We start from the raw sequence: 144,179 nt of genomic DNA on the forward strand, positions 1-144,179 counted from the left end.
CTGACATCAGAGCTGCACAGCCTTCAATCAGAATGTAGGAAGATGTTAGTGGATTGGAAAAGGTTAATACAGCAGCCGTTCACTACTGAACGGCCGCTATTTACACTGAACGATGAGCTCTTCATCCATTGTTTATGTAGCTTAAACAATGGACAATGAGCTGATCGCTCATCGTTCAGTGTAAATAGTGGTCGTTCAGTACTGAACTGCCGCTGTATTAAGTGAATGGAGAGGAGTGGGGAAGAAGAGAGAAATCTCTTGCAGCCACCCGGCTGGCTGCTCTGTAAGTGACAGCACAGGAGCGAGGACATGCGGGGACGAGTGTAGGCCATCGTTTGCCAGACACTCGTCCCGTGTAAATGAACCCTTAGGTTTGATGTCCACAGGCGTATGCTTAAGGCTACATTCCCACGAATGTATATATCGGCTCAGTTTTCACGTTGAGCCGATATACGTCGTCCTCATGTGCAGGGGGGGGGGGGGGGGGAGGATGGAAGAACCAGGAGCAGGAATTGAGCTCCCGTCCCCTCTCCACCCCTCTGCACTATTTGCAATGGGGAGAGGCGGAACGGGGATGGGGGAAATTCTCGAAACTTAGCCTCGCCCCCGTCCCGCCTCCTTTCATTGCAAATAGTGCAGAGGGGCGGAGAGGAGGCAGAGAGGGGGCGGGAGCTCAGTTCCTGCTCCTGGCTCTTCCATCCCCCCCCTGCACATGAGGACGACGTATATCGGCTCGGCGTGAAAACCGAGCCGATATACGTTCGTGTGAATCCAGCCTAAAATCCACCCCCAGGAAGCACTGGCTGTGATTATATGTCAAGCCCCCCAACAAATCCAGCCAAAAGGCAATATTGCACAGAACACAGCTGCGATTTTCTCACGGCGATTTCGCTGTTGCCCGTGTGAAAGAGGCCTTAGGTTCATGAGCGAATACCTTGAAGGGCAGTATAACTAAGAGGGGCCACAGAGGTGGCAGTATAACTAAGAGGGGCCACAGAGGTGGCACTAATACTATGGAGAGATTACTGAGGTTGATGGGGATTAGCAGCAGGACTCTAAGTGCACAGAGACAAGTGGTAGCCGATGCTGCTGGTCTGGATGAGGGCTGCCATGAGCCAGTAATCTGTCCTGGTTCCGGTTTTTATTTTTCACCCTCCCAGTCAGGGCGGTAACGACTGATTACTAGCAGTGAGCAGCTGCAGCCGGGCAGCAGACCCACCAGTGCATGCACTTAAAGGGGGTTTCCATGGAAATACTGCTGATGACTTATTGGTTGTCTGGAGCCACGCAGGACCCCAGCCGATCCGCTGACAGCTCCAATATACACTGTTGTTGGAGTGCAAGCCCCTAGTGGCCGGCCGTGTGACTGCAGGCACGGCTCACTAATGAGCTGCGCTACTTGTTCTGATGAAAAACGGAAATGAAACAGAACAGAATTAGACGCAAATATTACGATTTAATGAAAACCGATTTAAATCACTTGGGAACAAAACGGATCAGAGGCGTAAACACATAACCGCGGCCACCACCAGTGTGGACGGGCCCTGCGCCAGAGGAACCGCAGGGATGCCAAACACTTTTGTATGAAAGGTCAAACATGCTACAGCAGCGCCGCCGCCGCTATCAGCTATGTAACGCCCGTCCGTCACGCTGCTTGCTTTGTTATACAAGTGTACTACACGTTATTGCGATTCTTCTCAGCGGACCAGTCCTATCTGCGTTGCCACCATCGACAACAGGGCGTGAACTTCCTCCCCGCACACGGAAGTCACGCCAGACAGCGAGAGGAAGTAAACAATGTCCGCCAATCGGTAAGCGCCCTATGCCACACGTGACCACACAATCCACGCCTCCCGTGAAGCGTAATTTTATCTCTGAAGCCGTTATCATCCAATCATTCAAACTTTCAATTGACCAATCAGCTGGCGAATGACGTCAGCCCCTAGAGACCAGGAGGGAACGGCGTAGCCAATCAGCGAGCGCGTAAGCTCCGTCACGTTCAGGTTTACCCAATGATAGACGGACTGACAAATTGCTTTCCTGCGACCAATCAGAGGAGAGCTTATGTTTTGGCTCGAGTTTTGAATGCGGTTAATGGCCGCCGGTGGAGCCGTGTGAATGAGCAGCACCTGCCGGCTGTAGTGCGGTCCTAGTGCTGACGGTAAGTACATTACCTACCGGGGGTTCTCTATACCGTATGCTGGCGGCATGCTGGTCACACAAAGCCAACGGGGTTGCAGGACGCGCCCTATGACACCTGGCTGCTACCTGCTCGGGACATCCGCTGACGTGTGGATGGGCTTGCTACATAGTCTTGCATCGCAAGCTCTCCCTGCCGGTATCTCTGCTTGCTGTCAGTGAATGGTGCTATTTTTCGGTATGTTCACAGACTGAAGCCCCTGCGCTGCCCAAGGAGTGCCCCCTCTGTACAAGTGATGCCGCACCTGATCCCAGCGGGTCGGATTACCGGATCCCACTTGATCCCTAGTAGCACAGCCCTAGTCATGTGACTCCCTTTGTGCGGGCAGAGGACTCCGGGGCTGCGGTCTCCGCAGTGTTCCGCTAGTGATGTGCCGGAATGTTCTCCGTTAGTACTTGGACAGTAAGTGGCTCTCAGGTTAACCCTTGCCGCTGAGGTCTGGATGGCGGTTGTATGTAAACCCATTAATGGTGTCCGTCTGCCGCGTTTACACTGGGCGATTCTCGTGTAAACAGGCGCAGGAGCGGATGACGCCCCCGCTATTAGTCCGCCCTCATGCAGCGTGTGTAGACCGGCTGAGAATCGCTGCCGTCCTACGTGAAGCGTTCAGACGTAACGATAAGCGAGCCGCTGACGATTTATATGGAGGTTGTAACTGAGCGACAAGTGGAAAGCGTACGCCGGCTCGCGTTTAGCCGAAATGACTGTCGCGCACTTCAGTTAGTGTGACTTTAGAGTGGGAATCGTTGCGTATAAATGGCGTTTACCGGCCAACGTTCCCGCCTCCCACCAGCTGGGCCGATGTCACACAAGCCGGCTATGGATACTTGTTGATGTTGAGCGGCGCTCGCGAGCTTCTTATGTCAGCGCTGACTTTACTATATAAGATGTACCTTATTTTTCGCTCTACAAGACAAGGGGGGGGGCATCTTATTAAGGGAACGCACCGAAATTCGGCCCGGGCTGGCAGCTATATGATGAGATCGCACTTCCATAGTGAGAGCAGTTCCTTCTCCTCTGCACGTCCGTACGTACCGCTGACTGGTGGTGAGCATCGTGGTGATGGCAGGGGGGTTGGCGGTGATGCTGCTGCCAGGACTACGGCAGAATAGGGGTACGTACGGCTCCTCTTGAATATTTCCAATAACTGGACCATGCCTTTAATTGGCTTCATATTGCATATGGGAAAATTAGATTGTGTGCTCTGCTGGGGAGAGACGGAGAAGGGAGCAGAACCCGTCACATGACTAGGGCCAGGTTCTGGCTAGTAGGGATCAAGTGGGTCCCAGTAATCAGACCCCACTGGGATCAAGTGGTGGCAATGCCACTGAATACATTAGCCCTGTAGAAGCAACATGGATTAACAATGCCGCTCACAGGGGAGTGCTTGGTGCAGTTGTCCCGCCCGTCAGAGGACTGCATGTAGCAGACTATTAAGCCAGAAGGACTGGTACTGTTGGTGTAGGCCTGGGTACAACTGTAATAAAGCATTAAACATCTACTCTCAGCCGGCTGCAGGGACTCCGTCAGCGTCACAGTAACGTTTTAGTTATAGATCATGTATTAAAAACGTCTTCCAAAATTCTGCTTATGTGCCTAAAGGGCTCATGCCCACGGACGGAGCAGGGTTATGCCCACGGGCGGAGCAGGGTTATGCCTGCAGTTTTACGCGGCGGGAATCCCGTGGGGATAAACAAAGTCCCGGCTGGCGATCCGTTTTTTTTTTTTTTTTTTTTCCATGGTCTTCATTAATACTGTATTAATAGAAACTTCCCACCGTGGAAAAACGCGGTAAGATAGAACATGCCGCAATTTTTTTTTCCCGCAGCAGAATCCCGCATGTGAGGACTGAGCTGTTGGGTTCAATAGAACCTAATGGCTGCGTTATTCAGTCGCAGGGAATGCGGCATAAATCCGTCCGTGGGCATTAGCCCGAACAAAGGAGCTCGTAGCGTGCAATAAAGGAACAACTTTGGGCACATTTATGAAGCTATTTGCACCAGTTTCTGGCATTAAAAAAATAAGCAAAAAAACCCACAAGTTTTTGTACCTACGTAAATATGCACAAAATTTGCAGCTTTTCTCCTTTCTGTGACCGCCGCTCTAATTTTTTTTTTTTGAAGTGTGTTGGATTTGTTGAGAGGGGAGCGTGGCCGCCCCAGACCAGCAGTATAATTTACAGCGAGTACTGCAGTGTACATTTCTGTGTGGGTGCATGGAGATGCTCGGGATATGCCTGCGTCTTGTCATGTATTCAGCATACTGTGCGCCCGGGGGCATTGTACTCAGCCTGGCGCTGGGAATGCCAACTTATTAAATGTCCCCATTGTTTGGAAAGGTGTGAGTGTAATTTTAGAGTATGTTTTCCTGCCAGAGTTTTGCTTTTGCTTCTGCTCCTGCGGACTATCTGTTGTGCCAAAAGGTTTCCTTACTGACAGAAAGCAGGTTGTGGAAATGTCGCAGAGTGCGCCCACACGTTGTTTTGGGGCTGGGGCCCGTGGGTCTTGGGGCTATGTGGCTTGCACAGGTGAATCAGATGGATTCATTATATTTCACCTGCCCAAGCTATGTGGCCAAATAGTGTATCACAAAGGCAGGTTTCTCCCATCTCAAACCAATCCTTAGCAAGAGGAACCGAGAATATGCTGAGGCTCCGCACTGCGAGTCTATGCGTGATTATGGTTTTAACATTTGTCGCCCTCCTCTTAAAGGGACTTTGTCAGCAGTTCAGTAAGTTTGACTGGAAGCTGAGCCCTGAGTCACAGAGGTGGGCCGTGCTGGCTTCTCCCTGCCCACTGTATGTAGACTGACAGCTCCACCTATGCACAAAAGGGGGTAGCTGTCAGCCTGGATGATGCAGGTGGGGTAGAAGCCGGCCCGTCTATGTACTCAGCGCCAAGTTAATGTAATAACCTTTCCCGTTTTACCTTCACCTCATCAATCCCCTGCCGCTCTAGTGGGTCTGGTCATGGTTTAAAAAGCCACCAGCTGATCAGTTGTCTAAGGGGTTGCAGAGGGGAGGTTTTGGTGTTTTGTTCAAGTCAGATAACCCCTTTTTAAGGAATACTAAATATGTAAAGTGAAGGGGAAGGAATTCAACAATTAAAGCCACGCACCAGTCAGCATCTTGAAATTGATCAGCACTTCAGTATGTACAGGGGATGATTATACCTGTTTGTCCTCCGCTCTTGCTCCTTTTTATTTGGAAAGAAGCAGTGATCTGTGACTATAGTTGAGCTACAGGACCTAATCTGAAGTAGTCTGGAACACACCTTATTTCATCATTGAGCACTATGTAGCATGGGAAGGAGAAGGCACAAGTCATTAAAAACCACTTCTCCCACGGGTCCTCAGCTGTGTCTGACAGCTGAGGACCCCACGTGCTGCTGCTTGATTGCAGGAGGCTTGGATGGGGGCTCCTGCTGCTTTTGTTCTAGCAATAGGTGGGGGTCTCTGCATCCAGACCTCCTCTAATCAAATCTTTTCACATGTCCAGCTACTGGAAAGTACATTTTAGGGCCCTTTTCTGCGGGCCAAATAACTACCAAGATTCCGGCAGTCGGTAAGAACATAAACTGTTATCGTTCAGTCTTAATGCATGCACGACCGAACAACAATTAATGTGTTCATCGCTCTGTTATTAGACATACAGAACGGCCGGTGTAAACACAACCCCTCCCTGTGTGCCCTGCCTCCGTTCAATAGGGATGATCGCTCCCATGTAAAGTACAGGAACAATCATTGCTGGAGTAACCTGTCGGGTGCGGATGTTCTACAGCTCGTCTCTTGTAAAACCACCTGAAGCGCCCTTCCTTGTTCTGTAAGATTGTTATCCATTGTACAAAGCTTGGAGGACCCTAAAACTCGCCTTCCAAGGAAGTCTACCACAACATCTTGCTAGTAAACCGTGCCACTGGTGCCCAGCTTTCTGTCCTGCGTTCCCTAGATTGCCTCCACCCGTGGACGTCTGCTCACGGAGACCCCCTGCTGGGTGGCTGGTGTCACTGAGCCTGCAGGTGTACGAAGATTCCCTAACTCTTGTTTGCAGATGATAGTTCACTACTGCACAGATACCCCTGCTGTGTAACACCCCCCCCCCCCCCCCCCTTGTGGGTTGTCAGCAGGGTTTTATGTTGTAACTGTTAGGGCTCATTCACACAACACCGGCGATGACCGACTGTGTGATGTGAATGGAGTCAATGAAAGTAAATAGACTTTCATTGATCCATTCACATCGACCCTCAATCCCCCTCCATACAACTCCCTAACCTCCAGGACGTAAATGTAGCATTAAGGGGTTAAAGTTAGTTTAGATTAGTAGTTCCCTGCTGTGTGGCTGGCCATAGGAATTCTGCATTATAGTTACATAGTTGATAAGGGTGAAATAAGACACAGACCACCCATCAAGTCCAACATATAATCCTGCAGTGTTAATCCAGGGGGAGGCAGAAACCCCCATCGCCATGCCAGTTGCCCCATCTTCGGGCCAAAATAGCTTCTGGACTCTGAATATGACAGTGAATCCTTGGATGAGTGCCCTATAACCCATCTATTCTCATAACTTGTAATATTGTGTTTTTTTAAGTAGTCCCTCTTGAACTTGCACACAGACCCTGGTTCTGGTGAACAGCTGAGAAGGAAGGGGGGGGGGTGTCTGGTGGTGGACCTCTGCTATTGATGACACATGGGTCATCAATAGCTACAAATGGGACAACCTCAATATGATCAGCAGGGGTCCGTCACTTGGGACCCCCGGCGATCAGTTGATCACCCCGCCTGCTCTAAGTGCAGTGATGCACTTGACTTGAGGGTAGGTCATCAATAGAATTTGTCTGAAAGCCTACTTTTAAATTGTGTATACACAGGCTTATCTGGAGTTACCCTGTTTAATGATGTCTTCCATTTCATAGGCTGCTGATACACCGCCATGGCTGACAACAGTGTCCTAGTACCTGCCAGCAGCAGGAGCCTGCTCGCCGACTCTTCTGTCCTGGAATCCAAGATCGCTGAGACTTCAAAGGAGAATCTCTTTACAGGTTCAGCAGATGCTGATGGTAAAGTACAGCAATAAATACAACTTTTTGTTGTGCTTTTTTTAATTATTTTTTTATAATTCTGTTCTATAGCTGGCAGGAACAAATAAATCTCAAGTCTAGCAGCCAGCCCCAAAAGGAGTTAGGGTGGCTTCACATCTGCGTCGGAAAATCCGGCTGCGAATATCAAAAGATAAAATGCTGCGTGCAGCGCTTTCACTTCCGTCCCAAAACCAGAAAGCAGGCGTATTACATTATAGTCAATGGTGTCCACCCGGCGCTGTTCGGTTCCATCCAGATAATGAGCCGTTTGGCCGTGGGGATTCCCCTTTCCTGCTTCCCCAAACAGCAGGAAAGCGGAATCCCCAGCGCAAGTGTAAAAGCACCCATTTACCACAATTCCCTGCTATTGGTCAGGGATCCAGTCCTGAGAGCTGAAGAGGAAAAAGCCATCTCTAGTCAAGCTCGACCGGTGGTGCTGGAGTGCCTACAGGTTGTATCCAACCTGGGGACAAACCCTTCTAGAGTGCCAGCAGTAGGAAATGGTTTATAGAGCTACATAAGGAAAGAAAACTCATGTTTCCATTAAGGCCTTCACTTTGTCTAGGTCAAGGCAACCTGTCACGTCCAATAAGCACTATAAAATAAGTTGTGGTGCTTACAGGACCGGGAACGAGATGACTGGGGATGTGTTTTTTATACTTCCCCAGCTCCTCGTTCCTGTGCTGTCGGATCTTCTTCACTCAGCAGGTGCCCACTGCCATAGAGAGCAGTGCATGACTGACTGACAGTCAGGCCGCTAACAGTGTGGGAATGGGGTGCCAGTTAAGTATAAAACGCACATCCCCCCCCCCCCTCCAATCTTTTCTCTCCCTATCCAATAAGCATCATAACTTATGATGCTTTATAATGCGTGACTGGTTCCCTTTAAAACTGTTATCTACATTCATTTTCAATGTGCCACCGGTTATGCTCTTCTTGAGTCTTTGGAGTCTACCTTGCCCAGACTGGATATTGGTGAGCTGCACATTACTTGTCTTATACTCACATATGGTTTCTTGATGCCTACAGAAGAAATGCCGCAAGTGGAGACCAGAGTGGTTCTCGTTCAGGATGCTGGGAGAAATGAGGCCTTGCTAAAAGCTCTTGAAGTACGTCTTTACCCTCATTATTTTATGTTCTTTGGAAAGTCCTGTATATTGTCTTGTAACCTCTGAACCTTCCTTTTCACAGACAGTTAAGATAATGGAAGTTCCAGTTATAAAGATAAGGGCAAATTGTCCTGAAAAATCCAGAGAATCCCTTATAAAAAGTCTTGTAAATATGGTATGGTTATGTATTCATACCAGCTGGTCTTGCATGCAGCACCTCACGACTGGCTCAAGTGCACCGCTAACCTTGTATCCTCGTCTGCACTTGCTTGATCACTGCAGGCTTTAACACGTTGGCCACGGTTAGCTCTTGGGCTTCTCCAGTAATTGGGTCAGTCTAATATCTTGATTCTTACACGTGGTGAAGGACTTTATTTTTTTTTTCTCCACCCTAAGAATGATTAGTACCAAGATTTATCTTTTACTCTTGATCTTTTATCTTAGACCAAACCTACTGGGCATCATTCATAAAAACTGGTCTTGTTGCCAAAAGCAGGGTCGTCGCTCCAGAGGTAGCAGTTGCACTTGAGGTCTAACAGGAGCCAAAAGGTGCAGATGCCCAATATTATGGCAATGGTTTCAACGAGGTCCTGTTGCAGATCCTAGACCCAATGCAAGATCTGCAAGTTGTGCCTCTGGCCAACGGCATCCAATCAGTGCTGCTATTCATGGGGAGCAGGTTAAAAAATTAAAGCTGAGTTCTGGTTTTTATGGCAACAAGTTCAGTTTGTCTGTTAAATGAGGCTCAATGGCAAATATGATAATTCTGGCACATTTTCCTATTGATCAGATTGAGTATATAACTCATGACAATCTTGTGTTATGCGGTTCTGCAATTCAATTACCAAAAAGGTGGGCACAGATAAGCATGCTGCATAAGCACCGGGCACATGCACACGCCACACTGCTATTGCAAGTATCAAGCATAAAATAATTCCATACTTCAGACACAATATGCTTTATTACATGCTACACAAACAATTATACATTTGCACATTGTTAAAAACAATACAAGACACACTCCTCGCTCCCACCCTTCCGTAAATAAAGGAGCTTCCAATAAGTTACAAAAATTATATAGCACTCCACTGCATGGCCACCATGTTGGAGGCTTCAAAATTTTCAACGCGCAAGACCATCCACAATCAAATATCCAATACAAAAGAAATCGCCAATTGTATAGCAGCATAGAGGTCAAGCAAGATATTCAGAAACCCAACTATGGCACGGAAACATGTATACAAGTATGAAGAGTCAGCATCGCAAAGATGATTGGGGTGGGGGTGATGTAACAAAGTAATTTGTAAAGCAAAGTATAGGTGTATATGTATGGTAGCCATGTGGTAGCACATGGAAGAGAAGTATAAATAAATGTGATTTATTATATAGCAGATGCATATTACGCAGCCCTTTACATCCCATTCTGTTCCCATTTGGCATCACAATCTATATTCACCTACTTGTATGTTTTTGGAGTACCCAGAGGAAACCCACACAAACATGGTGAGAATGTATAAACTCCATGCAGATGTCCTTGCTGGGATTTGAACTCAGGGCAACAGTACTAGCTGCTGAGCCACCATGAAATCTCTCTAACATGCCTACTGAGGCGTGCTTTTTTTTTTTTTGTTGATAAATTTGCCTAATTTTGTTGACTCCTTAATTCGCATCCTACAACGCTATAGACAAGTTTCATGTTTTGTGCACTGTTGACCAATAAAGCCTCTAACCAGTACTAATAGTAAGTTTGAATCAATAAGTCAGTTTGGGGTAGGGTGGGGGGGCCAGATTTCATGACTTGTTGGCATGCACTCATATATGGCAGCTATTTTAGCTGGACCTCCTGAGCATGTGAGAACAGTTTGACCACCCATGTGATTCTAGGCAAGATGGAAGGTAATTTTGCATTGCACTTAGATTGAATGATATTGAAAGCCTCTTGTAGGCTGCTCTAGGTTTGATGCCTACAGGACATTACTGAATACACAATGTGAAGAAAATGAAAGGTCACAACTTGTTTAACCCCTTAGTGACGGCGCTATCGTAAAACTACATCCTGCTGTTGCAGGACGTGTATGGAGGGAGGTAGCGGCGCTATCTCCCTCCATACAGCGCGGGCGTCAGCTGTTTATTACAGCTGACACCCGCGGGCAATAGCCGCGCTCGGCCGTTCGCGGCTATTAACCCTTTAAATGCCGCTGTCAATTCTGACAGCGGCATCTAAATCCCCCGAACGCTGTTCGGGGGTCCCGCACGGCACCCCCGCGGTGAGATCGGGGGGAGCCGTGCAGGTGTCATGGCAGCCAGGGGCCTAATGAATGGCCCCAGGGCTGCCTTAACAGACTGCCTATCAAGCCATCCACACAGGGTGGCTTGATAGACTGCCTGTCAAAAAGCAGTATGACGTAATGCTATAGCATTACGTCATACTGCAGGAGCGATCAAAGCATCACATGTTAAAGTCCCCCAGGGGGACTTCAAAGTAATGTAAAAAAACAAGTTTTTTTTAATTGTTAAAAAAAAAAGTTATAAAAGTTTAAATCACCCCCCTTTTGCCATATCTATTATTAAAAAATCTAAATCATAAAATAAAAATATGTATTTGGTATCGCCGCGTCTGTAAAAGTCCGATCTATCAAAGTAGTGCATTATTTTTTCTGCACGGTGAACGTCGTCCGAAAAAAAAAAAAAAAAAATAAAGCCAGAAATACACTTTTTTTTTTTTTTTTTTAGTTACCCTGTCTCCCAGAAAAAACGCAATAAAAAGCGATCAAAAAGTCGTATGTATTACAAAGTGATACTATTGGAAACTACAGGACATGCCGCAAAAAATGAGCCCTTGCTCAACTACGTCGATGGAAAAATAAAAAGGTTATCGCGCGCACAAAATGACCGCAGAAAATAATTGAAGAAAATTAAATATCTTAAAAAAAAAAAAAAAATGTACTACAGCAAAAAAAATACTATACAAGTTTGGTATCGTAGTAATCGTACTGACCCATAGAATAAAAATATCAGGTCGTTTTTGTTGCAGTTTGTGCGCCGTAGAAACAGGACGCACCGAAAGATGGTGGAATGTCGTTTTTTTCCATTTCTCTCCGCTTAGAATTTTTTACAAGTTTTTCAGTAAATTATATGGTACAATAAATAGTGCCATTGAAAAATACAACTCATCCCGCAAAAAACAAGCCCTCATACAGCAACGTTGAGGGATAAATAAAGGAGCTACGATTTTTTTTAAAAGGGAGTAGGAAAAAGCAAAAAAGCTCCATCACTAAGGAGTTAAAGGGGTTCTTTCACTAAAAAAAACAAACAAAAAACCCCTCTATACTTCCCTATTCCTCCCCAGGCAGCCTTCTTACCACATCTTCTCCTCATCGATCTTCTCGTGGCTCCTCCAGTCCCCTGGGTCACCTCACCTCCAGCCGGCTGGATCCTCGATTTCCTGTGACGAAGCATCCTTTAGCTGCAGTTCACTTCCTGCAGCTCAGTAAACTCTAGAAGTGACGTAGTGTTCACTGCCTAGCAGGGAATTCTGGATCCTCAACAGTCTGCTTTATCGTGAATGCACATTCACACCAAAGGATCAGGCATTTCCTTCTGGGTAGTGAACGCTACGTCACTCATAGTTTACTGCAGCTAATGGACGCTCCAAAACAGAAAAACGACCCAGCCGCATGGAGGTGATGTGATCCGGAGGATTGGAGGATCCAGGAGAAGATCGGGAAGGTTAACATGCGGTAAGAAGACTGACAAATGACAAAACCCCTTTGATTGTATTTGATCTGCACTAAGGGTGTTTTCACACATTGCAGAGAAAATCTGCTTATAGTATTCACAGCAGAATTCACTCTGCATTGCAATGATTGAATTCTGCAGTGAAAATGCACCATTTCCACAACAAATATATACAAATCTGTAGCATGACTCTTCCGTTGTGGATTTTTTTCCAGTGTAAATGAATAGGGTTTGTTAAAAGGACCCTGTCCCCTTCGGTCAGCACCATAAACTAGGTTCTAGTGCCATTCAGAGAGCCAGGGGATGTATTATGCTCTCTTGTTCCCGGATTCATGTGCTGTACCCTGATGAAGTCCATGTGCGGCATGAAAATCTAACACTTCAGACTTCTGTGAGCGCACTCTGATGTAAAACTCTAGAAAGAGTCAGATTTCCGTGCTGCCTGTGGCCTTTGGCAGGGAAGGCCGCAAGAATCGGCGAGTGGATGAGTCTAAAATTTTACATTCCCCCGCTCCCCTTAAACTTCCCGAACAGTACCATAACTTAGTTTACTAGAGTGATGCAGTATTCACTGTGCGCACATAAAAATGGGTTCGTTCACATTTGTGATGTTTACCTGCATGGTACTGCGTTGCTGCACTTTTTTTCCCTGTATAGCAGCACATGTCCTATCTTTTTGCAATATTGACCATTGTTCTTCAATGCGGCTGATGGCAGCAGCGCTGTTCCACATGGATTGCAAAGACTATATCGGACTGTGAATCTCGGCCTGATATCGCCCTTGTTAGTGCGAAGAAGCCCTGGCTCTTCCTAGCGGCGCTGTTGGCTGAAGCACAACAGCGCCACTGGACTTAACATAGGAACTTTAACCTGGCTTGGCAGCTCACTCAATGTATCAAACTGAAATGTTATGATTTTATGGCAGTGGTGAGAATGTAGCAAATCTAATGACACCAAAATCATCCACCACAAGTCGCACAAAGGGGTCTAAGAAGGGTGGTGCAAGAAAAAGCCTGTAGGCTTTTTTAGATTAGATGGTGCAGGTTCCCTTTAAAACTCCCTGCACTTTGTGCTATACATTGCTACAGAATTTCGGTGTGAAATCCGCAGCTGATATTTTGCTGCAAATCTGCAATGTATGAGCTTTCCATTAAAGAGACCCGGTCACCAGGAAACTGGTATCTTGGCTGCCATGTGGAGCAGCATCTGATTTTATCTTTACAAATACATGTGCGTCTTAAAAAAAGCAATAATGAAAAAATTATCTCACCTATAGAAGAGCTTTTACGGTACTTGTAGTTTGTCTGCCCAAAGGAAAAACAACCTTAGATCCGTTTAGCCATCCGGTCCTATGGCTTGTTCATTAGCAAAAAAAGGTGTGGGAATCCGGACACATGGATAAAATTTTTCCTTTGCTTTATTTCCATATCAGGCTTGCATAGTCGGGTACATGGTTTCACAGGTACATGGTTTTACAAGTACAAGGTGAACAAGGCTTTATGCCGATACGCGTTCTTGTACTTGTAAAACCATGTACCTGTGAAACCATGTACCTGACTATGCAAGCCTGATATGGAAATAAAGCAAAGGAAAAATTTTATCCATGTGTCCGGATTCCCACACCTTTTTTTGTTAAAAAAAGCAAGTAACATCTTGTCAAAATCCTACTTTATATCTAGTGCGCCTGATATGCTGATGCGCTGCCTCGAGTCAGGCGACCCTACCATTGCTCCTAGGTCAAGACCTCACACAGGACAGCCGACCATCTCTGCTTCTCACCACTACTCCCTTTGAGATTACATCAGCGCTCGTACCGCTGAAATGCACTTTCTGTGTGCCTCTGCTGCCTCGTCTTCCGGTACATGCACAATGCACCACTGAAGTTGAGGCATCTACAGGTTTAATAACGTGGTGGTAGCTCAGATATGTTTTCTGGTGACTGGTTCCCTTTAAACATCATGTGCTGACACGGAACCGGGAAGAATGAGCAGCAGAATTCTGTCTGTTACAATGAATGCACGGCGCTTGTCATACGTGAGAATAGGCCATGTTACAGTATCACAGTGGTCGCTATGCCTGTCACTGCAAGTGGTGGTATTCATCTTGTGTGTTTTTGTTTTGTCTGCTGATTTGCCACAGCTTTACTTGTCTCCATTGTTTGCTTTTTGTTTAATTTTTCCTTATTATGGGACATTGATCAAAACTTGTTTAAAGCTAATAATGGTGCACAGTAGCCAATCAGATTGTTTTCATTTATAAAAAGGAAGGGTGGGTTTTGAGGGGAAAAAAAGTGATCTTAAATCTGATTGGTTGGTTTGGGCCTCCTTTTGCACCAGCTCTCTGTTCTATATGCAATAATGGCAACAGTCTAACTCGCGTCTTTCATCGCCTAAACAGGAGATCAAGCATCCTTGTGTCACCACAGAGTCTGTGGAAGAATACGCTGAGGCAGATGCACCAGAATTTGAGAACGTATTTGTTATATCGGACTTCCAGCATCCGACCTTCCGATACCTGTATAAAGCTGAATGCAGAGTCCTGGGCCCACCAATCGTTTTGTTCTGTGCACAAAAAGGAGAGGTACAGTTTTTTTTTTTTTGTTTTTTGTTTTTTTTTAATTGAGCCATACTGGAAGAATCAGGTCCTTTATATTAATGCTAATGTATGTATTTCTGTCCTCCTGTTTTGCACAGTGCCTTGTCTTTTTCTGATTTGTCCTGTGAGTTGTAGAACTGATAGCGGTGTATATTGACCGCGGGGTACAGTTATTACTAAGAGCAGTAAGGCCACTTTGATGGGCTAGATACTTAAGGCTGATATGCTATAAACCACTTCTAACATGAGCCAGAGCTACTCGTTCCAATGTTTTAGTTGGATTTTTGTTTTCTCTCTCTTAGGCTTTGCCATTCACTTCCCGGCCTCTGTATTGTGCAAGCATGTTGAATCTAGTCCTCTGCTTTACTGGATTCAGGAAAAAGGAAGAACTGGTAAGATGACTTGTATAAAAGTGTGGTTATGATTATACTGGAGCTGCAAGTGCCAGAATAAAGTACATTTTATATGAAGTGGGGTAAATTGATAAAGTGGTTATAGATCCTATTTCCTGAAGGAACATAAGACTTATCAGTGGTGTGACATGAAATATATGCATTACGTTGTGAATAGTTTTCTGATATGTTTTTGTGTTTTTAGGTAAAGCTGGTGACGTTAGTGCACCATATGGGAGGAATCATCCGAAAAGACTTCAGCTCTAAAGTGACACATCTTGTTGCATGTTCTACTCATGGAGATAAATTCAGGGTACATATCTGTTACTTCTACATTCTTGTCTTCCAAGATATCTATTCTCCTAATTGGAGAGATCAGCAGTCCTCAGTGGTGGGTTGTGAAATAAGGTAGTGAGCTGGAAAGGGGTTTCCAGGGAAGAAATATTGATAATCCATCTTCAGGAGAGAAGTCTTCAATGGTTAATCACTGGGAATCCTGCGCAGTGGGTACCCAGCGATTGACAATCGAGGACCTGCCTCAAGGATGGGTCCTCAATAGTTTGACGTTGAAATATGCTGGTAACGTGCTGGGTGGTAGATTTACCAAAACAATGGCTTGGCCTACATAGGTCTGTTTTCTAAAAGGACGTGCACAAGATCATTTGAGCCTTATAGGATTGCCTTGGCAATTGTGGCATATAGGATCACACTGCATATTGCTGCAACATGAAAACTGCTAAAGACTCCTGGCCTTTAAACTGAAGTCAAAAACGCATGAGCTTTGCTTTCACACCTCATGTTTTGGTTTTCCCATAGGTTGCTGTCAGTCTGGGAACTCCCATTATGAAGGCGGACTGGATATTAAAGGCATGGGAAAAAAGGAATGAATTGTGAGTATTGGACACATAGTCTTGCCTGGGTACTTTAAACTGTGTGTGGATAGATGGACAAACTTGGGCAATAGGGTCTTGGTCAAACTTGGCGAGACTGCGTATGAACTTGCTGTTCTGTCTAAGTATCTAACCCTTCTGCGTTCTGAAATCTTCCAGAACATGCAGTACAGAACTGCACAGTAAGGACATACCTTTTAATGGCATATTTGTATACATTTTCTTTTTCCTGGACTTGAACTGGCTTATACTTTTTGTTCTGTTCCACTTTGTTTTATTTTTGAAGTTTGAATACCATTTAGTGTTCTGTAATTGGATTTCATATGTTGGGGTCAAGCATGGTTGCTTACGATCGTTGGTATATGAAACCTCGTGTTCTCTATTGCCATTAAAGAGTCTGGACAAGTAAAGAGACTGCCAGTTCATTATAGCAGAACACTAGTGTTGATTGTTGCACTCTACGAGGAAATATTTATGACGCGGACGGTGTGAAAGTACATGAAGTATACGCCTCTATGTATTTGGCGCATCCTCAGCAGCTCTGTATGTCAGAAACTTTGTACCATGTCTTTACTTAGTACCATGTACTGTCAATCCCATTCAGATGTTATATTCTGTAATACCCACTTAAGTTAAAAGGGTCTGACAGGTCTTTTTTCCTTTCTTATTGATGACCTGTTGGGATAAATCCTCAATGAAAACGCAAAGCCAGGAAAACCTCTCTTAACCTAAGGGCATCAATACAAGATATTAAAGGCAAACCTTTTTTATCTTCTGCCTCCAATCCCAACTATGGGTATTTGGTAGTAGTCAGATCCTCCAAAAATGTCTTATTGCTAAATGCTGCTTCAATAAATTAGATCCTTCATGTTTTAAGTTAATGCAGTCAGGAGGCTGGAGCAATAACCAGGAGGCTCAATTTCAAAAGCTCATAAACTTCCAAATTGTCTGATATATAGTGCTGTAATGACAGGAATGCGATGCAGGCTTGTACTGTGCAGAATACAGAATTGTCACCAATCCAGCAGAATATAGCCTCTCAATGAATAACTATGGGGAACTGCAAGTAATTTTGCCCTGGGTCAAAGCAGGTTCTCATTGGCTAATTGTTCTGAACAACCCCCCCCCCCCCCCCCCCCGCCCCTTTTTTTTTTTCTTTTCTTTTTTTTAAATTAACTCATTGTTAATCGTCACCATAGCGGGATTTTTCTTCTGTAACTGGGGCATCATGGATGCCTCAGCTACAATGAAAAACTGCCAAAAAGGCTGTTTCAAGAGCTTGCAGCAAAATCTTGGACTGACATTGAGTTGTGACCAGGCTCTAATAAGCAGTTTTGTGGCACATTTGCTGCCGTTTGGCTGTTGAGTTGCTTATGTGTGTCATGCAGCTATAAGCCTTTTTCAGGACAGTCCAGTCCTATCTGGTATCCGTGGTTCTTTCAGTGCCACGACATTTGAGCGTTAGGATTTTGTCCGGTCACTCTGCAAATTTTTAATTACATCCTTTTATTTCTTTAGAGATTTCTGTGCTACAGATGAGGAATTCAAAAGTGAGTTCAAGGTCTCGCCATTTCAGGACTGCATATTAAGTTTTCTTGGATTTTCTGACGAAGAGCGGGTCAGCATGGAAGAGATGACAATAATGCAAGGTACAGAGAATGTGAAATGAGTTATATGATGAGCAACCATTCAACCTAGTCTGCATTAACAGTAGACTTTAGAAAGCGTTAGAGGTAGAGATGAGCAAGCGTACTCGGAAAAGCACTACTCGCTCGAGTAATTTGCTTTATCCGAGTATCGCTGTGCTCGTCCCTGAAGATTCGGGTGCCGGCACGGAGCGGGGAGCTGCAGGGGAGAGCGGGGAGGAACGGAGGGGAGATCTTTCTCTCACTCTCTCCCGCCCGCTCTCCCCTGCTCCCCGCTGCGACTCACCTGTCAGCCGCAGCGGCACCCGAATCTTCAGGGACGAGCACAGCGATACTCGGATAAAGCAAATTACTCGAGCGAGTAGTGCTTTTCCGAGTACGCTCGCTCATCTCTAGTTAGAGGTTTTCAGCATTTAGAAATATATATGCTTATATAGGAGCCAAAAATATAACACATTAGCCCCAATCCAGTGTCTGCCTCTGATGTTGGGCCAACATGTTTCTAACAGTATGCAGGACAGCGCTCCGATGTTGGAGGCTGTTCTGCATATGTATGCTGCAGTATGCAGGACAGCGCTTCTGTGTACTGTAAATACAAAATTAAAACCATGACAGTTCTTCATGTTTTCAGTTAAGTAATTCCAAGGAATCCACAATGGGCTTTCCAACCCAAAATAAGACCTGGGCAGTGTGCGGGTGGCAGGGAAATTCGATTGGAAAGTGTTAAATGTGGTGTACTTTTTAGTATCAGAAACTACATTAATCTGATGTGAATATTTTCCTCTTTACTTTTAGGGGGGCAGTTTTTACCAGTTGGGGATGAAAACTGCACTCATCTAGTTGTTGAAGAAAATTCTGTCAAAGATTTGCCCTTTGAGCCTCCAAAAAACCTATATGTTGTGAAGCAAGAGGTGAGTGAGACATATAGTGGCCTGCTAGCCAAACACACAGGGCTGCAATCTGCTGGTTTGTTCACCTTTTTGTTCTTGTCTCTTCAGTGGTTTTGGGGAAGTATACAGATGGACGCCAGAGCTGGCGAAACTATGTATCTCTTTGAAAAGGTAATTTGCTTTCTGCTCTAAATTGTATTTATTTTTATACTGGCCCTAAAAAATGATCCCTGTTAGGGTGAATGCACATGGGTGGAAATTCTGTGACTGGATTTCCCGCAGAATTTCTGCCCGTGCACTCTGCCATGGGATTGCATGAGTTTATGCAATCCTACGCAAACGACTGCGATTTGACCGCGTGAAAACTTGCACGGTAAACAAATCGCAGCATGACCGAGGCTTGCACAGAAACGTCACCTCTGACACGCCAGCTCTGCCCTGCGCATGTGCCGGCTGGGCAGCCGCCGGCACATGGCAGTGCGGAGCTGACGCCGGAGGACGTTAGCAGTGACTGCATGATTGGGGGGAGGGGGAAGCCTTTATTTTCCTTTGTCCTTCTATAAAAACATACATTTAAAGTAGGTTTATGATTTAAACTCCAGTTGTATACTTGTATATACATAACATCACTTGTCTGCACTTCCAGAAGTTATTATAGGATGATAAAGACTCACATTTGACAAGTTTTAATCTATATGAACAAGTTCACATCTGCCTTTTTCATTTTCTGTCTAGCAGTTCTGTCATGGGAGCTGCTAAACAGAAAACTACTCATTTTTTGTGCCCATAGAGGTCAATTGAAACTGAAGACCTTCAGTTTCAATCTATTTACATGTTTTCCATTCCGTTTCTTAAAGTGGAGCAGAAGCGCAGACTGCTGCATTGATTTCCAGTTTTAAAGAATAGAAAAATAAGGAAAGGGTTTCCCCACCCCCCCCCCGTCAACAGGACGCACAAATGTTAAATACTTTTTAAGCTCCTCTTGGAACTTTTCAGAAGGGTTAGGGGAACCTCCCGTGGACATATGACAAATTTACTATAATATAAGCTAGATAATTTACTTACTTTTCTGGTGCATTTTACATCATCGCACATCCGATAACACTGGCAAATGCAATATTGGACTTCATGAACGCCCTCATTTTGTTTTTCCTTATCTTGTAGTAGTTTTTCTTTTTCTTTTTTTTTTTTTTCTTACTTGATGATTTGATCTGACACCTGCTGGTTTACTGTTACCAGAGAGCAGTGAATTGTGGGAGCTGGGGTGCCAGCAAAAACTGAAGCAAATATTTACCAAAAAAAAAAGTGTTAAACTGAAACTTTGTTTAAAGGGGAATTTCATAACTTTGCTGTTCCAAAAGTGTAGCGTACTTCACAAGATATCATTATGTATGTTTTCTTTGTAGCAAGATAGCCCAGCCCTCAAAAAGTCTGTGTCGATGCTTTCATTGAATACTCCAAGTAGTAACCGTAAGAAACGCAGATTGAAAGATACTTTGGCACAGATAACCAGAGAAACTGACATTTCGCCATTTCCACCTCGAAAACGTCCTTCAGCAGAACATTCCTTGTCTATGGGATCATTGCTTGACATCTCAAATACACCAGAGTCTGGAAAGTCTCTTTCAGGTAAATGTCTTGTTTCTAAATCTGAGCGCAATCCAATGAGCAGCAGCTAGAGTACTTTAAGTATAAAATATCTTAAAGGGGTTGTCCAAGTTAAGCAAAAACCCTGTAAACAGGTCCCCGTCCCCCCCCCCCCCCCCCCCCCATGCATGAAAATAATAAATCAGCAGTTACCTCTCCCTGCTTCCCTGTTTATCCTCTGCCGCCGGCTCCAGCCTCAGCTTTCTGTATCCAGATAGCTGTGATTTCCCATAAATCTGCTGCAGCAACAGCCAATGATATCCCTGTCACTGGCTGCTGCAGCTTGTTTGTAGACTGATTCCACCTGCAAAGTGACGTCACAGGGAGACTGGAGCTGGCGTCAGGACAAACGAGGGGGTGGGGTGGGGGGGAAGTGAGTAACTGCTGATTTATTTATTGTTTTAATGCATGAGGGACCTGTTGACAGTGGGTTTCCTTAACCCAGACAACCCGTTTAAGCTGTACTCTCAATGTGTACCAACTGACATACTGATTCACAATAAGGTTGAAATGACCAAATGGGTAAAATACTAAAGGCCATCAATTAAAGCATATACTCCAGTAAAGACAAGTCTCCTATAAGACCTTTGTTGATGGGCTCTTATTAGCAGAAGATATTCCTTCTTAAGGCTGAATTCCCACGAACATATATCTGCTCGGTTTTCACGCCGAGCCGATATACGTTGTCCTCATGTGTAGGGGGGGGGGGGATGGAAGAGCCAGGAGCAGGAACTGAGCTCCCGCCCCCTCTCTGCCCCTCTGCACTATTTGCAATGAAAGGAGGGGGGACAGGGGCAGGGCTAAGCTCAGCTCTTGCTCCTTGCTCTTCCATCCTCCTCCTCCCCCCTACCCCCCTCCTTGCACATGAGGCCGACTTGTATCGGCTCGGCGTGAAAACCGAGCCGATATACGTTCGTGGGAATGCAGCCTAAGACCGCAAACCTAATCCCTGGATTAACGACCTATCGCCAGTTATCTAGCATTCGTAATTCGTGATATGTAATGTATATCCTAAGAATGGCATCCATCATGCCCTTTCACTCCTTCAACGAACTAGCCATTACTGCACTTGGTGGTGGAGTTCTATGGTTTCACTGCTCTTACAGTAAAGAAGCCTTTTATGCTGATATAGAAACCTTGTCCCGAGTATCTCACCTTACATTTATTCCCATTAAATTTTATTTGGCACATCTTTGCCCAAGCTTCTGGCTACCCCAAATCCTTTTTGTAATATATTACTGGCACAGTCTTTGCAGACAGTTAGTACCTGTGTGCTCCATAAGCAAACATTTTAACTCTTAAACTATTAGCTCTTTTTGGAAGTCATCTTGTGGATACATTTTGCTTTATTTTACATATTACTGATCTGTAATTTCATATAAATGTGGTTGCTCATAAGAAAGCTTTTGGGGAGGATCTCCCCCTTCTGTCGTACATTCATAAAATAAAGTGGAGTGTTTACTTGTGATGGACTACAAAAGACTTGATGCTCTCTTTTGATGATTAAGAACCCAGGAGTGGTGTATGATGTCTTCTCAGTAGCACTTTTTATTGTGACATCACTGGTGGGACTACTTGAAGACCTGGGTTGTCTTGCTCTTTGAAACGACCAGTCTGGTGCACAGCTGACTGTTTGCTAAATTGTAACAAAGTGTAACTTTTATGTTTTTAAACTTGCTTATTTTTATTTTAACAGATACTCCCAAAATTTCTACCAAACCAAGCAAGATCTTAACACCTGTACCCCAAACGCAGTCAGCAAGATGGCAGGTTGCAATGGAGCTATATCAAACGGAGAGCAATTATGTTGACATTCTTACCACCATAGTACAGGTAAGGTCGCACTGACTACATGCAGTGTGAGCCATTTACATTGGGGCAGATTTACTATGGAAAATGGGCTGGTTTCCTGGCACAAACTGCACCACAAACCCTCTTGCATGTTTTGAACCACATTTATTATATATCTTAGCCCCTTTCAGCCACTCTGTGAAAAGGAGTTGACTCAAATGCAGTGTCATGTGCAAAATGTGTGCCAAATTGCATAAACTAATTCAACTAATTGCTGTTAAGTCATCAGATCTTGTATATCTGAACATGCATGTCACCATTATACACTAAATGGTGAAACTATTGGGTAACACTGACGTGGAAAAGGACCTGGGGATTTTAGTTGACTGTAAGCTTAACTGGAGCAACCAGTGTCAGGCAGCTGCTACTAAGGTATAGAGGATCATGGGTTGCATCAAAAGAGGTCTAGGGGCACATGATGAGAACATTGTTGTTCCTCTTTACAAGTCCCTGGTCAGACCACACATGGAATATTGTGGACAGTTTTGAGCACCGGTACTCAAGAAGCACATATCAGAGGTTGAGCGGGCAACTAATGTAAGAAATGGAATGGATGGACTACAATACCCAGAGAGGTTAATTGAGGTTATTTAGTTCAGTAAAAAGACTCCTGAGGGGCGACTTAATAACTATGTATAAATATATACGGGGACAATACAAGGATCTCTCCCATGATGTATTTATACCCAGGACTGACTGTAACAAGGGGGCGCCCTCTACATCTAGGGAAAAGAAGGTTTCTACACCATCACAGAAGGGGGGTTCTTTACTTTAAGAGCAGTGAGATTATGGAACTCTCTGCTTGAGGGTGTGGTGATTCCGATTGCCAGATTGGAGTGAGTTCTGAAGCAAATTTTTTTTTTTAGGCTGGGTTCATGTGGTGCTGATTTATCCACAGAATTTCTGCATTTGCGGAAACCCCGCTGACCAGCTTAATTTGATCTTGTTTATTGTCACGTATTATGTGGAGTTTTTCTGCATGGAAAAGACGTGCGTTTAAATCCGCAGCTTTTTAAAAACTATCTTCAGTGTTTCTTAGTGCAGATTTGTCTGCATACATTGAGGCCTATAGAGAAAAAACGCTGCAGAAACGTCCAAAGAATTGACATGCTGCACCTTCAAAAAACCGCGACGCAGCAACACTTCCACAATGCGCAAAAACTCAGTTTTGAGAGAACTACTTTTTGCTAAAATACATGGACTTTGGCTTGCACTGCAACCATAGCAGTTTTTCTGTCCTGTGGATATGCAGCGGCAAATCTGCGGCAATTTTGCCCATGTGAACCTAGCCTTAAATAAGGAAATTAAGCTTCTACCTAAGTTGTTGTAGGTTTGGTGGTTTTTTTTTTTTTTTAAGCCAACAGTAAAGCCCCATTTAGACCAGACGAATGTCGGGCAAACTATGGCTGACACTCGTCCCCGCACATACTCGCTCTTGTGTTGCTGCACAGGAGCTAGTATCGCTGGCTTACAGCGGAGCGGCAGGAGGAGGTTTATCTGCTCTCCCTCCCCCACCAGTGTCCATTGACTTAACATTCAGGACTGAATGGCTGCTATTTACACTGAACGATCAGCGTTCAGTTCATCATCCATCGTTTATGCTGCATATACTATGGACGATGAGCAGATCACTCAGTATAAATAGCACCCATTCAGTATTGAACGGCCGCTATGTTAAGTCAATGGAGAGGGGTGGGGGAGAGCAAGGAGTGAAATCTCCTGCAGCCTCCCCACCCCACTGCTGGCCGCTCTGGGAGTGAGCCAGTGTTACTAGCTCCCATGCAACAGCAGGGGAGCGAGTCTATGCTGGGGCATCCTTTGCCCGACATTCATCCGGTCTAAATGGACCTTAATGTGTGGCTTAGTATGCCTGTAAATGAATATTCTAACTTTTTTTTTGCTTCTAAACAGCTCTTTCAAGTTCCTCTTGAAAAAGAGGGACAGGTAGGAGGACCAATTCTTGCTCCAGAAGAAATTAAGACCATTTTTGCAAGCATTCCTGAAATTTTGGATGTGCACACAAAGATAAAGGTACAATCTAACATAGTATATTAAGCGCATCCCTTTCACATTTCTGCCCACTTCATTTTGACTGTAACTGACAAGTGTTTTACTTACTGGAAACTTGTCCAACTTTTTTTTTCCACCTCCATTTTATTAGGATGATCTGGAAAAAATGATGATAGACTGGGCAGAAACCAAGAGTATTGGAGAAGTAATTCTTTGTTATGTAAGTGTTTCAAGCGATTGCTTTACACTGTTTACTAAACTATGAAATGCATTGATCAAAGGTAACGTGTCTTATTTGTATAAATCAAGTTTTTGTTATGCTGACTCTATTCGCACCAAAGCTGGAGTACATGCCCTGCGCCACACTTGATTTAGAAAGTCTGCACATCCCTGAACAAAACTGTAGCTTAATGTGTTGCTGTGTGCCAGAATCATGGTGCAAAATATTGCCGCAGGCTAAGCCCTCCAACAGTTGGTGTAAAACGGTGCAGAGTTTGAGGTGGAAAATCTGAAGCAAAGGCCACGTCTAAATGTCACCTTTTCATGTGTATTTATAGCAGACTTCGCCTCTTCTATTGAAAGGGTGAAATGGGCTGTGGATCCGCACCAAAACCTGCGTCAAAATCCTCACCGATGGTGCAGGTTTTAGTGTGGATTTCCTCTACATGTGAACGTACTATTAAAGTCCCAGTAGTCTATATGGATGGCAGATACTACCTTTTTTCTAACTGGTGTACTTTTGTATTAAACATGGTAAAGTTAACTGTAAACCTCTTAATTTCAGTCAAAGGATTTTGTAAAAACCTATCCACCATTTGTGAATTTCTTCGAAATGAGTAAGGAAACTATTATAAAGTGTGAGAGGCTGAAACCGCGGTTCCATGCATTTCTGAAGGTATGAAGCAGTCTTAAATACTCGTGTTTATTGCTGATAGTTTCCAACATGTGAAGATATGTACAAATAACTTTATGATGGGGTCTGGCTGTGCAGAGGATGACACAAACCTAATGGCTCACAATGTCTATTAAGCTGGGTTAACACAGGGCGGATTTTCCGCGCGGAATTCAGCCGCGGCAAATCCGCCCGCGGCCGCTAATCTCTGGATTAGCCAGCCATGTGGACGAGATTTCTCAGAAATCTCATCCACACGGGACGTCCAATCCGCTGCGGTAAGTCTGGCTGAAACCTCGGCTGCGGCCGACGCAGCCGCGGTTGCAAAAGATGCAGCATGTCTGTTTATTGTTTACTTTCGTCACGGCCGCGCTCTCCTCTATGGGAGCGCTGGCCGCAACGGGAAAGCGAGCGGCCGGGCCGCTTCAAAGCTGCCGCGGCTTTTTCTGGGGCGGTTCTCACGGCGGAAATGTCGTGGTTTTTGCTGCGGCCAAACCGCGGGATTTCCGGCGGGAATACGCCCTGTGTGAACCCAGCCTTAGTATTACAGCCAACATCGGGTAACAGAAGCACTTACAATTTTCTCTCATTAAAAGGACAAGCTCCTTTTTTGGAAAAAAGCTGGAAATCTAATTTGGTACACCCCTAGGTTCCTCGGTTGCCATACGTATCTGTCACTTGATGAATCCTTTGCAGCGTTGTGGTTGCAAATGGAAACCACAATGTGGAGGTCATTGGAGCCAAAGAAACTAATTTAGCACAAGCTGGTAACAAGCACTAATTGAAAACAGTATATTGGCCAGTACTTGATGATTACACTGGCAGATTATCTGTAATGGGTTTGAACGATCATAAGTTCACTTGGGAGGTGTGAAGCTGACTAGCGAGCGTTTTTTACATGCTCACTAACTAGCTGATCGGTTTGTTCAACTGAGCATTTACCCTTTTACACGGCTCCGTTAGGCAAATGAACACTCAAGCGAATGATCACAAGATGTAGAAGGCCCTTAAGTTATAGTTTCTGTTCTTTCAAAATGGTTTGATTTGAGGTAGATGCATTAGGGAATCAACTCATGGTTAATAAAATACACAATGGAGCAAGGCTGAAGTTGGATCCTGGTTTAGTCATCTTTGTAAATGTAGTAGCTCTATTTAAAAAGAACGTAATTTTTTGTTTTGCAGATTAATCAATCAAAACCAGAATGTGGGAGGCAAACATTAGTTGAATTGATGATCCGTCCAGTTCAGAGATTGCCTAGTGTCGCTCTTCTTCTAAATGGTAAGACTTTGTATTGAGGTTTTAGAATAAATACACTTTTGACCTTGACTGGGAGCTGAGCTCTGAGTAACGGAGGTGGATTTCGCCGGCCTCTACACGTGCAGAGTGACCGTTCTCTCCTAATACACTAGCAAGGACATAGCTGACACTCTTTATGCAGTTAGTGGGAAGACCTGGCATGTGCTAGCTCTGTGACTCTGAACTCTGCTACTAGTCAAAGCTCAAAGTGTGTAGTATTCTGAAAAGCTGCAGCATTTCTTAATATACAAGGGGACATAGAATGATAGAGTTGGAAAGGACCTCCAGGGTCATCTGGTCCAACCAGTGCAGGATTCACTAAATCCTGAAAAAATCTTATTTGTATAGCGCCGACTTATTTTGCAGCACTTACAGGTAATTTATTTTTTCCCCCCACCAAGCTGGGTGCTCATTTTACCGACCTCGGAAGGATTGAACGTTGAGACATCCTTGAGCCGGCTACCTGAACCATGCAGGGATTAACCTCGCAACCTTCAGGTCATGAGCGAGAGCTCAGGACTGCATTTCTGCTGCCATAACACTCTGCACCACACGAGCTTTACTCTGCTCCACACAAGGCTCTGACACAAGGACTTTTGTGGAAGAACCCTAGCGTTTCCTTTATCGTGTCCATAGTGCATGCCGCCATACAATTTGACATTAGTCAATGCATGTCTGTATTGTCAGCCTCCAGCAACATTTGATTCCCTTTTGTTGCTTTGTGGTGTGACCTTTCTAGAATGGCACAGCGAAGAACAATAAGAAAAGATGGAAAAGATGCTCTCACTAATTATTTTAGATACACTGAAACATGTTGGGCTATCTGATAGGTCCACTTTAGGCTAGGGCTACAGGATTCCTTTTATTTGCTGTGACCTCCTAATCATGTTCATTGCCGTTTGCAACTTGCACTGTGACTCCATTGAGTCCAATGCAGTGTGAGGTCCCAATGCTACACAAGGCTTTTTAGCCTTAACTCAAACCATTGTTTTAACCCCTTAACGACTGCCCCATCGGGAAACTACGTCCTCAGTAAGTGGGCTTTAATTCTAGAGGACGTAGTTTTATGCATCCTCTTTGGATTAATGCCCACTTGCCTGAGGACGTGACAGCTCCATGCTGTCGGTGCCTGCAGGTAGCCGACAGCATGGAACTGTCATCCCAGGATGCGGGCAGTCTTCCCCGGATCGGATCCATCAGGGCAGCTGAAAATACTCACCCGGCTTGTCGGCGGTGTCCCCCGGAGATCGGGTCCTCCCGGACCCGCCGCTGGCTTTCTGCGCATGCGCGCCAGACGATGACTTCACGCGCATGCACATAAGCCCGGGAGCCCCCGGCAAATTTAAAAACTGGCTCCCGGCTCCTGAAGGTAGCCGGGAACCAAGAGGTGTTACCGGGGACCGCGATCGCCGCTATCCATTGGATAGCGGCGATTGCGAAAAAGTTTAAAAAAGTTAAAAAAAAAATAACGTTTCACCTCCCCTCATAGATCGGATCCATGAGGGGAGGTGAAAATACTCACCTCGGGTCCTCTGCTATGTCCCGGGACCCAAAGTGCCCGTCTGCGCGCCCGATGATTGACATCGGGCACGTGCACACACGGGCTCGAGCCCCGGGAAATTTAAAATCCCTCTGCTCCTGGCTGCCATGTGTAGCCAGGAGCAGAGAGATGTCACCAGGGACATGATCACTGTCATCCAATGGATGACAGTGATCATGTAAAGTAAAAAAAAAAGGGTAAAAAGTAAAAAAAAAAAAAAAAAAAAAAGGGTAAAAAGTAAGTTTAAAGTTAAAAAAGCTTGCGTTTCATCTCCCCCACGGATCATATCTGTGAGGGAGGATGAAATGACATACCTAAGGCCCGCGGACTTTACCCCAGCTTCTGCGCACGCGCCCGTCGCCACAATGGCAGGCTCATGTGCAAAAGCTGTGATAATTTAAAATCTCCCTGCTCCTGGCTACAAAACTTAGCCGAGAGCCTGGAGATTTCACGGCGGGCCGCGGTGGATAATGGCGATCACGTAAAAGTAAAAAAAAAGGTGAAGGTTCATCTCCCCTCACCGATGCGATCGGTGAGAGGAGATGAAACTTTTTACTGGAGGCCTCCGTATTTGCACCCCGGCCTAATCTTCCTCCGTGAACTTTCCCGTATTCTGCGCACGGACCGCCGGTAAAACATTGGACACATGCGCAGGAGTCGGGGAGCCCAGGAAACTTAAAATCTCCTTACTCCCAGGCGACCAATGGTCGCCGAGAGCCTGGAGCAGTGACCTTGTTGAGCGGTCGCCGGTCACGTGATAGAAAGGTAGCGATCTAACATAAGTCGGTCTCACATGACCGGATAGGAATTACGAATTCCGCATGCATCTGATCCGCGGTATTACGCAGATCAATCGCATTGGATTACACAATTCCGCTCGCATTAGCAGGTCGGAATTGCGTAATCCACTCGCAGAAAAGAGAATGCAGCATGTTCTATTTTACCGCGGATATCCACAACATAGAGCCCATTGTGCTCCATGGTCGCGGATATACCCGCAGCCCATACGCAACTACGTTGTATAAGGGCTGCGGGTACCAGTGTCATCGCTAAGCAACGGTGCGGGAAATACAAAGAAAAAAAAAAGGACTGCGCATGACCGCCTGTGTGAGTAGGCAGTTATGCGCAGTACATTACGCGGCCGTACGCAGGGTGACAGCTGGGATCCGCTGCGGGCCTCCACAAGCGGATTCCGCCTACGGCTGCGAGAGCCCGGCGTTATTCAGACCGCTACCTGTAATACGCAATTTACAAGAAGCCCCGGGAACGCTCGCCTTCATGCAGTTCCAGGAGCACCTTGTTGAGCGCCTTCTGTGTGAGACCGCCGCACCTCATCAAGCTTACGGAGACTCACAGAGCGCCACTTTTTAGACCCCATACCTGCCACTGAGGTCAAGAAATGACCCCCAAAAAGCATGATGTACCCATCCCAACCAGGCCTCCGTAATTACCTCTGTCTTCGGAAATACTACACAGTTTACATTATTACTTTTATCTAAGATTTGGGGAACGCCGAAAAGGGCACGGAGTGTGTGGGGGAGGGAATATTTTTTTAAGGTGTCAATTTTTATTCCGTACAAGTGGGCAATGGGGCCTGGAATTCATTCAGTTGTGCCCTACAATCCAACGGGTGTTCCCTCCATTATGGGCCTAGCCATGTGTTCTGTAAGTAGATTAGGGCCACAATGGGTATGTTTTTGAACACGGGACAAACGGGGGTATCCATTTTGGGGTGAACGTCTTCATTCCTATGTGCACTGTACAAAAAAAACCAGTTTTTAAATTGACGAAATTGCCAAAAAAATGAAAATCGTAATTTTTTCCTTCTGCTCTGCTTAGATTTATTCAAATACTGTGGGGTCAAAATACACAATACACCCCTAGATGAATTCGTTAAGGGGTCTAGTTTTCAAAATGGGGTCACTTGTGGGGGTTCTCTTTGGTTTTGGCCGCTCAAGAGGTCTACAAATGTGCTATGGGGCCTAAATCACCTTCATGCTAAATTTGTTCTGAAAGCCACCGACTACTCCTTTCATTTTGGGCCCCGTTGTGCATCCAGACAAAAGATTAGGGCCACAATGGGTATGTCTCTAAACACGGGACAAACAGGGGTATCTATTTTGGGGTGCAAGTCATTCATTCATGTGTGTGCTGTACAAAAAAAGCAGGTTTTAAAACGACAGAATTGCCAAAAAAACGTAAATCACATTTTTTTCCCCTTTGCTTGAATTCATTCAAAAACTGTGGGGTCAAAATGGGCAGTACACCCATAGATAAATTCGTTCAGGGGTCTAGTTTTCAAAATGGGGTCACTTGTGGGAGTTCTCTTTGGTTTTGGCCGCTCAAGAGCTCTACAAAAGTGCTATGGGGCCTAAAACTCCTTCAAGCAAAATTTATGTTCTGAAAGACACCGACTACTCCTTTCATTTTGGGCCCCGTTGTGCATCCAGACATAAGATTAGGGCCACAATGGGTATATTTCTGAACACAGGAGAAACGGGGGTATCCATTTTGGGGTGTAAATCCTCATTTTCATGGGCAATATAGGAAAAAAATGTCTTTAAAATGACATATTTGCAAAAGTATGAAATTTTATTTTTTCTCCTCTAAATTTAATTAATTCCTGAAAAAAAAACGGTGGGGTCAAAATACTTATGACACCCCATAGTGGATACATTAAGGGGTGTAGTTTTTTTAAATGGGGTCATTTGGGGGGGTATCTATTATTCTGACACTCATGAGCCTTTGCAAACTTGGCTTGGTGCAGGAAAACAGTGTTTCTCAAAATGCTGAAAAGTAATGTTAAATTTGTACGTCATCTAAATGGTTAAAAAAGCACAAGTTTTTCAAGTGTGCATTCAAAATAAACAGATGGAAATACATATCTTTAAAAAAATCTGTACAGTATGCTTGGACATATTTGAGATATTACAGTTGAAAATGTGAAAGTAAATTTTTTTCAAAATTTTCCCAATTTTGGCGCTTTTAATAAATACAGGTGCTCCCCGACTTGCGAACAGGTTCCGTTCCGGGAGCCTGTTCGCAAGTCCGTTTTGTTCGCAAGTCGAACAAATGGTAGTATGGAGCGGGATCGCGGGTGGATGCCGCTCCATACAACGTCGGGTGCCGGCTGTTCTTACAGCGGGCACCCGGCGGCAGCAGTTCCGACGAGCCACGCCGCTTGTCGGAACTGTTAACACTTTAAATACCGCTCTGACAGCGGTATTTAAAGTGTTAACAGTTCTGCCGAGCGGCGCGGCTCGTCGGAACTGCTGCTGCCGGGTGCGCGCTGTAATAAACAGCCTGCACCCGACATTCAGGGGGCCCGTACAGCGTCCCACGATGAGATCGCGGGACGCTGTGTGGTTGCTAGGCAGCCGGGGACCTCCTGAAAGGCCCCAGGGCTGCCTATGCAGAGTGCCTATCAAAACTACAGTTCGCCACGCCAATAACAAGCCCTTATACGGCCGTGTCGACGGAAAGATAAAGTTTTATAGCATTTAAAAAACGGAAATGAAAATCCGCCAAAAATCGTTGCGTCTTTATGCCAAAAATAGGCCATGTCCTTAAGGGGTTAAAATGCAGCGATTTAAAGGAAAAAAAAAAAATTACTCGTCTTAACTTAATTAAATTTTTGCTTAATAAATTGAAACATTTCAGCCAAAAAACACAGGGATTAATATTCACCTTATCAGTTCCCCTGCTGCAGCCTCCCTGGTCCCATACGGGTCCAAGGATGGCGTCGGCACGTGACCTCTGCAACCAAAAACATGCCAACACCACGGAGTTCACCTCTGTGGCCAGTCATTGGTTGCAGCAGTTGCATGTCCTGTTGCCTCTTCATTATTTGGAACTGGTTTAACAGAGAGCGGCGGAGATCTGAAAAGTGTTGGCAATGGAGTAGCGGAGGTCTGGTAAAGTGACCTTTTACTCTTATTTTGTCATTTTATATATAGGAAGTGATTTAGTAAAGGGGTGGGAGGTGGGGGGGGGGGGGGAGACAATAAAGTGGGACTATTCCATTAACTGCATAATTCCTGTATTTGACTGAGCTACAATACCCGATACATTCCCTTTTATAGACCTCTGGCTGTTGTAATCCCAGGTATTGATTAAACGAATGATGGCATTCCCTTTCTTTGCTTCTAGATCTTAAGAAACATACTTCTGAGGACAATCCAGATAAAACTATGCTTGAGAAGGCTATTGAATCACTCAAAGAAGTAATGACGTAAGTGATAGACAAAATAGTTAGCTAAACCACCATGCAGCCTGTGATTGGTGGAAGTCTAATTCTGCATTGTGTTCACACCTTTTTTTTATTATCAACTAGGAGATATAAAATCGCAGTGCAACGCAGGTATGACTGGCAGTCCTGAAATATACAAAGTGGGCCAGACAAAAATGAGCCCAGCGCCGCACTGTTATGAAAGCTGTCCAAAAGAAAATCAGCGCTGTCCATAGCAACCAATCACAGCGCAGCTTTCATCTTACTTCAGCAGTATAAGAAATGAAAGCCTAACTGTGATTCGTTGCTATTGGCAACAAATTATAGGGGAAGTCGATGAATTTTCGATTTTTAATTACGCTATTATTCGTCGCGTGGTGCTGAACGCTCATGCAGAATTCCCCCAAATCAGTCCAGAACTAATGGATTTGTATACGACACAGAAAATGATTTTTTTTTTTTTCTTTTAATCTAGAAGATTTTGGTACATTAGTACAACTACGGTATTGTGATATAACTCTGTTTGGAGATGTGTTTTTTTTTTTTCTTGTGTAGCAATGTTTTTATACGGTTTAACCTGACACTTATTTACTTTTTTCAATAACTCTTCAATGTTTTTTGTGTAGCGCTAAAATAACTTGTAGCAAAGTTTAACCATAATGGTATTAATTTTCTGCAACATCTGTAGCAATGCGTTTCATACAGTTTTGTTTGCTGACAAGTTATTAGATGAACAAATTGTTTTTGTGTAGGCTGTGTTCTTACAACATTAAACTCCCCTGTCCTGGGAACCCGTCTGAATCTGCAAAAACTGTATTCCTAGTGAACCCCAGGATATAACTGTAGGCTTTCATTGTTCTATTCCTTTTAGCATTTGTGTCGGGCAGATAGTGGAGTAAATTATGCTTTTTGACACTGTTATTACTGGCTTAGAATTATGCAAGGTTTTATCTCTCGCATCGTGTAGACTCCACTTATCAATGGTGGCATTTTTAGGATGGCCCAGATATCTTGTAAATGAGTGTGTACCTTCAATCAACCTTCAGTCCACTAATAGCACACTAGTCTGGGCTTTTGACAGGCTTTGAAAATTCTCTAGAAAATATTTATTATACATAATCTTCCACTTGACTACATAAATATTCCTCTCCAATGACATTCTCTGCATTGTATATTCCGAGAAGTAAAGATAAAACAAGCAACCTCACATTGATATGTAATTACTTATATGTGCCTTTCAGGCAGACAAAGCTTTTATTTCTGTCTCCTCTACAAAAAAAAAAAAACAGCAAACAAGCTAGGTCTTTGCTAAAAATCAGTGTTAAGTTATTAAAGAGGACGAAGTGGCGGTTTACAAGGCAGAAATATTTAACTACCCCCCCACCCTCCATTTTTTTTTCTTTCTTTTAATTGATAGTCACATCAATGAAGATAAAAGAAAAACTGAAGGGCAGCGACAAATCTTTGATGTGGTCTATGAAGTGGATGGATGTCCTGTAAGTAATAGATCTATAGATAAATTGTAGGGGATGTTGAACATTAATGAAATGGTTAGTGACCAATTTTCTCGTCTGTCATCAGGGGACACAGCTTGGGTATAGCTACTGCCACTAGGAGGTGGACACTAAGCAGAAAGTTTTAACTCCTCCTACCTGCTATATGCCTCCTGCAGGCACCAAGTTAATTAGTTTTAGCTTAGTGTCCGTAGGAGGCAGACTTTTGTCACTGGTCTTTTTAGTCCTTTTTCTACAACAACCTTTGGGAATACAGAGTAGGCACTAGGCTCTGCCTAGTACCCCCAACAATGCGGGCTATTGGTGTGGAGTCAATCACCCTGTTGTATGTCGAACCCTCAAAAGAAAAGGAGGTACAATATCACCCATGTGGTGCTATTACTAAGACCTTTTAGGACCTTTAGGAGATGGACTTCTACTCTTGTCACCAGATTGGTGGCTACACTTATTAGGGGTAGGATCACAGACTCTCTTGAGCTCATCAATGGACTCTTGCGGAGGTACTTTGTGGAGATCGCTGCTTTGGGCGCCCTTTTCCTGCACTCCCATTGGTTCTTTTGCTTTCCAGGCCTAAAACCTGCTCTCGGGTGCTTTTTCTTCTCTCTCCTCCTGATCTCCCAATCCTTTCTCTCCTCAGCTGAGACCTGTGGTTGTACTTTTCAGAGCACCAGGACCATGAGCACAGGATAGGTCAAGCTCTGCCTGGCAGCTAGCTTTTTTTACTTGTGCCCCTTCTGCAGCAATCATAGCAGCAAGTAAATTACACCAGGGCACCATGGCTGACCCCCAAGGCAGAATGCACCAGACAAGATGCATCCAGAGTTGTGCATCTTCAAGCTCTCGCTATCATAACAAATTTTTATGTGGGTAGTCTGAACAGGTCTGTAATGCTTAGTGGGGGTCTGTCTGAACCAGAATGGGCATACTCTGTCTCATGAAGTCCTGGTCCTTACTAAAACATCTAAGACCATCGTTGAAATGCTGGATAGGACATCCTGTCACCTGTTCCCAACCATGTCTGACAGAGAAGACTTACTGCCTGACCCCTCCTGTGGAAGGATCAGGAAACGGTCTAGACCATTTCACTTGCGACAATCTTGAGTTCCCAGCCTCGTCGTGCTCTCCACTCACCTTCCCCCAATGGGGATGCACTCTTTGCTTTTCCCCCAGGGACAACCCTTGCTTGGAAGTGAGGTGTCCGTCTCCCTCTAAGACTTTGTTCCCACAAGCGTATGTCGGACGCCGGTTTTCACGCTATGATGGGAGAGCTAAAACTGGTGAATGGGCGCACAAATCAAACGTTTGTGCTCCCGTTCAGACGGTATAGGCCCCGGCGCATATATGCTGAGGCTACCATGCTGTCGCCCCTTTCCCCTCCCTCCCCCTCGCAAGCTCACCTCTGCTCTCCTTCCTGCTCGTTCTTTGCAATGGGCGAGGGCGGAGCTAAGCCCGTCCCGCCTCCTCCCATAGCTGGCTGTTGACAAGGGGCAGAGCTAGGCTCCGCCCCACCCCCTCTCATTGCAAAGAACGAGCGGGGAGGAGCGCACAGGGAGGGAGTTTAGCAGCCACGCTGCTAAACTTCCTCCTGCCGCTGTCATGGGCTCCCATAGGAGCCCATGCAGCGGCCAATGTATTCCCAGCCCAAAAGATAGTTCCAGGGCTATCTTTTGGGCCCGACGTAAACGCCTGGCGCTATATTGGCCCGGCGTTTTTATGTCACGACAATACCGCCATGTGAGTTGATGCATTGGAATCCAATGCATCAGATCACAGCGTATATCGGCCAGCCGATATACGCTCGTGGGAAAGAAGCATAATTCAGATCTGGCTGTGAAATCGTCCAAACTCTTGTCTTTAGTCGATAGTTTGATAATTGCAGGTAAAAGTTCCAGAGGCAGAAGCCTCCACAGGAAAAGTCCCTTTCAGATGTCCAAGACGTCTACTAGGGTATTTCTTTCCATTTCCTGGTCAGGAGGTCTTTAAATTCCTTGTAGGAATCTCCCTGACAAGTGTTTCACTAAACTGAAGCACTTAGTCATATTATATACCCCTTTCCAAAGTAGTCCATAAAGAAATTGATATTCTCTCCATCAGTAGACTCTCCAGTGTCACGCTTGTGAGAATACAGTACTCTGCTTATGGCAGATGTCTCTTCCTTTGCGGATACTGGTGATAGATAAAAAAAAAAAAGCTAGAATTGGCGGCAAAAACATTATTATTATTATTATTTTTTTTTGAGGTAGTACGTTCAGCCCTATGACCTTTTGTTTGCGTCTACCTGGGTTAGCAGTGCTACTTCTGAGTGGGCTAAGCAATTGCCGCGTAACATTCTCTGTTCTTCCTTGGAAAAAGTCAGATATTGCACAACAAATCACCCATGCAGGCAAATACCTCTGCGAGGCCTCCATAGCAACACAAAGGACCTTGTGGCTGAAATCCTGGGACGCTGATGCAGCGTCTAAAAGGTCGTTAACTAAACTTCCCATTGTAGGTACCTGCCTCTTTGGCACTCGGCTAGACAAAATTATTTGGGAAGCCACAGGGTGGTGAGGGCTCTTACCTCAGAACAAGTCTAGCCGAATGAGGTCTTCCCTGAAGAGTTGTCCTGTACTTCGTTCCTTTCGGCGCTCCAGTCTGCGTTCTACGCCTACCAAGAAAACCACTCATTATCGTCAGAAGAAAATTTCCCTCAGACCCTCCTGGTGCTCCCAAGCCTTCCTCCACAAAAGGGTGGCCCCCCCACCCCGTTCACTCAAGGTGGGGGAGACTTGTTTCTGCTTCCTAGACACCTGGCTTTTCAATGAAGCTTGGGTTCGGGAGATCATCTCTTCAAGCCCTCCTGATCCATCACTGCAGGTCCAGACTTCTGACATCTCCTTCACGTATCAACTATTTGGATCAAGTGATATGCCAGCCACTCGCCCAGTCTGCAATCGTCCCAGTTCCACTTGTAGAGTTTCATGGGTTTTCAGTCAAACCTTTTCGTTGCTCCCAACAAGGATAGGTCCATCTGGCCTGTTCTAGACTTAAACAAACAAATACATGCATCCAGCATTTCTGCAAGGAGTCCCTAAAGTCTGTCATTGCATCCATGAAACAAGGCGAATTCCTGGCATCTATCGACATCAAGGATGCAGACCTCCCATGTGCGCATCACATTTTCTGTGCTTCATGCTTTGCTCGAAACACTACCTGTTTGTGGTTGTCCCCTCTCTGGATGGCCACGGGTGTTCATAAAAGTCCTAGCAGCAGTGATGGCCTTTCTACACTCCAGGGTGATTGTCACTATCCCATATCTCAACAGCATCCTAGTGAAGGGACCTTCCCACTCATCTGCTCTCTAGAATCTCCATCACTCTATCTAGACCCTCTCTAGTTTCGTGTGGATTCTCAACTCCCTAAGTCCCTTCTCTTCCCTTCTCATAGTCTTAAATTTCTGTGCCTGGTCTTTGACACGATACGTTCCCATGTTTTGCTACAATCATAGAAACTTCAATTTGATAAACTTTGATCCCAATTCAACATTGTATGAGAGTCCTGGAGTTAATGATTTTTGTTCGAGGCGATTACATTCAGCCAATTTCATGCCTGACCTCTCCAGTGGACAATCCTCTTTCAATGGGACAAATCCACACACTTGCTCGATGGGAGAATCCTACTTCCCTGGACACTTCATCACTCCAACTGGTGCCTGGAATCTGTATAGTTCCCCAAGGGCGATCTTGACACTGCAGTGGTTGGTGCTGACCATGGATGAAAGTTTCTTCGGCTGGGGAGGGACGTTGCACAACTTCACAAATGCAGGGAAAGTGGATAGTACAGAAGAACTCGCTCCCAATAAATGTATTTGAACTTTGGGCCATACTATTGTCACTTTTCATCACTTTTCCCAACTGCTGTTCGGGTTCCCTGTCAATGTCCAAACAGACAACGTGACGGTTGGCACCAAAATCAAGGTGGAACCCACAGCTCAGCAGTCATGGAGTAAGCAGGAAAATCCTAGCATGCAGAGAAACGCACCTCCCAGCAATCTCGGCAGTCCACATGTCAGGCGTGGTGAACTGGGTAGCAGACTTTCTAAGCAGAGAGCAAGTCGACCCAGGGGAATGTGCCGCAGATGGGGTCTCCCAGTCGTCAACATGGTGTCCATAATCAATTGCAAGATTACAACCTTTGTGTTCAGGTCAAAGGATCCTCAAATCTGGTAGGTGGCCACTCTAGTAATTCAGTGGACAGACTTCAAGGTTCCCTACATATCTCCCCCCATTCCCACATATTCCTTGCCTTCACAAGAAGATCAAACTGGAAGATCTTCCAGTGGCGATTGTGGACTGCCTCAACGCGCATGGTAAGCGGACCTAATCGACCTACTTGTCGAATCTCCGCGGCACCTTCCACTTCAAAATGACCTTCTCTTGCAGGGACCCCTCCTCCACCCAACATAAGTGTCGGTTGAAGCAGCGATTCAGACTGATTGGGATTTTACTGAACCCATCATCCAGACTATAATGAAAGCTAGGAAATCCTCTTCCTCTTGGGTTTACCACCAGGTGTGGAAAGCTTTCTTCCTCTGGTGACAACAGTGTGTTTTTTTTCTCTTTCCCAGCTGTTTTTTGCAGGTAGGTCCAGACATGGGCTTGCTCTTCAGCTCCCTGAAAGGACAGGTATAGACCCTGTCCATTCTTTTCCAGCTCTGTGATGTTGAAAGCTGTTGTTGCTTACTCCGCTCCTCCCTATCATTCTCCAGCTCCACTATGGAACCTCAACTTTGTCCTAGATGCTCTTCAATCACATCTTTTGCCATAAAAGGTGGCATTTTGGGTAGCGATCACCTGTATTTGCTGAGTCTCGGAGCTCGCAGCCCTTTCAGCCAAGATTCCACTGTAGTACACCAGAACAAGGTGGTCCTCTGCCCTGTGCACTGCTTCCTACCAAAGGTGCTGTTGTCATCCCACATCAAGGAGGACATCTTGTGCTACCATCTTTCTGCCCTGCAGACTCTTTTTCAAAGGGCACGCTATATTTGGTTCACGCCCTGAGAATCTATGTGGCTCAAACTTCAGCTTTCAGGCGCTCTTTCTCTTTTTTGATGATTCCAGACGGTCCTAGGTGACGCTTTGCAACTTCCAAGATCATCCTTTGATGATGGATCAGGTCAGCCTTGGTAAAGGCATACTATGCAAATGGCAAAGCTCCTTCCTTCCATGTTTCTGCACATTCGACTCTGGCTGTGGACACTTCTTGATGAGCGTGCTGCGGTGCTTTCGCCCTTCAAACATGCAAAGTACCCACATGGACCTCTTTACACACCTTTACAAACTTTGACAATGTTCTCAATCTTCTGACACCTCTCAGTTGGCGCATTTTGCGAATGGCCATATGACTGACCGCATGTAGTCTTCCATATTCCCCCCCCCCCCCCAAGAACTGCTTTAGAACTTCCCACGGTCCAAGCTGTGTCCCCCAATGAACGGGACAAGTAAGATTTTACAAGGCGTACAAAAATGTTGTTCTGGCATAATTTTACCTTTTACTCATTCATCACTTATTCATTGACTATCCCCAATGTAATGTAACTTTCTGTTGCTATTCTTCGTCGTAGGCAAATCTGTTATCTTCCCATAGAATGCTGGTACAGAGAGTGGAAACTATAGCTCTCGGGGAAGATCTCTGTGACAGAGGAGAGCAAGTCACACTCTTTCTATTTAATGATTGCCTTGAGGTGAGACTATATTGAATGTTAACATCTGAAGAGATATATGGAGCGCTGGTAGGAAATTCTTAATGGAAGAAAAAGTTGCTGGAAAATTTGACAAGCATCAGGTTAAAATGCAGAGAAATGTGTGGAAATTGTTAATGCGTTATGCATCGGTTAAAGAAAAAAATGCTCTTATTGCTGCAGTTATTACGCTTTTGAATATTTCATTTCTGTTTTCATGCTGGTCTTCTAAAATGTGTTCACATTTGAGCATTTTACGGTTTGTGTACAGATGCACATAAAATGTAAAATAACTGCATACATTACATTTACCTGTCTTTTACTTATATTTACTCCTTGCACTGATCCTGAGTTACAGCTGGTATATTGGATGAGGGTGAATTCACCTTGCCATATGCCATCTATATTGGCATTAAAGGGGTCCTCCCAAGTGAGTTCTAGTGCTAATAGAATTCCCGAACTGACTTGACAGTATAGGCACATTTATTTATGCCAGTATAAAGTATCTATTATATGCGGTTTATAACCCTCATACTAGATTTGTATCAAAACTCCTGATCACACATACAGTAGTAATGTAGAAAACAGATTTAAAGGTTGTGCCAAACTAGAAAGTCATGCCCTATTTACAGGATAAGAGATGTCTTTATGGTCTGTGGAAGTCTTCGGATTGGTAGAGCTCGCAGCGGTCAAAGGTCCTAGTGTGAATGAAGCAGAGGACGCGAATGCACACTGCCGCCGCTTTCACTTCATTGGGAGTGTGAAATTGCCAAGTACAAGCACATGGCTATGCAGGGACCTTTTGAGACCCCCATTCTTGGGATTGTGGTGGTCTTGCCACTAAAATGAATGGAGTAGTTATTGTGGGGATGGATAATTTGGCACAATATGTTAAAGGGGTTGTCTGAGATACAGCTGCTTAATAAAAATGGGTCCTCTGTGTGCAAAACATAGACAGACAAGGGTCTCCCTGCTGATGTATCGCTTACAGGCTGCAGTCAACTTGTGTGGTCCCGTAAACGGGCTGCTGCAGCCAATGTGCTCAAAGGTCACTGCTGAGCTCTGTCATTGGCTGCAACAGCAGGTTTACGGGTTGTCACAGGCTGGTTGCACCGTGTTAGCAATACATCAGCAGGGAGACCCGGAGCCATCGGGGGGGACGAGTGAGAAGCCTGGAGTATGAGCTCTTTGTTTTGCACATGGGGGACCCGTATTTATAAAGAAGCTGTATCTTCATGCAGCACAGGAGAGGAATAGATTTCTAGTTACAATTATTATGGATGACCTTTCTGTATTTGCTTACTGTAATAAAGGAGTTGTACCAGGATTACAAGCTATTCCCTGTCCATCTCACTGTTGAGACCCTCACTGATCTCAAGAACAGGAGTCCCTCTTCCCCCTCTGCCTGTCACTATGGGGGGTCACTTCTCCCCTTGCAGTGACATCAGAATGGATGAAGCGCTAGCTGAGTATGTGCAGTCAGCGCTCCATTAGTTTCAGTGGGGCTGACAAATACCATAGCAGCAAGCTCTTGTGAATGGAACGTCCGGGCACTTGTGCAACCAGCAATCCATTTGGAGTACTAATCCCACAGTGAGGACAATGGGATGGGGGAAGGGGACACATGGGACCCCAGTTGAGATAAGCGGGGATTCTCGGTAGTGAGGCCCTCCTGTGGTTAAGGGATGACTTGTAATCTCAGTACAACATCTTTTTATGCTGCTCATCTCAGATCAGTGCCCCCCCCCCCCCTCCCCCCAACCTCGCTCAATTTACCTTTGCTTATGATAAACCCAATAAAGTGGGGGGAAAATGTGGTACATATTGTTATTTATTGGCGCAAACTCTCTACTACCAATACGTAACCTACAAGTAGTTCACCTAGGCATAATAAATTAAAAGGTAAAGCAATCGAATCTTTATTAAATCTAATTATTTTGTATAAAAAAAAAAAATCAGGAGTTGTTTTGCTGAAAAACTCTGCATGCAGTTGCATCTCAGGCAGCTATGTAAATGATTAGAGTTGTGGCGTGATTAGATGAACGGTCTTGTCACCTGAGTCCTAAAAGTGGTTTAACACAAGCAATAAAATTGTGTGATGCAAAAGATTAAAAAATCTGAATTATGAAACCAATGATTGTCAAATGGCTTCCTTCATATTTACGATACAAGAGAAAAATCGCAACATGCCGTATCTTTCTGCATTTTGCGGGGTTTTTTTTCCCTCGCATCACAAAGCACGAACTTGCAACTTTTGTGCGACGTGTTTTTAAACATTTAAAAAGTCCTATTGATTTTCTTGCACTAAAAATTTTAAACTTTTTTTTTTTTTTTTTTTTCTTCTTGCGCAAGAATATCTCAAATGATAGTGATGTTTTTGTGGGGAAAAAGCAGCGCTGCCTCTCAAAAAAAGCAGGAGAAAAGTTATACTTTTCCTCCCGGAGATATCGCAGTCGCCCCGTGTGTAGTAAAGCCTCCCTTCAAGTGTTCAGTTTTCTGCAATAAATTGCAGTTTTGAGAAGTGATTTCAGTATCAGAGCAAAACTATAATCGCGCATATAAAATTTAGTTTGATTCCGACAAACCTTCTAGGTGCTTGATTTCACTTATTTATTTTTTACAATTTGTGTAAATGGGACAGCCATAAACCGAAAACACATAGCCCGCCTGCAGACGGCCGGGTCAGATCCCGCTGCCCCTGCAGGCACCAGTGCGGCACTCTCCCGCGGCTCTGGCTCTTTGATGTGCCAGCCGGCGCATGCACATGGCGGAGCTAGCTGCTGGAGAGAGCCCCGCACAGAAATGGAGCATGCTGCAACCTGGTTTTCACGCGGGCAAATTGCGTCCATCTGCCTAGGATTGCGTTTTCTAATGCAATCCTATAGCAGCTTCCACGGGCGGAAATTCTGCCCGTGTTCAGCAGGCCATGCAGGTAGTTATAGCACCATCTCGGCAATTAACTGTAGATTGCACTTTAACTCTTTCTATGCTCTATCAATGGACCAGACAGCTATGTATAATACATCCAAAAATACTCTTGGTACCTAACCACACTCCATAGCCTGAACAGCCCAACTGATACTCTTCAAATAAGGAGTATGTGCCCCCCGACCTGTTTCTCCACCGCTTCTTCTGGAGGTTCCAAGGGGTATCTTTTAATTTAGTAAAGATGAAATGGTTTTCAATGCTTTGGTTATGACTAAATGTATTACATTAAAAAGATGCTCTCTTCCACCGTAAGTGAATTGGATTTGTTAAAACCTCATTCACTTACAATATACTGTACATTGCTGCAGAATTTCTGTTCATATTCCACAGCAGTTCTGCTGTGTGTGAACTCTCCCTAAGAGGAACAGCACGGTGAGAAGAACCTGTCCCAGCAGTACTTCATGGGGAATACAATACTTTATCTCCCTTCCTTCAGTCTCCATGCTGTGGGTGGAGGGGATCTACTGTCTGAATAGAGATCCACATCCGCTTGTGTGAATAAGGTGGTTTAACACCTGCGTTGGAAGATCCCGCACAAAATACAGCAAGAAAAAGTACCGCTTGCAGTTCCTTTTTTCTACCAGCTCACAGTCGGGCAGCTGAACCGAAAACGAATGGCTCCCGTTATAGTCCATGGGGTCCATTTGGCGCTGTTCGGTTCCATCCTAAGACAAAGCCATTCCGCAATGGGAATCTCCTCTTTTCTTCTTCCCGAGCGGAGCCGGAAAGTGGAACTCCCGACGTAGGCATCAAACCATCCTTGGTCCTAATGAGGTATTTGCACACAAATTCTGATTGCATGTGTAAGTGTGAAATGGTTATGGTTTATATCTACAACCTCTACTTAAGGCATTATGTTTTGGGACTTGTGTTTATCCAGATGTACTATATTTCAGTGACCAGCCCACTATATTCTGAAAGACATTTTTCGCTATATGCATTTTAATTTTTTTTTTTTTTTTTTTTTTTTGTACTTTTCAGATTGCAAGGAAGCGGCATAAAGTTATTGGTACTTTCAAGAGTCCTCATGGGCACACAAGACCCCCTGCATCTCTTAAGCATATTAGCTTGATGCCCTTGTCTCAGATAAAGAAAGTTCTTGATATCCGGGAAACTGAAGGTCTGTGACATCTTCTTGTTTAATTGCTACACTAATAACCACTTGCATGCAGTGGAAAATGGAGAAAGTCCAGCGTTTGAATAAAAGTTTCAGTCTTTATTGGATGATCCAGAGAAATGTCATTTGTTCCTCCATGTCTGTCTGGATCATCTAATAAAGACTGAAACCTTTAACCCAACACTGGACTTTCTCCATTTTTCTGAGCATGAGTTGTGGCTTCCAGCCAGTCCATGCATGGGAGCGACTGCAGAGGAGCTGTGCCTGGTTTGCATTTCTCTTGCATGCAGTGTTACACTTGGATTGTGTGCTGTATTTCAAAAGCTGCAGTGTTTGGAGACTTTCATATTTTACTGCTGACCTCCTGGCACCCATCTTCACACAGTATTTTCTGCCAGGAACAATGCCACTGTGTCAAAATGGCTAAATGTGATGGTTTGCAGTGTGAAACCCACTTTGTTTTTGAGCAGAACTGTACTGCTTTTTTAGCTCACCCCCCCCCCCCCCCTCTTTTGCATTTCATTTATTCTGGTAGGCTTGGGTAGTTGTATACTTACGGTTGCAGCTACTTGTTATATTCTTCTGGTGCGGGGTTATACACATATATAATACTATTTTGTATTCTATATAATTATAGTTCTTATAACTCTTATAAAGCACCTTCACTTCAAGGTGCTATACAAATGAAGAATGGGGGTCAAACTATATTGCACTACTGCATATATAATGACATTACATATAAAACAGGAACGGTAAACTGTAATTATTTACTAAACTACTAACAATTTGGTACAGAGAGGACCCTGCCAGCAAGAGTGAACAGGACTAGAGGATAATAGGTGGCAGTAGAAGGTGTTCCTGTTGTGGTGGCAGCAGGGTTACTTACGTTGTAGGATTGTCTGAAGAGGTGGGTTTTCAGGTTCCTGATGGGTCGAGGTAGCGTGTTCCAAAGTATAGGTGACGCACGGGAGAGATCTTGCAGATTATGTGAAAGCCTACTAGGGAAGAGAAGGAGGAATTGCGAGGAACAGAGGTTACAGATGGGGAGGTATTGGGAGACTAAGTCAGACTAAATGTATGGAGGAAACCTGTTGTCATTGATAAGGGCTTCAGTTGGATTCTGTAGATCAGGGGTCCCCAACTCCAGTCCTCAGGGACCCCCAACAGGTCATGGTTTCAGGATATCCTATAGTAAGAACACCTGTGGCCAATGTCTGAGGCACCAACAATAATTACATCACCTGTGCAACACTGAGGGAATCCTGAAAACATGACCTGTTGGCGGTCCCTGAGGACTGGAGTTGGGGAACACTGCTGTAGATGATAGCTGGTGTAGGGATTGGCAGAGCTGAGAGGTGGATAAGCCGGGTAGCAGAGTTAAGGATGGATTGGAGTAGCACAAGGACGTTGGATGGGAGGCCACATAGGAGAATATTTCAGTAGCCAAGTAAGGAGGTGATGAGGGCATGCACTAGCATTTCGGTTGACTCTGTGTTGAGGAAAGACCATATCGGAGAGGTGTTTTTGAGCTGGCGGTGGCAGGAGGTTGCGAGGGCTTGAATGTTGCGTTTGGTTAGGATTCTTTTATCTAATACCGTATTAATCTTGTTTTAAGATCCACGCACTTAATATACAGTAAAATGGAAACTTTGAAACTACTTCTAGATCTCTAGGAAACCGATAAACAGTCATGGCTTAAAGTATAACCTCCCAACTAAATTCTATATACTTCTATAAATATTCTAAGTTCAGAGGTTGTAAATTCAGCTGATGGAAATCCTGTGAAATGCGTGTAGTAATGAGCTAGACGAAGCCCTTAGTTTTATCACTAGCTATTGCTATGTTTGTATCAATAGTAAAACCTGTTTCCCTGGGCACAGCATGCCAGTGTAGTGTGCCCATCTGCCATTCTATAAGCTGCAGTGAAGTAACAGCAAGACTCAGAGTAAAGTTAACATTCATGCCTATATAATTATATACAGCTTCGTGGTTACACAGCTAAATCTAAAAATATTAATTTCCAGATAGTGCTGAATTGCTCATGCTTGAGTGCTTTCTGTAATGTCCATTGTGCTCTATAAGCTGCAGTCTTGTACAGAGCCTTAAGCACAATCTCATTAATAAGCCGTAAATTGTTTGCCTGTATTTTACATCATAAGTAGAACATAAAGCACAGAATTCTGTACCGGCCGAAAACATTGTTTAGTTTGGAATAACAAGTCTTCGGCATTGGCTTCATAAAACTGACTAATGTTCTCCCTTGGATCTGCAGAATGCCATAATGCATTTGCATTGGTAGTGCGACCTCCAACCGAACAGGCAAACCAGTTATTTAGCTTCCAGCTGACAACCGAGGAGCCTCCCAAGGTGGATTGGCTGAAGATGTTATGCCGGCACATGGCCAATACGATTTGTAAAGCAGATGCTGTAAGTTTTCTCCCTACCGTTATATCAGAGTATTGACCATTAGAAATATGGCGGAAGCTCCACTGCCTCATGCCTTTTTAATGCCCCATGGTTTTTATCTTTATTCTTCCAAATACCACTTGCCTTAAAGGGGTTGTCCCGCGCCGAAACGGTTTTTTTTTTTTTTTCAACCCCCCCCCCCCCCCGTTCGGCGCGAGACAACCCCGATGCAGGGACGTACAGAAAGCTTACCGGAGCGCTTACCTTAATCCCCGCACTCCGGTGACTTCTATACTTACCTGTGAAGATGGCCGCCGGAATCCTCTTCCTCCGTGGACCGCAGCTCTTCTGTGCGGTCCATTGCCGATTCCAGCCTCCTGATTGGCTGGAATCGGCACGTGACGGGGCGGAGCTACACGGAGCCGGCATCCTGCACGAAAGGCTCCATAGAAGAAAGCAGAAGACCCGGACTGCGCAAGCGCGGCTAATTTGGCCGTCGGAGGGCGAAAATTAGTCGGCACCATGGAGACGAGGACGCCAGCAACGGAGCAGGTAAGTAAAAAACTTTTTATAACTTCTGTATGGCTCATAATTAATGCACAATGTACATTACAAAGTGCATTAATATGGCCATACAGAAGTGTATAGACCCACTTGCTGCCGCGGGACAACCCCTTTAACTTAGGGTTTCCTCGTAATGAGCGAGTACCTTCCTGTTGCGATCTTTGCACCTGCCATTATTTTGATATGTTTATACATGTGAAATCCAATGGAAGGAAAACTCTATTTAAAGTTGATGGCGTATGGGGTTGCTGTAGGGTCCGATACACCTCTGTAGGAGTTGCATTGCAGTTCTGTGTTACTCCGGTTGTACAAAGACCTAATAGACACTTGTACAGCCTTCTCAATGTGCTCTACTTGTGATACCCCAATCCTCGGTACTTTCTGTAGTCTCAACTGGCTCAGCCTGTTCTGTATTGGCTCTTGAGATTCGTATATTGTACCAGCTGTGACTAAGGCTAGTTTCACACACTCAAGGTTTGTGTGTCGCGAGATGCACAAATATGAACCCCATTCATTTTGATTTAAGGTCATACACATGAGGGATGTCTTCCTGCATGGCACGGCAGTGTGATGTAGGAAACAAATCTCCGCATGTTCTATCTTCCTGCCATATTGCCCACTGTTTTCAATGGGGCTGGTGGCAGCAACGCCACCATGTTGGAAGCAATGGGAGAACGCTGTGATCCTCTGCCGCAGCTGTGACAGCCGTGACGGGGATTACCTTCATCCTCACATGAAAACTCCTCGCATCCACAGGGCTTTCACATGGATGGTGAGGGTGGTATCGGGCTGTGATTCATGGCCCGTTATCTCCCTTGCGAGTCTAGCCTAAGAATGGCTTTCATACTCCAGGTTTTCTGAGACTAAATACTGATTACCTGTCCTCAAGGTAGACCCTCAGTTTCCAATCGTAGGGGTCTGCCACTCTGGACCGCTGACAATCTGCTATTTGAAGAGGCTGCAGTGCACATCCGAGCGCCACGGCCAGTGATAGCCTGTTCATTCATCGCCTCAGAACAGCTCTACACCTGGCGGGCAGTCTACAGCATTGTTACCTGAGCACTTCTGCCTTTTAATACAGCTGATTGGCAGGGCTTCCAAGAGGCAGACCCCTGCTGATCAGATATTGATGGCCTATTTGGTCTGGTGGCAGCCGGCTTCTGGGGTAATTGTGTAGTATGTAAAAACGTAAGGTGTGTTTTTTTTTTGTTTGTTTTTTTTTTCACATCCTTCCGTATCAGGAAAGCTGCTTTTACACCAGGTAAATGGCTAAGATGTCTAGTAAAGGCATACAATAAAGGTTATAATCTAGAATGTGTATAGTGCATGTATAACAGAAAGCTGTCACAACTGAAGCGCCAGCTGACCTGCAAAACTGTCATTTATTCATTTTAGCGTGCCTTCAAGCCCATTAATTGTAAAATGAGGTTTGGTTGCAACAGGAGTCCAGTAGATGTATGGATTTCATATCCTTTAAGGGCGATGACAGGCATGTTGTATCACTATATAGAGTGAGAGGTGCTTCATTTTGTTCTCTGGATAGGTCACAATATGATTGTCCTGGAGCTTCCTGTATATGAGCCTTTTGAAAGGCTGCTGGTAGTTGCCACTAGGTGGCGCTCACTGCTCATTTATATTGCTCCCATTGACTTTGTGCATAATATAAAGGTGGCCATACACTTTAGACAGAAGTAGGTTGATGGTTGAGCAATCAATCATCTAGTGAAAGTTCCTTTTCACGGACACAGCCATACACGCTTTAGTCCATACTAGCAGTTGTTCTAACTGGCTACACGTGTTCAAGAACGTCGGGCGATAAATATATATATTTTTTTTCTTTAGAGGATTTTTCAAGAGTTCATTCACACATAGCAGAAAATGATGTGGATTTTCCACAGCAGACAATCCACATCCCAATCCGTGCAGTTTTTGATGTGCATCTGCAGCAGATCTCGTCATTTCAGTTAAAGGGGTGAAATCTGCAGCTAATTTACATAAAAAACTGCTTCAAAATCTGCACTAATGACATGGGTTTTAGCAGTTTCGGTGCGTATTTCCTGCTATGTGAGCGTACCCTAAAAGAACATTCCCAGAAAGAACGACTTTCAGATGACTCATTTTCAAGGTCAGACAAAAATCGCAATTCCAGTAGAGCTCTTTCCAGACGTTGATAGTCTTTAATTGGTTAACTAAAATCCTTTTGGTTGAAATCCTCCATTTTCCCTAATTCTCTCGTGTAATCGGTATGGGCATCTTAAGGCTTCATGCACATGGGTGCATTTGGGATCTCCACATACAATGTCGCTGCATCCATGTGCACCACTGTCACTATATAGTGGTAAATGCATGTCTGCTTGTGAAAGAAACACATCTTGGTTCACAAGGTCTATATTACAGTCCTCCCCAGAGGCACGGATTTCTGTGCTTCTAGATGAAACCTAATGCATGAAGCTGAACCTCACATGAGCAAAACGGCCACAACGGGGTGTACAGACATGTTTTGCACCCCATACTGTGGGACAAAAAATGTAAACCCCATGCGTGCATGAGGCCTTTATAATGTAAGAAATCAATCTGTCTGCAGCTCCTGGGTGAGTTTATAGCTGACAGTTTTCTCGGATTCCACTGGATGGCAGTATAGATTTAAGGACTACTTCAATCTTTTGTTGATCACTAATCTTATCACTGCCTCCTGCAGAATTGACTTTTGTTTCTGCAATTTTTGTTCCAATCTCAATAGAACAAATTTCTGTATTTGCATGTGTTTTTTTTTTTTTTTTTTTTCTGGTAGGAAAATTTGATTTATACTACTGATCCCGATTCATTAGAAGTGAACACAAAAGATGTGGACAGTACATTGAGCAGAGCATCAAGAGCCATTAAGAAGACGTCTAAGAAAGTAAGTTATTTTATTTGCGTGCTCCTCTCTAGTAGTAATTTCATTATTGCTGCTCTCGGGTTTTTAGTTTTCATTCAGCTTAAAATGTTTACACGGATATATAAGGTGCTCCTCCTGCACCCTTCAGTATATCTGGCCTCCATGACGCCAGTATTACTTGTATAGGCACAAATTGTATGTGTTTTACACATTTGCTAAACTTTTTTTTTTTTTCTCCCTGGGAATTACTATATATCTATCTTATTTATAGGTTACAAGAGCATTTTCTTTCTCGAAAACGCCCAAGAGAGCCCTGCAGAGAGCGCTTATGGTACATAATACTCCTGATGCAAGAAGCCCTGGCCCAGGCGCAGAGGGATTTGCAAGCAGCCGCATGCCAAGTACCACCTCGCTAGCAGTACGTAAAGCATATTCTACTGTGTACCTTCTGTGATCTCTCCTCACAGCTCTCAGAAGTAGTCATTTTTAATATGGATTCCTTTTGTGAGCACCTTCACTAGCTCATATGCTTTGTATTTTGGTTGTACGCCTATATTAGGAATGTCATACAGGTAATTGGTTAATTTGCGCTAGTTCCTAATGGCGTACGATGCAGGATGCACAGAATGTGCCTGACATAATTACATGTGTTGCCTATGTATATAGGGTTTACCCCTATTTAGAAGGTCTCCATAAGAGCCCAAAAGGAGTTTTTTTCATAGGTTTTTATGGCAGTTTTTTGAGCCAAAGCCAAGAGGGGGGTTGAAAAGGAATGAGAAATGAAGGACTTATACTTCTCCTTTCTGATGGACCCACTTCTGTATTTGGCTTGAAGGGGTTATCCAAAACTCCCAGATGCAATAATAATGACTTCAAAAATCATATGTACCCAAAAATGGTACCAATAAAAACCTTGTCATGCAAAAACAAAGCCTTACAGTTCCATCCGTGGAAAAATAGGAGTTATGGTTCCTTGAATACAGCGATGCCAAAACCCAAATATTTTCCATGAAGGTTTTTTAGGACGGCAATCTCGCGGAATGTCTGCTGCAGGACCGCACAGAAATTCTGTGATATTTCCGCAGTGGAAAGGCTGCTTCAAAACCTGCGCCAAAAAACTGTACAGTTCCCCATTTGCATCCCAGATTGGTACAATGCAAGAAGCATGCTCTTATACGGCTATGCGGACAGAAAAGGTTTTGGCTTTTAAAAAGTGCATATGAAAATTTGCTCCCTTATACAAAAAACACATTTTAGCGTTTTTGTTTTTGTTCTTCCCTCTATCACAACACTTGATGAGTGGCTACAGTTTATGGTTTTATACAATCTTTATTTTTTGGGGGGCTGAGCGTCTACAGAGAGCCTACAGGAAGAGAAAGGAGGGCAATAAGATGCCACTCTGGCCTTTAATGAGAGATCTATGACGTTAATGTATTAACATGTACTATTTAAAAATCTACCGTAATTCTACAGATACACTTTAAACTGTATCTTCCTCCCTGTTAACAAGTGATTCATTCCTGTTTATAGATTACGCGTTCTTCCTCTACAGTCAACATAAACGGACCAGCTAAACACACTACAGTGCAACGATCTAATTCCCTTGATGGGGCCTCACTGAGTCCCAGGTCCTGTGGCATATTGAGTGCTCTATCTCGCTCTTTGAAAGGAGAAGCAAGCCAGTCTACCCCTCAGTTATATGCTACTAGTCAGCTGGGTGAAACACAAATAATTCCCACAATTTATACTACAGACTATACAGGACAGAATGGCCAGGGCTCAGCGGCCATAACTCCATCTGAGCCCTTGCTGTGAACCACTTACCTGTGTGAGCTCCATACATTTGATGTGTGAACACGACCATCTGAGATCTGGTGGTAACTTGTCCATAGTTTGGGATTAAAGACTCCTTTTTAAGACACGATTTTTGATTCAGCCTTTCTTTCCAAGGATTTTAAAGCCTATTTTAGTTGAAGTCTTCCTGTTGTTAAACATTACATGGTGGCTTTCAGCTGTGAATCGGTAGTTTTTAGGCTGACCTATTTTGGGAGAGGTTTCTAGTACAGCTGAATCGTTGAGCTTTCTTTTATCCATTCCACATCTTCAATATTTCTGCTATCGGTAAAGGGAAACCTTGTTGGGACCTTGTTCACACTATATTCAGTCCTCTGGTTTTGTCACAGGTTTCAGTCTGGATTGCCGAAATCCAGGCAGAAAACTTGGACAGAAGCATAAGCTCCAATACTCAAATGGAAACCCATAAGGTCTTGGTTTGAGCAGTCCTTCTCTAGCTTCCTGGCATTTATGCCAGACAGAATGGTGTACACTGTTCTCTGGCACAAATGCCCCAAATTAATGTAACCCTACTCATTAGTTTTTCAAAATTGTGCTTCTCTAATAGCCAATCATTGATTTGCCTAAAATTATATTTTCCTGCTGAAAAGTCTCTCTAGAGTGCTGTTCTTTAAGGGTCCCAGTTCCTTCTAACTTGCGGTCAGTGCCTGTTGGCAAGTGATGCCCCTCTCTATTAATACAGATGAGACTGAGAAGAGGTATAGGAGGGTGCTAACTCATGCTGCCCATAGCGCCAATTGCGCGATTTTTGTCGCAATGTGACAGTGCTACAAATTGCATGTATGTAGAGCCATTGCTTTCCTATGGGTTCTTCCACATGAGCTATTTATTTTATTTTTTTTGTAGCCCATGTTTCCCTATGGAGCCTTCCTATGTGTTGCATCACACGAAAATATGATGTGATGCGATGCAACGTTTTCATTAGAAAGTCCTACTGTAGAAGCCCTAAACTAAGCCCTAGCTAGGCATATATATATCACCTCTCTGCGTGCATCCCCTGAAGCTTCCTGGCAGTTGCTTGAGGTTCTCCTGCAGAGCTTTGAAAATCCCCGCCTCCAGCAAGCTCTGCCTGTGATTGGTTCCTGAGCACGCAGCGCAGCCATTCATTGAATCACCGCAAGAAAACGCAGCGATTATGCACACAACACCAATGCGATATCGCTACGATTTTCTTGGTGCGATATCACGTCGCCCGTGTGGTAGCGGTCTACAAGTTCATGGAAGAGAGGAGAATTGGAGTCCTTTGATGGCCAGGTGCAGTGTTGTTCCTTATCTGATTGTTCTCACTGAGAAAAACCAAGTAATCTTGTTACTGGGTACAAATCTTCGTCAGGCTAATGAACGAAGGGGGCGATATCCCCGAAAGCTTGCTGTAACATCATGTATTTTTGTTAGCCATTAAAAGGTATCATATCTGCAAGATTACTTGGTTTCTCTCACTGACAACAATCACACATTGCTCTACTGGCTGACACCATACTAAACCTTTTTTTCATTCCTTATCCATACACACTAGCTTATTCTAAAGTTATCTGAAAAGTTAGATATCCATAACTAGAATAGTGTTTTTTTTTTTGTTTTTTTTGGTTTTTTTTTTTAACAGCAAGTTGTCTTGTTCAGAGATTTGCATCCAGTCTGGTCACCTGCAATATGTAACATTGTTTTGGGGGAAAATAGGACTTATATCTGCAGGGGAAGGAAAAGTAATTAATTTTGGATTAAAACTTGGAAAGAAAGCCAAATCTCCCCACCGTGGTGACAGTTGCACAGCTTGGGTTTCTGGTTTCAATAGTCTTTCCATAGAAAGTCTTTATTACTCCTTTAAGGAGCCCATTCCTCCTTGCATATTGTGGTTTTTATACTCATAAGTATTTTCTTTGCCCTTACAGCATATCCCTTCTCCTTCAATGGTGAATCTGTTTGAGCGGAAGTACCATACCTTCAGCCGGTCAACAACTCATCTTATCTGAGGAATGAAGATTCTTTTTATTGCTAGAACTGACTAAAGCAGCTGGCTGTTCTTAGACTGTCGTCCCAGTATGGTACTTCACAGTAGCACTTCAAATGAAAATGAAGACTTAATTTTGCAATATGTCTGATAATGTGCTCTATCCAAAGTGCAAGGCAAAGACAGACAATCTTTCATGTTGCGTCTGTGCATTATAAATGTTTGTTTCTATCATCTGTGCATGTAGGATAACTTTTTTAAAGAGGTTTTCAAGGAAATACCATTGATGACCTAGCCTCAGTCTGTCAATAGTTGATCGGCTGGGGTGTGCCGATCAGGACCCTAGCCAATCGGCCCATTGGGTGGCTGCTGTCAGTGCCGTAATACGCAGGGGTCAAAGTGGAAACTGACGCTCTGACCCTAGTGTAGTGGCTGGCGCTTGTAACTGCAGGCTGGGGGTCTCATTAGAATTGCTGGGAACTGTGCCTGCAGTTATAAGCACCAGCCACTACATGGGTCTGAGCAGCAGCTTCTGCTCCAACCCCTATGTATTGTGGCACTGGAAGTAGGTGCGCCCGATTGTTTGATCAGCTGGGGTCCACAATTAACTATTGATGATCTATCTTGAGAATGGGTGATCAGTAGAGATGAGCGAACGTACTCGGTAAGGCCGATTTTGCAATCGAGCACCGCGATTTTCGAGTACTTCACTACTCGGGTGTAAAGATTCGGGGGTCGCCGTGGGTGAGCGGGGGGTTACAGAGGGGAGGGGAGTGGAGGGGAGAGAGCTCCCCCCCCTCCCTGTTCCGCGCTGCTCCACCACGCCCCCCCCCCCCCCCCCCCCCCCGGCGACCCCCGAATCTTTTCACCCGAGTAGTGAAGTACTCGAAAATCGCGGTGCTCGATTGCGAAATTGGCCTTATCGAGTACGTTCGCTCATCTCTAGTAATCAATAGTATTTTCCTGGAAAACCCATTTAAGTCATTTTATGTACATGCTAAGCAAGCAGCTCATTTTCATCTCTGTTTTAGATAAGATTTCAGTCTATGTATTATGATGGTAAAATTTTTCATTGGTCCTTTTTGTATATAAATATTCTGCCGTTCCTACAGGATGACATCTTGCATCACCTACTGGAAAAATGTATGCATAGCAGACAGGGGTCATGTTACATATGACCCCCTTTAAACACTATTAGCATTTCTTTATGGGGTATAGTTGGAAGCAGGCATGCCCACAAGGGATGTAACCGTATAGGATTCAACACTGGGAGATTAGCTTGTTTAGGTCATGCAGACACAAGTTGGGCCGGGTATATAACTAATTAGTGTGCTCAGGACATTGGAGCTCTTGACTTTTATATATACCTGTTTTCATCTTTGTGCAATGCATGGGGACATGCTGAGAAAACCTGGTGGTTGCTAGGGTCTTGAGATGGAAGAGATGACCTTTTAAACGGTCCCTGTACCAAAGAGGAGTCTGATTTGAGACACTACATAGAATCCATATTTCTCAGGACATGTGCACAGAAAATGGACTGAGGAGATCTCGCTTTTTATACGAATTGTTGTGCAGATCTGTACGTGCAGGAATTAAGATTTTGGGTTTTTTCCCAGCTTTTGCTGGCTATAGTCTTTTTTTTTAAATTTTTTTTTCTGTAGAGCATTTTTGTGAGTAATTTTCAGATTACAATGATAGACATAATGGAGCGTACCCAGAGACCCCTGCAGTAGGTAGAAAGTACAATGGTTTGGTTTTGTTACTTTTTAATATTTAAAAGTGAAGGGTTAAGACAATGCTGAATGTTTTTTGCTTTAACCAGTCACACATATATTTATTTGTAGTCCACTTGTTTCCTGCAGGGAACTGCGAGTCTCTGGCTCCGTGTACTAACACTACTATTCCAAGTACTAGTTTGTTTTAGGATAGGAAATTTGGTATGTCAAGTATCAGCTGCTCTTCAAGTCCTAGAAAAGTCTAATCCCTTAGGGGGGGAAAAAGCAAGTCGCTTTATTTTAAAACGGTTTGTGTGGTCAGTAACTTGTATATAAATAAATTGCTAAACTGATAACTTTGATTACTGTCGTGGTTTCCTTTTTAAGCCTTTTGCTGCAGGGGATTTTGGATACTTGGTAGCCAGGATATTCTTGCACTTCTGATATGTTACAAAATGTGAAAATTGTATAGAATATGCCAAGGTATTTTATGGAACGTCTAAGGCCTCATGTTCACAGGTAAATTGTCATTTTAAATCAGCAGCGTTTTTCCCGCATGCGTGATCCGCTCCCCATAGGGATGCATTGGACACCCGCAGGTAGTTAAATACCTGCGGATGTCATTTTCGCCTTCAGGCGCGGATTGCGTGTATGGGGGAAAAAAACGCGACATGCTCCATCTTAGTGCGGGTCTCCCGCGGGGACGGCTCCCACAGGCCTCTATGGAAGCCGTCCGAATCCACGGTACACCCGCGCCTGAATTTCTGCTCTCCGCGCGCGGGAGAGCAGGAGTTCAAAAACAAAATTGAGTGCCCGACACATGCGCGCGGTACGCTGCCGACGTGCCGAGTACAGCTGCCGAGCCGAAGAAAGAAGATCTGGCCGCGACAGAGGGCAGGTCCGCAGCATCCAGACAGGTGAGTAAATTCTTATTTTTTGGCATCATGTCTGTGGGAAAAGAGGGACCCGCTGCGGGATTCTCCATGAAGAATCCACAGCGGGCCTGATTTTTTTTTTTTTTTCTTCTTTTCCCCGTGGACATGAGGCCTAACATGTTTTAGGCAAAGTGTGAAATAATATCCTTTCATTTGGGGGGGGGGGGGGGGTTGTGTGAGAAATGAGTCATTGTATAATACGCCAAAAATGAGATTTCTAGTATGAAGCGATGAATATTTCACACATTGCCAGTTTGCCTATTGGGATTGTATAGAACAGATCACCCAGGAAAACTATAAAATAATCCCTCCAGCAGTGGATGGGAATTTTTTATTTTTATTTTTTTCCATCACACAAAGATATTTCACCTTTTGCACAATCAACCCTAATCCTCTAGTTTCCCATAATCCACCTCTCCTCCTCCTCCTCCTCCTCCTCCAAGGTGCACTACTACAGTCCCCGGTCAGTCGCTGCTGTCAGTTTCAGCTCCAGCTGTCCCGCTCCTCCACTGCACTTGCGCTAACACACTGTCTGGACACCAGCGACCACAGGCCTGGCTCCCCGTGTGTCAGCGGGACATTGTCACTACATGGTGGTGGGACGCAGGTCCACTTCAGGGTCCCGTGTGCTGCCAACACATGGACCTGTGTCTCTGGCGGTGCTGCGCCTGCTGCCAGAGCTCTTTGGGACCCATCCAGCTCATTACTACTTTGAAAATCTGACAGAGCAAAGGGAGCTCACGCAAGGCCCCGAACCCAAAAAGGACGCAGGCACTGCACACTGCTTGGTCAATACTTTTCTTTAAAAAAAAAAAAATTTTTTTCTTCCAGTAAGAAAATCCTGCACTCTTTTTCATACTTTGCCTAAACGGTACTTGTCATTCTATAGAATGCTTAATATTTATAGATGCTACATAATTCCCTTAGGCATTGTATACAAAACACACATTTCATGCTTTGACTAAATAAGAAAAAAACTCTCACTCAACCTATACAATGACTAATTTGACACACATTTGCCCTTTAATACATAGTGTCAAAATGAAATGACCTTATTTCACATCTTACATAAGAGCATAATTGGGCAACCAGCCAGAGGGATCACCACCTACTAGGCCTCATTAATCAAAACTGTCTAAAAGGACACCGTTGTTGCCCACAGCAACCAATCAGTTCTGCTTTCTTTTCCGAAACTGCTCTGGTGAAATGAAAGCTGAGCTCTAATTGGTTGCTATGGGTAAAATACTTTCATAGTTATAAACAGTAAAAAGGTAAAATGCAGCTTCCCAAAAATCTTGACCCACAGCGTTATGCCAAGCAGCCAACCTCCCATAAGGGGAGCGCACGGAGAACAACGCCAAGCCGGTTTCTCAGGAAGGCAATGTGAAAAAACAAATGTATATAGCTGCAGCACTTCTAATATTAAAAGAAAAAGATCTTTCTTACCCTCCGGCTTCTTTCACATGAGCGCGTATCAGCTGGCTGTTTTCACGGATTCCAATGCATCAGATTACATGGGCGTATTTCTGAGACATAAAAACGCCCAGCGAAGCCAATATAGTGCAGGACGTTTTTACGTCGGGCCCAAAAGATGGTCCTGGAACTATCTTTTGGGCAGGGAATACTTCAACTGCTGCATGGGCTCCTACGGAAGCCCATGGCAGCGTCCGTAGGTAAGAGGCAGTTTAGCAGCATGGCTGTTAAACTCCCTCCCTCTGTTCTTCTTCTCCTTCTCCCCCCCCCCCCCCATGCAGGCTCGCCTCTCGTTCCTCCCTGCACGTTCTGTGCAATAGGTGGGGGCGGAGCTAAGCACTGGTCTGCCCCGCCTCCTCTCATTGATGGCTATGGACAAGGGGTGGGATGTGGGTGGAACTAAGTACCCTCCCTTTCCCTGTCCATAGCCATCAATGGCAGGAGGTGGGGTGAATCGGCGCTTAGCTCTGCCCATGCCACGCCCCTTCCATTGCACAGAACGAGCGAGGAGGAACAAGAGGGAAAATAGGTGATGTCCTGGTGACGCCAGGCCATATGAGCAGGCGCACAAATGTTTGATTTGTGCGCCCGTTCACCAAATTTTTCCCCCTCAACGTAGCATTTATCGGCCAGTCGTCGTTTTCACGGCAGTCCCATATCCGCTCGTGTGAAGAAGCATAAGGCTTTATTCACACAATGTATGCGTTTTTACGCTCAACGGATGTAAATTGGCATTTTCTCGTCCATTTACAGGGGCTGCTGTGGTGTTTCGGCGAAAATATATGCTGCAACGTGGAAGTTCTTCAGTTGACAGAAAACCTTGGAGTGGCTTGTAATGCTTAAATAAAAGTAGCTGTCTTCTTTTCCCAGCATTGGACGCAGCTAAACTCCCTCCCCCTCTCTTTTTTTTTTTTTTTTTTCAGCTCCTCTAGATGTCTGGGAGCCTCCAGCATATCCCGTCAAGATAAGACAGGACCTATATTTCCATACAGGGTGTTAAAACGGTCGCCGATGTCCTGTTCTTCCCGGAACAATGTTTAAGTGGCTAAAAATCGCTCATCTGAATACATTGGCATTCAATGTTTCAGATGGTTCCAATTTTTTTTTTTAACGCTGCTAAATTAGCCACATGTGGGGTTGTGTGCATAAGGCCTAAACTTCGCATGGGCATGCGTGATATGGGGCTTGATTATTATTATTTTTTTTTTCTAATTTCCTGCAGACGGGGCGCGGATCAGATGGCTTCCATTGACTTCAAAATGGAGCATGCTGCAATTTTGTTTTCTGGAGCAAAAGGTCTGCAAAACAAATCCACATGCTTTTAATTCAGCTGTGAACGCCCATGTCTGTCTATGGGCGGCCTAAACTTAACGTAATAAGTCCCAGGTGTGTGTGTGTGTTGTTTTTTTTTTTCCTGAGTGGAATTGTGCATCATGAAGTTGATGATGCTGCATTTTTTAAATGCATGTGCAAAAGAAGGAAATGAGAACAAACCAATTGAAATCAATGGCTCCTATTCTGTGTATTGGACATGCAAAAAAACACCTGTCTGGTGCTGCCCTTAATCATTAGCATGTAGCCTCTACAAGAAGCAAATAATTTACAGGCAACAGGATATGACCTAACAAAAGCATGGCCACTCCTACTAATAAATAAATAATGAGGAAATGAAGCACATGACTTGGGTGTACCTGAATCGTTACCTGCTGTTGACTCATGACCTCAGAAACCATCCAACTGATCAACCCCACAATGGTTACCTCCTTAAATAACAAACCCTTATTGTTTTGGGATAATTTTGGTGATCAAAGACATTTTATTACAAACACTTTAACAATAATCAATTAACAAAACTAATCAACCATTCACCGAAGAGGAGCTCCTTGCAGCCCCAAAATCTGACTTCACCAGTTAACGATAAATATCCCAACTACCTCCAGCTGCACTCAACCAGCTCTGAAGCACCACTAACCCTTATAATGCTATTAAACACCACCTTCTCTTAAGGTGCTCTTTGTCAGAGTGAAGACGTACCAGACACCAACACACACCATCCAATAAAAGGGGGAAGGTGGCTATCCTCATCTTGCTCCTCCTTCCCTAAACTATTTTATAACCGATTCCAAGGAACCCCCCACACACCACACTGAAGACAACTTGACCACCTGGAGCGTGCGACGCACCCCACAACTCTAATACTCTATCGAGCCCCTCCTAGATTGCCTATGCGCACTATGATTTAAGTGGACACCATCACGACAACAGAAATTCCCATGTCCAGACTCCAAATTCGATTAACGGACACTCTCTAAGCCACAAAACCAGAGATCGCTCTATTCAACTTTACCCATGCCTTGTTCAGCCTCTCCACCGATCTCTCATTGCGCCACATCTTACATAGGACAATCAGCCCGGGGATAAAAGTTAAAGGTGCAGGATATCCTATTGAATATCCCACGCCCACGTAAGTTCCCGAAACAGCCTACAACCCGAGTCATTCCCCCTGACATGCAATACTAAGATGTTAGGGACCCTGTCTAAACCCACAAAGTGATGTACCCCAAAAGAACCCTGTAACATGCCATTCCGCGCAGTCTTATCCACATTGTCACGACGTCTTGTGCAAAACTCTCCAGCTTGGGCAGTGGTTTGCCCTCTTAGCACCCCAGTGCACATAAGAACAGCCCAGTATCTATACTAGAGCCAGGTGTCGATCTGCAAGATAAAAAAAGAAAAAATACCGCAAAACGTAACTAAAATCAAATGTTAAAGGGCTTGTCTCATGAAATCAAGTGGGGTTATATACTTCTGTATGGCCATATTAATGCACTTTGTAATATACATCGTGCATTAAATATGAGCCATACAGAAGTTATTCACTTACCTGTTCCGTTGCTAGCATCCCCGTCTCCATGGATCCGTCTAAAATTGCCGTCTTCTGGCGATTTTAGACGCGCTTGCGGTGTGTGGTCTTCTCCGTGGTGAATGGGGCCGCTCGTGCCGGAGAGCTGGTCCTCGTAGCTCCGCCCCGTCACGTGTGCCGATTCCAGCCAATCAGGAGGCTGGAATCGGCAATGGACCACACAGAGCCCACGGTGCACCATGGGAGAAGAGCCGCAGTGCATCGTGGGTGAAGATCCTGGCGGCCATCTTGGTAAGGTAAGTAAGAAGTCGCCGCAGAGCGGGGATTCGGGTAAGTACTAAACTTTTTTTTTTTTTTTAACCCATTCGTTGTGTTTGTCTCGCGCCGAACGGGGGGCCTATTGAAAAAAAAAAAAAAACGTTTCGGCGTGAGACAACCCCTTTAAGATTCCCACTGCGTTGCTCTCGCCCCACCCTTGTAATTTTACCTAATAATAAATGCGGCCGGACATATGACTTCTACCGTCTGGATTCCAATCTACTATTCCCCTTTACCACTTCTGAATCCAGGCCCCAACTTGTCGCCTCCATTGCTGCCCCTACCCGAGAGGAATGGGATTCAAATAGGGAACTGTTGACTCTCAAGCTAATTAAGGCCTTGCGGAAATCGGCTATAAATTGAAATCTGGACAAAAGGAAAACTACCTTTGACTAATTCTTGTAGACACCTATGCAATTAACCAGACAGATCAATGCCCCCACAGTTCACCCAATAATGATCCTTTGACCTTTTTCCACTTGGTGTTAGAATGACCGCTCCATACCTCTAGACCAGGGGTGGGCAATTAATTTTCCCATGGGGCCACATGAGAAATTGGAATGGTTTTAGAGGGCCAGACCAACATACGAAGGCTCCATGCACATTGCCTTAATGGGGCCGTATTCCAGCCGCCCGATTTGCGGCCAGAATACGGCCGCCATTGAAAATGAATGGCGCTGTAATACGGCGCGGTGAACACCCGGTGTTTCACCCCGTTTTACGGCGCGGCCCCCGTGTCTGCCAATGGAGAGGGGAGCGGTAAGGAGCACTCCCATCTCCACTCAGAAGTTACAGTGGCATCACTTAGGGCTCATGTCCACGGGGAAAAGAAGAATTAAAATCCGCAGCGGATTTTAACTCTTCTCCCGCGCGCGGATCCGCACCCCATAGGGATGCATTGACCACCCGCGGGTAGATAAATACCCGCGGATCGTCAATAAAAGTGATTTTAAAAAAAATGGAGCATGAAAAAATCTGGACCATGCTCCATTTTCATGCGGGTCTCCCGCGGGGACGGCTCCCGCGGGCTTCTATTGAAGCCTATGGAAGCCGTCCGGATCCGCGGGACACAAAAATCACATTTTACTTACCCGCTCCGGTTCTTCTCTTCGGCGCCGCGCCATCCTCTCTCAGCCGCGGCCGGATCATTTTGCTTCGGCCCGGCGCATGCGCGGGGCACGTCACCGACGTCATCGTGCACATCCGCCGAGCCGAAGAATGAAGATCCGGCCGCGACGAGAGAAGATGACGCCGCGGCGAAGAGAAGAAACGGAGCGGATGGGAGGTGAGTTTATTGTCATTTATTCTTATTTTCAGCGCTCATGTCCGCGGGGCAGGAGGGACCCGCTGCAGATTCTACATGTAGAATCCGTAGCGGGCCCGATTTTCCCCGTGGACATGAGGCCTTAGTTTCGCTGCTTCCCGTTGCTGACACCGGACTCATTGGTGAGTCACCAGGACACTCTTTGCGGGCCGGTCCGAGCTATTCAGCGGGCCGGATGTGGCCTGCGGGCCGTGCTTTGCCCAGGTCTGCTCTAGACAATCTTCAAAGGAGAACACATTCTCCGTCCACAAACCACCTCCCATCTTTTTACTCAGAGTAACTAATTCCCCCAAACATAATGCCCTGAAAAAAGGCATTTAATTAAAGCCACTTCATAAGCATCACTACACACTTTTTCCATCATTACCCCCAACCGTTCTAACAATTTTTTTAAAAGATACGTACCCGCATTTGTCCGCTCGCCCATTTCCTTTTCAGAAACCTTTCAGGGCCTGGCCTACTAAAAATAGTTTTGTCACGTCTTTAACCTCCCTTAAAGCCAAAGTTGCTATGAAGCGATTAACTTGAGCTACCGACCAGCCTGCCGTGGATGCATTTCCCAGCCAATACCGTAAAGCTCACACCCTGTCATCCATCTGTGTGTCATCTAGCGAAACGACCCAATCTTCCCGTTCCCCTCTAGCTGCCTCATGAGCTGTTAAAGTCACCGATGCTAAAGATGCGAGAACCCAGATGATTCGCTGCTTGCCGACCAATTTCCAAAGCTGTGGCAGGCTCATCCTCCCTTCCTCTTCTGCTTCAGGAGCTAACGATCGAATACGCTCCCACTGAAAGTGAGAGAATCCGCTATTGAATTTTTTTTTTTACAACCGGTACATGTACCGCCACTAACCACAATCTTTGTTACTGAATGCATAACACCAAGTAATGCAGCAAACTTATTATTGGGGGGGGGGGGGGGGGAGGAGGACCCCGTTAAGCTATTAATAGCCTGAACTTACCCCCAAATTGTTGCAATGAAACCTAACTTTCTCATTGCGAAATCATTCAGCCCATAGTGTGACCGTGACAATAATGGGGAAAAGCTCAAGCACCACCAAATTCCTCAATAAATCTGATTCGACCCACTCATTAGGCCATTGATCAGTGCACCACTGTCCTTGAAAAAAATACGCCAAACCATGAACTGCCTACTGCGTCTGTAAACGGTTTGCAGTCGAAATTATCAATTGACTCTGAAATGATTACTCATTACTCCCAACTTAGCAGCCGCCAAATGTTGACAAGTCGCTTTCCATAGGCATTATCCTACACACAATTAAGCTTCCCCAACAGAGATTGCAAATATCGCAGCATAATCTTACTGATCCAACGGGCCCTAGGCAAACTCCTATCTGCAATATTTCCACCTCCCAGTAGCATCCAAACAATTAGATGCTTTTGGGTGAACCAGGAGAAAGCAAAAAGCCAACTCAATATCTGTCTATGCCAATAATGCCCCCTTCCATGTTTTCACACCCAAGTAACTGCGGCATTAAATGATGTATATACTATGGAACAAAGCTCTGGATCGATACTGTCACTGACCGATGCACCTTTTGGATACGATAAATGATGAATCAACCAAAATTTATTCAGCTCTTTTTTTGGGGTCTACACCTAGGGAAGAAACTATAAAATCTGGAAAAGGAGGTTCCCTGAAAGGCCCGACATGCAGCCTAAGAGCACCTCCTCCAGCTTGGATACATTAATGCAGACCGGAGATTTTTATTAGAAAAGGGGACCCGATGCAAAGGGAGTGGAATTTTGAAACACTCACGAAAACCCAACAACAACTCTGCTTTAACTCTATCTGGGTACCTATTTAAAAATGGAGCCATCTTTTTTTGAGGCACTGGGTTGCCCCGTGTGATGTTCCACTGCAATGGGAGCAGATATGCTTAAATCTGCAACTCCCAGCGAATTTGCATTGCCAACACACATTCCTGACTTTTACCCTGCTGTGACGAATCCCTCCACTGTGCTGGAGGACTGGCCGACTGCCGTTCGATTACGCTAACCTCCGGACCGACTCTCGTTGGCCCTTGGGAATCCTCTTCTCCTCTTCCTCCTGCCAGATGACAGGGAAGCCCCGTGACCGCTGCATCTCCAGGTGAGCTTCCCTTCGTGTCTCTGGTGCCAGCCGTGTGTTATTTTTCAAAGTGAAGCCTAGAACACAGCTCTGTGCGGCGCCGTCTCATGGCATTCCTCCCAGGCTGATTCTCCCTCCTGACATGATGTAAAAGAGACTCTGCCTGGAGAGTCCTCAGAAGAGTTCCCTAAACAACGGTGGGCTCTTGGCACAAGATCTCCTCGGCCTCTTCTCTGTAGCATTGGCAGGCTCACCACATTGTCTGCTTCAGCCATTCAGGACCACGGACAGCAGTACGAAACTGCTTGAGAACAGCATCCAGATCCATTTTGTAAGTAGAAACTTCTTTTCTCTGCTTCTTCCTCCAACTGTCGTTCCCACTTTTTTCCTCTCTTGATTTCTCCTACCCCCTTCTTCCTCTCCCTTTCTTCTACCTCCTGTTAGCCCTTACCTTTCCACTCCCTGTTAACCCTGTCATGTTGGCTTCTACCCACGGCCCCTAGACCTCTATTAGGGCCCTTACTTGAAAAACAATACAAAGGCATATCTATATATATATATAAAGACGAAAGCCCTCACTGACTGACTGACTCGCCAAAAGTTCTCCAACTTCCCGATGTAGAAACATGAAATTTGGCACAAGCATAGATTATCTCCAAAATAGGAAAAGTAATTGGGTCCCAACTCGATTAGTCAGTTCTAGCGCAAAAGAATTGGCGTCGAAATTTTACGTACATAATCTAAATCTCTCACTTCCCAATGTGATAGAAACGTAAAATTTGGCACGAGCATTGATTGTCATAAATAGGAAAAGCTAATGGGTCCCAACTCGATTATTTAATTCTAGCGCAAAAGAATTAGCGTCCAAATTTTACATATGGAATCTAATTCTCTCACTTCCCGGTGTCATAGAAACTCGAAATTTGGCACGAGCATTGATTATGTCATAAATAGGAAAAGTTAATGGGCCCCAACTCGATTATTCAATTCTATGCACAAAAGAATTAGCGTCCAAATTTTACGTACGGAATGTTATTTTCTCACTTTCCGGTGTCATAGAAACTCGAAATTTGGCACGAGCATTGATTGTCATAAATAGTAAAAGTTAATGGGTCCCATCTCGATTTTTCAATTCTATGCGCAAAAGAATTAGCATCAAAATTTTACGTACGGAATGTAATTTTCTCACTTTCCGGTGTCATAGAAACGGGAAATTTGGCACGAGCATTGATTATGTCATGAAAAGGAAAAGCTAATGGGTCCCAACTTGATTATTCAATTCTATGCGCAAAAGAATTAGCGTTCAAATTTTAAGTACAGAATCTAATTTTCTCGGTTTCCGGTGTCATAGAAACGTGAAATTTGGCACGAGGATTGATTATGTCATAAATAGGAAAAGTTAATGGGCCCCAACTCGATTATTCAAATCTATGCACAAAAGAATTAGCATCGAAATTTTACATGCGGAATGTAATTTTTTCACTTTCCTGTGTCATAGAAACAGGAAATTTGGCACGAGCATTGATTGTCATAAATAGGAAAAGCTAATGGGTCCCAACTCCATTATTCAATTCTATACGCAAAAGAATTAGCGGCCAAATTTTACGTACATAATCTAAATCTCTCACTTCCCAATGTCATAGAAACATGAAATTTGGCACGAGCATTAATTATGTCATAAATAGGAAAAGTTCATAGGTCCCAACTTGATTATTTAATTCTAGCGCAAAAGAATTGGTGTCGAAATTTTACGTGCGGAATGTAATTTTTTCACTTTCCGGTGTCATAGAAACGGGAATATAGCACGAGCATTGATTGTCATAAATAGGAAAAGCTAATGGGTCCCAACTCCATTATTCAATTCTATACGCAAAAGAATTAGCGGCCAAATTTTACGTACATAATCTAAATCTCTCACTTCCCAATGTCATAGAAACATGAAATTTGGCACGAGCATTAATTATGTCATAAATAGGAAAAGTTCATAGGTCCCAACTTGATTATTTAATTCTAGCGCAAAAGAATTGGTGTCGAAATTTTACGTGCGGAATGTAATTTTTTCACTTTCCGGTGTCATAGAAACGGGAATATAGCACGAGCATTGATTGTCATAAATAGGAAATGCTAATGGGTCCTAACTCCATTATTCAATTCTATGCGCAAAAGAATTGGTGTCCAAATTTTACGTGCGGAATCTAATTTTCTCACTTTCCGGTGTCATAGAAATGGGAAATTTGGCAGGAGCATTGATTATGTCATAAACAGGAAAAGCTAATGGGTCCCATCTCGATTATTCAATTCTAAGCGCAAAAGAATGTGTCCAAATTTTATGTACGTAATCTAATTCTCTCACTTCCTGAGGTCATTTTATATAAAGGAAACGTCACATGGTTACCTCCCCGTGGTGTTTCCTGGGTAACGCAGAGAACTATGCAAAATGGTGAACATATGTTTTCCCGGTATCGCTAAAGTAACCGCGACTTTATAAGATTTTCCTTGTGAATACCAGATAAACACCAGTACCAAATTAACTTGGGCGAAGCTGGGTATATCAGCTAGTAAGTATATAAACATAAAATCAGATTTAATTTTTAGACCGCGTAGAAATCTAGTTTGTAACCGCATTATCTAATGAGCTTCTCTTAAAAGGAATTTTTTAAACCAATTTCCACCTCTTGCTGGGTGGGACACCCTTTCAGTGCCAGTAACTTTAAATGAGGATAATATCCCCTTGGTGGATTTCCAAAAAAATATCTGGATGCTGCAGACCAGGAACATCTCAATATATCCGAGGAGGTATTAGAGCCACATATATGCTCAGCAATACATAGTTCTCATTTCCGTGATGTACAGCTGACATATTACTGACAACAGACAGCACATTCAGTAAAGTAAATTACAAGAGTGAATTAAAATAAAATGTCTAGGACGTTGTAGAGATGGTAGAAAATGTTTTTCTTTTAATAAAGCACACAGACCTCATCTTCATAGGGCACATCTGAAAGTATATTTAGGGCACCTTCACACTGGTGATAAAATTGCGCGATTTTCGTGCAATGTGACAGTGAGTGAAAACGACAAAGGCTCCTTTTTATTGCTTTGCAAAGCACAAACTTGGAATTCTCGTGCAATGCCTTTTTAACATTAGCAAGTCCTATTGACTTACGCATAAAGAAATCGTGACAATTGTGTGAAAAAAAAACGTGAAAGAAAATCGCAAGTGGCAGTGATGGTTTTTGCGAGAAAAAACAGCCCTGACGCTCAAAAATTGCGGGAAAAAGTTATGATTTTCTCACTGCGATATTGCGATCACCAGTGTGAAGGAGCCCACAGTCATGAGCCATTTTTGAGATGTCAAAGTAGTATTGTTGTATAACCTAGGAGCTATCATGTTGCCTTGTATGCAACAAATTTAATACCTGGCTGGAGAATTTGGGTGAGGGAATCATCCTGCAGAAGAATAGGTAGATTTTTTTTTTGTATGAATTTATTTAGTGTTGGCAAATGTGGCCCACTGTGTATTTAGAAAAAAAAAAAGTTAAAGCATACTTTTCAGTTGACTATTCACATTAAACTGCTATGCGTACATGAGAAATAATATTACTGGTCACTATAACTTCTATTTTTTCCCCTGATTCTTGGATCTCTTAGAACTGATGGGAGGAGTCTTGGCTGTTATGTTTCTGTACACTTCACATAAGTGTACAGAAACATTTTTTTTTTTTGTGTATGCGTAACTTCAGTTTTTTACACGCATAAAGAAAAACAGAAGGTGGCCCATTTGATTTCCATTCACTGGGTGATGTGACAGTGAAAATTCATCTTAAGTATGGGAAAAAATGGGATGCATTAGCATTGCATGAGACTGCATTTTATTTTTTTAACCCCTTCCCTCCGTATGACGTAAGGGTACGTCATGGGAGCGGGGTACTTCCCGCAAAATGACGTACCTTTACGTCATAGGAATAGTGTGAGATCATGACAGATCTTGCGCTATCCCACAGCGGGAGCCATCTGTCACTGATAGCCCGCCTCCTGCTGCAACAGCGGGGGTGCATCAGAGATGTGCCCCCCCCCGTTAACCCCTTTACTGACGCAATCTAAGTAGACTCCCTCTGTGACTGCATCCGGCTCTCGCGATGTTATCACAGAGAGCCCGGCTGGTTGCCATGGCAACAGGACGCCAGATACCAGCGTCCTGTATTGCCAGTGCCTGTGATTGCTGTAATAAGCGATAAGGAGAGAAACACAAATGGTTTAAAAAGATCAAAATAATGTACAAAAAATAAAAATGTTAAACTTTTTTATGCCTTTTTCCCATATTAGCATAAAAATTTTAAAAAAATACATATTTGGTATCGTCGTGTCCGTAAAGACTCATTCAATAAATTGAACATGCTTTTTATCCTGTACGACAAAAAGCATAAAAAACGCTAAAAACTGAGGCAAAATGCAAATTTTTAGTATTTTGCCTCCCGAAAAAACTCAATAAAAGTGATCAAAAAAAATGTATGCACCCCAAAATGGTACTAATAAAAAGAACAACTTGTCTCTCAAAAAATAAGCCCTCATAGAGCTCAGTCCATGGTAAAATAAAAAAGTCATAGGACTTTAAATACAGCGATTTTAGAAAAAAAAATTCCAAAAAAAGGGGTTTTATTGCAGAAAAGTGGAAAAACCTAAAAAAAATTTGGCATCGTTGTAATCTTACCGGCCCGCAGAAAAAATGTGTGTCTCTTATGCTGCATAATTAACGCCTTTTAAAAAAACACAAAAAATCTATTTCAGAATTGATGTGTTTTCTCTCCCTGCAATCATAAAAAAAATACTAAAAGTTTTACAATATAGTCTATGTACCCAAAAATGGCACCAATAAAAACTACAGTTCGCCACGCAAAAAACAAGCCCTTATATAGCAGTGTTGACAGAAAAATAAAGTTGTGGCTTTTTAAAAAGGGAGATGAAAATCTAAAAAAAATCGTTTGGTCCTCAATGCCAAAATAGGCCATGTCCTTAAGGGGTTAATAGGCGATTTTGGTCTGAGAATCACAAGAATACGCTGTCACTTTAATGGGGTAAAGTTCTATCTGTTTCAAGCTTGGATGCAACTCTGGTATTTAAAGCGCTCATGTGACTAAGCCTCAACACGGACTGAGAAACAAACTCATTAGGGAGTCCAGCAGTACTAACCAGTGTAGATGTGAATTAATAGTAGTCATAGAATGGTACCGTTGGAAGGAACCTCCAGGGTCATCTAGTCCAACACCCTGCTCAGTGAAGGAATCACTAAATCATCCCAGACAGATATTTGTCCCTCACTGTCAAAGTTTTTTTCTAATATTTAATCTGTGTCCCCTCCCTTTCAGTTTCATCCCATTGCTTCTAGTCTTTCCTTGTACAAATGAGAATAGGGCTGATCCCTCTGCAGTGTGACAGCCCTTCAGATATTTGTAAACAGCTATTAAGTCTCCTCTCTGCCTTCTTTTTTGCACGCTGAACATTCCCAGATCCTTTAACCGTTCCTCATAGGACATGATTTGCAGACCGCTCACCATCTCTGAACTTGCTGCAGTTTGTCTGTCTTTTTTAAAGTGGGGTGCCCAGAACTGGACACAGTATTCCAGATGAGGTCTGACTAAGGAAGAGTAGAGTAGAATAATTACCTCACATGACCTAGACTCTATGCTTCTCTTAATACATCCCAGAATTGTGTTTGCTTTTTCTTCTGTTGCATCACATTGTTGACTCATGTTCAGTCTATGATCTATTAGTATACCCAAGTCTTTTTCACATGTGCTGCTGCTTAGCCCAATTCCTCCCATTCTGTATGTGCTTTTTTTCATTTCTATTGCCCAGATGTAGGACTTTGCATTTCTCCATTCTGTTAGTTACCGCCCACTGTTTAAGCTTTTCTAGATCTTTTTGAATACTCTCTCTCTTCCCTAGTGTTACCTATCCCTCCTATGTGTCATCGGCAAATTTGATCAGTTTCCCATCAATTCCCTCCTGCAAAACATTTATAAAAATGTTGAACACTCCGAAGGAGCCATCAGTCAGTTTCTGTAGTGTAGTGGTTATCCAGGTCACCTTACACATGACAGAAACCTGGTTTTAACGAATCACTCGCTTAGACTCCTAGGCCCATCTACTCTGCCAACTCCCTTGTTTTCAATTTATTAAGGAGGAAATAAATTGCATTTTTTTTTTCAAAGAGGAGAAGCTCCTATGGTAGAGCACTCGCTTTGCTTGCAAGAGGTAGCAGGATCGATGCTCGCATCTTCCACAGGTTTGTGTAGTTTGGCCAGTTAGATCAGCATGTCTTTGCCTGATGCACAGTATGCATCTTTAGTCTATTTGAACAGTGTTTCGACTGTCTTTCTTTTGGCCAGGATCGGAAGGTCGCTTTAAGGCTATGATTTGCACAGGTATGAGGGTTAAAATTCTAAGTGCAACACCAATCGGGCCCACCCCACTTGCCCCGTTGCCGGCCGTAAGAATAGACACCACACAGAGGTCTGGTATAGTTTCTCACACGGGACATGGCTCTCGGCTGACGTCGACGTGCTTTATTACAGATTACATGAGATCTTATACACTTTGTCCCCTCCCCACTACGGGGTGATGGGCTCATAACCATATATGGGAAGTCCGGATTTGCGGACTGAGACAGTGAAAATCATATAACAGTCATTATCTTGATACTGGCGCCTCTGGCTTACGTACAGAAAAACACATATTTAATTAACTCCAGTACAAAGAATCACCCACTTAATTCTAAGAAGTCCGGATTTCGGGCCTAAGACAGTGAAAATTATGTACATGGCTGAACATCTTGATATGGGCTTCTGGGAAAACAGCCAAGTACATGCGTCCTTGCGTCTGGTTCGGTATCTTCTCTGAATTTCTAGAACATCTTCTTGCAAAGCCTTGGGATATCTGATGTAAGGCGACATTTAAGTTTTTTCTCATTTGGAATTGAATAAAACTTGCATATAGGTATAAAAGTATAAAGAACATATGGCAATATATATATATACCCTCACAAACCCCCCTAAAAAACTTAATATGGAGATCAAGCATCAGACCTTGCATTCTTCCTCGGTCGTCTCTCCCTTGCGTCAGGGTTTCTCCACTGCCCGTAAGTCCCTACTCCTAAAAGGGAGGGATCCCTACCTCACCTCAGGAGGCCATGGATTCCCTGGGCTTATTTCCGGGCCTCCATACCCTCTATCTGTACAAGTTAACACCCCACAGGGTGTGCCCTCGCCGGAACCTAAGGTCTTCTGCACTTTCCCTAGGCAAATGGGAAGTCCACTGACAGTCCATCTTATGAGACTGAGGCAGACACAGTACTAGTCCATCTCTCCATTCTTCTGGTAACGTACCTGGTTGGCACTATCGGAACTGGCTCTTCATCTTTTTCAAACAAGGGAAATTTTGGTCACATTATCCAGTCCCTTACTCATACTCTTTGATCAAAGGGATAATACACATACAGAAAATTACATACCCAACCTCCTTCTGCTAAAATCATATCCACGGCCACTCTATTTTGGAACGTCATGGATGCAGTGGGCCCTAACTGGTCAGCTAACCCTTGTAAAGCATCCCTGGTGTAGTTTACAAACCTCTGCTGATTGTAATAGATATAATTCATCCAATCTACATTATTATTAACAGTGACAATAGCAAATAAGGACTCAAAACCTGCTTTAACCTGATCTCTAGAATTAAATTCATCTCGCACCCCCCTTGGCACTCCTATTGCATCTATGTGTACATGTGGATTAAAGTTACCACCTTGAACGTCAACTTCTCTCTTAGCACGATGCGGTGTTGGATTCTCACCCTCAGTGTAGGCTTCATATTGCACATTCGATTGTATTAATTTGTTCTGAAACAGGGGCTAGTGTACAGTAGTCAAAGGTGTGTGTTAGAAGAATTGTACCACATTATAGCATGTAAAGGATATGCAGGATCATTAGTTCTTTCAGTGCGAAGTGTGGATCCAAGTGGGTTTTCCTTCGAGCTTGACTGCAGTTGGGTGAACAACATCTGGTAGGGACATTCAAACCAGGGTTTGTCTCTTAAACTTTTTCACATAGACCCTGTCACCTGGTTTCAGATTGTGACACTCATCTGTAGGACCTGGGAGAAAAACAGAGACTACAGAATACATTACTAACAATTCCTTGGAGAAACCTAGGACAAAATTAACAAGAAAATCATTCCCCAAACTCTGCTACTGTGACATGTATCCTCCTGGAGAAAAAGAAAAACTAATAGAAAGACACTCAATTCAAAATTTACCCATTTTCCTCCATTGTCTTTTGTATCTACTTTCCCCCTACTCCGCAGATGGTAGGGTGTGTGAAAAGCCTGGAAAATACCCAAAACAGACATGATGTGTTGCATTATTTCACCTGTGAAGTGTGTACCTTTGTTTGACTCAATCACTTCCGGCACCCCATATCTGCGGATTACCTCATTCATGAGCTTCTGTGCGATTACCTGCTTATTTACTTTGGTAACAGAGTAGGTCTCCAACCTGAAAAACATTAACAACAACAAGCACATATTCATGCTTCCCAACAAGTAGGAGCTGAGTGTAGCCAATTTGCAATCCCTGAAATGGGTAGAGTGGCCCCGGCAAGTGTGATGTGGCAAATTTACTTCTGCCCTGTTGCTTACGGCAAAGATCATGCAAAACTGGACAAATGATGCAGCAGCTACAGAAAACCAAGGAGCCACCCGTCCTCGTTCAAGTCTTTCCGTGCGTCAGCTGGGCCATCATGGGGCACAGGGACTATGGTGGTCAAGTGCTGTTGACTGTTCACCATACGCCGTCCCTTTTTAGTCCAATTGTAGTTTTAGTCAAAGTCCAAAGTTATAATCAAAGTCCAAGATTTTTATCAAAGTCCAAGATTTTTATCAAAGTCCAAGATTTTTATCGAAGTCCAAGATTTTTATCGAAGTCCAAGATTTTTATCAAAGTCCAAGATTTTTATCAAAGTCCAAGATTTTTATCAAAGTCCAAGATTTTTATCAAAGTCCAAGATTTTTATCAAAGTCCAAGATTTTTATCAAAGTCCAAGATTTTTATCAAAGTCCAAGATTTTTATCAAAGTCCAAGATTTTTATCAAAGTCCAAGATTTTTATCAAAGTCCAAGATTTTTATCAAAGTCCAAGATTTTTATCAAATTCTTCTTTTCTTCTTTCTTCCACGGCCGCCGCTGCTTTTGCTGTTTGGCCTGTGATGGCGTTGCCTCTTGCTTCTCTGGTGTAGGAATTGGTGTGAGCTTTCCACTTTGTCAGGTAGAAGTAGGGTCTCCATGAGACTGCACCGCTGCAACATTTTTAATTGGCTGTCCTGCTGTGGTAAAAAACTGTCTGACCTTCCATGTTGGGCCGTAATCATGAGCTATGCCAAATGCATACCGGGAGTCAGTGTAAATGTTTGCCGTCTTACCTGTGGCCACTCCACACGCCTCCGTGAGTGCTTTTAATTCCGCTTCTTGTACTGCGACATGCGGAGACATTCTGCTTTTTAGGACTTCTTGTTGTGTAACCACCGTATATCCAGTGTGGAGTCGTCAATCACCCTGGGTACCATCTATAAAAAACAACTCAAAATATGCATTATTAACAAGGGCTTTGAGTAACTTTTTAAAACTTAAATTTTCTTGTTGCATCAATGCTAGACAATCAGGCTGATATTCTATTTCAAAAAGATTAGAACCTTGTTGCAAAAAATTTAAAAAATTTAAAAATGACTTGCAAAAAATTTAAAAATGGCTGATTTGCAATACCTAAAATGGCTGACTTGCAATACCTAAAATGGCTGACTTGCAATACCTAGATCACCTACGCCTATTCCTCCCCCCCTTTGAAACAGGGTACGCAATTGGAACAAGAGCACCCGGTTTCAAGGTAGTATAACATTGTAAAAAGATTTGATGGAAGCAGATAAGGCCTGTAAGATGTTAGCACCAATAACAGACATGAGTTACATCGGGACAGAAAAATCTACAAAACATCTACTAATATTTGAAATGTGATATCCCTTTAAGTGAATTCATTATTAGTCTGTTCCTGCCTGCAATTTCTTATCAAATCTCAGACAGGAGAAAAAAAACAAAACAGGAAAAAAAAACTAGCTGCTCAAAATCCTCACCCCCCCCCCCTTGGACAAGAAGGATGAAACATTACGTACTATTACATCATCTAGCTCCACCCCTTCGATATTGGCACACTGCGTCCGTCTTCTCAGCTCCATTTTAGCTTAACCGTCTACACGTCCACATCTCAACCAAGCAAAGTCCCATGCATGGGGTAGGACTTTTATCCCCAGTCAATTATCCACATCACACATTCCACCACAGCTCGAACACGGGTCACTAACTCTCATCCATCCATGCTCTCAAGTTTGCTCCGTCACCCCCTGGAGGTGTATCAGTACACACAGATGCACGGACAAAAAAAGTTTGGCAAACATACATACATCAGTTGAAAAACATTGAGGTGAGTGCTATTATTTTTATAAAGTACATAATTCTATTGAGATGAGATTGTGAATGAACGCTATTTATGACAAATTATGTGAAAAAGTTTGCTGAGTGACTGAAATATTCTGTATTTCTTATCTACTGAAGCTATTATATGCTGTATTAAACGCTGAAGTGTTTTAGAATCTCTGGGTATTTTTCAACCCCCCTTGTGACCCTGAGCTCAGAGTGAATCTGAAAGCCCCCACCTTTTCAAAACAAATCTCTCCGCGACTATGAAATGCATACTGAATAAGTTTTAGCTCAAACTATTGCCTGCATTTTAAAATCATAATTAACACATATCCTGGGACCTTGCAACATTCATTTTCAACCCCTGTATAAGTAAGAATATACATTAGAAATTACTATATTTCCCTGCCTACTAAGACAGTATAACTAATTAAATTCATTTCAAGCCTTCATTCCTTTTACGCAAGCAGAGATATTATCCAGGGTTGTTATTGAATTTTCTCTCTCGCTGTTATCTTCCTGACCTTGGAAGGCTACACAGAGTCGCAGCTACATGTCAACAAGCCTTCTCCCCTAAGAGCAAGCTGTTAACTATTTGCACTACAGTATATATATATATATATATATATATATACACACATATATCCACCTAGTATGGATTATACATATTATCTATTATCTATCTTGTATTATACACATTTCCATCTCTCTTTACCAACAAATCACGTGCATTGTAACTTACTTATCGACTTTGCCTGCTCCCCTTATTTCTCTCCCCTACCTAACTGCCAATATAACCTTCAATAGACACTCTCCTGACGCCCTCTTGATCACTTACTGTACTTTTCAACATTTCACTTACGGATACTTTCTTAAACAAATAATGTGTATATACGTAACTTTCTCTGACTGTCTCTCTCTCTGCTCCTAGCAAACCTTGGTCTTCCAAGGCACCTCTCGGTCCTAAAGACCTCCATCCAGACACCATTTTGTAATCTACCATGCGGGTCGGTGTCACACATTTTCATTAGAGTTTTCTTACATTTTACAGATTCATCCACACGGCGGCAGCCCTTGAGGGGCTCTATCTTCTTTAATAAGATTTTACGCATATTACAACAACAACAATAATAATAATAACACGCTCCATAGAGTGAATCCTTCTGACCCGAATTGTCAGCCCCTTATATATGGCAATACAACCGAAGGCATCTTCTTCTTATGGAACCAGTCCCAAAGAGTACATCCCTCTCCTCAGCTAAACCATCAACAACTAAACTACACTAAAATGGAGGGTTCCTTCGTCAATGGGACCTGTCTTACAGAGTGCTTCCCTCTCCTCTAAACCATTAACAATTAAATAAACTCAAACGGAGGGTTCCTTCGTCTGTGAGACAAAATGAAAAGTAAGAGGAAAAAAAAATAAATTCTGCAGATACAACAAACAATCAATCTCCACTATCGCTAAAACGCTATGGACTTCAAAGTACAAATAAACTACAGACTAGTTTCTGGGTGAGCCATTGGTGCGCATATCACGGTCAGTGGTCCATGACGGCAAACCCGAAGCCCACACGAGTTACCGTGTAGAACTCTTAACCCAATCCGTCCGGTCACAAACCACAGATAGTAAGTCCTGCTGCAAGACTCGCAGTGTAAAACACAACATAAATATATGTTTGTCTTACCTGGAGTTCTTGTGAGTTGATCAGGCTCGGTTTGCAGCAGGACGGTTTCTCAGTAGCGTGGATCCGGGTGGAATGCGCTGTAAGCTCCGATTTTACCGCCCCAGTTGGTTGCGCCATTTATGAGGGTTAAAATTCTAAGTGCAACACCAATCGGGCCCACCCCACTTGCCCCGTTGCCGGCCGTAAGAATAGACACCACACAGAGGTCTGGTATAGTTTCTCACACGGGACATGGCTCTCGGCTGACGTCGACGTGCTTTATTACAGATTACATGAGATCTTATACACTTTGTCCCCTCCCCACTACGGGGTGATGGGCTCATAACCATATATGGGAAGTCCGGATTTGCGGACTGAGACAGTGAAAATCATATAACAGTCATTATCTTGATACTGGCGCCTCTGGCCTACGTACAGAAAAACACATATTTAATTAACTCCAGTACAAAGAATCACCCACTTAATTCTAAGAAGTCCGGATTTCGGGCCTAAGACAGTGAAAATTATGTACATGGTTGAACATCTTGATATGGGCTTCTGGGAAAACAGCCAAGTACATGCGTCCTTGCGTCTGGTTCGGTATCTTCTCTGAATTTCTAGAACATCTTCTTGCAAAGCCTTGGGATATCTGATGTAAGGCGACATTTAAGTTTTTTCTCATTTGGAATTGAATAAAACTTGCATATAGGTATAAAAGTATAAAGAACATATGGCAATATATATATATACCCTCACACAGGCAATTGATTTTTCTCAGTCTTACTGAAAATTATCAGGGAACTTTCCAAAGTTGCAGTTGACCCTTCATTTCTCCTGAAAAACCACGCTGGGACAAATTTGTTCATAAGTCAAATAACATGTTAGTATCTCTTTGAATTGTGGAAGACATTGGAACACAGAGAAAATCAATATTGGGCCACTTCCAGATGAATTGTCCATGTATAGTGGACAGCAGATGGACACATGTCTGTCTAATGTGAGTTACATCCAAGTGTACCTAGCCTAGTATAAAGGAGTACATAAAACTCTTGGTACTTTAGAAAGCACCTGCCCAAATGGTCAATGAACTAACGTAGCCTTGTGATTACTGTCTGCTCTGGCAAGGTTTGTCACTGTGCATTACAGTTTATCTAGAAGTGAATATAAATACGAGGATAATTGATTCTCAAAATGTCTGTTTTCGGAACTTGTATCTTACAGTTGGTGTGTCAGTAGAATCGGCAGTGATTACTAATTAGAAAGTGGAATATGTTAGAGGATTTCACACATCTTCCTTTTCCACTTAATACAAACTTCAGAAGTAGACATTTTAGCAAAGCGTAACAAGAAAATGTATAATTAACTGCCATCTTTCTTACTGTCAACAGATCATGAACAGCGAGCTGCATCTCTGACTGATAGCTCTGTACTAACAAATGCTCTGTTCCTGGCCATGTAATATTAGCATACGATGATCAAAACGAAAAATCTGTGCAGTTCTGAATTAATACTGGTAACTGCATTGCTGGAGGTCCTGCAGTCTGATACATCGTGTAGACAGTATGTTTTACTTTCATTAATGTTTTGTAATGTAAAAAACATCTAGAGTCACAAAAATAATTCTCCCGACAGCAAATATCAACAAACAGAATATCACGAAGCTCCATACACAACAGATTGCTAGAAATCAATTTTACTGACTTCTAAAGCCAACCAGCGATGTGAACTAATGGATAGCTGGGCTTTTGGACAAGGATTCGTCATTTAAAGGGTTTGTCCAGGAATAGCATAAAACGGCTGATGTCAGTTCCACCGGTGGAAACTTGTCCTAGGACAGGAGAATGCATGTACAGACTGAAGGGAGGTGGGGGTGGAACCTAACTATACCGATGACGGAATTCCAAGAAGGAACATGGCGAGGCTGCGAGTGAGGGTTGGAGGCTAACGCTACTCTGTTCAGAACAGTGTAGCATCAGGTTCCACCCCCTTCTCCCTCTGGTCTGCAGTTGAATTCTGCGGTCATAGCCATTTTTTACTGTTCGTGAACATCCTCTTTATAGGGATTGTCCAAGATTTTATAAAATCTGATAGAACACAGATAAATTCTTAAAAGAAATGATTAAAAAATGACTTGCCTTTTAAATGTGCCCCCGCTTCGGTCACTGAAACTTCTGCAGAAGTCACCTGACCGCTGAAGCCAATCACTAGTCTCAATGATTGGCTTCAGCGATCACATAAAGCAGCAATGTGTCACATTCATCCAAGAGTTTTTGCAACTGGAATGAGGGCTTGATAATTTAAAGTTGTTTTTTTTCCCCGAGTCATCTGCTTAGTGCAGGTTGTATTTTACAGTCAGCACTCGCTGCATTTGGAGCAGGGTCAGCATTCCCAGGTCTACTCCATGCAACCCCTGTGCACATCTGCTGTACATTAGTACAGCGGATGTTGTGAAGGGGTAAAAGTGTACCTGTTGTTTCAGGTGACCTATGCCGTTGTGAATGTACATGAGGAATGACGCTATATATGACCATTATATGACTTGTAACCTGCATTTATCATCAGTTCTTCCCCCTTCAGGCTCCCATCTATCTCTGAACCCAGCCCAGGAGTGTAGGCTATCTTCTATGATGCGTCCCATGCACAGTACACACATAGAAGAGGAGATCCTGCCCATAGGCAGCATGGATTACATTATATTGCATTAATTAGCAATGCTGATGTGAATCCAGCACTTGGGTGAGACGGTAAAAAAGTAACTAGAAGCTGCAGCAGCCTCTCTGTCTCTGTGCCTCTCTGTGAAGATGCTCCTGTTCCCATAGACATCTTTGCCCAGCAGTGCAGCGAGCAGGAAGGGCAGAGCTAGCCTGAGTGGATGTTCTAACTTTAGCGTGGTCACAGTATTTGCTATTCCAACTAAAATGGCTACTCTGGCAGTAGGGGGGTTGCAATATACATCTAAACAGTTCTGGTAATGTCCGATTGTGATGCCAGTATCTTTTGGCGATGGACTCGTAGGTGTGTTAGTGAAATGATTGAGACCACATCATTTGGGGTAAACCGAAGGTTCACAGTTTACTCAGCATTTTGAGAGGTTAAATAAACAATTTACATTTTGCACAGATTTCGAACAACATTAACTCCAACAAATTTTTGGTTAGCAAAGATAACGTGTACTGATTCTCTCTCTATTTAATGTACCATATAATGTATTGTAAATTATTTTTAATTTTTCCGTCGGCATAGTTGTGTGAGGGCTGATTTTTTTGCTGGACATCCTGCAGTTTCTATTGGTACCATTTTGGAGTGCATACAACTTTTTAAATACTTCCTATTTAATTTTTGTGGGGAAATGGAGTGACCAAAAAAGCGCTATTCTGGTGTGTACTGTAGGGGTGCGCTACAGAGGATGGCCTATAGGGGGAAACAGACAGTCAGTCTGGTGCCGGAGGCAAGAGGGAAAACACCCACAGGTGTGGTCACTGAGATAAAAAGGGTTGTTCCTGCTGCTGTGGAGGAGAGTGTTTGGCTGTGAGAGCCAGGAAGACCGCTCAGTGGAGCTGGAGGGCTGCTAGCCCAGAGTGTGTTGGCTGAGAGAGCCAGTGAGACAGCTCAGTGGAGCTGAGAGGGCTGCTAGCCCAGGGTCTGGTGCAGACCAAGAAGGCCAGAGGTTGATAGGGTGACGCCCCTAACCTCAACACCCGAGAGGTGGGTGTGTGTCTGGCAGGACACTTGGAGGGCTCTGGCCCTGGAATGCTCCTGTTGTAAGCAGAGAGAGACGCTGTCCTAGCAGGACGCTTGGGGAAGCCTGTGCCCTTGGACTAGGGTCTGGAGAGACTACATACTTAAGGACCAGCTGTGCTTTGGACATCCACAGGTCTGTGCAAAACCAACGGACTTGTTACTGTTTCCTCGGCTGAGGATTTACTTGCTCCTCCTGGGGACTGTGAAGGGACTTTGAAAGGGACTTTGTTGTTGCAAAGGTTTATTATTTCTCTGGAGACCCAGTCATCTATGTTTCTGCGAAAGATTGTGTGAATAAAGTAACCAAGAAGCGAAAGTGACCATTTGGCGTGCTATTTACCCCCCGAGTTGTCACAATACTTTTTATGCACATTTGTCCATGCGGGACAAATAATGTGTTCCTTTGATCAGACTTTTATGGATGCATCAATACCAGATTTGTTTTAGTTTTTTAATGTTTTGATTTTTTATTATGAAAAGGGGAGGCGGCATTTTAAACCTTTCCTTTTGTTTTTTTTTTAAATAATTGATAAGTGTTTTTTTTACCCTTTTTTTTTTTTTTAGTTCCCATAGGGGACTTGAACTTGCGATCATTTGATTCCTTATGCAGTATAATAAATTACATTATATCACCATCTGACAGGCATGGTGGTGTGGCTTGGTAGCCAATCAGCCATGGCAGGGATTGGAGACTTCAAAAAGCCCCAGGCTGCCATGACCAAGGGTACCTCATGATTACATCGCAGAGGGCCATTTGGGACCCCCGAACTTGAAATGCTGATTGCGGTTATTGCAATACAAACCCCAAACATGTCCTGTATCATTAAGGGGTTAAATGGGGTATTGCCATTTTATAAAGTGGTGGTACCTAGGATGTGCCATCACTTTATAACTACGACAGATCTTAAGAATAAAGGGGACTTAGTGCTAGTTTTGCACGGTCGCCTTTGGCTGTGTGACATTAAGATCACAGTGCTAAATCACAGCTAATAGTGAATGTAGTTACATTGAAATCCAACAGGTTTGAAAAGTTGGTGACAGTTGTGGTGACATTAAGTTGTTTAACAATGCAAGCAAATGAAATTTCGTTGTGGTTTAACATTGCGTTCTTAATGTCATGTGACCATATAGTAGTCGAATACTAGTTCTACAAAGGTGTTCTGCACCTATCCAAAAGAATACAGTAGCCGCATGATCAGTCACAGGGAGAACACATAACAATCAGAGTACTGTATTTGTCAGCTGTCTTGACCTGTCGGTTTTAGTAAATGTGTGCCCCATGAAATAACATTTTTGGAGCATCTTTTCTTAGAGCTCTGCATTGTGTCATTACTCTGTTATTCCTCCTGGAATAAATGTAAATGAAGTTCTGAATACATTGAAACTGCGTGTTACAATCCCCGTAGTCAAATTGTTGTATCTCTATGCTGTCAAAGGGTATCCAGTTATTGCTGACAGTATCAAACTATGTAGCGATATATCATATTTACAAAGGAAATGGTAAAACTCCCTTTTCAATTATACCTGGGCTATGCAATAACTTTCTGTCATGCTACTGATTGATTTGAACAGCTGCAGTCCACAAAATTGTATGAAACTCAATGTATTGCTTTGTACCATAGCTGTAGCTCTATATTTAAAAATTACAAAAAATCTCTACATTGGCCAGGCTTTATTCTTACATTTCCAGGAAATGTCACAGTATAGTGTTATAAGTAAAGGTACTCCAGAATTATCCAGGATTATCTCACAGGTAATAAAATTATTTACTATTACACATGTCAGGAGAGCTAACAGGTCCTCTATAAATCCAGTGACTCACAGATGATGTCATCTATGTTTGTAGACTTTCACTTTCTTCTCCATCTCACCCAGACCGTTATGATGACTTCTGACTGCAGAGTTTGCTGTCAGAACATCTTTGGCTCCTAGCGTCTGCAGCCATTCATAGTCTCTATTGCAATAAAAATAAATTTAGACCCCAGACCAGGCCAATCATGAATTGTGGGGTTTTTAGGATGGAGTACCATTTCACTTTCTTCCCCAAGTAACAGAAGGGCAACTGTGTCATAGAATGTGCTACATACCTAGTATGACTGCATGCCAGCGGTAGAGATCGTACAACAGTGAGAATCCTAAAGACGCTGCAATTGATTTGTAGCCACTATTATTTTCTCAATGGTGATTTTCGTAGCTTATTTCCCTTATTATATTCTTATTCTCTGTTTCAATTTATATGCGTGGCCCTGCATTGTGCCTCTTTGCAAATGGTTTGCATTTGCTTGTATTCAGTAATTCTTTATGATTTACAAAGTCTGTCAAATACAATGTAGTGTAGTGCATGGGTCCAGCTGAGAACTGTGGGTTCTAATATTGTTCACATTGGCAAATATTCAACAACATGGTGGGAGGTCGAGCCTAAGTCGATAGCAATATTCAGTGCATACCTCAGCACACTGGGTTGTAGATCTCATCATTTACAGATACATGTCACTTTCCTTTTGCTCTGTTACAGCTAACATCTGTATTGTATTATTTGCACTCTGTGTGATCCCTAATTAAATCAGTAATACAGAGTGCAAGTATCTGCTGGCTATCTCTGCTTACATACCGTTTCCCACTCACTAGGACACTTGCAATATTGCCATACAGTGTCGTAGATTCTGGGATGTCAATCAATGTGTATTGCTGAGCTATACAAATTAAGTGGCCATTATAAACTGCCTATAGGAGTATTAGACAGTTTATTACGCTCAGCAGTCACTAGCCTGCTCATTCTAATATCGGACTCCATCCAAGTAAGGATCACATCTTTACAGGATATATTTATATAAACAGCTACAAATCATAGCGCACTCTGCCAGGTAAGACTAATGATGTGCATGATCTCCTTGCTACAGGATAGTCATAGCAAGGGGACACCTCATTAATTTGAAGATGAGCTTTTGTTTTCCATGCTGTCATCCATCCGTGTTGCTAATGCCCTTGCTGCCTTTTTCCGAGGGTCTTGTGGACAGTGGCGCTGTCCCATTAGACTGACAAAGTGCAGCCTTTGAAAGTCTCTTTATTTTCATCCTTTCCCTTCGAGCAAGTGGATGTTTTCATCTCTTTATAAACCTGTCTTATGACTAGCACAAAAAAACCCTTCAATTTGGTCAATCTACAATAGAACAGCAGACACCAGGCTAGATCATAAACGGAAAGTTACGCTCCATCGTATGAAACAAAACTGTTTATTCTGAAGGGAAAAGGGAACAAGAATTGAAAGGACAGAAGCTGCAAAAAGCAAGAATACTTTTCAACAAAACACTTCTTCAGAAGAGAAAAGTAGATATTCCTAACTTTTTCCTGGGGGATTCAATTACTTTGCATTTGTGGAGTAGAAAAAAAAATCTCGAGTTCTTTGAGACCTACAAATTGGGAATTGCACCACTGTTCCTGAATAGCATTGAATAACAGCCACTTTAAAGGGAATGTGTGATGAAGAAATTAATCTCTGCTACTACATGGAGAACAGATGCTTTGGAAATGTACCATCAATTATGTATGATAGAATAGCAAAGTATTCTTTTTCCATTTACAATTCAGCGATGGGTTAGAATGTGTATTTGTTTATGTCACTTATGGATCAGGCACCGTAGTTAACAACTGTCAGTAAAGGAAGTCGTAGTCCGCTAAAACAATGCTTTCAGCTACTGGTCAAAAAATAACAGTTGTCATCCACAATTACATATTTAAATAGTTTTTTAATTATCAGTGTATTTTTTAAAGGTTAGTATTTTTATGTGACTAGCCATATTAAAAAATCTTGAAATATTGCAGTTTTTTACTTTTATTGTTACCAGCTGAATTTGTTCCATACTCTGGTGCACTCCACATCTTTGTATTGTCTAGAATTTGGTTATTTTTGTTACAAGATGTTTTTTTCTGTTTTAAAATAAATTTAATAAGATCCTTGAAAAGAAAAGAAAATCTTGAAATATTGCAGTTTTCAAACTAGAACAGTTACTATCAAGAATTTGGAAATCCTAGAAGAAAACGCCTTGCCTTTTTTGAGGAACCTGAAACTTGGGCATCACTGGACCTTCCAACAAGACAATGATCCCAAGCATACCTCAAAGTCTACCAAGGCTTGGTTACAGAAGTAGTCCTGGAAGATTCTAAAATGGTCTTCACAGTCGCCTGACTTGAACCCCATAGAAATTCTTTGGTGGGATATGAAAAAGCCGGATGTAGCACGCAAACCTAAGAATATTAGGGAACTGGAAGCCATTACCCATAAAGAATGGGCTAAGCCTCCTCAGGATTGCTATCAGAAGCCGCTGTCTGTCTATGCATCAATTTTGCAGCAGGTCATAACAGCAAAAATCTTGAAATATTGCAGTTCATTACTTTTATTGTTAGCTGAATTTGTTCCATACTCTCGTGCACTCCACATCTTTGTATTGTCTAGAATTTGGTTATTTTTGTTACAAGATGTTTTTTTCTGTTTTAAAATAAATTTAATAAGATCCTTGAAAAGAAAAGAAAATCTTGAAATATTGCAGTTACTATAAACTAAAAGTTACTATATGATGTAGCTCATTTGTCAGCTTTGCTGCAAAGACTGGTATAAGATGAGCAGAGTCATCTCATTGTCATTAGATCCCTCCAGCTCTATTGTACTATTGGAGGCCTAAAAATTGGATTATAGTGACATTATATATAGAGATTAGGCTCTGTATGCATCCTCACTGTTCCTGATTGACAACCCGATCCTGTACTGAAATAATCAGTTACCGGTCGCTAAAACTGATGAACATAGTGCCCATAAAGAGTTCCTGGATGCAAAAGCTGCCACTTCAGCATTCAGGTGGTTACTAGGGAACCCCATAGTGTCAATAATGACATCACAGGGATTCCCTGGACAAATGGGACATGAAGGTATGCATATTAAAAAGAATCTGCATCTCTTGGGCATGTCGCTGTATAAAATATAATTGATAACGGTGATCTAATAGGCTGTTGCCATGAGATCATTGTTAAAAGGCAATTGTGTATGAGACGAGCAGAAGTGCATATATTATGTATTCTCTGTTAACCTTTACCCCAACAGAAAAAAATCTTAATAGATAGACATTAAAGTGTAAAAGAAAATGTAAATAAGTAATAAAATGAGAAAAAATATAAAGCAAAACTTTAAAAAAGTAAAAAAAAAAAACTAAACAGCCTCCTCCCACTGAAAGGAGCACACACTTTTCTGAGCCCACCTGCACAAATGTTGGACATCCTGCATGACATTGATACATGTTGCATGGATCTCAAGTGTTCAGGTATTAAAACGTTCCTTTTATGCAGTATGTCCAACATTTGTGCACGTAGGCTCAGAAAAGTGGTCTCGTATATTACCTGAAACATAAAATAACCCCAGCCACCAATTTTTGTCTTGTTAATCCAGCCCTTACTTTTCACTAAAATTTTTTTTTACCTGAATGATCATCATCCATCTAAAGTTAAAGGAGTTGTCCTATGGAAGAGATTGCTTATAACTAAGAACAACCTATAGTTCTAAACCTTTTGGTATTTACACTTAATAAAAAATATTTCTATCCTCAGATGTTACAGGACTAATGCTAGAATAAGCGCCACCTGCTGTTTTTATTGAAGAGCTTTTTTGTGTCTGCCTCAGTAAATATTCCACCTGCTAAGTTTTGCTTCTCTGTCTGCTCCATTGAGTATGTGTAGGGATTAGAGTTGAGCGAACATACTCTGCCGAGCTTCATGCTCGTTCGAGTATTAGCATACTCGATGGTGCTCATTACTCGAACGAGCATCAAGCTGTGTTCGACCCCGCCCATTTTTGCTCCTCTCCACTGTGACATGCCTGTTTTGGCCCTTCCCTGCCGCGACGCAGCGCGCGTAATTGGCAAATTTTTTGGCTGGCTGGAAAGAGAAAGAGAGAGGAAAAAACGAACTTAGGAAAAAAAAAAAGCTCGGCACCCGGTGTCCCACATACAAAAATGCTCGAGTCTCCCATTATAGTCAATGGGGTTCGTTAGTCAAGTAGAGCTTCCGAATTTTACGAAAAGTTTGACTCGAATAACGTGGACTCGAGCATTTGGGAGCTCGCTTATCTCTAGTAGGGATCACTGGTGTTATGAGCGGCTGCTTCTGAGGTGGCTATGCCTTCTCTGATATCAGAAAAAAAGCGGAACAAATGATAAGAGTAAGGTATTTTAGGCTAAATGTTTTTCATGGAACAAACCAATCTAGGGCCCTTTTAGATGGAACGATTTATCGTTCGAACGAGTAAACAATTTAAAATACCTGTTTATACAGGCAGATAAATGGTTTACTTAATCGTTCATTCGTTCACATTCACTGTATAAATGAATGCAAATAACTGATCGGTATTTAAACTGAATGATTAGCGAACAAGCTAACAATGATTTCCATACTTGCAAGAAAAGAATGATTAATGATAAGCAAATGAATATGATTGTGGTTGCGTTTGGATTGAACAGTTATTCAAATTTAAATGATATAGTGATTTTTTTTTTTAACGATCATTGTTAGGTCTAAATGCACCTTTGGTTCATTGAGCGCAGCTCTGATTGGCTGCTGCTGGATTCAATCACAGCGCTCACCAGAGGCGGGGTATTCAAAGCCCAGTTACCTGGAGAAGAGAATTCTGTCAGCGCTGAGAACTGCAGCCTGTAGCAGCTTGGGGACCAGCGCAAGGAACACAGACACTGGCGGCTAGGTGAGTAAGCAATAAGGTAAAAAAAAGCAATACTCACCTAGCCACCGGCATCTGTGTCCCTCGCACTGCTCCCCACGCTGCTGCAGTTCTCAGCGCTGACAGGATTCTCTTCTAGTGACGGGGCTTTGAATACCTCGCCTCTGGTAAGTGCTGTGATTGGATCAAGCGCCAGACAATCTCATCTGGCACTTGATGAACCAATCACAGCCATTCAGTGATGTAATTCACTGAATGACTGTGAATGATTGAGCGCCAGCCAATCACAGTGCGCTCTTACCGGAGGCGGAGTATTAAAAGCCCCCTCACCAGAAAGAGAATCCTGTCAGCGCTGAGGACTGCAGTATGCCATAGCGCTGGAGACCAGCGTGAGGGACACAGACGCCGGCGGCTAGGTGAGTATTGCTTTCTTTTTTTTTTAACCTAGCTATGGCTTATTTTCATGGAGGGCTTATATTTCACCCCCCCTGAAAATAGGAGTCGGGCTTATTTTCAAGGTAGGGCTTATTTTCAGAGGAAACTGTAGTTTTATGATTGTTCAAATAGTTTGTGGAGCGCTATGCCATGCCACCCATTTTTGGTGTTTGCACTCCTCTATGCTGAAGAGAACACAGCCTACAGTAAAGCATGGTAGTGGCTCAAGGATGCTGTTGGGCTGCCTTGCTTTCTCTGACACTGAAAACCTGCAGCGTGTGGAGGGTAAGGGGGATTCAATCAAGAATTGGGAAATCCTAGAAGAAAACACCTTGCCTTTTTTGAGGAACCTGAAACTTGGGCATCACTGGACCTTCCAACAAGACAATGATCCCAAGCATACCTCAAAGTCTACCAAGGCTTGATTACAGAAGTAGTCCTAGAAGATTCTAAAATGGTCTTCACAGTCACCTGACTTGAACCCCATAGAAATTCTTTGGTGGAATATGAAAAAGCCGGATGTAGCACGCAAACCTAAGAATATTAGGGAACTGGAAGCCATTACCCATAAAGAATGGGCTAAGCCTCCTCAGGATTGCTATCAGAAGCCGCTGACTGTCTATGCATCACTTTTGCAGCAGGTCATAACAGCAAAATGTGCTATACTAAGTGCTAAAGATGAGTGGCATGAAGGGACTGAATTATTTAGAGACTGCAGTAGTCCCTAAATGTGGCATTTTGTGATTAATTTGGAGAAACCACTTGTTATATTGTATTCAGCAATTTAGATTGTTCTGGTCTGTTTGTAAACAGCTGAAAGTTTGTAAATTTGTCAAATTAACCAAAATTTAAATGTTGTGAATAATTTTGATTGCAGCTGTATATGTGTGATGTCCCAAAGATGTAAAAACTAAATCAGTGAATTTGTAAACCAACATGAATTTTACATTTTTTTCTAAACTCTATTATAATATCCTGAAAGAACAAGTATAAGAACCTTATGTAAAAAACTTATCACTACTTCACCAATATCGACATCTAGTATTATCCCCTTGGGGGGCGTGGCCAGCGCATGGAGGAGTGAGACGCTGCTCAGAGAACTCCTGCAGCGCTTACCTGTTCAGAGGACCCGGGCACCGGCAGATTCAAGCGGATCACTCTGAAAATACTCCCCAAAGGAGATGGGGAGGCGCAGGACCGAACGGTCAGAAGTTACAGCGGAGGAGGGTAGCGGCGGCCCCATAGAGCGCTTCCTTCATACCCCGCGCTTGGCTCCCGGCAGACCCAAGATGGCGCCGGAGCGCCACATGCAGGACTCACCAGCGGCTCCCACACAAGCAGCACGCACAGCAACAACAACCGGAGGCTTCACAGACATAGAGGGATCCCCTCCACTGAGACCCTCCACCTCCAACAGCAGTGGCAGCAGCAGCAACAGCCCTAAAGACCCCCCCAGCGCCCATGGCAGGGCAACAGTGAGTACCCAGGGCAACAGCCCTGCAGCACAGCAGCCTCACACAGCCATTCTCCCTACCACACAACAGAGCCAGATATATGCTGGGGCTAGTAGTCCTCCCTGGGACATTACACAATCTCCCACAGATCACATAGTGGAGTCTTCCAAGAAAGCAAGGAGGATGCTACCAACAATGTCCCCACATGATACAGGGGAAGACACGTGGAAAACCCACATTATGGCTATACCCACAAGAGATGATCTAAATGCGCTGTTTGCTAAATTCGAAGCCTCTAACAAACAGTCCATACATACCGAGGTACACCAGATTGGCCATAGGCTGCTTCAGGTCGAGGAAGTACAGAGTGAAACGGCAGCAATTTTGGAATCACATAAACAAGCGATACAGGCCCAAGCGGATCAGATTGCTAATTTTACTATGCACATAGACAATTTAGAAAATAGAAACCGGAGAAATAATTTGCGTATCAGAGGCGTATCAGAGGCCTCCCTGAGGAGGTAGAAGGGGATCAACTCGAACAATGGGCACAATCGCTTTTCATGCGCATACTGGACAGACCACCTGATCGCCCTGTCGAAATAGACAGGATTCACAGAGCGCTGGGCGTTAGAGCAGTGGACCCCAATCGCCCCAGGGATATTATATGCAGGATCCACTATTTTCGCGATAAAGATACCGTAATGCGTAAAGCAAGAGACCAGCCAGACCTCCTGATGCATGCAGGAAAAACTATCATCATACTGCAGGACTTGGCCCGCCACACACTACAGCTACGAAAGGCCCTTCAACCCCTCCTGTCAGCCCTCAAAGATCAAGGAATCCAATATCGATGGGGATTCCCATTCTCGCTGTCGGCCAGGAAAAACTGCAAATCTGCAGTTTTCCGCTCGCTGGGGGACCTGCCTAAATTCCTAGGCACATTTGAACTGCCTTAAATAGCACTCCCGGACTGCCCGGTTCCCCCCAGTCTGCTAGCACAATCCACCAGAGAGCAGTGGCAGACAGTTCAGCCACGGAGACAGCGAGAGAACCGCAGGGGAAGAGATCACGCCACTTGAAGAGTGACTCAGGCCTGGCGGGCCAGGGGCGCTTATCCCACGAAACGTGGGCCCCTGGAAAGCAGGACTATTGGCGGACGCCTGAGCATGCTGGTTCGCGGGGTCTGTTCCTGGTCCCCCCCTTTTTTTGCCTCCGGCTGGGGGTGGGGTGGGGGGTGTGCAGGCCCCGCGCAGGGACTCGCAGTTCCTTACCGCTTATATACATGGGAGGTCCGGATCCGAAAGGGCCTGCCACCTTAGAGTTTTCTAATTTTACCGGGTTGCCGGTGCCCGGGGTTTACTATTACCGTTATCTCCACAGGAGACCTCGGGTAGGTCTTCTAGTTATATGTCGTTTTAAAGGGGGCGCGGCGGGGGGGGGGGGGGAGCTCCTGCACCCTTGATGCGCTTCCACTCTCCCTACTGGGTGACAAGCCACCCGATTAAGGGCGACGTCTGGCGATTCGCTAGAATCTCAGATACACCACGACACGGTTGCTTCATACCGTGAACTACTCCTATTTTTCCTCCTCACCTCAGCTTTCCTTTCTACCCCTCAACTGTCTCCTACCCCCCAATTCTTGTCCGCTCGGTCACAGGAAAATTTCCCACAGCTATCACATGATGGCTAACCTCACATTCGGCACCTACAATGTGAGGGGCCTAAACAAGCCGGCCAAAAGAGGTCAGATCCTAGACCACCTTCACAGACAACACGTAATGATCGCCCTAGCTGCAAGCACCGCCGTTACGCAACCTGGTACCACAGCCCACACCCACAGAAAAAAGCTGGAGGCACATCTATTGCCATCCACAAGCAGCTTCCTCACAAACTTCTCTCATCGGAGGCTGACCCTGAAGGACGCTATCTGTTTGTGAAAATTCAGTTGCGCTCAGAGGTGGTTACTATCGCTAATGCTTATTTTCCTAATCAGACACAGGTCCGCTTCGGGATCCGGATGCTGGGGGCCCTGGCGTCCTTCGCAAACGGCTCCGCCATAATCCTGGGGGGCGATTTCAACATGGGTATGAATCCTGGTCTCGACTCAACGGGGGGTAAGTCCAATATTGCACACACAGCAACACGAAGGCTAATGAGAGAACTGACGAGTTTAAGGTTAGTAGACATGTGGCGGGTACTCCACCCTAGAGAAAGGATTACAGCTACCACTCCCCAGTACACAATAGCTATCATAGAATAGATTACTTATTCACCTCACACAGACTCCTAGATAGAAACCCTAAATGCTCCATAGGACCTTTCCTAGGGTCGGACCATGCTCCGGTTTGGGGATCCCTAGAGGGGGGTCAAAAAAACAGGCTAAACAAAAACTGGAGACTAAATGACAATCTGTTAGGCGATGGGGCTTGTTTGCAGGAGATCCAGCAAGCAATAGAACAGTTTAAAGCCAACCACATGACAGATGATACCCCGGCCCCAATTAAATGGGAAGCGCTCAAATGCGTGCTAAGGGGCATCTTCATCTCTCACGGGTCACGCCTAAGAGGGGAGAGAGAGCTTTAGAGGGATTAGTCGCTAAATTGGGCCTCCTGGAATCATCCAACAAAACGTCACCCTCCGACCAGAGAGCAGCAGAAATTTCTGAGGTCCGCGGTCAGATTTTACATCTCCTGGACCAAAACTCACTCTGTCAGAGAGACAAGACGAAAGGGTACTTCTATGAATACGGAAATAAATGTAGCAGAGGGTTAGCTAGGGCCCTCAACCCAAGGGCTCCACTAACATATGTCTTCTCTATTCAGACACGAAAAGGGGTACAGGTTCATACCAATAGGGAGATTCTAGACAGCTTCCACTCCTACTACCACGATCTCTATAATCTACAGAGAGAACGCATAGAGACACCGGAGGAAGCAGGCTTAGCACATCTAAAACAAAACGGCCCTAAAAGTATCCCCATATCTGAAGGGAGCGCCCTGGAAGAGGACTTCTCCCTGTCAGAGATATCTGATACAATTCAGGCTCTCAAGATTGGTAAAAGTCCTGGGCCGGATGGCTTTATCCCACGCTTTTTTAAGGTGTGCGGTGAGGCACTGGCCACTCTAATGCTAGACACCTTCAACGACATTTCACTTGAACATCCATTCCCCCCCCCCAAGCTCTTGGGGCCACTATAACCGTCATACCAAAACCTGGAAAGGACCCCTCGACGTGTGGCAGCTATAGGCCCATTTCATTACTGAACATCGACACCAAAATCTATGCCAGCATGCTAGCGGCCCGCATGAGACCCCTTATACCATCATTAATAGATAGAGACCAGGTCGGATTCATCCCGGGAAGGGAGGCAGGGGACAGCACGATCAGAACACTGGCCATGGTGTCGAGGGCGCAACGCTCAGGGGACCCGCTTTGCCTGCTATCTGTGGATGCCGAAAAGGCATTCGACAGGGTAAACTGGAGGTTCCTTGAGACTGTTCTGCAGATGATAGGCTTAGGCCCGCGTTTCTTAAGCAAAATAATGGCCCTGTACAGCAGCCCGGCAGCAAAAGTGCGGGTTAATGGAGAACTGTCTGAGCCAATTAAGATCAGCAATGGCACCAGACAAGGGTGTCCCCTGTCTCCCTTCCTCTACATTTTGGTAATGGAAACCCTGACGAACGCACTGCGAGCCAACAAGGACATCCGGGGAGTTCAGACAGGCCAGAGGGAACATAAAGTCGCCTTATATGCAGACGACCTGCTAATATACGTCACTAACCCCAGAGTGGCCCTCCCATGTATAATCAAAGAGTTTGAGCTGTTTAGCAGTGTGTCAAACTTTAAAGTCAACCTCAGCAAATCAGAAATACTGAATGTGACACTGCCTGAGAAAGACGTAGAGGCAATGCAAACAGTGTTCCCGTTTGTCTGGAAAAGGGATGGATTCAGGTACCTGGGGACGGTTATCACAGCGGACCCCGAGAAACTTTTTGAAACAAACTACACGCCGCTGATTACAGCCCTTGAGAAGGACTTAACTAGATGGAAAACCCTTCCACTATCATGGTTCGGGAGGATAAACACAATTAAAATGAACTCCCTCCCCAGGTTCCTGTACATCTTCCAAACAGTCCCTATAAAACTAACTGAAACATTCCTAGCAAGAATTAGACGCTTAGTCATGAGATTCATTTGGGGCAACCATAGACCCAGGAGAAACTGGAGCGCCCTCACAAGCCCCAAAACGAGCGGAGGAATGGGAGTTCCCAACTTCGCATTATATCACAAGGCCTCCCTGACCAAATGCGTGCTAGACTTATTACACAGCAGGGACCGCAAAAGATGGGTGGAAGCAGAACAAGACTCCACGCAATACAGGGGACAGGGATACATATGGATCCCAGGAAGGGACAGATACAGGGGTATGGGACTCTCCCCCTTCATAGAAAACTTGCTCGGCCCTGCCGTAAGGTCGGGACTAATAACATCTCCAGGTCCACTTACTCCCCTATTGGGCAACCCGGACGCGCCAGACCTCCCAAAAGACACCCCACTACCAACAGGGACAACGGAGTCGGTCCCCAGAATTAGGGATATTATGATAGGCACGAGGTTGAAGACCCTACAAGAGATACTAGACGGAAGGGGCCCCCCGAGTGCCATTACATCAGATCTATGGGCAACATGCAACAACTAGGAGGGGCAATTACAGTTTTCGAAAAGATCTGCATTTCCAACCCAGCCCCCCCAATAACCATCTCCTCAATATACAAGCTACTACTAGAACGAGACACAGCAGGCAGGAACAGACCTCTGGAAAATGACCTGGGAGAGGGAACTAGGAATAGAAATAACAACTGAGGCTTGGGAGAAGGCATACACCCTGACCCACAAATTAAACGCTTCCAGTAAGCTCCAGGAGCTTAATTACAAGATCCTGACCAGATGGTACAGGACCCCGGTAGGACTAGCCAGAGTCTACCCCCAGTATCCGGATCTCTGCTGGATGTGTCCCAATGAACGGGGAACCTTCGTCCACCTCTGGGGGTCCTGCTCACAGATACAACCACTGTGGCGAGAGGTAGAGGCCTTATACATAGCCACCTACAAGAGCTCGGTTGTCTTTTCCCCTGAGATGGCCCTACTATCGATAATACTGGGACCACTGTCTAATATCAAAAATTCTCTGTTACGCTTCTTTTTAATGGCAATGAGACAAATAATCCCCAGAAAATGGAAATCCATGTCCCCCCCCCCCCCCCCCAACTCGTTTGATGTGGCTGGAGGCCATGGATAACCTGAAACAGATGGAGGAGTTGTGCGCCAAAGATGAGATGAGGCATTCTAAATTCTATAACACTTGAGCAATATGGCTACAGTTCCGGGCGTCACCCGAACTAGAAGCATGGTTGCGTGATGGCTCTGCGGCACTCTAATCAGTTAGGACAGTCTCAATATAAAAGTCTCAATATAAAAATTAAAACAACGAGGCGCCGGCATAAATGAAACGAATAACGGGACAATTTCAGAACTTGAGAATTTTTGGACCATGGACAAGATGGACCTACGTTCTCCCTTCCCCCTCCCCCCTCTCACCCATTCCTCCTCCACTCTCTCCCTTCTTTTACTACTCTTTCTGGCCATCTAGGCCTTTCACACACTTCAAAACTCATTCATAACTTTATTGATTCGAGTTTGCTTTATATAATTTTAACCCTTTCCAATCCAATTTGTATGCTGGTTTTCCTAGGGGGCTTACTCTTTTTCTGCCGTTATACAACACCACTACATGCTTGATAAAGCCAGTACTGCATGAGGTGACACGTTGGATAGGCTCCAACAGCAGAGAGGCTGGCAATATACAGAAAGAGAACCCCGACAGATGTCTTCCAACATCGGGGATGTGTAGCCTTAAATCATAATGTCTTCAGAGGTCAGACAGTGGATTGGAAAGGGTTAATTCCCTTCTAAAGAAAAGAGTTGTTCAGTGTTTAAGACCCAGGGAATGCGATTGTTATATTTTGAACTGTTATGCTATACTAGTAGTACTTGTTTCCTAAAAATTCCGCACGGGATATCAGGGAATGACCAAAATTGTCGGGCGACGTGACAGTGACTCGTCCCTGACAGAAATGTAAATTGTTTTATTGCTGTACTGTATTTCCCACTGCGGGCAATAAAATACTTTTGAACCATAGTATTATCCCCTTAACGACCGCTTATACGTCTTTTGATGGCAGCCATTAAGACCTTTATTCTGCGGTGCCGTCTTTTGACAGCGGTACATTAGGAGCCTGGCGCGATGACAGCCAAGAACTTGCTTTAACACTGGGGCTAGTTAAAACCTCGATCCCTGATGTTTAACCCTTTACACATCGCAGCGTGTAAAAGCCTTACAGAGGGAGGGGGCTCCCTCTGTCACTCATCGAACTCCTGATGTGATTGCAGGGTGCCGATGGGTTGCTATAGCACCTGAAGGCTTGGATATAGCCTCTGTGTCTGCCATCTGTGGTTGCTATCTGTGGTTGCCTATGAAGCTCAGCCACTGCACAGGTGAACACCGTTACAAAATAAAACGCAATCAAAATGTTATATGTTCCCAAAAATTGGCTAAGTGAAAACGAGCGTTCGTCTTGCAAAAAACAATCCATTATAGAGCTTAGTCAATAAAAAATAAAAACGCACTGGCTCTTGGAATGTGGTCACACTAAAAAAAGTTTTTTGTGTACAAAAATAGCAAAACATAAAAAACTGTATAAACTTGGTATCGTGCTGACCCAGAGAATAATGTTATCACATTATTTATTCTGCACACTGAACACTGTAAAAGTGACATCCAAAAAACGGATACCACTAGAGATGAGCGAGCACCAAAATGCTCGGGTGCTCGTTACTCGAGTCGAACTTTCAGTGATGCTCGAGAGTTCGTTTCAAGTAACGAACCCCATTGAAGTCAATGGGCAACTCGAGCATTTTTGTATATCGCCGATGCTCGCTAAGGTTTTCATTTGTGAAACTCTGGGAAATTCAAGAAAGTGATGGGAACGACACAGAAACGGATAGGGCAGGCGAGGGGCTACATGTTGAGCTGCATCTCAAGTTCCCAGGTCCCACTATTAAGCCACAATAGTGGCAAGAGTGAGGCCCCCCCCTCCTCGCACTGTCAGCATAAAGATCGTTCTCCTCTGCCACAGCTGTAACAGCTGTGGCAGAGAAGAACGATGTTAGCCCATTGAATTCAATGGGCTGCCGGCGATCGTGGGATGAATTGTCGGGAAGGGCTTAAATATATAAGCCCTTCCCTGCAATTCATCCAGAAATGTGTAAAAATAAAAAAATATATACTCACCTTGTCCTGGCAGAACAATGTTAGCCCATTGAATTCAATGGAACCGTCAATACAGCCGGCTCCATTGAAAGCAATGGGCTGCCGGTGATCGTGGGATGAATTGTCGGGAAGGGGTTAAATATATAAGCCCTTCCCTGCAATTCATCCAGAAATGTGTAAAAATAAAAAAATATATATACTCACCTGCTCCCGGCAGACGGAGTTCAGCGCGGCCAGCGGCAGTCCTCCTGAACTGCTCTGAACAGCTGTGAGTAGTATTCAGTAATATTACTCTTCCGTGGACGTGGGGTGTCACAGTCTCCTATATATTGTGGTTGAATTCTGTGCGCAATAATGAACCGAATGTTTACAATAACTTGTTTTTTTTATATATTTTTCATAAATACAAACTATATAATATGTAAACACAAAATATATAAATACAAGTTTTTATATATAAAAACTATATATTTTAGTAATGTTATATAATAAAGAACAAGGAGGTACGCGATCCTTGGAAATTTAGAATTGGGGAGGGGTCTGTGAGACTCCACAGTTAAAGGTTAAGGTGCAAACGGGATTCGTCACTAAGGCCTCATGTCCACGGGGAAAATCAGATCCGCTGCAGATTCTCCATGTAGAATCTGCAGCGGGTCCCTCCTGCCCCGCGGACATGAGCGCCGAGAATAGCAATTTAAAAACATTTACCTATCCGGCGCGGGCGGGGAATGTCAGCTGTTCCTCACGGCCGGATCTTCATTTTCGGCCGGCGGATGAATTCCTGACGCCGGCGGCACGTCGCCGGCACGTCGTCGACGTGCCGCGCGCATGCGCCGGGCACATCCGCCGAGCCGAAGCAAGGAAGATGCGGCCGTGAGGAACAGCTGACATTCCCCGCCCGCGCCGGATAGGTAAATACTTTAAATTCCTATTTTAGGTCTCCCGCGGATCCGGACGGCTTCCATAGGCTTCAATAGAAGCCCGCGGGAGCCGTCCCCGCGGGAGACCCGCACGAAAATGGAGCATGGTCCAGATTTTTCCATGCTCCATTTTTTTTAAAATCCCTTTTATTGACGATCCGCGGGTATTTATGTACCCGCGGGTGGTCAATGCATCCCTATGGGGTGCGGATCCGCATGCGGGAGATCCGCTGCGGATCTTAAATCATATTTTGCCCGTGGACATGAGCCCTAAGGGGTTAAAGTGTATTGTTCTATTTGCCTAGCCTGCAACACTGGCTATACAGACACTGCTCGCCCCCCTTCTCTTAGCCTGCATTGTAATAGATTTGACATTTCTGCAGACCAGGTTAACTCCAGGCAATGACATTTAGTGTTACTTTTAATCAGGACTTCTATAAAAATGTCTATAGAAACCGTCCGAGTCATCGACTGATTGAGGCTTTATAGCCACTACTGATTGATTTAATGATATTCTTCTGGGAAATGAGTGCCTACATAAACAACATGATCATATACACTCACTACATCGCTAAATCTGGTTTTCCTTTCAGTGAAGAGACGGTAATAACATATATAAAGTACATAAACATGTAGGTCCTTGCATTCTAAAATATGCTTGTTTTAGGAAATTAGTATTGAAAATAACATAAAAGCAGATTGGTTATACAAAATGAATTTAAGTAGATTTATAGATGCTGGATATATAAATAGTATATTCAGCTTTCTGCAGGGAGACTGTGTAGTTGTCAAGGGCAGTTTGAAATGACCTCTGCACAGGTCACAGAACATGCCTGGAACACACTCCCATAGAAGTCCATGGCTCATTTCCTGTGCACTGTGTGATTAGCTCTTCTGTAAAGCATCTCTGTAAATGTTGTTAACTGCAGGTCAAGCACGATGGCTGCCCCCCCCCTTTCCCATAGTCATGTATAGAAAAATAAAATTAAAAAAAATGTTTAAGATTAAAAAATTACTAGAATTTAAAATACAAACAGAAGTAAAAAAAACAGAATAGAAAAAAAATATGTATCAGTAGTTGGTTTTTATTAGTATTGAATAAGTAGTAAAAATTTAGGTGATGCATTCCCTTTAATACCTGAGTGACCACTCATATATGTGACCACCATAAAAACACACTGGCCCTGCAGACAAATGCCCCGGGGTCTGTGCATGAGACAGCTCCCTGCTATTGGCTACTGGAGGTAGCCAATAGCAGGAAGCTGTCATGGGGGGGGGGCCACGGTTAATGGTTAATTGCGATTGCATAAAAATGTTAAAAAGTTAAAGGGGTTGTCCCGCGGCAGCAAGTGGGTCTATACACTTCTGTATGGCCATATTAATGCACTTTGTAATGTACATTGTGCATTAATTATGAGCCATACAGAAGTTATAAGAAGTTTTTCACTTACCTGCTCCGTTGCTGGCGTCCTCGTTTCCATGGAGCCGACTAATTTTCGCCGTCTAATGGCCAAATTAGCCGCGCTTGCGCAGTCCGGGTCTTCTTCTTTCCTCAATGGGGCCGCTCGTGCTGGATGCCGGCTCCTTGTAGCTCCGCCCCGTCACGTGCCGATTCCAGCCAATCAGGAGGCTGGAATCGGCAATGGACCGCACAGAAGCCCTGCGGTCCACCAAGGGTGAAGAGTCCGGCGGTCATCTTCAGCAGGTAAGTAAGAAATCACCAGAGCGCGGGGATTCAGGTAAGCACTCTCCGGTGTTCTTTTTTAACCCCTGCATCGGGGTTGTCTCGCGCCGAACGGGGGGGGGTGTTGAAAAAAAAAAAAAACCCGTTTCGGCGCGGGACAACCCCTTTAAGGCCCTTTTACACAGGATGAGTGTAGGGCAAACGATGACAGACACTCGACCCTGTGTCTTCACACTCCTGCACGGGAACTTGCAGAGCTGGCTGGGTCAAGGAGCGGCCAGCAGGGGTCCTTGCGTTCCTCTGCCCCCCTCCATTGAGATATACAGCGGCCGTTCACTACTGAACGTCAGCTGTTTAAACTGCAGGATGAGGGATGAGCTTCATTGGTGATCATTTATGCTGCATAAAAAATCAGCAATGAAGCTCATCGTGCAGTTTAAACAGCCGACGTTCAGTAGTGAATGGCCGCTGTGTTATGTGAATGGAGGGGGACGGGGGAATGAGAGGAGAAAAATCTCCTGTACTGCCCCACCCTCTGCTGGCCACTCTGTGTGCGAGCCAGCTGTGCTAGCTCCTATGCAGGAGCACTGGAGCGCAGAGACAAAGGGACAAGTGTCGGGCATCATTTGCCCGACACTGGTCCTGTGTAAATGGACCTTTTAGTTTCATCTATCCTCACTCCAACAGATAACGGCGATCATGGGAAGCTAGAAAAAAGTTTTAACAGTTAGTGTTTTAGCTCCTCCCCTCATGGATTGTATCTGTGAGGGGAGATGAAATTACTTACCTAAGGCCCCAGACTGGATTTTTATTGACAGACCGTTCCCTGGCTTCTGCGCATGTGGTCGTCGGCAAAATGGTGGACGCAAGTGCAGAAGCTGGGGAAAGCCCGGGAAATTTAAATTCTCCTGGCTACTAAAGGTAGCCGAGAGCCTGGAGCAGTAACCGAGGGCAACGATGAGCATTCTCTAGTCATGTGATTGTCGTTATCCACTGGATATCCACAGCTATCACGTAAAAGTTTTTTTTTTTAAGTTAAAGTTTAACCTCCCCTAAGCGATATAACCAATGAGGACCAATGAAACTTCTTACCGGAGGCCTCTGGATTTGTCCCCGACGGAATTTTTCTTGACGGACCTTCCCTCGTTTCTGCACATGCGCTTGCCGGCAAAATGACAGACACATTTTTAAATTTTTAGATTTTAAGATTTTTAAAGTCTCCTGTCCATTGTGTGAATTGGCCATGAAGCTGTTGTGAATCATATCTGTAAATGCTCTAAATATTATTAAACATAGTCTAGGAAAGCTGGCCGCCCCTCATACTCCTGTATAGACAGCAGAATAAAAATTCTACAATTAAAAAAAGGTCAGGAAAATGTTTATTTCTGGTTTTAATTAAAAAATATAGATGACGTATTCCCTTTAAATATGGGCATATGTATTATATCCATTAAGGGTTAAGCCAAAGAGCAGAATTGTTATTTGTTAACAGCCTGGAGTTAGACGGGAATGTCTTTGCTTTATATATTCACCCAGTTAACATCAAATAACTAGAAGCAGTTGCAGCCCAACAGAATGCAGTTTGAGGTGGCAATAGAATGGGCACAGCTTGCCACCCTTAGTTTAACCCTTTATGGTTATTTTACAATTTTCTGCATCTGTCTGATGACAAATGCACTTTAAGTGATAGAGGTTTCGCTGGAGTTGACAGCTGTATTATTCTGCAGCTCTCCTGTGTATTTAGAAGTTGATGTGAGGCTGACATTTGTGCTGCTGCAGCTTTGCAACCAGCTGGCCAACCACAACAAAGACATTTTCAACATTTGTGACATTTGAGTGGGCAATGAAAGCAATTTGTAAGGGATATAACAAAGTGAATTCTGATGGGGACTTTAGTTCTGAAATGTAATATGATCTAACTGCTTTAAATGGGCATTTTTGAACACAGTTTAGTAGATAGAGTATATTATAAAGTTATACAGCTTATTGTTTGTATGGCATAATTATAGTATTTCAATAAGTCTTCCAATCCAGATGTCTATATGGAAATGTACATTGAGCAATTTATTTAAGTTGGGAGAAAGACCAGAACTTTCTGGAAGCGGGGGATTTTTAAATCCCCTGGCCAGCAGAAAGTGCTTCAGAGCATTGCTGGGGACCAAGTGACAAGACGCACCAGAGCCCCAAAAACAGCAGAAGGTGATGTACATATTTTTTACTCCGGGGGTTGCCTGCATCCCCCTGCTTTCAATGTAGCTGCTGCAGCACCGGTCCCATTGAAAGCAATCGGAGACGATCGCGAGCCTCTGCTACAGCTGTGGCAGGGGGTTCCTTCATCCCCGCAGGGAGTCCCCTTGTCACTGAACGCTGTGATATTGCTGTTACAGTGTTCAGGGATGAGGGGGCTCTCCGCAGGGATATTTTCCGCACACCATGGACCTTCCCAGCACATGGATGTCCTATTTTTAGAGGTGCGAGTATTTTGCACTTGTAAAAGACAGACATCTGAACACTACATAGGGAACCAATGGTTCTATCAGACACACTTTTCTTGCGCATGTAGGCGCGTGGAAAAACGCTCATCTGACTGAGCCCTAAGAGGGAATCTATTAATAGTGTTGTGCCAGAATTCTGGTATCAAAAAGTCACAATTTAGGCTCAAGTAATGTGTTTGTTACCGTGCGGCGGTTGCTGGTCCTCCCGGGCGACTGTGTGCGGGGTCCTGTGGTCGGGGCGCTTCCTCCCGGCTTGTTGTCCACCTGCCAGGGGCATGGGTGGCTGGCCAGCATGGTGCTGGTGGCGCGCGGCACCGTGCGCGCACCTGTGAGTGCAGCTGCTGTGCACGAGCTCCCTTTTGTTATGTTCTGTTGGGAATTGGCTGTCTCCCCTCTCTCCTCCCCTGGGCGGAGGCTTTTGTTTAAAGGTCGGGCAGAGACTTGCAATCACTGCCAGTTATTGGTTTCCATCAGTGTTCTAGCTAGTCTGCCACTGTTGGTCCCCTGGTTCTGTCATCTTGTCTGCTATACTTTGCTATTATCCGCCAGGTTTTTCCATCTGCCTCAGTTCTGCTTAGTATTGCTCGTGTTGGTTATTTACATCTGCCTTTTCTATCAGTATTCTACCCTTCCATCAGGTACGCCAGCGTCCCTTTTCGGTCCCTAGTGAGAGTAGGCCAGTTGCCTGCCTGGGGTTAGCCAGGAGTGAAGGCAAGCAGGTAGGGACAGTGGTTGTGGGTGAGATCCAGGGCAACCTGGGCTGGCGTATCAAAAGTAGTATACAGTAATAGTGTTGTTGCATTCAACTTTTTTAGCTTTGCACAAGCCTCACCACTTTTTAGCCGTGGCTTTCATCATTTACTGTAAATTATGAAAGCATGTTGCTGGCTTAGATTTCTTTTCCTTGTGCAGGAATGCCTCGAGATACACCCAGTATATTAAGACATATGAAACTCTTAACCCCTTAAGGACCAGACTGTTTTGTAAATAAAGGACCAGGCACTTTTTTTTTTTTTTTGGAAATTTTACCCATGTGGTCGTTTTACTGTCCTACTTATTTTTTTTTTTTTAATAATCTACCAAAATAATTTTTGCTGCATTTTTTTCCCCATGACGTATAGGGCTGTTTTTTTAATATCTTTTTTCCCTGACTTTTTTTCCCCATTTTTTAGTTTTTTTCCGGGGGTAAAAAGTAAAAAAAAAAATGATTTAAAATTTTTTTTATAGTTGTATTCTTTTAAATTTGTATATTTACGCTAAAATAAGAGTATGGGAATGGATTCCTCATTTTGTTTTGAACGTTTTGATATATAATATGTATGGTTTTGGATTACGGGGTGCATATAGTGATGGTTTTGGTTGGAGTCGGCTTTGGGTCATTTTCTTTTTAATGTATATATTTTTATTTTAACTGTAATTTTTTAAACTTCTTTTTGTAACTATCTTTTTTAACATCTATAACCTCCATGATAGCCCCAGTTACAGGGGAAAACACCCCCTGTAGTGACAATGGTCACTGGCAGAGCTGATCAGGGTCTGCTAGTATCCTGCAGCTCCACTCCTGGTCGTCACGCAGTGGAAATAATACTTTGACTTGTTAGTACACAGCACTCATTGAGCACTGTGTACTCGGAAAGGAGAAGGCAGAAGAGGTTAAAAACTGCTTCTTGTTCTCCTCCGGTTCCTCAGCTGTGTCTGACAGCTTTGGACCTGACCAGCTGCTGCTTGATTGCAGAAACAGGGGCTTTAATCCCACGCCGTACATCTGCTATCAGCAGAAATTAAAGCCCAGGACCAAGCACGTAAATTTACTCCGCCTCCTCCAACAGCAGAGCTGTGTATTGAGACTGGCGTATGAAACAGCACTCTTAAAAAAGATTATCACTTTTCTGAACAAATGAGGTAGTGAGCGACTCTTTATGCATACTAGTATAGCAGCTGCACTGTATCACTGTCAGCATGTGCGATTGTGATAAATATGCTCTACTAGTAAATATGTCCCGCTGTATATAACATTATGTCAGCAGATGTGTGACCCTAAAAACACTAATATTTAAATCTTGACATTTTGTTGCATTTCACTTTCGACTAATGTAACGTATAATAACAAATCTTGATGCCAAAAACAAGTGGATCAGCCCCAGCCAGCAGAGGTGGATTCTGTCTTATGCCGGCCAGGTCTGTAGAGAACAGACAGTAGTAATCCTGCATATATCACAGAGCTACCGGCACGGGAAATTGTGCTACCAGTCAGCAGAGTGTTATATATGAAGTGGATTGAGATCACATTCAGTGCTTTATAATAAATGTTGTGAGCCAAATATTGAGGTTTACCAGTTGTGTTTAACTATGTGCTACTATGAAATGGCGAGGTAGTTAAAGCATTCAATTCAGCTAGAAAATATTGAACATATCCTTATTTATGAAGGCTGGGAGAAAATGTTCCTGTTAGTTGCTAGGAGACAGGCAGTAAATTTCTCCCACCATACTTTAGGACGGAGGAATACCACTGAATCTATTTGCAGCATAATGTATATGATTCTAGGTCCTGCAAGGTCAGGCAAACTGGTTTCATTTCTTTTAAGCATGAAATTGTAAGAAGTGGCTATCTAAATGTGATGCTTTGTAAAACTGATTCTGTTTTCTGGTGTATCAGATCTCATTTCACAAGGTCACCCTGAGCCCAGGTCAAAAAGCCTATTTATTCAGCCATAATGCCATTTGGGACACCAGGACAGTCTCACAAATTATATCATCTGAATAATTCATTGAAACTTTTTCTATTCCCCAAAAAGCCTCACATTACACGAACAAGCTGATTCAAATAGACAGGTGATGAAAGGCCCAAGTCACAGCAGAAAACAAGGTCAAAATTCTGTAAATTAGATTATTTTCCAGTTATTATTGATTGGTGGCTTCAAGGCACTAATGTAAAGTAGCCAGTGCAACTTGGGAGTCTTTCCTTTACTACAGCATGCTCCGGCTTTCCATCCATGTCACTTTTAACAAGAAGAATGATATTGAACGCTTTAGTTTAATATCTACATGGAATTCTCAAACAGGACGAGTCAAACATGAAAGAACAAGAAGCCGTGTTGCAGAATGTCTTATACCAGTCATCAAATTCAAGGCATAATGTAAGATGTCTATCCTAGTCAGTTTAGTCGACGGCTGAAATGATTATCCAAAACCCTTGTTCAACGGCTACGTCTATCCTCTTAACCCAATATTTTTAATGCCCCAATGTGAAAGACGAAGCAACTTTGCAATAGGTCTTGATAGAAAACCTTCCTTTAGTTTTGCCTCTACAGCTCCTATACAGATTATGTCTCTGCATGGTAACAAATAGCAAACAAATTCTTTGCAGTATAATCAGTAGTCTCGTCATCTCATACTTTCATTCATTTGTCACTTATTTGTGTGGGCATGCATCGTGTATGGTAGCCAGAGGAAGAGTACAGTTGCAAGGGAGTATAAATTGGTGAATCAGAGCATGAGCGGATACAATGGTGGGTAACTAAAGTAATAAATGGAATGGGTGGACTACAATACCCAGAGAGGTGATCAGAATTGGGGTTATTTAGCTTACTAAAAAGATAGCTGAAGGGCGACCTAATAACTATGTATAAATATATCAAGGGACAATACGGAGTTCTCTTCAATCATCTATATCATCTGACTCTGCACCTAGAGGAAAGAAGGTTTCTACACCAACATACAAGGGTGTTCTTTACTGTAAGAGCAGTGAGACTGTGGAACTCTCAGCCTGAGGATGTGGTGATGGCGCACTCATTGAAAGAGTTCAAGAGGGACCTGGGCACCTTTCTTCAGTGTAATAATATTACAGGCTATAGTCACTGATACAGACTATAGTTACTTCAGAAGGGTTGTTGATTAGAGATGAGCGAACGTGTTCTTCCGAGCTTGATATTCGTGCGAATATTAGGGTGTTCGGGATGTTCGTTATTCGTAACGAACACCATGCGGTGTTCTGGTTATTTTCACTTCCTTCCCTGAGACGTTAGCGCGCTTTTCTGGCCAATTGAAAGACAGGGAAGGCATTACAACTTCCCCCTTTGACGTTCAAGCCCTATACCACCCCCCTGCTGTGAGTGGCTGGGAAGATCAGGTGTCACCCGAACATAAAAGTCGGCCCCTCCCGCGGTTCGCCTCAGATGCCGTGTGATTTAGATGAGGGACAGTGCTGTTTGTACCGGAGCTGCTGTAGGGAAAGAATTGGTAGTTAGTGTAGGCTTCAAGACCCCCCAAAGGTCCTTATTAGGGCCACTGATAGCTGTGTGTTGGCTGCTGTTAGCAGTGGCAATTTTTTTTTTCTCAAAATCGCCTCTGCAGACCGTTGCACCTGGCATTAGGGACAGAAGTGCTGCATAGGCAGGGAGAGTGTTAGGAGTGAGTGTAGCCTTCAAGAACCTCAACGGTCCTTTCTAGGGCCATATTTATCCGTGTGCAGTACTGTCCAGGCTGCTGTTAGCTGTGCTGCATTTTTTTTTGCTTCTCAAAATCGCCTCTGCAGAGCATTGCACCCTCCATTGATACTGCAGGGAAAGAATTGTATAGGCAGGGCCACAACACAGTTATTATTCATTGAATATATGCAGTGCTGCCTTTTGCTTGTAAAACAAGTGAAAATAATTCTATTTGTCCGGCCTCTGTCCGTCCTAAGGGCGGTGGACACGTGTCGGCTGCGTGTGACACCTTTAAAAATCATACGCACCCAGCTACGTTTTACTCCTGGCTTCGCCATTTGCTTTCCTTAATTGGGAAAAAAAATACCTGCTCTGCCACAGTTAATAACTCTGCTACCCTCACGTTCTGTGACACATTAGCAGGGACACAGCACAGTTATTAAACTTCTCATGTTCATAGAATATACGCAGTGCTGCCTTTTGGTGCCAAAAAACGGAAAATAATTCTATTTGTCCGGCCTCTGTCCGTCCTAAGGGCGGTGGACACGTGTCGGCTGCGTGTGACACCTTTAAAAATCATACGCACCCAGCTACGTTTTACTCCTGGCTTCGCCATTTGCTTTCCTTAATTGGGAAAAAAAATACCTGCTCTGCCACAGTTAATAACTCTGCTACCCTCACGTTCTGTGACACATTAGCAGGGACACAGCACAGTTATTAAACTTCTCATGTTCATAGAATATACGCAGTGCTGCCTTTTGGTGCCAAAAAACGGAAAATAATTCTATTTGTCCGGCCTCTGTCCGTCCTAAGGGCGGTGGACACGTGTCGGCTGCGTGTGACACCTTTAAAAATCATACGCACCCAGCTACGTTTTACTCCTGGCTTCGCCATTTGCTTTCCTTAATTGGGAAAAAAAATACCTGCTCTGCCACAGTTAATAACTCTGCTACCCTCACGTTCTGTGACACATTAGCAGGAAAACAGCACAGTTATTAAACTTAGATTATTCATTCACTAGAGGCAGTGGGGCCTTTCGTTTTCAAAAAAGGGAAAAAATTATATTTGGCCTGCAGTCTTGCGCCAATTTATTTCCTGCCTGTGAAATCAAATCACTGGTAATACAGCATGCTGAGGGGTAGGGGTAGGCCTAGAGGACGTGGACGCGGCCGAGGACGCGGAGGGCCAAGTCAGGGTGTGGGCACAGGCCAAGCTCCTGATCCAGGTGTGTCGCAGCCGACTGCTGCGCGATTAGGAGAGAGGCACGTTTCTGGCGTCCCCACATTCATCGCCCAATTAATGGGTCCACGCGGGAGACGGTTATTAGAAAATGAGCAGTGTGAGCAGGTCCTGTCCTGGATGGCAGAAAGTGCTTCGAGCAACCTATCGTCTACCCGCAGTTCTGCGCCGTCCACTGCTGCCAATCCGAATCCTCTGTCTGCTGCTCCTCCTTCCTCCCAGCCTCCTCACTCCACTACAATAACACCTGCTCAGGAGCGGGAGCACTCCCAGGAACTGTTCTCGGGCCCCTGCTTAGATTGGGCAGCAGCGGTTCCTCTCCCACCAGAGGAGTTTATCGTCACTGATGCCCAACCATTCGAAAGTTCCCGGGGTCCGGGGGAAGAGGCTGGGGACTTCCGCCAACTGTCTCAACAACTTTCTGTGGGTGAGGAGGACGATGACGATCAGACACAGTTGTCTTGCAGTGAGGTAGTAGTAAGGGCAGTAAGTCCGTGGGAGCAGCGCACAGAGGATTCGGAGGAAGAGCAGCAGGACGATGAGGTGACTGACCCCAGCTGGTGTGCAACGCTTACTCAGGAGGACAGGTCTTCAGAGGGGGAGTCAAGGGCATCAGCAGGGCAGGTTGCAAGAGGCAGTGCGGTGGCCAGGGGTAGAGGCAGGGCCAGACCGAATAATCCACCAAGTGTTTCCCAAAGCGCCCCTTCGCGCCATGCCACCCTGCAGAGGCCGAGGTGCTCTAAGGTCTGGCAGTTTTTCACAGAGACGCCTGACGACCGACGAACAGTGGTGTGCAACCTTTGTCGCGCAAAGCTCAGCCGGGGAGCCAACACCAACAGCCTCACCACCACCACCATGCGCAGACATATGATGGCCAAGCACCCCGCAAGGTGGGACGAAGGCCGTTCAGCGCCTCCGGTTTGCACCCCTGCCTCTCCCCCTGTGCCCCAACCTGCCACTGAGATGCAACCCCCCTCTCAGGACACAGGCACTACCGTCTCCTGGCCTGCACCCACACCCTCACCTCCGCTGTCCTCGGCCCCATCCAGCAGTGTAGTTCAGCGCACCGTCCAGCCGTCGCTTGCGCAACTGTTGGAGCGCAAGCGCAAGTACGCCGCCACGCACCCGCACGCTCAAACGTTAACCGTCCGCATAGCAAAATTCATCAGCCTTGAGATGCTGCCGTATAGGGTTGTGGAAACTGAGTCCTTCAAAAGTATCATGGAGGCGGCGGCCCCGCGCTACTCAGTTCCCAGTCGCCACTACTTTTCCCGATGTGCCGTCCCAGCCCTGCATGACCACGTCTCCCGCAACATTGTACGCGCCCTCACCAACGCGGTTACTGCCACGGTCCACTTAACTACGGACACGTGGACAAGCACAGGCGGGCAGGGCCACTACATCTCCCTGACGGCACATTGGGTGAATTTAGTGGAGGCTGGGACAGAGTCAGAGCCTGGGACCGCTCACGTCCTACCCACCCCCAGAATTGCGGGCCCCAGCTCGGTGGTGGTATCTGCGGAGGTGTATGCTTCCTCCACTAAAGCACCCTCCTCCTCCTCCTCCTCTGTCTCGCAATCAAGATGTGTTAGCAGCAGCATGTCGCCAGCAGTCGGTGTCGCGCGGTGTGGCAGCACAGCGGTGGGCAAGCGTCAGCAGGCCGTGCTGAAACTACTCAGCTTAGGCGATAAGAGGCACACGGCCCACGAACTGCTGCAGGGTCTGACACAGCAGACCGACCGCTGGCTTGCGCCGCTGAGCCTCCAACCGGGCATGGTCGTGTGTGACAACGGCCGTAACCTGGTGGCGGCTCTGCAGCTCGGCAGCCTCACGCACGTGCCATGCCTGGCCCACGTCTTTAATTTGGTGGTTCAGCGCTTTCTGAAAAGCTACCCACGCTTGTCAGACCTGCTCGTAAAGGCGCGCCGGCTCTGTGCACATTTTTGCAAGTCCCACACGGACGCTGCCACCCTGCGCACCCTGCAACATCACTTTAATCTGCCAGTGCACCGACTGCTGTGCGACGTGCCCACACGGTGGAACTCTACGCTCCACATGTTGGCCAGGCTCTATGAACAACGTAGAGCTATAGTCGAATACCAACTCCAACATGGGCGGCGCAGTGGGAGTCAGCCTCCTCAATTCCTTTCAGAAGAGTGGGCCTGGTTGGCAGACATCTGCCATGTCCTTGGTAATTTTGAGGAGTCTACCCAGGTGGTGAGCGGCGATGCTACAATCATTAGCGTCACCATTCCTCTGCTATGCATCTTGAGAAATTCCCTGCAAACCATAAAGGCAGCTGCTTTGCGCTCGGAAAGGGGGGCCGGGGAAGACAGTATGCCGCTGGATAGTCAGGGCACCCTCCTGTCTATTTCTCAGCGCGTACAGGAGGAGGAGGAGCATGAGGAGGATGAGGAGGAGGGGGAAGAGACAGCTTGGGCCGCTGCTGACGGTACACCGGCTGATTGCCTGTCATCCTTTCAGCGTGTATGGCCTGAGGAGGAGGAGGAGGAGGAGGAGGATCCTGAAAGTGATCTTCCTAGTGACGACAGCCATGTGTTGCGTACAGGTACCCTGGCACACATGGCTGACTTCATGTTAGGATGCCTTTCTCGTGACCCTCGCGTTGCACGCATTCTGGCCACGACGGATTACTGGGTGTACACACTGCTCGATCCACGGTATAAGGAGAACCTGCCCACTCTGATTCCCGAAGAGGAAAGGGGTTCGAGAGTGTTGCTATACCACAGGCCCCTTGCGGACAAGCTGATGGTAAAATTCCCAGCCGACAGCGCTAGTGGCAGAAGGCGCAGTACCGAGGGCAAGGTAGCAGGGGATGTGCGTAGATCGAGCAGCATGTACATCCCAGGCAGTGCAACAGTCTTTAAGGGCCTGGCCAGCTTTATGGCTCCCCACCAAGACTGTGTCACCGCTCCCCAGTCACGGCTGAGTCGGCGGGAGCACTGTAAAAGGATGGTGAGGGAGTACGTAGCGGATCGCACGACCATCCTTGGTGACGCCTCTGCCCCCTACAACTACTGGGTGTCGAAGCTGGACACGTGGCCTGAACTAGCGCTGTATGCCCTGGAGGTGCTTGCTTGTCCTGCGGCTAGCGTCTTGTCGGAGAGGGTGTTTAGTGCGGCTGGGGGAATCATCACAGATAAGCGTAGCCGCTTGTCAACCGACAGTGCCGACAGGCTAACACTCATCAAGATGAACAAAGGCTGGATTTCCCCAGACTTCTGTTCTCCACCAGCGGACAGCAGCGATACGTAAGCAATACGTAGGCTGCACCCGCGGATGGAAGCTACGTTCTCTCTCACCATCCAAAACGGGGACATTTCTGCTTCATCAATCTGTGTCTAATATTCCTCCTCCTCCTCCTGCTCCTCCTCCTGAAACCTCACGTAATCACGCTGAACGGGCAATTTTTCTTAGGGCCACAAGGCTCACTCAAATAATTTTTCTGAACAATTTTTATAAGTTTCAATGCGCTTAAAAGCGTTGGAACTTTAACTTGAACCAATTTTTCGTTACACTGGGCTGCCTCCAGGCCTAGTTATCACTTAAGCCACATTAACCAAAGCGGTTAATGGGTTTCACCTGCCCTCTTGGCTGGCCATGGCCAATTTTTGGGATGTACATTAGTACTGTTGATACAGCAATTTTTGTGGGCCCTCGCCTACAGTGTAATCAAATTAATTTTTAGCCCACCTGCATTACAGCTGACGTTACCTCAGTTGTGTTGGGCAATGCAATGGGATATTTTTATGTACCGCCGGTGGGTTCCAGGGAGCCACCCATGCTGTAGGTGCACACGGAGTTTTTAATACATGTGTCCACTTCTAAAGAACCCCAGTCTGACTGGGGCATGCAGTGTGGGCCGAAGCCCACCTGTATTACGCACGACATTACTACCTCAGCTGTGTTGGGCAATGCAATGGGATATTTCTATGTACCGCCGGTGGCTTCCTGGCACCCACCCAGGCAGTGGGTCCACAGGGAGTTTAACCTACATGTGTCCACTTGTAAAGAACCCCGGTCAGACTGGGGCATGCAGTGTGGGCCGAAGCCCACCTGTATTACGCACGACATTACTACCTCAGCTGTGTTGGGCAATGCAATGGGATATTTCTATGTACCGCCGGTGGCTTCCTGGCACCCACCCATGCTGTGGGTCCACAGGGAATTATAAATGCATCTGTTTCCACTTATAAAGAAACCCAGTCTGACTGGGGCATGCAGTGTGGGCCGAAACCCACCTGCATTAACCCTTTCCAGTCCACTGTGTGACCTGTGAAGACATTACGGTTTAAGGCTGTACAGCTCCGTTGTTGGTAGACGTCCGTCGGGGTTCTCTTACTGTATATTGCCAGCCTCTCTGCTGTCGGAGCCTATCCTACGTGTCAGCTCATGCAGTACTGGCTTTAGCCAGCATATAGCGCCGTTGTATAACGGCAGAAAAAGAGTAAGCCCCCTAGGAAAACCATATACAAATTGGATTGGAAAGGGTTAAGCACAACATTACTACCTCAGCTGTGTTGGGCAATGCAATGGGATATTTCTATGTACCGCCGGTGGCTTCCTGGCACCCACCCATGCTGTAGGTGCACACGGAGTTTTTACTACATCTGTACACTTATAAAGAACCCCAGTCAGACTGGGGCATGCAGTGTGGGCCGAAGCCCACCTGCATTAAGCACGACATTACTACCTCAGCTGTGTTGGGCAATGCAATGGGATATTTCTGTGTACCGCCGGTGGGTTCCAGGGAGCCACCCATGCTGTGGGTCGACAGGGACTTCACAATAGGGAGTTGTACCTGCCTGTGTCTATGAATTAAAAAGCCCGGTCTGACTGGGGCATGCAGACACCTTGACAGAATGAATAGTGTGTGGCACATAGGTTCCCCATTGCTATGCCCACGTGTGCAGCTCCTGATGGCGGTGGCACAGGATTCTATTTCTCATTGCTTCTGTACAGCATTGTGGGCTATCGCTCCGCCACTTTTAAAGAGGGTCGCTGCCTAGCCATGCCAACCTCTGCAGTGTGTGCCTGCGGTCCCTCGTCATGGCAGACGCAATTCTAAATAGACATGAGCGTAGTGTGGCATGAGGGCAGCTGAAGGCTGCCCAGGGACACTTTGGTGTGCGCTGTGGGGGGGAGGGGGTGCGGTTGGTCAGCATGTAACCCAGGAGAAGTGTCAGTGGAGTGTCATGCAGGCAGTGATTGTGCTTTGTTGGAGGTAGTGTGGTGCTTAGCAAAGGTATGCCATGCTAACGAGGGCTTTTCAGAAGTAAAAGTTGTTGGGAGGGGGGGGGGGCCACTCTTGCCGGTATTGTGGCTTAATAGTGGGACCTGTGAACTTGAGATGCAGCCCAACATGTAGCCCCTCGCCTGCCCTATCCGTTTCTGTGTCATTCCCATCACTTTCTTGAATTGCCCAGATTTTCACACATGAAAACCTTAGCGAGCATCGGCGAAATACAAAAATGCTCTGGTCGCCCATTGACTTCAATGGGGTTCGTTGTTCGAAACGAACCCTCGAGCATCGCGGGAAGTTCGTTCCGAATAACGAACACCCGAACATTTTGGTGTTCGCTCATCTCTATTGTTGATGCAGAGATTATTCAGATTGACAGATTTGAAGTTGGGAAGAAATTTTTCCCGTAAAATGAGGAAAATTGGCTTCTACATCATTGGTTTTTTTTGCCTTCCTCTGGATCAACATTGCAGGATAATAGACTGAACTGGATTGGCATATGTCTTTTTTTGGCCTTACATGATATGTTACTATGACTACACTGCATTTGTTTGCTGTCTATTACTATGGAGACATCTAGCTTGCATAAGAGCTGTAGAAACAAAGTGGTAAGCTGTACTCATTTACTTCTGTCAGTTCCATAGACTTAACCCCTTAACGACCAGCCCATAGTGTTTTTACGTCCTCCCGAAGTGGGCTTTATTCTCTGAGGACGTAAAACCGTGTCCTGCAGAGAATCCTCCAATCGATAGCGCCGATCGCAAAAAAGTAAATAAAAGTGTCCAAAAAGTTAAAGTTTCAGCTGCTCTGATGGATCGGATCCACCAGGGCAGCTGAAAATTCTTACCTGGCTTGTCGGCAGTGTCCCCCGGAGATCTGGTCCTCCCGGACCCGCCGCCGCTCTTCTGCGCATGCGCGCCAGACGATGATGTCACGCGCACGCGCAGAAGCCCGGGAGCGCCTGGCAAATTCAAAATCTCCTGGCTCCCGGCTCCTGAAGGTAGCCGGGAACCAGGAGGTATTACCGGGGACTGCGGTGAGCGGTCCCCGGGCCCGCGATTGCCACTATCCAATGGATAGCGGCAATCGCAAAAAAGTTAAAAAAGTAAAAAAAAAAAGTGCTAGTTTCACCTCCCCTCATGGATCGGATCCATGAGGGGAGGTGAAAATACTCACCTCGGGTCCTCTGCGATGTCCCGATGTCCCGGGACCCGAAGTGCCCGTCTGCGCATGCGCGCCCGATGATTGACATCGGGCACGTGCACAGAGGGGCTCGAGCCCCGGGAAATTCAAAATCCCTTTGCTCCTGGCTGCCATGTGTAGCCAAGAGCAGAGGGATGTCACTGGGGACATGATCACTGTCATCCAATAGATGACAGTGATCATGTAAAGTTTAAAAAAAAGTAAAAAAAAAAAAAGTTTTAAAAAAGTTTAAAAAGCGTACGTTTCATCTTCCCTCACGGATCATATCCGTAAGGGAGGATGAAAGTACGTACCTAAGGCCCCCAGATTTACCTGCGGACCTTACCCCAGGCTTCTGCGCACACGCCCGTCGCCAAAATGGCGGATGCATGCGCAAAAGCTGTGGATTGCCAGGAAAATTGAAATTCTCCCTGCTCCTGGCTACAAAACGTAGCCAAGAGCCTGGAGACTTCACGGGGGGCCGCGGTGAGCGGTTCCTGGTCACGTGTTCACCGTTATACAATGGATATTGGCGATCACGTAAAAGTAAAAAAAAATTGATGTTTCATCTCTCCTCACCGATGCGATCGGAGATGAAACGTTTTACCGGAGGCCTCCGTATTTGCACCCCGACGCGATCCTCATCCGTGAACTTACCCGGATTCTGCATATGTGACCGCCGGCAAAATACCGGACACATGCGCAGAAGTCGGGGAGTCCAGGAAATGTAAAATCTCCTTGCTCCCAGGCGACCAACGGTCGCCGAGAGCCTGGAGCAGTGACGGGTGGCCTCGTTGAGCGGTCCCTGGTCATGTGATAAAAAGGTAGCGATCTACCTTAGGTCGGTCTCACATGACCGGATAGGAATTACGGATTCCGCATGCGTCTGATCCACGGTAATACGCAGATCAATTGCATTGGATTACACAATACCACTCACATTAGCGGGTTAGAATTGCGTAATCCACTCGCAGAAAAGAGAACACAGCAGGTTCTATTTTACCGCGGATATCCGCAACATAGAGCCCATTGTGCTCCATGGTCGCGGATATACCCGCTGCCCATACGCAACTACGTTGTATACGGGCTGCGGGTACCCACGTCATCGCTAAGCGACGGTGCGGGAAATACAAACAAAAAAAAGGTGTACTGCGCATGACCGCCTGTGTGAGTAGGTAGTTATGCGCAGTACATTACGCGGCCGTACGCAGGGTCACAGCCGGGCTGACAGATGGGATCTGCTGCAGGCCTCCGCAAGCAGATTACGCCTACGGCTGCGTGAGCCCAGCGTTATTCAGACCACTACCTGTAATACGTATTTTACAAGAAGCCCCCGGGAACGTTCGCCTTCATGCAGTTCCAGAAGCAGCTTGTTGAGCGCCTTCTGTGCGAGACCGCCGCACCTCATCCAGCTTACGGAGACTCACGGAACGCCACTTTTCACACCCCATCCCTGCCACTAAGGTCACGAAATACCCCCAAAAAGCATGAGAGGAGGGGGGGATACCGGTTTTATTGCCCCATGGGCCCATTCCAACCAACCTCCGTAGTTACCCCTGTCTTCGAAAATACCACACAGTTCACATTATTACTTTTATCTAAGATTTGCGAACGCCAAAAAGGGTGCAGAGTATGTGGGCGGGGGGGGGGGAATTTTTAGGGAGTCAATTTTTATTCCGTACAAATAAGCAATGGGGCCTGGGATTTATTCAGTTGTGCCCTGAAATCCAACGGTTGTTCCCTCCTTTATAGGCCTTGCCATGGGTCCTGTAAGTAAATTAGGGCCACAATGGGTATGTTTCTGAACTCGGGACAAACGGGGGTATCCATTTTGGGGTGAACGTCTTCATTCCTATGTACACTGTACAAAAAAACTGTTTTTAAATTTAAAAAATTGCCCAAAAAATTGAAAATCGTAACTTTTTCCTTCTGCTTTGCTTAGATTCATTCAAATACTGTGGGGTCAAAATACGCAGTACACCCCTAGATGAATTTGTTAAGGGGTCTAGTTTTCAAAATGGGCTCAATGGCTCTATAAGCGGGCAATTGGGCCTGGAATTTATTCAGTTGTACCCTGAAATCCAACGGTATTCCTTTCATTGTAGGCCTAGCCATGTGTCCTGTAAGTCTATTAGGGCCACAATGGGTATGTTTCTGAACACGGGACAAACAGGGGTATCCATTTTGGGGTGAAAGTCTTCATTTATATGTGTGCTGTACAAAAAAACCCTGTTTTTAAATTGACGCAAAAGCCCAAAAAATGAAAATCGAAATTTTTTCTTACTGCTTCGCTTATATCTATTCAAAAATTGTAGGGTTAAAATACACAGTACACCCCTAGATAAATTCGTTAAGGGCTCCAGTTTTCAAAATGGGGTAATTTGTGGGGGTTCTCTATGGTTTTGGGCGTTCAAGAACTCTACAAGTGGGCAATGGGGCCTAAAAGGACTTCAAGCAAAATCTATGTTCTGAAAGCCACCGATTACTCCTTTTATTTTGGGCCCCGTTGTGCATGCGGACATAAGATTAGGGCCACAATGGGTATATTTCTGAAAACAGCACAAATAGGGGTATCCATTTTGTGGTGCAAGTCTTCCTTCATATGTGTGCTGTAGAAAAAAAGCTGTTTTTAAAATGACAGAATTGCCAAAAAAACAAAAATCCTAATTTATTCCTTTTGCTTTGCTTGAATTTATTCAAAAACTGTGGGTTCAAAATACACAGTACACCCCTAGATACATTTATTAAGGAGTCTAGTTTTCAAAATGGGGTCATTTGTGGGGGTTCTATATGGTTTTGGGTGCTCAAGAACTCTACAAGTGGGCAATGGGGCCTAAAAGGACTTCAAGCAAAATCTATGTTCTGAAAGCCACTGACTACTCCTTTCATTTTGGGCCCTGTTGTGCATCCAGATATAAGATTAGGGCCACAATGGGTATGTCTCTGAACACGGGAGAAACGGGGGTATCCATTTTTGGGTGCAAGTCTTCATTCATATGTGTGCTGTACAAAAAAAGCTGTTTTTAAAATGACAGAATGGCCAAAAAACCGAAAATCACAATTTTTTCCTTGCTTGGCTTGAATTCATTCAAAAACTGTGGGGTCAAAATATGCAGTACACCCCTATATAAATTCCTTAAGGGGTCTAGTTTTCAAAATGGGGTCATTTGTGGGGGTTTTCTATGGTTTTGGGCGCTCAAGAACTCTACATGTGTGCTATGGGGTCTAAAAGGACTTCAAGCAAAATTTCTGTTTTGAAAGACACTGACTACTCCTTTCATTTTGGGCCCTATTGTGGACTCAGATATAACATTAGGGCCACAATGGGTATATTTCTGAACACGAGAGAAACAGGGGTATCCATTTTGGGGTGTAAATCCTCATTTTCATGTAAACTATAGGAAAAAAATATGTCTTTAAAATGATAGATTTGCAAAAATATGAAATTTTACTTTTTCTCCTCTAAATTGAATTAATTCCTGAAAAAAAACTGTGGGGTCAAAATACTCATGACACCCCTCAGTGAATACACTAAGGGGTGTAGTTTTTAAAATGGGGTCATTTGTGGGGGTATCTATTATTCTGACACTCATGAGCCTTTCCAATCTTGGCTTGGTGTAGGAAAACAAAGTGTTCCTCAAAATGCTAAAAAGTAATGTTAAATTTGTACGTCTCCTAAATGGTTAAAAAAAAAAAAAAGTTTTCCAATGTGCGCCCAAAATAAAGTAAACGGGTGGAAATATAAATCTTAGCAAAAATTTCTATATTATGTTTGCACATATTTGAGATATTGCAGTTGGACAGTGAAAAAATGACGATTTTTTCAAAATGTTCCCAATTTTGGCGCTTTTAATAAATAAACACAAATTCTATCGGTCTAATTTTTCCACCTAAATGAAGTACAACATGTGGCGAAAAAACAATGTCAAAATCGCTTGGATATGCAAAACCTTTCTGGTGTTTTTCCATGTTAAAGTGACACATGTCAGATTTGCAAAATTTGGCCTGGTCATTAAGGCGCAAACAGGCTTGGTCACTAAGGGGTTAAATAGAGTGCTGCTTCCACTGCTGCTCCACTTAAGGAATGGGCTGCTTGGGACCCCTATTATTGGGAATGGTCAGGGTCCTAGCAGTATGGCTCCCAGCGATCAGACATTTGTCACTTAACTTATTGATAGACAATAAGTGTCCATTCTAGATTAACCCCTTTTAAGTGAAAAACCACCTATGGGCTTGGTCAGATGAGCGTTTTTGTTTTTTTTCGCATGTTATTTGTGTTTGCGAATCGCATCTATTAGAACCAATGCTTTTCAATGGTAGAGGTCACATGTGCATTTTTTACATGCGTAGAAAATCCGCCCCTACAAATTATAGGACACCGTTTTGAAAACAGCGGCTATCTCCGTTGTGTGAATCGATCATAAAATGATCATAAAAATTCGCAAAAACGCAGGAGTTGCCATTGACTGCTACTGGGATCTTCAGAACACGCCGCAATGCTACTGTGATCATGTGAAAGAGTGCATAGGCTCCTTTGTGATTTAAAGCTGTTGCAAATGCTCACAAGATGTTTCCGATGTTTTTTGGGGCTAATGTTAAATCTGGCCAAAGGGGTCGTGTAAATGGAGGCATTAATGAAACTTTGTATTGCCTGCGCCACTTTTGGTGAAGGTTCATAGACGCATATGTTTTTGCGGCGGTTTTGGTCGTTACAAAATCGCTTTTTTTTTTTTGGTGAGCTGCTCAACCCGTTAAATCTAGTCAGCCTTTTTTAGACAAACTACATAATATTACACATTTTACATGTTTCACTAGATGGAGTTTTCTGGATAAGTGAAGAAGATCCGCAGCAGACAAGGAGATAATATAAAAAGATGTTCTTTTATTCCAAATCCATAAAAGCAAATGGTACAGGCAGCGACGTTTCGACCATTGCTGGTCTTTATCAAGCAAGGTTGGTTCACCTTTATTGATCGGCTGTGCAGAGAATTCTTCCCCATGTTTGGGTATTGAAAGTGGTGCTGCAGGACTTTTCTATTTATACTAGATGGAGTTTTCCACGCCGTCACCTCAGTGTTGCAATCGTCCGTAATAATGTTGGAGCTAGATTCATGTGTTTCCACACCTCCATAGAATGCTCCCCTTTGTTAAAGAATATGTAAATCTGGGTGCTTACCCTCGCCAAAAGCTCTGATGGTCAAATTGTTTACAACTGTTTTCGATTAATTATCGGTGCATTTTCCCCGCCTCTAATGGTGTCCACTATAAAAAAGATTCCTTGTAGTGTGGTTTCCGTTTGGCAGACAATTAGACACTTCCTTTGACCATGATGGACAAAAGGGCGCTGATCCGCGCAGTAGAGACCCGCCCCGCGTTGTGGGATACCCATTCCAGCGCGTTCAGAAGACCTTTTTGTAGGCGGAGGTCGCCCGATTGGCATATAGACGGCACTGGCGCTATTTCAGCCCCAATATACGGCAAGCAAATAGGGAGTCTAATTTAATTTCTTTGTTTTCCTCCTGTACACACTGTGTTATTGCCTTTGCAAAACCATGTTTTCTCCCAATTATCCCTCCCCCCACCCCCAAATTGCTCTTAAATCTCTGTAAAAAGTCTGTGTTTGTCACCCTGTGCATGTGCACTATGTTTGCTGTGTGTGTACCTATATTAGAGTTATCCTTATTTCTTTTGACCTACTGGCCTAAAACACTTGAATGCCATTTCTTTATGGCTTGCCCCCCTTTTGTCTGCCTTTATTATGTGTGTCCTGATATTTGTACATGTTCTTGGATGTATAATTTTTGCCTTTTTTATTTTTGGGTAGTGGTTACATTTGTTTGTTGACTTGACTTTTTGTTGTATTTTCTGTTTTTCTTAACAAAAGTAATGTATTTGTAGAACTCAATTCGGTATGCTTACCATAAAGCTGTACAAAAAGCCAGAGTACAGGATTCATCCGGCTGCCCTTCATATAAGATTGCCTTTCTGTTGGACTTTCTGTGGCCCATTATGGTGTCCTCCCGTAAGTATTAAAGGGGTTGTCTCGCGGCGAAAGCGCCCAAATTTTTTTTTCACTTACCCCCGCATTCTGCCCTGTTAAAAAGAAAGCATAGGTTAGTTTTTAAAAAGCACATTGCACTAACCTGCATCAGCGTTCTGCAGCTGCTTCTATTCTTCTTTTAAAGATGGCGCCGCTGGTCTTCTTCCACGGTGCACCGCGGGTCTTCTCCCATGGTGCACCGTGGATTTTCTTCTCCTTCCTTGCGTTCCATTGCCGATTCCAGCCACCTGATTGGCTGGAATCGGCACACGTGACGGGGCGGAGCTACAATGAGTACGCGGTGAGCAGCTCTCCGGCACGAGCGGCCCCATTCACCAGGCAGAAGACCGCACAGCGCAAGCGCGTCTAAAAAAGCAAGAAGCCAGCGAAATTAGACGGAGCCATGGAGATGGGGACACTAGCAACGGAGCAGGTAAGTGAATAACTTCTGTATGGCTCATATTTAATGCACGATGTACATTACAAAGTGCATTAATATGGCCATACAGAAGTGTATAACCCCACTTGCTTTCGCGAGACAACCCCTTTAATGAATTGCGCTGTAGGAGGAACCAGTAGTTGATGTTGTTGAAAAAAGCCACTCTGCACACACGCATTGTAAAGTTGTACAGTATGTATGGTTTAGCCACTACTAGTGTGTATCAACCACTCCGTTCAAGACATAGGTAGTCTACACTTGCAAGAACTCACATTGTTTTTGCTCCAACAGTGTCTGCAGCCCCAGACTAGACTTGCCACCCTAATGTGCTTTTGTGGGCTTTACAACTTGCTTCAGGCAATTGTTACTTTAGTTGCAGTCTGCTTTAGTCCTTCAGAAATGCTACTAATTTAATGTTTCAGCCACGTGGCTGTATACTCTTCCCTCATAATTAATCTTAAGGGTCATGCGCTGTCTTGTAACTGGCCCTTTTGATAAACCTACCTCTTTCAGCATCACAAGTTAGCACTTTTTAGAAGTGGTTTGTTTTTGGAAACATAAGTCCACATGGCCCACATAGGCAAATACACCTGACTCCAGCAAGGTCCTTTTTGTATATTGGACAATGGAGGCTACAAATTAGACTCAGTTAACTAGTGTCACTAGCTGAGGCCTATATAATTGAGTTGTCAAAATGTTGAGGCTATGAAGAGACTAATTTTTTTCTCTCCCTCCTTCATGTCCTTAGGAGATACAGCAATGTATGGGAAGATGAGTTGTGGCAGAGGGATTTGGATGAGGAGGAGGCGGCGGCCCCGGAGATGGCATCCTCACCATCTTTCAATACCTCAATGTCTAGCCAGGATCGGCAGTGTCCTGTGTTTCAAAGGCGGCCTCAGTGGTGGCCAGTGGATATTGGAGCCAACACTCACCCTAGGAGTCCTCGTAAGATTTACCCCCCCATAGTGGCCTCCTAGGGGTTCCACTAGGAGTCCCACCAGGAGTCCTTGTATGACTCTCCCGTAGGACTCCTCCTAGGTGGCTTCCTAGGTGCCCCTTTAGGAATCCCCCTACGCAGCCCCCTAAGGGTCCCACCAGAAGTCCCCATAGGACTCCCCCTAGGAATCTCCACAGGGATTTCTAGGGCTCCCTCTAGGCAGCCCATATGGGTCCCCTTAGGTGGCCCTCTAGCACTCGCCCTCAGCCTCTACCAGCAGAGCAGCCCCCTCATAATTTGTCCGGAGATATTGAGTGTGCTGTTTTGCAATATTTGAATTTGCGGATAGATTATGATTGGGCTGATTTTTTTCCCTGGGCGATTGCCACCTGCTTGCGTCAGCTGCCCTGGAGGCTACAGGGGAGAGTGAAGGTTTCCGTGGAGACTGTGATAGATGCCGCCCTCGAGGACAAGCCAGCGATGGAGGTCTTCTGGTTCTTAGACCACTGGTGTCTCCACAGCAGTGGGAGGCACCCCTGTAGAGCGGTGTATGAGAGTTGGCTTCCATATCCGATGGGTGGGGTGGGAGAATATTCCCCAAAGCAGTTTGGTTTGCGAACCTCTTATGGGGATTATTATTTCCCCCATTACAGTTTTCTTTTTTAATATGAGTTTGCCTAATGATGGGTGGGCATCGAGGGGAAAGACATGGAGGCAGAGACCTCCATCTAAAGTCCCTCCTGCTGAGTTTGCCTCTAAAACCCAGGGTTCTATGATCCCCCCCTTCTCCCCCTCCCCCTACCCCTCCCCTCCACTCTACCTCCATCCCTCCCTTCCTCTCCAGCCTACCTCCATCCCTCCCTTACCTTCCAGCCTACCCCCACCTTCCCTCTCTTCCAGCCTTCCCCCACCTAAACTGTTGGTTCTCTCTTGCCAGGAGAAGGGTGCAATCATTTTAATGTGGCACCTCTGTCCTATGTGGCCCCTACTTTTGAAGTGATGTCCCCTGCTGGGCCACCGTGCCCCCAAAGGAATGATGCTAGGCCCTCACACCCCCTTGGACAATCTTACTCTCCAAAAATCCAAGTTTTGGAGGCTCAGGGGCCGCAAGAGTCAGCCTGAGGAAACAACTTTGCCTCCACCATCAGGTGCCATTGGCACCCGCCCAGGGCAGGGCGGGTATCGCAAAAAAGGGGGCATAGATCATCCAGACGCCAGCGTTCATTTCTGTTTCCATTTTGATTATTTGTTTGTACATTGTTTTTTTGTCATTTATCTATTTTTTTGTAAGCTCTTTCTGTACAAAGGCTCATTTGGAAGCTTTTTTTGTAAAAAATAAAATTACTATCTTTATTTGACCTTTTGTATTGTCTGTTTTAAACTGTTTACACGTTAAAATGGTTTCAATTAGCACATGTTTAGCTATGCTCAAAAGCATATTTTCATCCCAGCATGATACAGTGGTTGAAGGATGGGTCGTTTATTGCTTGCTTTTTATAATCGCCATTATGTAAGGATGAAGGGCTAAATGAACAATAGCCTAATCTGGTAAGCCTCCCCCCACCCAATCATGTTGGGTGATATGAGGGATGTACCCTACACAGCAGATTTTGGCCAGAGTCCACATTTTTATATATTTATGACAAAAAATAGGGTTTTATTTGGTAAACACACACGTATAGTCTATGTTTGCTGTAAACAAGTGAAGCTTGAAATGTATGCTTTCCCACATCACACAACACTTTGTCACAGCAAAACTTTTGTCATGACCAAAAGACTCTGCAGCGAACATGAATTAATGGTCCCACACATCAAAGCTGGCTGGCAATTGTAGGAATAGCTGTTGGATAGTTTGGATGTGGCGTCAATAATCATCATAGATTTTTTTCACCCAAGGCACCTTAGCAAGGGTGTGGTTGTCCGCCTGTTGTGTTAAGGCCCATTTACACTGGACGCTTATTGCTAAAAATTCACTAATCGGCGGTCGTTTTAGCAATAATCGGAGATGTAAATGGGCACGGGGCACTTTTAGGTGATCCTTAAAATCAAGCTCACCTAAAAATCATCACTCACTTTTATTTTAAATTCTCCATGGGGGAATGCTGATAGGATCTGAGTGCACCTAATACCCTTGGGCTATTAGTATGCTCTCAGTGAAGGCTTCCTTTGCATACATAATTGGTAATTAAGTAGCTGAGTAGCTACTTAAATACCAATTATTTTTTATGCAAAATAATCGCTCAAAGCTGTCACTCAAACTGTCCTTTGAGCGATCTTTGAGCGATTATCTGCTCGTGTAAATGGGCCTTTAGTCATCTGTGTCTAGCCACTTAGCCGCCCATTAAAGCTGTGGTTTAGACAAGTGTGTTCAGATCCTTTTCCTGGATTCAACAAATTCGCCCTTATTTGCACTTGTCCGGACAACCAAGCGGCGCGATGTACGTCAGCTTGAGCTGAGAGGCGAATATTGAGTGGGAGACACGTGTGAGGAGGAGTCAAGTGTGCTTTTTGCGCCATATGTGCGTGCCCGCCCCGCTCACTAACGTGCATCCCCTGCATGCGTGCTATGCTGAAAAGGGCCTGGACAGCGCCATCTTGGATAATTAATCCGAGAAAAATGTCTGGCCGAACCTCACCCCTGGGACAGCGGGAAACACGGCCCGATGATGGACCGGCTGGATTACGATTGCAAATAGTGGCTATAACTGCATCCCAACAGACATAAAAAAAATATTTTGAGAAAGATTACTCGGGCGATGGCGCGCAAGTATTGGACTGTGTGGAGCCACCAACATTTGCGAAAGACGTGCAGCGACTTCAAATTAAAGGACCCCCGGCATCTGCATAACATTCGCCATGAGCTTCGTCATTGGGAAAGAGGTAACACGAGTGTGTGTTTGGGTGTCATTGCAAAGTGTTTGCACATATCGATGTGGGGCGGGGCAAAAGGCGGAGCTTTTGTTCGCCTAATAATGTGAATATTTAGGCCGCTGATTATGCACTTTACCCCTACTTAAAAACAGAATAAAAATGTAAATTTGATACTGAAACATACTCGCTGCAGTCTGCAGTGTGGTAACCCATGCAGTGTGTATATAGCAAATATTAGATGTGGATGCCATATGACTGTACCGTTCTACTTAAATTTCTTAGTCTACCTGAAAATACAATGTTGTTTGATACACCCTTTGCTAGTGTTGGAGAAGGTAGAAAAAAGGGCCATGTCACATACTCTCTGTTTGTAGATCAGGGGATATTTCAACGCTTTCCTTCAACCTGTTATTACAAGCATGCAGCTCTTGTGTGAAATGTTGCTAATGCTTTTATAACTTTAATGTGCCAACAGAAAAGTCACAGGGCAGAATCTGGTCATGCCGGCCCCTCCACACTGCGGCTGGCTCGCCAAGCCCCACCTCCACCACAAGCCACTATGGTAAGTGTTAAAGACCTCACACTAAAAAGATCTTTGTGTGGTTAATAATTCCTTCCTTTGGCCATGTTTCACAAACAATGCCTTGCTCTCCTTGTCAGCAGAAGAGCCCCTGTGAGTGCCAACTTCTCTGCAGAGGGTTCCCCTGTCGGCTGGTTCATCTGAGGTCTCCACAGCCTCTGGTGGAGGTGGAAAGACCTAACTTGGATCCGTCGCACCCTGCGACAGGTAAGTGCAACACACAGGTCACACACTGCAAGTTTTCAGCAAGTAATCCTTAGCACGGGTGTGTTGCCAAGGCTCGCCTTCTTCAGTGTCCTTAATGCACCAAGCTGGTCAAGCATGAGCTCATGTGTTGGGGTTGCATGGACTGGGAAATGTTTGTGCAAGTTTGCCCATCAGAGGCCTCTTTAAAAAAAAAAAAAAAAAAAAAAAAAAGCCAGACAAATGTGTTTTTTTTTTGTGTGGGTTGGCCAAATTTGCTATTTACACTAGCTATTTTTTCCCCACAGCATTGAGAGATGTTCCCCTCTGAGGAGAGAGTGGCCTGGTTCTTTCAGGAGATCTGTCTGTGTCATCTGCAGATCACTGTGCTGCAGAGTGGCCTAGGCGGACTCCGGGAGCGCCTGGCCAACCTCCATCAGTGGAGAGCCTATCACTTCCAGACGTGGAAGAGAGGTCGCTCCACCTGGCATCCACCTCTGCACAGTCCCCGTCCATGCCATCCTGTCGTCCTAGAGGTGGGACATTTGTTTTTATCACCATGAGCCATGTTGGTTCTTTATTTGCCAGAGCTTTCAAACTATTTTTGATTTAAAAAAAAAAAAACATAAAAAAAAAAAAAAGCCCATCACATCATTTTGTTCATTATTTATTACACTCTGAACATTAAAAACAACACAATCATTTTTTTTAAAGACAGGGAAGTCTTAAATAAGATGTCACTGGTAAAATGCTTGCTGCTAGACACATCGGGTGTAGTCACCCTGTTTGAGGGGGGAGTATATTGTCCAACGCTAACAACATTTTTGTACACTTTAACAAAACCCACTTTCTCTACAGAATATGCAGGGTTTCTCTCCTTGTCACAACTTGTGTACCTTGTTTTGCCCTTATTTCATTTGGGTTAAGCCATAAGGCCTTTTACATAGGCAATAGAGATGAGCGAGCGTACTCGGCCACGCCCCTTTTTCGCCCGAGCGGCGCGATTTTCGAGTACTTCCGTACTTGGGTGAAGAGATTCGGGTGGCGCCGTGTGTGAGTGGGGGGTTGCAGCGGGGAGTGGGGGGGAGAGGGAGAGAGAGAGGGCTCCTTCCTGTTCCCCGCTGCTACCCCCCGCTCCGCCACGCCGCCCCCCGAATCTTTTCACCCGAGTACGGAAGTACTCGAAAATCGTGGTGCTCGATCGAGTAATTACTTGAAACGAGTAGGTTCGCTCATCCCTAATAGGCAACCTTTATTTATTGTGGGTGTGTGCTTAGAGCTGCAAAGGACAAACGGACAACAATGTACTCATGTTATTACATGGATTTAACATTGAAAAACATACATTGTTTTAGGAGGGGACAGAGTTCAGGCATTCAACAAAAAGGAAGCATATACGCCAGCAGAGCCACTGTTATCACATGCTTACAACAGTGGTCCAGCCGAAAATACTGTAGCTTGGGAATTCACTTAGAACAAGAAGATTTTGCCACGCATGGCGAACAATGAGGTTTGAAGAAGGGGGACAATATTTGTGAATTTGAAACAAAATAGAGCCCAGGATTTAGGTCACACAACCACAAGGAAAATGGAAAAAACAGGTTTGAAAAAAGAAAATTCCTGAAAAAGGATCTACAATCCTCCACAACACAACATTTACAGCCAATGTATCTGCAACAGATAGTCAATGTCAGCTATTATTTGATGAACACTATTGGTAGGACTTAATGGTGTATGTAAATATTTCCAACTGCCTGAATAACTAGAGTGGCTACTGCACCATATATGCTACCATACGTTATTTGGCCGGGGTAATATCTGCATCCTTGCTTGGAAACAACCTCACTTTGTTACCTTGCTATCTTACCTGTACAACATTCAGACGGCTTCAAAGAATGTTGCTGCCTCCATAGTCTGCTGGCGCTCCTGATCCACAGCAGAATGCCTATAGATACAGAAAAAAGGGTTTTATCGCTCAGCCATGCATCTCTGCTCACACAAAATTTGTCCTAAAAGCTGTATAGTTTTTCATGTTTGATAAGGTGTGTGGGGCTGGGGAACAAAGTCACACAAATTTGCCACCCAAAAGTCAGCTTGGTGGAAAAAGGTTTCTTTCACAGCCGTGCAAATATGTACATCAGACAGAAGTGGTGGGTTTCTTTCCTCAGAGAACAGAGCCATCATCTGCGACTAAATGCACCAAGGGGCACAGTTGAAGGAGAGGAACATCACTTGACATTTAACATGACACCTCTCATTTTTAAGCTGGTTCCTTGGATGGCCCAAAACATGAGGCATTCATTAACTACATTGACCACCTTCTGCTCCTTGGTAAAGGCCCAAGTGGGTATTTCACTCTTGGGATATCGAGTGGGAGGTGGCCAAATTAGTACAAGCTCGCAACCCACGTCAAGTGTCCTTGTTTTGCAAGTCCCTAACTAAAGAAAAAGTGCCAAGAATGAGAGAACTAAGAAAAAAGTTGGGCACAGCCAGCTTTAAAAGAAAACCTACTATCTGGAGAAATCAGCTCTTTGGCCTCTTCACACATGGTCCAACTGCCATGGAAGCGCTTCCTGGGCTGTAAGGAAGTACTCGGCAAAGAGGTCCTTGACTTGGATAACAGATTGTGCTGGCTTACCATACTATACAGGCTTCTCCACAACTTCTTCCCTGAAAGCAGTGGGAAAAGCCTCCACTGCATTCCAAACAGTATTATGTTGCTGGCGCAAATTATGTAGAACCACACAGGTGTGAATTACCACACACACATTTTCCAGAGCCAGCTGAATGCGTTCAAAAAATGCTCATCTGACCGAGCCCTTAGGATATTAATAGATCCAAGTCCACGTCAAATGTTCTCCTTATTATGCATCCGTTCTTATGACATCATTTCAGCATTGAGGTCCTGCTGACCAAAGATGTACGTATCATAGAGGCAGCCCATGCTGCTCTCATCCTTATCTTAATGGGTATTGAGGACCTGCATCAGGACTTCCTGTTACTGGTGGACAGGATTGTGGTGATGTCAAGCAGTAATTGAAAAGGACCTAATTTGTACCTATGCTATAAGGTATACCATTATTATGGACAACCCTGCTGCCCACTATAAAAGAGAGTGCGAGGAGCAATCAGTAGCTGATCACAACACACTTCATGTCCTGTGTATGTCAACAATTCACATTCAGTTTGGCCAGGGGTGTCGGTTTTCCTCCTCTTACAATGGGGCAAGAAAAAAAAAACCAGACGCATTTAAAATAAATTAAATGGTTTCTTACATTCCAGTGTCACTAGAGAACTTATGTCCCCTAGTTTCACTGTTTGGATACAAGCGCTGAAACTTATATGCTATTTATACAGGGATATTCCTGTAGTTCAAAAAGAAAACCTGATCGTTGTTTGTATATATGGAAGTTATGTTGTATATTTACATTTTTCTTGTAAAGAAATGTTTTCAAATGAGTTGTCTGTGATAAGGTAAAGAGTCAGATAGAACTATGGGTCAGAAAGAAAAGATCAAGAGGGTGCGAGAACGCAAGAGGAGAAGCAAAGGCAGAGTCAGAGTGCAGACCAGGAATCAAGACCATGGAAGAGTGAGAATCTAAAGGGCAAGACAATAAGCAAACTCCAGAGAAAAACAGGGTCAAACACAGGCAGGCAAGATAGATATACAGAGTATAAGAAATCTTTCCAGCATTGCATGAGGGCATGTGCATGGAGCTTGTTCCAGTGATAAAATACCCAAAGGGAATCAATTTAAGCCAAATTGGTAAAACAAGCAATTTCTGTAAAAAATAAAGACAAATGCAGGACTTGAAACAAAAAAGTGATCTTTGTTATCTTACAGAAGTGGTTCAAACTGACCAGCGTCTGCAGCTATTAAGAGGTATGAGCGTGTCATAATGGACAGCATGTAGCTACTGTGCGCCGTGCTGAGTAGTAATAGTACTGTGTATTAGGCAACTGTGCCCCGTGCTGAGGGCTTTCCTTGTTCAATGTTACCGCATGTAGAAGCCGGGGTCTGTCTGAAGTCCAGATGAAGTCAGGGGAAGGGGGGGGGGGGGGGGTCAGAGCAACTTCTGCTTGAACCCAAACTGGTTTACTTAATAGTGGCGAACAGTTCATGAGTTCAAGAAGTTCTTTTCACCAATGACCAGAGCAGATCCGGGCACAGATGAAGGAATTTTCCTAGACACTGAGAAGAGCAAATGCGTGATGGAATAAACAGTCTCAAGTTCCATGGGAGGCCATCAGTATTTTCTATTGAGCACTATGATTCATTAGGTGGCACCTAGCAGCCCAAGATGTGAGAAGAGCCTGGACTCGTCCAGTGCAATTCAATGTACGCCACCAACAGCAAGCAGCTTTCAGAGCCACAGAGGCATGCTGCTTACTTGCCACACTCCCTGGACAGAAGTGCTTCACCCAGCATTGCACCTTGCCATTTCCTCCGTCTGAGATTATTAATTATTGCTACGATTCGACCGAATGATTGTCGTAGAGAAAATCATTCAAACGAGCGAAACTGAATGACAATCTCTCAGTTTAACCCATTAATGATGCAGATTAACCCCTTAATGATGCAGCCCCCCCTTTTTTTCTATTTTCGTTTTTTCCTCCACCTTTAAAAAAAAAATCATCACTCCTTTATTTATCCATCGACATCGCTGTATGAAGACTTGTTTTTTGCGGGACGAGTTGTATTTTTCAATGATGCTATTTAACGTAGCATATAATGTACTGAAAAACGTAAAAAAAATTCTAAGTGGAGTAAAATGAAAAAAAATAAATGACATTCCGCCATCTTTCAGTGCATCTTGTTTATATAGCACACAAACTGCAACAAAAGTGACATGATAACTTTATTCTATGGGTCGGTACGATTGCTACGATACCAAACTTGTATAGTTTTTTTTTTACTATACTACTCTTTTTTTTTTTTCAAAGACATTACATTTTTAAAAATTTTCTGCCGCCATCTTCTGCGCGCAATAACTTTTTTATTTTTCTGTTGATGTAGTTGTGCGAGGGCTTTTTGTAGGATGTTCTGTAGTTTATGTTTGTATCAATTCGGAATACATACGACTTTTTAATCTCTTCTTATTGCATTTTTTTTCCTGGGAGACAGGGTGACTGAAAAAGTGCATTTCTGGCGTTCGTCCTTTTTTTTTCAGACGACGTTCACCGTCCTGGAGCGGGAAGGTGTTAAGAACCAATCACAGTAATATTACGGTGCTTGGTCCTGGGCTTTAATCACAGCGGATAGTAAAAATACGGCGCGGGCTTAAAGCCTCCTGCTTCTGCAATCAATTAAAAGCAGGCCGGGTTGTCCTCTGTTAGTCACAGCTGAGAACCTAAAGGAGAAGGCAGAAGTGGTTTTTAACCCCTTCTGCCTTTTCCTTTCCTGAGTACATAGCGCTCAATGAGCTCTATGTATTAAAAAGTGGAAGTATAACTTTCACTGTGCGAGCTGGCGATCACGTGACCATCAGGATTCCCTGGCACAGCAGAGCTGCCGGGTCCTAGCAGTCCCTGATCAGCTCTGCCAATGCCTATTGTCACTACAGGGGATGTTTTTCCCCTTTAACTGGGACTCCTATGGATGCCCCAGCCACAGTGGAAAAGTGTCAAATAAAACAAAAACATGTGAATGTTCCCCAGGAGGTCTTATATGACGTCCTGGGGGTCATAGATAGTAAAAAAAAAATTACATAAATAAACCGAAACCGTTGCCGTATGCACCCTGTAATCTAAAACCATACATATTACATATCAAGACGTCCGAAACAAGTTAAGGAACCAATTCCCATACTATATTTTAGTATTAATATACTAAGTAGAAAAAAAGCTATAAATGTTAAAAAATTAATAATTTTGGTATCTGAAGCAAAAAAAAAATAGGGCAGTTAAAACATCTCATGGATAAAATCCCTAAAAAGTGTCTGGTCCTTAGGGCTTATTTACACAAGCATATATCGGATGCGTTTTCACGGTTGGACGATATACGCAACTATCTAATGCATTGGATTCCAATGCATCAGTTCAGATGCCTGATTTTCCAGTGCGTAAAAATGGCCGGCCCGAAAAGATAATGCATACGGTGCGCATTCTGATCGGCTGTTTTTACTCCGGCCGGAAAAGATAGTTCTGTAACTATCTTCTAGCTGGAATACGGTAGCAGGTCCCATAGTCTCCTATGGGAGCTTCTAAAAAAGGGAGTTGGGAGGGAGTTTAGTAGAGGTTCTGTTAAACACCCTCCCCTCTCTGCCCCTTGCAAGCTGCCAGCAAGGTTAAGGGGTAGGATGGGGCAGGAGATTAGTACACTAGCTCCCTTCCTGTCCCTCCCCCTCTCCGCCCCTTGCCGACAGCCAGTGAGGGAGGGAGACCGTTTAGCACAGCTAAATTCTCTCCCCCTGGCAGACAGTATTCTGGGTGCAGCGCTTACTCACCGCACCCGGACCATGTGAACGGGCGCATAAACACTAGATGCAGCAGTGAATTGGTCACGGCTGCCTATCGTTCATGCGATTTTCAGCTGCGCTGCGGCCGTTAAGGGCCATTAAGGTACAAAACAGCCTGGTCCTTAAGGGGTTAAACTCAGCCAACGACTGAACGATGTATGAGAATTGGGAGGTTCTCCCTCATCATTCAGTTTCAGCCAGCCAGTTCAGTTTCAACCAGAATCGTACACCTAAATATGCTGCCTGAGTGTGAACAAGCTGGTGATGACGTTGGCAAACGAGAATCGTCCTGTGTGAAAGGGGCATAAGACTAAAATTATTAACTAGAAACAGTGCCTAAAATATATAACAAACTTGGGGTACACCTCATTATATGTCCACAGAAATACCTATCCAGTGGTAAAGCAGGTATTTTCTCTAAATCACTGATTACATTAATTCATTTGCGACATTTTTTAATTGCCACCAAGGAATAAATGCATCATTAAACGAATGCGTTTTAAATTGACTCCCTTTAGTTATTTTAGCGCTGCAGCAGGCTAGTTCCACACATATACCCTTGTGCAGTGCTGGAAAGATCTCATTTGCTCCTGGATAGATATTTCTGTGGACACCCTGTATAATACACTTGGGTCAATGTCTGTGCGGAAACTAACACTTATGCCCCATTCACACGAGCGTGGTTTTATTGCATTATAGGAACGTGAAAAGATTGCGTCTAATAGACCAATGGTTTCCTGTGGAAGCGTTCACATGAAGGAATTTTAGATGTGCAAAATACTCGCACCAATCCAAGATAGGACATGGACTGCAATGCACACATCTAAGGTCCGTTGTGCGTGATAAGATAGGATCTGACCTATCTTTGGTGTGTGGTGCATGGGAGTTTCCATAGACTTCTATGGGAGGTGGATAACACGTACCACGCAGCTCTCGATGGTGAGAACAGGCAATTTCACTGCTAATTAAGCTCAGGACTTAATAGCTGGAAATCACCCTTTCAAGCTATTTTTAGTGCAGTATAACCGCAATATTGCGCTAAACCTATGCTCATCTGAACGAACCCTTAGGTAATGAGTGAGAGACCTGGTTGGGTTTAAATAATAGGTCCTAATAACATCACTAGAAGTAAGTATTCGGTTGCAGAGCAGAGAGAGAAAGAAAAGTTCTATTTTAGTGCAGCAGTAGGGTTTAGTCATGCAGAAGGGGTCGGAGTGACATGAGGTTTTAGGCAAGTATGCATCAGTTGTGTCATTTCTTCATGGTTTCATGTGGTTAGGCCTCTGTAACATGTTATCCCATATCATACTTTTAGAAAATGCTCAGTGCTGTTTTAAAGGTAATGCCCTATGAGGACCTTTCTCCTCAATAGCATCACCAAAGTTCTATAGTTTCCTGTCCTCCTGTGGTTATTTCTTCTCAGTGTGGACTCATGTTCGCTCATTATCACCAAGTCGAGGAATTGAGGTGTAGTAGTCTAATTGCACCTTAGTGTGAGGGAGAAGTTCCCATCTTGAGGGTTCGATCCAAAAGGGGTAGGGAGCAGACACCACTCCAGCATGACTATCGGATAGGGTACACTTTTGGTTCTGGTACCAAGGCCAGGCTTTTTGGCCTGAGGTTTAGGAGCTTCTCCTCACCTTTCCTCACTTCCTCAAACACTAGGGGAGCGTGAATAACCATCATCTTCTGACATCGCTCTGCTGCAGAATGGAACCTTATTAAAACTTGAACATAGGGAGATGGTAACACAAAGTTTGAAGACTTTAGTATACAGTATTTCCAGTCTTTCAATCTAGCAGTCTCTTAGGTTTCTCATCCATGAAGTAAGCAAGCCAGAGGCTGTGTTGCCTGTCTCTATCATGGAGTATCCTCATTCTTATCAAACTTCGATGTACACTAAGAACTTTGCTCCACACTTGAAAAACAAATTAGAGCAGGCTTGCACTTTCCGCCTGTAGCACTATTTGGGGAGAGCTGGAGACCAGAATACAAAGCGTCTTATTTACTAGTACTGTCTAAAAGCTACAGTTCAAACTTACACTAGACAGCCTTAAAATGCCCCAGATTTATCAATGAATGATAAATCTGTCGAATTTTAAGACTGTCTAGTCTTAATTTAGACCACTTATTAGTTGGCTTAGTTTAAGTCAAAAATTGTACCAAATTTTTTGACTCAATCCACCGTAATTTGATGCAATTTATGGTGCAATTTAGCGCAAGCCCCTTTTTTGAACAAGTTGGAAAACTGTGTGAAAGTGTCTAAAAATACATGATAAATGTGGCAAAAGCATGTAAGACAGTTTTCTAGTCTAATACGCACAAGAAATCTGTCATATTTTGAATAGTGAATAAGCCCAAATGACTCGCTCTCCTTCACCAACCATTCTCCATCCCCCCTTTCCCGTGCAAGACTATCCAACACAACCTCTGACCCTTAAATAGAAAACTACCTATTTTATAAACCGGAAGAAAGGAAGAACCAAAGCATATTGAAAAATGCAAATGCTCCCCTTTCAATAGCATAAATCAGCACCAGCAGAAAGCTCCATTTTATTTTAGCCACAAACACCCCTGAATGTACTCTGATTGCTATGAGCATTTAAAAAAGAAAAACTTTTCAGGATGATGGAAATATTGTGCAAAATTACCAGTAAGTGTTATGCTAAATATAACTATATATGTTTCTATGAGGAAATCATCATCTCTTCTAAAGCGGCTTGGCACGACTATACTTTCAGCATATGCACTTGACACTCGATTCCTGCATCTGTTTATTTATTTCCCCCAAATGAATTAAATAATACTACAAAAAAAAGCATCCAACAAGGCGACGGGACGTGAAAATAAAGTATAATAGATCCAACGCTTCAGATGTTTTGTGGTTTTCAAAATGGAGATGACTGAAGGAGGGTGTTATTTTAACCTAATTACAGATGACTAAATGTGGCATGCAGAGATAAAGTGACTCATCCTTGCCTCACTGAGCCCATGGCTGTCTCTACTCTCTGTGGTCATAGTTTTTTGGTCACAGCACAGACAGAAAACTATTTCCAGCAGTTTTAGCCCAAGGTAGTTTGTTAAGCCTTTTTGTTAAACTTATCATTCAGAAAATCCTCCTTCTGTTGAGCTCCGGATGAATAGTGCTGTTGTTAAAAGGTCTCTCTAATGCTCTATTCACATCACTAGATTTCTGCAATGTTCAGCCAATCAAGCGATCCAATTAGCTGAACATCCCGGAGTGCTTTATAAGAATGAACAATCACAACGCAGTGTATATTTTTAATGGACACATCACTTTCATTTAATCTTTTTTGCATCTTTCCTTCTGCAGTTTAATTATTAATGCAAACTCCCTCCTCCCCCAGCCGAAAAACAGCGTTATCATTCTTATCATCGTTTTTCAACATATTTGCTTTGCTGCAATTATAAACACGTTAAGGAAACCACTTGAATGAGAAAAAAGGGAAATTTAAAAAACCAGGCGTTTAACCTCTAGAAAAATGCCCTTTCAAATGTTTTTGTCTTATGACCTTATCTGCTTTTGTATGCCTATAAATAGGATGATGAAAAGCCAGTGCCTTTCTCCTGTCAGTGTTACACAATGACACTTCATTGCTACAGATCATGGAGAGATGAGAGGCAGAATTAGTCTAGGTAGCGGAATAAAGACACACTAACTCAATTACTCGATTGCTTCTGTGTTAATTCTCTTTTCAGTCCGGAAGGGAAATACCTTCAGTGCTATTATTAGTTAAAAACAGGCAACAATGTTTCCGATCACGAAAATGCAATTTTCTTGTAACCGTTCCATTTAATTCCAGCTCTGCACGCATAAGGCACACATGTAAACTGCAGTGCAGGTCTATGCAGTGACCTCCAACTACCAAGGCCATAGGTATAATGGGAGATTGGAGACTGTTGCATCAGTAAGCAGCTATCAATGCAAAAGGGACTGGAAAATGAACTGTGGGCATAAAATGTCATTTATGATGACTGATCATTTTCAATACCACTTACACACTTGAAAGGCAATTTACCATTATAATAGATGGAATTTGCCTTACTAATATAACTGTGCCTTTTATCCTGAACCTTCACAGACATGAAGGAATTTGTTATTATTGCCGAGTTCATTTTTTGGCCAGTTGTTAAAGATGTTTTCTTGAAAATGATAAAAAGAGCCATGGAATATTGAAAATTACATTTAAAAATTGCAAATGGGTAAGATACCTTTACATGGGACGTATATCACCCATATTATCACTAGAAACAGTGAATTCGGGCAATAGTCGATCCATGTAGAAGCAAGAAATTGTTCATTTATCAGAGTCACCTGATTTTTGGCTCATCTAAAAATCAAGTGACGATAGGCCCATGGAAATAGGAGTTGCTCAATCTTTGAGCAATTGCCTGTTTGAAGTGAATGGAGGTAGGTGGCTGGAAGAAATCTCCGTCCATTCCGCCTCCATTCACAAAACGGGTATTGCTCCTGTGATAGTCACTGGGACAGCTGTTGGGCGCTAGTGTGACCAACAGTCGTCCTGTGTAACTTTCCTGGAGTTTCCACAGAGGGCAGTAGCGAGTATTCTGGTAAAGCCTTTTGCTATGTGTTGTTAAATTAAATGACCAATGAGATAATATTCTGTTGACGTTTGTAAAAAAAAAATACTATTAGACTCCCCTCACATTCACTTATTTTGGTTTTTTTTTTAACTTGTAAAGAATAACATGTAATTCTTGCATTTCTATTTTTTTTACATGCATTTCTTTATTCATACCTTTTTTTGGGTCACACATTTTGACATGCTTTTCTTCAGGCATTTTTTCCTATAGTGATGTCTACATCGAAACACCTGAAAAATAATGACATATCTAGGGTATGCTGCATTTTCTAGAAAGCACCGTGAACCTAAAAAAAGCATTTTCTCTTAAAATGATATAGAATGGTAGAGTTGGAAGAGACCTCCAGGGTCATCTAGTCCAATCCACTGCTCAATGCAGGATTCATTAAATCATCCCAGACATCTGTCCATTTGTTTGAACACTTCCATTGATGGAGAACTCACCACCTCCCATGGTAACCTGTTCCACTCATTGATCCCCCTCACTGTCAGAAAGCTTTTTCTAATATCTAATCTGTGTCTCCTACCTTTGCTTCATCCTATTGCTTCTAGTCTTTCCTTGTGCAAATGAGAATAGGGCTGATCCTTCTGCACTGTGACAGCCCTTCAGATATTCGTAGACCGCTATTAAGTTTCCTCTCAGCCTTCTTTTTTGCAAGCTAAACATTCCCAGAACCTTTAACCGCTCCTTATAGGACATGATTTGCAGACCGCTCACTATCTTGGTAACTCTTCTCTGAACTTGCTACAGTTTGTCTGTCTTTTTTAAAGTGGGGTGACCAGAACTGGACACAGAATTCCAGAAAAGGTCTGACCAAGGAAGAGTAGAGGGGGATAATTACCTCACGCCATCTAGACTCTATGCTTCACTTAATACTTTCCAGAATTGTGTATGCCTTTTTGGCTGCTGCAACACATTGTTGACTCATGTTCAGCCTATCGTGTATCAGTAAACCCAAGTCTTTTTCACATTTGCTGCTGCTTAGCCCAATTCCTCCCATTCTGTTTGTGCTTTTTCATTTTTCTTGCCCCAATGTAGGACTTGGTATTTCTCCTTGTTAAATTCATTTTGTTCAAGCTTTTCTAGATCTTTTTGAATACTCTCTCTCTTCCCTAGTGTTAGCTATTTCTCCTAGCTTTGTGCCGTCAGCAAATTTCATCAGTTTCCCATCAATTCTCTCCTCCAGATCATTTATTAAAATGCTGAACAACACTGGGCCTAGGACAGAGAATTGTGGTACCCCACTTGATACATTCTTCCACTTGGATGTGCAGCCATTTATGGACCACTCTTTGAGTACGACCACTCAGCCAGTTGTGAATCCACCTAACAGTTGCCTTGTCAATCCCATATATGGTCATTTTTTTCAATAAGTATGGTATGAGATACTTTGTCAAATGCTTTACTAAAGTCAAGATATACTATATCCACCACATTTCCCTGATGATCCCAGTCGGTGATTCTGTCATAGAAGGAAATTTGATTCGTCTGGCATGACCTGTTTGTTACAAACTCATGCTGGCTCTGCTTAATTACTCAATTTTATTAAAAAACTTGCATATATGCTGTTTAATAATTTGTTCAAAGATCTTTCCCGGTATAGAAGTCAGGCTCACAGGCCTGTAGTTTCCTGGATCCACCTTCTTCCCTTTTTTGAAGTTAGGGACAACATTTGCCCTTTTTCAATCTTCTGGGACTTCTCTTGTTCTCCAGGAATTTTCAAAGATTATGGCAAGTGGTTCAGCAATTACCTCTGCTGCTTCCTTTAGTATCCTAGCGTGTAATTCATTTGGGCCTTAAGACTTGAATTCATTTAAGTTAGCTAAGTGTTCACTCACCATATCTCTGCTTATAGATAGCCTGCATTCTTTTATTCCCCCAATAGCACAGGGAATATCAGTTGATGTTCCATCTACTTTCTGAGAGAAAACGGATACAAAATAGGAATTTTAAAAGTTCGGCTTTCTCAACATCATTCTTAACCAATTCACCATTTTCATCTTGTAGGCATCCAATAGCATCTTTGACTTTTGCTTTTGACATATCCCCAAAATCCATTTTTATTGCTTTTGGCCTCTGTTGCAAGCCTTAATTCATTATTAGCTTTAGCTTTTCTGACACTTGCCTTACAGTTTCTGCAGACCACATTATATTCTTCTTTAGATATTCCCCACTCTGTCCATTTGATAAACATATTTCTCTTCATTTAACATGTGTGCAATTTCTGTGTTCCATCCTGGTCTCTTTAAATGCTTCCCATTCTTCCTTCTTTTAGGAATTGTTAACGATTGTGCTTTAAGAATCTCATTTCGCAATATTTCCCAACCTTCTTGGAAATTTCTGTCCTTAAGAACATCCAGCCATTGGATTCTTCCAACCCTCTTTGTGAGTACATTAAAATCTGCCTTTCTGAAGGTCTTCCTCTCCTTCTTATCCAAAATTCAAAGATTGCATGATCACTGCCTCCTAAGGTCCCAGACACCTTTACTTCCTCAACCATTTCCTCTGTTGGTAAGAATTAGGTCCAAGATAGCAGATCCCCTTGTATTCTCTTCTACTTTTAGGAAGATCAAGTTGTTGGCAAGAGCGGATAAGAATTTGTTGGATCCATTACTTTTACATGAGAGAGATTCCCAACAAATGTCTGGATAGTTAAAATCTCCCATGATCTCTGTCATGCTTTTTTGAGAGCTTGGCCATCTTATGTAGAAAGAGTGCATCAATATCTTCTACTTGTCCAGGTGGTCTATAGTAAATGCCTACAATGGTGTCCTTTCTGTTGTTCTTTTCTTCTATTCTTAACCAAATAGTTTCTACTGACAGAAAAATGCCTTGCATCTGTGGGTACCTCGCACGTTGGCAAGCGCGATATCGGGCCAAGTTTCATGGCCCGATATCGCCGCTCATCTGTGTGTAGGTAGCCTAATAATGAGAAAGCTGCCAATCAATGGTAGGTGGTCAGGTGGAGTCCACAGCTCATAAATAAGCTAGTCTCTTGGACCACAGCATTAGCATCACCCTGCAACTTCAAAAGACACTTTCACACTGGCAAGGGCGATATTGGGCCGTGAATCATGACCTGATATCGCCTTCGCAATTCATGTGAAAGCCCCGTGTATGAGAGGTATTTTCACGTGGAAGCAGTCTGTATTCCTGCGGGGATTGAGGAATCCCCGGCACAGCTGTCACAGCTGTGGCAGGGGATCGCTAAGTTCTCCCATTGTTTTAAATGGGGCCAGCAATGGGTGATATCGCAGTAGGATAGAACATGCTGCAATTTTTTTCTGCATAACATCGCAGTGCGATACCATGCAGGAAAAGAATTGCTCATGTACATGACCCCACTCAAAAGAATGAGGTTCATGTTTGTGCGAGATTTGTGTGTCACACAATGCACAAATCTTGCACGATTTACTCTCTCGCGTGAAACCAGCCTAAGATGTAAGTTTCCCAAAAACGTTTTGGACTTTTTCTATTGATGACCTTTCCTCATGTGTTTTTTTTTTATTTTTTCATCAAATGGGCTGTTTGAGATATTGTTTTTTTACGAGGTGAGCCATAGTTTTTTTTCAGTACCATTAAATTCTTCAGAGCCTGGGTATAAAAAAAAATTACAAGTATGGCATTTCTTTTTTTACGAACTTCACTGTGTGGGATAAATATTGTCATATTTTGTTAGCTCCGATTTTTACATACATGGCAATGCCAAATATATGCGGCTTTGGAATTACCGCATTTTTCGCCTTATAAGACACATTTTTCTTTCTCTCCAAAGTAGGGAAAAGTCAGTGCGTCTTATAAAGTGAACGTGCCAAAGCATACATTCCCAATTTTCCTCCTCTAAAATGGGGGTGCGTCTTATCATCCAGTGCATCTTATAAAGTAAAAAAATACTTAGATTTTTTTTTATGGGAAAAGAGGGATTATTTACATTTTTTTTTACACATGGGACTAGAACTTGTGATCATTTGGTCACTGTAAATATATACTGCAGTATATGAGGATTTTAATGCTGCATGTGAAGCCCTGTCATGGGGCTTGATGGGCATCTATGGATGACAGCCCTAGGAACCTTCCGTAGGCTCCAGGCTGCCATGGTATCCCAACTGCACCCCCCATTCGCCTTGCGGAGGCAGCCAAAGGGGCACAGGAAGGCGTTCACCCCTCCAGCTGAAAGTTTAGAAATGTGGCATCTAAAACAGTTAACTGCCGTGATCAGAGCTAACTGTGATTGCAACAGTTACCAGCGGCTGTCAGAAACATATGATAGCCATAAGATATGGAGCAGATTTGGCTTCTTAGCCCACTCTATACACCCTTTATGACCGCATGACATATATTTACGGATTATGGTAGTGAAGTGGTTAAGACTAGAGATGAGCGAACACGTTCGGCTCCGCCCCTTTTTCGCCCGAACACCGAACTTTGCGAACACTTCAGTGTTCGGGCGAAAAAGTTCGGGGGCCGCCGTGGCAGCGCGGGGGGGTGCGGCGGGGAGTGGGGGGGAGAGGGAGAGAGAGAGGGCTCCCCCCTGTTCCCCGCTACTGCCGCCCGCGCCGCCGCGCATCTCCCCGCCCCCCGGCGGCACCCGGACACTTACGCGCGAACACTGCAGTGTTCGGCAAAGCCGGTGTCCGGGTGCGGATGTGTCCGTAACGGACACGTTCGCTCATCCCTAGTTAAGACATTGCTACATTTGAAAATGGTTGTGATGGTACAAGTTCTAAGGCAGCCCGGCTAGGCTTCTTCCCCACCACTTGGTGCCTCCACTAAGATGCAGGCGGTGCAATGATTTCATTGTAGGTATGTTTTATTCAGAGGGTACAGTTTGAGAATTTGTTTAATTCAGGGCACATTGTAGGTATTTTTACTCAGGGCCGCAGTGAGTGCATCTTTTAATAAATTCAGGGGCAGAGAGTAGCCATATTTCTATTGAGGGGACACAATATGGACATTTTTAGTCGGGGGGGGCACAATGTCTAGCACTATTATATCAATGAATATAAATGTGGAAAAAATGGTATTGCCAGGTACATAAAACATTCTTGGAACTTAAAGGGTTTATCACTGATACGGTTTAATGCCATTTGAATGAGATACATTATAAAGGTCACATCAGTAGAGCTCTGGAAGCAGCATCCTCACCTACACTATGTATCCTTTATGACATGTCATCCGAGTTTACCAGGGAACAATCCTTTTATTCATGATGGATTAAATCTAGCACATAGACTAATCAGGCTTGTGTCTAGGGAAGCAGAGAAGTAGTAGAATAGATTATAATTCTAATAAATGTCTTGATACTATTAATGCTATTGTGAATATATACAGTACTTTCTCTTACTATTCCCCATCAATGTAATGCAGCAGTTGAACATTATAGGGCAGTACGACACAATACCTAATGTAAGGTATCTTTGCATCCAGTTCCTAAGGTAGCAACATGTAAAAACTACATCTGTCTTCCTGTAAACATACAGTAACATAGTAGTTTTGAACGATTAATAAAATACCGAACCCAATTTTTTTAAAAAATATCACGAATTGGGCTGTAATAAAATATATGCATTTTTTCCAATGAATATGGCTCAGTTGGTAGCACTCTTAGCTTTAACTGCTAGGTTCAGCAACAAGAATAAGCACAAAGAGAATTTACCCCCCCCCCCTCCTTTTAAGATGTTGTCCTCGTTAGATTTGAACCTACAACTCCAGGTCTGTTAATCAGCAGTGCTAACACTATAATCTCCTATAAAATACATAGCCCTAAAATCAGCATGCCTATCACTATGTTAAAGGGGTTGCCTTGGATATTTTGGATTTTTTCTATTGACCACCAGTTTTTTTATTTTTCTTAGTAGCCTTCAGTAGGCTACAGGCTGCCATGCTGGCTCTTCTACACCTCCTAATCGTATTATGGAGGAAGCCAATGGGACACAGGAAGGAGTCCCCCCTACTGCTGAAAGTGAAGACACTTAGCATCTAAACAGTTAACTGCCGTGATCAGAGCTAACTGGGATTGTGACAGTTACCAGCATCTGTCAGCAACAGCTGATAGCCACCAAGTATGGAGCACACTTGGGTCCTAAGCCTGCTCTATACACCCTTCCCAACCTCATGACATATATTTACATATTGCGGTTGTGAAGTATTTAAGACAATGCTACAATTCAATGTCGTTATGGCACTTGCTCAGATTTGATCCTAAAACTACAGGTCTGCAAGGCAGCAGTGCTAACAACTGAGTCAACCACACCTGTGCTTTTTGCTCCAGAGGAGGAGAACATAAAGAATAAACACAGAGAACCTAGAAATAGTGAGGAGCCTTGATGTTGGCTTGTGAGCCGAAGTATTTTGGCGAAAAAACATCTAATACCTCACATTTATTATGTATTATTCACATGCAGTGCGGTTTTTAGATGCCGGGCATGACAGTACCAATGTAGTTCACTTTTTGATGTGCAGGGCAACCCGCCGATCTGATAAGGCGCCACTAATAGGTTGCTAGCCTGCATGGTGACCTACATGTATCAGAAGGTTTGGCACCCTGTATCCGCTCTGTGTAGGAGTATACACTAAGCAGCCACCCCCCTCTATATTAGGATGTTGTATGAGTAGCTGTCTCATCGGGTGTACTCCACAGGTGTATTTGGCTCCCTCATTTGCCATTGGCTGCCTGCATGCTGTGATACATTGTCATGCAAAAACACAGCACCTTGGATAGCAGTCTTCTTGATTGAATTTTAGGCTTCAGCTCTTCAGTGAGCATCTCACTGTAAGGCCTCGGTCAGACGGGCGTTTTTTCGCGCGATTTGCGAATCGCATGACGGATGCGCATCCGCAAATCGCGTGACCAGGGCCGAAAAATCGCCGGAAAAATCAGCACCTAGCCGCATTTATCGTCGCAGCAAAAAGACACGAGGAATTGCAGATCGCACCTATCTGCAATTTGCGATTCCTTGTGTTCTATTATATGCGCTCAATGGGGCCGGCGGCAGCAGCGCCGACCCCATTGAGAACATATACTACAAAGATCATTCTCCTCTGCCACAGCTGTAACAGCTGTGGCAGAGAAGAACGATGTTCGCCCATTGAATTCAATGAAGCCGGCAATACAGCCGGCTCCATTGAAAGCAGTGGGCTGCCGGCAAGCGTGGGATGAATTTTCGGGAAGGGCTTAAAAATATAAGCCCTTCCCTGAAAATCATCCTGAAATGTGTAAAAAAAAAAAAATATACTCACCTTGTCCCTGCAGCCGGTGTTCAGCCGCGGCCGTCCGGCAGTTTTTCTGAACTGCTCTGTGTAGTATTTGTGAGAGGGTGAGACAGCCTCCAATATGTGTACATTGTTCTTGTTATTGTAAATAGTCCACTACTGTGTGTTTTATTATTTGTCCACAAGAGGTCGCTGTTCTGCAGAAAAGATTTTGGTCAAGCTGTGAGGTGACAGGACCATGGTAGCCTGTGATTGGAGCACCCGTTGCCTGGTTACAGCGTGCGCATGGGAGGAGAGAAAATTAAAAGCGTGCGTACACTGTGAGGGGACAGTTAGTCGAAAGAGTGATCTGAGTGGCGCTACGGAAGAGGGAAGGAGGTCATATCCTGAAGGGATCGGAGCTTCAGCGGATTCAGATTTTGACCAGATGCCCGCTGGATGGGAGAAGACTTGCTGCCGGGGATGTTGCTGAACAACCAGGGCGAGACTGGATATTGTATGGACAATACTGGATGCCGCTGAGGAAGTGAGTAACGGCTCTCTGCGGTACCGCACACTTTTCTGGAGGAGCCCCTCATCCGTCTAGACTTTTTGGCTGATTATACAGCAGACTGGTCTACGTGCACGCAAGACACCATATTTTGGCACCAAGTTACTTGGGACTGCGTTTTGGCCTGTAGTTAGATTAGGTAGGGTTATGGACCGTGTCAGGTGACACTTCAGCGGGATCGCCATAGTGGCTGGCAGGCCACAACCAGCCGTCAGTAAGAAGCTTCTGGAGAACATTCACCTGGCTATATAGCCGCTGTTCTTTATACGTGTTCCTTATTGTATTGGTCTGGGGGGATAGAGTCAGTGTGGGTAAGTTTGTAAGCTGTTGTGCTGCACCGCCGGTACTCAGATCACTCTCCCTTTCCTTTGTTCCTTAGTAGCGGTATTAATAGGTAATAAGGGGCAGGATTATTTAGGCCTGCCCATTAGGTAAAAGCATAGTCTATTATAGTAGCGCCCTTTGGGGAGTACAGCGCTGTACAGCACAAGGGCCTCAGCCATCTGGCTGAGTGTATGTGAGTTTTGTTGGGTTACCCATTGTTTGTGGTCACGTGGGCCACAGGGCTTTAGTAAAATTCGGTTTGCACCTGAACTGGTGTCAGAGTCGTTTTTCTTGTTTGTGACTTCGCTGTATCCTGGGGAGCCCACCCCGGTACACGGCTTACAACTTGGCGTAGTCGGCAGGATACAGCAATCGTTATGGATGGAAAAGCGGCAGGAATTAATCCAGTGGCGCCGGCCAAGGGTTCAGCTCAGGGTGCCCCAGCACTGCCATTACAGCGTGCACCTGTCACTTTAGCCCAGGTAGGATACTTGTCAGTTGGGGCTTTAATGCAGCAACTCCCCAAATTCAACGGAAAAAACATGACGTTGCAGGACTGATCCGAAAGGGTGCTGAGCATGGTTAAACTGTGCAACCTGACCCCTGAGCTGCGTGCGGAAATAGCGTTGGGGGCCTTAGAGGGTGACGTAAGATGGACTGTAATGGTGCGGCCCGAGTCAAAGAGGGACACCTTAGACAAAATATTGTCCCTGCGGGAAGGAGCTCAAGGGGGACGCACCAAGGTAGCACAATTGCGAAGCCAGTTCTTCAATCGGTCACAGCGGGAGGACGAGACTTTGATGCAATATTCTAACACCCTACAGGAGACATTGAATGAAGTGCAGCGGCGGGACCCAGAGGCTATGGGAGCCTTCCAGGGGGTGGACTGGCTATTATGCGACCAGTTCATAATAAGTTCTTGCAGGACAAGATGCAAGAGATAGCCTGGGCAACGCCTGAACTGACGTTCTACCAGGTTTACCTGGCTGCAGTAGAGAGGGAAGAGGAGCCCATGCCTGTGGATGTGAAAGCAGTAAGTAGCACCAGAGTGACCAGTGGTCGATCGGGTCCGGAAAACTCAGAGTCCCTGAAGGATATCGTCCAGGCCCTGCGGACAGAGTTGAGAGAACTCCGAGTAGAAGTGTCCCATATGAAAGCGGGGTCACCTCAGGCTC

At 44.3% G+C, this 144,179-nt stretch overlaps 1 protein-coding gene across 3 annotated transcripts; it reads left to right on the plus strand.

The window, feature by feature from the left end:
- Positions 1-2,078: 2,078 nt before the first annotated feature.
- On the plus strand, positions 2,079-53,674 carry ECT2 (epithelial cell transforming 2). 3 transcript variants are annotated; one of them, XM_066601300.1, is made up of 25 exons: positions 2,079-2,161; positions 7,111-7,254; positions 8,305-8,384; positions 8,467-8,559; positions 14,520-14,702; positions 15,020-15,109; positions 15,315-15,422; positions 15,926-15,999; positions 17,518-17,648; positions 18,441-18,556; positions 18,644-18,706; positions 19,942-20,164; positions 21,879-22,015; positions 23,945-24,064; positions 24,195-24,263; positions 24,828-24,938; positions 26,118-26,214; positions 31,922-32,003; positions 33,418-33,496; positions 39,117-39,236; positions 43,203-43,341; positions 45,611-45,765; positions 49,100-49,207; positions 49,458-49,604; positions 52,930-53,674. In XM_066601300.1, the coding sequence occupies exons 2-25, from the start codon at positions 7,128-7,130 to the stop codon at positions 53,008-53,010; spliced, it is 2,733 nt and encodes a 910-aa protein (XP_066457397.1). In that variant the 5' UTR covers positions 2,079-2,161; positions 7,111-7,127; the 3' UTR covers positions 53,011-53,674. The 3 variants fall into 3 exon arrangements, with proteins under 3 accessions (XP_066457397.1, XP_066457404.1, XP_066457412.1); XM_066601307.1 differs by having other exon boundaries at positions 8,308-8,384; XM_066601315.1 differs by lacking the exon at positions 8,467-8,559.
- Positions 53,675-144,179: the final 90,505 nt, after the last annotated feature.

Source organism: Eleutherodactylus coqui, chromosome 1 (assembly GCF_035609145.1).
Source record: "Eleutherodactylus coqui strain aEleCoq1 chromosome 1, aEleCoq1.hap1, whole genome shotgun sequence".
In the NCBI taxonomy this organism is placed as follows: domain Eukaryota; kingdom Metazoa; phylum Chordata; class Amphibia; order Anura; family Eleutherodactylidae; genus Eleutherodactylus; species Eleutherodactylus coqui.

Bases quoted from the DNA above. Each gene is read 5' to 3' on its own strand.
- ECT2 (XM_066601300.1), top strand. From the start codon at position 7,128: ATGGCTGACAACAGTGTCCTAGTACCTGCCAGCAGCAGGAGCCTGCTC. The intron at 8,560-14,519 runs GTATGGTTATGT...TCGCCTAAACAG, and splicing joins TAAAAAGTCTTGTAAATATG to GAGATCAAGCATCCTTGTGT. The intron at 15,423-15,925 runs GTACATATCTGT...GTTTTCCCATAG, and splicing joins CTCATGGAGATAAATTCAGG to GTTGCTGTCAGTCTGGGAAC.